General features: G+C 38.5%; 5 protein-coding genes across 11 annotated transcripts in view; 2 read left to right on the top strand and 3 right to left on the bottom strand.

The window, feature by feature from the left end:
* The window catches only part of LOC121635928 (DNA-binding protein SATB2-like), a 21,153-nt gene extending 12,814 nt beyond the window's left edge, over positions 1-8,339 (bottom strand). Inside the window, exons 1-3 of one of the 4 annotated variants that reach the window (XM_041979346.1) lie at positions 8,187-8,339; positions 2,960-3,229; positions 1,090-1,269 (exon numbers count right to left, since the gene is read on the bottom strand). In XM_041979346.1, coding sequence (XP_041835280.1) covers positions 1,090-1,269; positions 2,960-3,185 — 406 coding nt within the window. In that variant the 5' untranslated portion in view covers positions 3,186-3,229; positions 8,187-8,339. Of the gene's footprint in view, positions 1-1,089; positions 1,270-2,959; positions 3,230-4,444; positions 4,550-7,024; positions 7,180-8,186 lie in introns of those variants that run through there. The other 3 variants (XM_041979349.1, XM_041979347.1, XM_041979348.1) reach the window with 3 other exon arrangements.
* A 3,160-nt stretch (positions 8,340-11,499) lies between these two features.
* On the top strand, positions 11,500-13,222 carry LOC121635878 (gamma-crystallin S-like). Its single transcript, XM_041979248.1, has 3 exons — positions 11,500-11,508; positions 11,982-12,224; positions 12,950-13,222. Exons 1-3 carry the CDS (start codon positions 11,500-11,502, stop codon positions 13,220-13,222), a joined length of 525 nt encoding a protein of 174 aa, XP_041835182.1.
* A 337-nt stretch (positions 13,223-13,559) lies between these two features.
* On the bottom strand, positions 13,560-54,775 carry LOC121635877 (potassium voltage-gated channel subfamily H member 3-like). Of its 2 annotated transcripts, XM_041979245.1 has the most exons (15): positions 54,306-54,775; positions 40,725-40,958; positions 40,488-40,619; positions 39,101-39,246; positions 38,610-38,868; positions 37,336-37,493; positions 34,155-34,362; positions 27,065-27,442; positions 26,723-26,922; positions 25,829-26,078; positions 23,238-23,452; positions 17,729-18,000; positions 14,798-14,907; positions 14,630-14,682; positions 13,560-14,447 (listed from the first exon to the last, which is right to left on the bottom strand). In XM_041979245.1, the coding sequence occupies exons 1-15, from the start codon at positions 54,379-54,381 to the stop codon at positions 13,725-13,727; spliced, it is 3,414 nt and encodes a 1,137-aa protein (XP_041835179.1). In that variant the 5' UTR covers positions 54,382-54,775; the 3' UTR covers positions 13,560-13,724. The 2 variants fall into 2 exon arrangements, with proteins under 2 accessions (XP_041835179.1, XP_041835181.1); XM_041979247.1 differs by lacking the exons at positions 13,560-14,447; positions 14,630-14,682 and having other exon boundaries at positions 14,818-14,907; positions 17,767-18,000.
* Positions 54,776-64,491: 9,716 nt separating this feature from the next.
* Positions 64,492-123,922, top strand: LOC121635170 (protein FAM184A-like). Of its 2 annotated transcripts, XM_041978255.1 has the most exons (25): positions 64,492-64,816; positions 77,207-77,284; positions 79,142-79,276; positions 79,536-79,634; positions 81,295-81,501; positions 81,920-82,093; positions 82,185-82,346; positions 82,717-82,852; positions 84,694-84,875; positions 84,970-85,155; positions 93,810-93,932; positions 94,013-94,174; positions 99,391-99,512; positions 99,789-99,939; positions 108,666-108,780; positions 109,214-109,311; positions 111,188-111,341; positions 113,074-113,201; positions 113,305-113,489; positions 114,965-115,111; positions 115,196-115,313; positions 115,492-115,596; positions 120,772-120,897; positions 121,012-121,130; positions 122,207-123,922. In XM_041978255.1, exons 1-25 carry the CDS (start codon positions 64,652-64,654, stop codon positions 122,319-122,321), a joined length of 3,492 nt encoding a protein of 1,163 aa, XP_041834189.1. In that variant the 5' UTR covers positions 64,492-64,651; the 3' UTR covers positions 122,322-123,922. The 2 variants fall into 2 exon arrangements, with proteins under 2 accessions (XP_041834189.1, XP_041834188.1); XM_041978254.1 differs by lacking the exons at positions 120,772-120,897; positions 121,012-121,130.
* A 6,205-nt stretch (positions 123,923-130,127) lies between these two features.
* pln (phospholamban) lies at positions 130,128-136,472 on the bottom strand. 2 transcript variants are annotated; one of them, XM_041978284.1, is made up of 2 exons: positions 136,350-136,472; positions 130,128-131,912 (listed from the first exon to the last, which is right to left on the bottom strand). In XM_041978284.1, exon 2 carries the CDS (start codon positions 131,779-131,781, stop codon positions 131,620-131,622), a length of 162 nt encoding a protein of 53 aa, XP_041834218.1. In that variant the 5' UTR covers positions 131,782-131,912; positions 136,350-136,472; the 3' UTR covers positions 130,128-131,619. The 2 variants fall into 2 exon arrangements, with proteins under 2 accessions (XP_041834218.1, XP_041834220.1); XM_041978286.1 differs by lacking the exon at positions 136,350-136,472 and adding an exon at positions 134,965-135,129.
* Between the last annotated feature and the right edge of the window lie 7,707 nt (positions 136,473-144,179).

The following is a 144,179-nucleotide window of genomic DNA, read 5'->3' as shown; positions in this document are numbered from 1 at the left end:
GCAAGATGCAATTCAATCACAGAAGAAAATAGAAGCGACTCTGTATAATTTTGGTTGTGACCACACTGGAGGAAAAAATGCATGACTCCAGCCAAAAATTATTTATTTGAAAAGAAAAGGCTTATTTCTCAGAACAAAACCTAGCTATTTGGGTGAGGCAAGGGGGGTCGCAGGGCGGTGGCCACTTGGTTAGACTGCCCTGTGTTTACGGGACACACCAGGAATGTCAAACTGCCCTACTTTATGTGCATGCATACACACACAGACACACGTGCCTGTAAAGGCTGTTGTTCGTCTTGGACTGCATGATGTTTGCTTCCAGTTCTGATCTCAGACTGATGAGAAAAAGTTTTGTTGTTGGCCTGAGATGGTCAGATATCAACTTGGATGGTTTAACCATCCTGCTGCGTGTTGGGTGGAATGAGTCACACGGGGGAGATAAGAGGTGCAGAACAGAGACAGGGTTATCTTTAAAATACCTTCCCTGCAGTTGTCTGAGGACTCACTGTACCCATGTAACAAAGCCCACACATCTGGGAACCAGTCATTCTATTCATCTGCTGCAGTAAATAATTACTCAATTATAACAAAGGAGGGAGAAAGGAAAGGAAAAAAATATTATGTCCCTTTGCGTGCAATAGTGAAAAAGTCTGATACCTTAACTTAAACCAGAGAATCAAACAAACATGCATCACAACACCTGTCTTTACACCTTCATGGGCTCTTGGTGGAGCCCTGATGCTCAATGTTGCAGAAAGATACCAGAAGAGTTGTGTCAAATCTGAATAACTAGTCTGCATGCATCTGGGATTTTTCCTTTCCTATGTGAAATGAAAATGCTCCAGAGGTGAGAACAGTTTGCTAAAGAAGCTGTCAGACTGCATCCTACACAGCCACCATCACCAATAGTCTTATGTAATTGAGACAGAGAAGAAAATGAGAGTTTTTGGGAAAGTCCACTAGCTTAAATAAAACTAAATCTATTATTCAGTATGCTACATGTCTTTTTTACACAATTAAAATGTTTTGCTTTTATATCTGAATGAATGTGTTACACTAAAAAAGAAAAAATGACTACACACTACTCACCCCGTGCCTGCACAGCAGAGCTGTGTGAGTATCCGAGAGCAACCAGTGCTGTCTCTACCAGTTGTGTGAAGAGAACATCTTTACGAACCAACACAAACTCAGCGTGACGATCACTCCGTCCCTCACAGTCGCCAGCTGCGTCTGCATGCTCGACCACACAGAAGACTGGGATCATCAAACCTGGCATTACAACAGAGTCCAAGTCATTGAAGTAGACATGGTGATGTAGACCGGGTCCCACCAGACTAATCAAAATTATTTTATCAGATTATTTAGTAATGAATTTTCAATTTTTACAGCTGTAAATAAAATTAAAAACTGCCACCTTAGAAGTTCAGTGATTTACAGAGGGTAACATCATATGAGAGTTGAGGTCACATTGTCTCATGCTTGGCCTTTTTGTAGGGCATGATGAGAGTCCACTTGTTAGAGGACCAGCCTTGTGACTGAAGTAGATCAAATTTAATTATCCAGATCAGTTTGGAAAAAGTGGGAGGAGAAAATAAATTTGGGATTTGACCTCTTTTAGAAACTTATGTTACATAAAGCACCTCTTTCCCAAAATGAGAGGATATCTTTTCTCTGTATAACAAATATGGTATGTTTGAGGATTTTTGAACGTTGACTATTGACTTCTGGAGGATTTTTTCTCTGACTGACACACAGTCTAGCTGCTGTGTAACTGCCTGGTGGTCGTCTTGTGTGACTTTGGTTAAACTGGGCAGCTGCCAGTGTGCATGTAAGTCGTTGTAAGATTGTACAACTGCATTTGTGTTTGAACCACATTTTAAAACCCACATTGGATAAGACTCGTTTCCAAAAGAGCCATTAAAGCGGAGCAGCACTCAGGAGAAATGCCATGACTCCAGTGGCAAATCTGGTCCTACACACTGGCCTGGGCTCGTTATCGGGGGAAATACTGAGAGTTCCCTTCAAGTGTAGAACCATTCACACCCATCGAGTCCACCGGTTTGTCCCACAGGAGCTGTTAATTAGAAAGCCATCAATCTTTCTCCTGAAGAGGCCAGGATGGATCAGCCAGAGCCAAACCACAGCAGCACCAGTCACGCCATCGGCCAATAATCCAACCGCTCGGTGGAAGGGTGGAGCGAGGCACCGCAGCAGAATGTGTGTGTACTGTTACAATGTTTGTGTGATGATGCATGATGATGTTTTCAGCATGAGAGAATAATGGGCATCGCTGCATGAATGTTTTGTGTTTTTTGTATACATGCTGCTCTATTAATATTAGCGCAAAATACAGACAGTGTGTGTGTGTGTGTGTGTACACACTATAGTGAACCTGTCCCTGGCAGATGGTGGGATGGTGTCCTCTGCTTACAGTAATTCACAACATATAAAATTATTGTCTCATTACAAATTATAATCCTGTGTTAGTGGGATGGGGTGAAATATTTGCATGAAGATCAGGTTTTTTTTTATTAAATAATTAAAATTTTCTTTGCACATCTTCACATCTGGTGAGTATTAACGGAGTGTGAAGTTGAGATTACAGTTTTTAGGACAAACTAACAGGAAACAGGAAGAGATGTGGAACAAGTGTGATAAATGACAAGGCTGCAGCTAGAAATGGTTTTTATTATCAGTTAATCTGCATTTTTTTTTCTCCAATTTATATTTTTTTATGTTCTAGGAATCACACTACACATTTATCATCAATTAGACACCCAAAGATATTCTAAACTATAAACATAAGTGCCAAATTGTTACACTTATTTATTTTTAATTGATTAAAAAAAAACACAGCTGATCTTGATTATCTCTCTATAACTATTTACTAGCCTCTAGCGGCTGCAACCAGCATCAAGGAATAAACCAAATATTTTGTATTTAAGTAGTGTTTATTTACGTGTCACATGTGCCGACATCCCACCTCCTAGTGGTCTCAGCGGTGTGCCATTCTGTCGGATTCGGAGGTTTGTTGGGCTGCCATTCACCTCCAGATGGTTTATCTTGCAGTGTGATGGGCCGCTGGAGGCTGGACTTTCCCCGTTCTCCCCTCTCTCCTCTGGGCTGGCACTGTCCTGAAGTCTGGGGCTCTCCGTTCCCCCTCCTGCACCTCCACGCTGCTCCATCCCTTGACAAACTCTCAGTGAAGCACCCAGCACAGTATGAGGAGCTGGCAAAATGAAAAAGAATTCACCATAGTACAATTGCTAGAAAATGGATAGTATGCTGAATTGAGAGCATCTTGTGTTGTTTGCAATACTAAAACCATTCGTTACAGCCCTGGTTGCTTTATGCAACTGCAATCACTTCTATAACATGAAAATGTTTTCTTAACTTCCAACAATCTTTGCATGAAACTGGTCTTCAGTTTACGTTCATATGGTATATCATCTTTCTTACTGTGCAGTTGTTGACAATGTGGAGCCATTACACCCTGCTCCATCAACAACTCTGACTTTGTTCGTTCCCTCCACAGCCAACACATTTCTCTGTTATTTACACAGAAAAGAGGCACGGACAGCCACACCAGACTAAATACAGACCTGTTAGTTATCCTCTGTTTAGACAATCACAAATACACAACAGGTTATAATGAAAGACGTGAAGGTGTTTAGGGTGTTTATCGAATATTGTCACAGTGCACTATGTGGTCAGGTTATAGATTCAAATAAACAAAAAGCATAAAACTGGTTAATAAAAAGGTTTTGTATGATGCAGTAATTACACACCCATGTATCATTTCCAATTAATATACCCATTTTTAATCTGAATTCTCTTATTATTTAAATATTTTAGTTACATTATTTCCTACTGCACACATAAAAGTGTCAAACTTATGCAGCATGTTCCACCAATCCATACATTTTGTTGTAGACTGATGCTACAGAAATAAACAAGAAGTGAGAGAGTGAATAATACTAGACAAAAAGCAGGACAGAGTGCATCCTAATGCTGTAACAATAAGTTCTGCTGTGTAACGTCACAGTTGCTTTGAGCATTATATTCAATAGCTTCATTATACAGGCTTCTACTCTCAGCTTAGCATTTTCTTCACACTGTGGTTTCCAGTGGCGTGTCTGTAAAAAACACATGAATCTGCATCCAAAAGCTAAACATGATCATAATAAAACTCGCAGACAAAATTAATAGCTGCCATTTAAAAGGTTTTCCAGCACAAACAAGGAAAAATAGAGAATAGCAGAGTGGAATATTACTTAAGACAAAAGGAAAAATGTTAATTTCAGTCTGTGCTTCATAGATGTATTTGATTGAAATGCCTTTTAATGTTTGCACCGATTTAAAAATCACGTTATTTTTTGCAGTGTACCAATTATGTATGCCAGCATTATTAGTACACTGCAAAAGAATAACATGCACAAAAAACCTCAACATCTTGCTGATGCTGATCAAAGTCAACTCTTCTTCTGTTACCATCTATTACAACCAAAACAAGCCCCCTCCATCACAAGAGCAGGATGATCCAAACCAGTTACCTAATAAGGTGGTCAGGAAATACTGGCCCTTTATGTTAAGGTGATACACAGAAGAAAAATGAGTTTAAAAGATGCTTAATTAATAGATTGCAGTGAAATGACACATCTTTTTGGGTAGGACAGTTAGTCTGCATTTAACTAAGAGATGTTGGCGATGCCCTCCCATCAGTGTTCCTCTGGGTGCAGCTGTCCAACCCACGCTGCCTTGACTAATTCGCCCATCAATCCATTATCAGATAACAGATTTAATGATCCAGTCCACCAAGATGAAAAACAATCTGAAACGTCCTGAGAAACCCGTTTGTCTTGACTTGCAGGAGCAAAACCAAGAAAAGAAATCTCCACCATGCCAGTAAAATGCTTTTCTTCTCAAATACAACTTAAATGTGATTCAGACTAATGACAAAATGAATGTGTGCTATTATTCTACATGTAAACTTTGCAAAACCAAGCTCTCAGCATGTGTCTGGTCTGTTTCTAATAAACACATTTTTGGAATATTTGGGGTATTATAATCAACCCCCCTTTCCCTCCCTCATATTTTTCCTTCTAACCAGACCAATTATCAAGCCATTAATGAGTATACATAAAATGTGGAAAAGGAAAAACAGAAAACATGGTGAAGGATGTAGAGTTAGTTTAGCTAAACAATGTATATAATGTCAAGTCCTCACAAAGTAAGGATTTTCTTGCAAGTTATGTTGCTATAAAACTTTTCTAGAAGTTTAAACTTGCAAAAAGTTTTTCATAGTGGTATAAATCACAGCTGTTAGCTCTTAATGCCATAAACACACTTCATAAAATGACACCCCTTCAACCAAAAAAGTAAAATGGAATATTTAATTAGATTGCATGACATAGGTTTGTAAAAATCTTGCAATTCTTGATTAATTGATTTAGCACAACAGAGGATAAAATGCAGGATTTGCAGCCTTTAAGAGGTCCACTTTTAGGGCAATAGGTCATTCTCCAACACAGATGTTAACAGGTTGTTTTAGGCAGCTAACACCTTCGTGTGTTCTGACTGCAAAGGCTGCAGAATTTGGGGATGTCTTTTTACGCATTGGCATGACCAACACAAACTAGAAAATAAATAAATATGCAGCAAGGCAAACATCCTACGTCCTTCCACTTGTGTCTTGTATAGATACTTTGCATTATTCTGCTTCACAAAATAATTTCTCTATTTTGACTTCGTATTTTAACCAAACATCATTTATCAAAACTGCAACTATTTATCCAAAATGTGCTGCTTTCATATCAAAACTGTAAAAGAAAGGAAAAATAAACAAATGAAAAATACCTGGCCACATTGGGTACTACTTTCCTAAATACACATACACAAAACCCACTTGAAGCAACACATTCAGTGGGTGTAGAGCTAAGAGACCACTCGCTCCCAGCACAGACTGCTCTCTTTACAAGCGCACATGGAGGCCAAATGTCACACTCAGTAGCGTCCAACTGACAGATCACACAGAAACACACACTGTCTACGAAATGGCAGATTAATCTTGGCAGGGTCTAATTTAAAATGTCTGGGGGGTCTTCGAGTGTCTTTAAAAGCACTTTAAAGTAAACTGAATTTTTGAGGGTAGGGATATTAAAGAGGAACTTCAAAGCGTCCTGTGGGTTTTTGAAGGAATCCCTGAGCGAGCTACCAGAACTCGAGACATAGTTGTGACTTGTAGGGTTTTATTGTAACTTAGTTTAGTATATTGTTTGGGATCTGTTGACACCTAAACATTTGTTGGAAGGGTTCACAGGGTCTAAGGAGTACTCTTTGTCTTTGACACTCAATAAGGTAAAATATGAATAATGTCATATTAATAATGTGAAGTCATCCAAAACCATAATTTCTCTTTTTGGGAAGCATGCAAGTAAGACTAAATAATGTGGTCTTAAAGCCACAGGAGGTAAAACTACAACAAAATCCAAACATTTCAACATTTAAGGCTTAATTTTTTTCTTAGAACGTCTACATCTATTATTATTATTATTATTCTTATTTCAAATAGCAAACAACTGTCTAGGTTATTCATTATACTGTCAATATGAATAAATCTATTATTTTTAATTAGTCATTTTTAGATTTAAAGTAGCGATTTGATTTCTTTCAAAATACCAACCCTTCCTTTTTCACCATTAAGAATCTATTTCCTTGTGTTTTTCATGCTTTTCCCAGTAGACACAGCCATATTAACATGTTGCTGTGATAAAAAAGCTTAAAACAATCCTCTAAAAGAAGTTAACTTTGTCTCATCTTTATATGATATATATTTAACGTTATGTTGTTATTCGGTGGCAGCTGCAGCTGCAGCTGGAGGAACCCCTCTTTAACGCGCAACGAATCCCATTCAAATACCTCCAACTTTAGTAATATCTTCATTATTCGCAGTTACTTATAAAGAAAACGACAATACTTTCAATGCTGTCTAAAACCTTAAGATGTTATGGTAAATTCGTCTTACATATATAAGGTAACCGTATGGCCGTCACGGATCTGTTACCCAATGCTTTTGCGGGTCTTTGCTAGGGCAGCTCAGGCACAGCTGCGGCTAATAAAGTTATAGCTAATAATGGCTCCGTTTGATCCAGGTGTGCCAAATGAACCACTAAACAGGCTTTAAAGTCAATGAAAGCAGACAAAAACAGACTTGTTTATGCTCCAATGCGCACTTAATCAGACGTATTATTAATTTTATTAGCCGCAGCTGTGTTTAACCAATTACACGTCTGTGAAAAGGGTCAGCTAAACTAAACCGCATCAAAATAATTGGTGGCATGCGCCAAACTGAAGTATGCTGGTTTCAAAAAGTTCATATGATATAATAAAATATAATATCTAGGAATTTTTGAATGGAGTTAGGCTTAAAGGGAACACAGCTTGCGCCACACTGCAGCTGTAAACTAATAGACGCTTCAGTAAGTTAAGTTTAGTCAAGTTTTCTTTTGCTAAACCGCTATTAGAAAAGTAGAGACAAAGGCTACTGTATACTATATCCCCCTCAGTCATTACTCTTAACTAAGTCACAAAACATCCTTTGGGTTTTTTTCCCCCCATCAAAACTATCATCTTTATTAGAGTAAGCTATAAAAATGAACGTAGACTTAATATATGTTATATATATATATATATATATATATATATATATATATATATATATATATTCAAACATATATATATGTGTGTGTGTGTGTGTGTGTGTGTGTAAAAGATTTTTTTTTTTTTTTTTTAATAGTGGTAATAGAAAGGCTTTGCATTTTTCTGAGTTAAATTCAAGCTTCCATCACTTATTCTAATTTTATCAAAGAAATCTTTTTTTAAACAACAGAAAACAACATTGGCATGTGAAGTATTAACATGCAATATCATTTAAAAAAGCTTTTATCTTTTCTAAATCAATTTTGGACAAATTTAGGACTTGCGCATCCTAAACTGTAAGAAAACCTCTCCGTTGGACTCCAAAGGATCAGTTGTTGTATCAAAAGCAGCACATCAGTTACATGACAATATATTTTTAAAAATAATTTATTTCCCATAATAACACATTATCTTGCAGTGCTGCCTCAATACCATGCGTCATTCACTGCATACCTGCAGGAGAAACTTTTCAGTAAATGCTCACTCACTTTTCAAGAAGTCACTGTGCGCGGTGGGGTATAAACTCCATCCATTGGTGAAAACGAGTGAATCCAGCCTGAGAGAATGTGAATTTCCCAACGTTTCCCTTTCTGACAAGAACTGTACAGTCGAACAAGCAGGGAGACGTATACAGACGAGGAGTGATGATGACAGACTGCTGCTGCTGGCTGAGTAAGGAGCAGCAGAATGACACATCCAGAGAGAGAGAGAGAGAGAGAGAGAGAGAAGGAAGGAGGGAGGAAGAAGAGGGTGGAAGCGAGGGAAACCTGAAGACAGATTCTCATGCAATCAATAAAACAGCCTTTAATCTTAACTAATATAAAGTGAATACACTATTTCACATCAAGTTGAGCACAAGTTTGGAAGAAACTGGGATAAAATGAGCTACTTCTTTACTTCTGTAAATGAATAATGTGATGACAGAATTAGAAAGGTTAATTAATGTCCCAGATGCTATGATAGCAGAGAACAGAAGGAGGATGAAAAAGTGGAAAGAGTATAGAGAAAGGTGATTAATGCCAGAAGTCCATTGTGGTAGTAAAGTCACATTATAAATGCTATATGAATAGAGGTAGATGGACACATCTGATTAAAGATGCTTGAACTGCCACAATGACACACTGTGCTTTAAAAAATGTACACATTTTAAGTTTCTTAACCTTAGACCTGACAAAGTAAGATTCTCTGCTTCCTAATGGTTAAAAAAATCACCAAACAAACCAGTTAATGATCACTGTGAATACTTATTTCAGTTTGACAAGCTTAGGGAGTATTATGATGAGTGAGTTGATTTACTCAGCTAATAACTAAGAAAATATATAATATATTTGCATTCAAAGACAGAAGTAAAAGCAACTACACCTAATCACTTACTTCACAGTCCATCCATTACTGTTTGTTTGTCCACATAGCAGACTCACCAACAGTGTGGTCAGCATTTTGTGAATTATTTTAGATGGAAGAATAGTCACCTATCATTATAACTCAACCTGTCTGGCCCTCCTCCTCTGTGGTTTCTGTGTGTTTAAGTGTGTGCGTGCGCTGCCAACACTTGTCTGTCTTGCATCATCTTAAATATCTTTGACAGCTCACCACAAGCTGCTCACCATGAGGTGTGCATGTGTGATGGCATGTGTGGCAGTAAATGAGTGACTTCACAAAGATTCAATGAAGATAAGCCAGCTCTTACTCACTAAATATTGAGGTTATGCATGCTGTTTTGGTCTAAGTCTGTCACAAGGAGCTTTATAACACATTTCAATTATGCATTTTTGTTGTGTCAATAATCCAAAATCTTTATTATTAAGGTAAAACTGAAACTGAAGCGCTTGCAGCTTTATGCTGTTACTGCAGTATTTATCACTAATGAAGAGACAAGAAGCTCATCTGCCACATCAGAAAAAGTCTTTATGTTGTCTTTCCTGCATGATAACCTAAAATTGGAGGAGAAAGAAGCCACTTATTGTTTATTCATTGTGGAAATGCTGCCTCACTGTGGTGCCATTACGGTTATGACATGTACCCAACGATTGATAGTACAAGAGCTCAATTATCTCACGAGGAAATTCTTTACCAAAGTCTCATTATAGTACATTTCTCCCCTTTTTAAGTGAATTTAATTATACTTAGCGCAAAAAGTAGGGTTTGGTTTATTATCTGTGTTGTATTATATATTGTTGGAAAGCTTGATTAGCCACCTTTACAATGAGTTATAACTTGTAAGGATTGTGCTAAACACATCTAAACATGTGGGTAGTGTCCCCCAAAATCCCCTTTAATATTCTCCTGTTGGTATTCACTTTTGTTTAGAGTTGCTTGGTGGATTGGATGATTGCATTCAATGAACAGTAATGAAGAAGGAAACAACATATTGGCCATTTTTACACTTTATTCGCACTGTCAGGTACCGTAGTAGTGTGTGGAAGATTCATACATAGCTACAACTGTTTGGCACCTCCTCCTCATGCTGGTCACCAGCCTGGTCACATTTAGCTGTGGGATAGCATCTCATTCCTTAACCAGGAGTTGATGAAAATCAACCAACATGGTTGTGTTGGCCACGTATAGCATGCCCGAGCTGTTCAGTCGGGTTGAGGTCTGGACTCACGTCAGGCCAATCCATCTTCTCCAGAGCCAAATTCTGGAGGGTCTATGATGATCCTGGTTATGTGGGGGAGAATGTTGTCATTTTGGAGATATGGTATTACCACTGCCTACAGAACCTCTCTGATATGTGCCTATCAGTCATGTGCCAGTCATAGATCTGTGGCTGACACACACCTGGCAGCACTTGATGCTCAAAACAAGAATGAATACCAACAGGACAATTTTGCAGTGGATTTTGGCACATTTTTGGTTGAGCACTACCCACATGTTTAGCTGTGTTGCTCATTCCACAAATGCATGATCCTTACAACATATACCTCATTGTAAAGATGACTAATCAGACTTTCAAACGATGTATAATATGGTCCCAATTGTTATGATTAAAGAGGAGTAATAATAATAAACCAAACAAAGATTTCTGTATTTTTGTTCTAAGTCTATTTTATCTGTTTTACATGTGCAGGAGTCTTACATATTTATATATTATTTATATATTACTAATATTAAAACTTGTTCCTATCTGCTGATGGTTTCTACAGTTCGACATGGAGCGACGTGTGAGCTGAATCTCAGGTTTTTTCTTGAAGGAAGCATTTAGTGCAGAGTTGAACATCTTTTTCCTGCAGCAATGAGTGTATCAGTTACAGGAGGATGAACTGGGCGAATGCGTTGCAGTTAAATGTTTCAAATATTTGTTGCACTGGTTGAACAAAGCTGCTCTGTTGGGCGGCTGGTGTTTAAAGTTAGCTGGTGCAGACGGAGAGCTGACAGGGCTGTTTCCCTCCCTCATTACATGAGAAGTTTTAAACCACCAAATCAAACAACTGATTCATTTAAAAGTGTATACAATCATCAAATAGAGTTGCATTTGTATTTATGTCTTTGTGTGCGTGTGCATGTGTGTCCGTTGTGCAGCGTGTTTACAGATTTCTGTAAAGAGTTGGTGAGCTTTATGCAGAGTAATCCCACAGCCACTTTCTGGAAAACATGAATAGCAATGGAACCACTGAGTCAAATTTTGGATCTAGTTCTCATGACAAAGCAATTGTCTCAATTATAGGGGGCTGAGCAGGTATAAAAGAGAGCTAAATGAGCACTTACTCACACGTACGCACACATAGATAGCATTTGCATTACATAACAAATATACACATATAAAGGGAGACCGCACGGTTGACCACAGCCAATCCCAAGATGGGCAGGGTGAGTATAAATACAATCTTAAGTTTCTCAGCATCAGGAACTGCAGTGTTTAAAATGTGTTCACATTGAATTAAAGGGTAGTTTGATGTCGATATAAGCCTGTTTGATGAAAAATTTTAAGTCAGCTCAGTAGAGTGAGGAACAAACATTGGCCTGGGAAAGTTTACTTTTCATTTTTACACAATATGCTGAGTCGTCATTTAATTTGTATATGTGGAAAACATGGTGAAAGAAACGCCTCACATACATATGCTTGATTGATTTATTTTAGTTTCTATGTTGCATATGTTTATCCATCCTTAACAAGCCAAACGTTGCATTTTTAATCCTATTAATAAGCCTTGATTAACCTTTTTTTAAGAGATGTTATAATGTTTAACATAAGCTTAGATGTGCAACCAACAGAGGAAAGCATAAAGTACAACTTTCAAGCAACATCTTTTCTAGATTTTGACTCACATGCCAACCACCAGATCATCTTCTACGAGTACAAGAACTACCAGGGTCGCAGGTATGAGTGTGACAGCGACTGCACCAACTTCCACTCTTACCTGAGCTGCTGCAATTCGGTGCGGGTGGAGAGTGGGACCTGGGTTATCTATGAGAGGCCAAACTACCTGGGCTACCAGTACGTCCTGACCAAAGGGGAGTACCCCAACTACCAGAGCTGGAGTGGCCTCAACGACAGAGTCAGCTCCTGCAAGATGATTCACTTTGTAAGCCATCCGACAAGTTCCTAGTCACATATCAAAGATTAGCTAGCAGATTTCCATTTCAAATCATATTTTGGTGTTAGAGTAGTCAAGCTTTGCTGCAGAGTTCGACTACAAGAGATTTAAATTGATATGAAGTGATTAGGAGAGTCTTGATTGATTCTACATGTTTAAGTGTTTCTTTAAAAACAGAAGCTGAAAAGCCAGCTTTGCTCTGATTGGTTAGCTCTAATGGCCTGAGCATGTACCACCCACTGTCCCCTGCATTGGCTTTGCAGACATTCAAAATTCAAATTTACATTTAATGGGACACAAAATTAGCATAGACCAGAGGAGAAGGATGCATCATCAACATGTTTCTGTGGCTTCTTCTGCATTTATTGGGACAGATGCTGGTGTGTAAGAGAGAATAGGGTACTTTTCTTTTTTTTGTTTTGTTTTGAGAGATATTTCTTTTTATCTGAAACTCACGCATGTTTATTGTTGTGTGCTTCTGGGTTTGTTGTGTCTTGTTAAATGTGATTTTTCTTCTTTTTTTTTTTTTTTTTTTGCACCTTAGGACTGTTTTTATGAAAGGTTCTCATGCTGTCTTCTGAAACTCTGCAACAGTAATTCCTTCATTTTCTCCATCACCTTGTTGTCCCAGAGCTAAATTTCTTTTTCAAACCAACATCCTTTTACTAACAGCCAAATTTAACATCTCTCTGCCTCCTGTTTTCTTCATTCAGACCTCAGAGGATCCTGATAGGATCCAGCTCTATGACAAAGTGGACTTTTCAGGTCAGATGTTTGAGACAAGTGAGGATTGCCCCTCTGTGTTGGAGAGGCTTCACTGGAGAGAGGTGCACTCCTGCAAAGTCCTGGGAGGCTGGTGGGTCTTTTACGAGCAATCCAACTACAAAGGTCTCCAGCGCCTGCTGGGGAAAGGCGAGTTCGCCAGTCCTGCGGTATGGGGTGCCGCCTGCTCCACAGTGCAGTCGTTTAGACGGATAAGAGAGTAGCTACTTCCCCCTTTTTTCAGTTTTGTTGGCTACTGCTCAGCTCACATTGCGCATCTGAGAGGTACAGCTGTAAGAACTCTCAATAAAACTGAATGACAAGGAACTGCAGGAATGTTTCATTACTGTGTGTGAGAGTCTGATTGTGTGTTTACAATCTACAATAGATGAGTGGTGGAAATCTCTGAGAGCAGATGCTAATGTTTTTCTGTTTTCCGTTTAAAATGACCAAATTTTACACATTTGACAAAAATATGTGCATGTGTTCCAAAACTCTGAGCATTTAATTCATTACTATTAAAAATATTTTAAAATATCAAATGAAACTGTTAAAGAACTTTATTCTCAGATGTTCTTGATGGTGATCTTGATAACAGTTTAAAAACATATTTACACTGGAGCTGTCATGCCAAACTTTGGGCAAATGTTCATCATGCAGTAAGTCGTGTGGCATGCTGGTCCATCTGTCAGTCCTGTCTCAGTGTCCGTTTGTCTTCACGTCTGTTCACACCGACGGCTGTCCTTCATTGATGAAGCTTAGCTGGGTGCTGTGCTCCCCCCATTCTCCCTCCTGCAGGTTCAGGAGGGGCATTTGGGAGTTTGAAGCCATGCTGGAGGTTTGGGGAAGGGGACAGGGCTGGATGTGAGACTGTGGAAGGGAATGGGAATAAGAATAGGCTGTGAACTGGGGCTGGGAGGATACTGGGAGATGTGATTGAGGATGTATTTGTGACTCTCTGCCAGGTTCTGATAAGTCCACCAGGAGGGGGGTGCTGCATGATTGGTGGCTTGATGTGGAAAGAGAGGGGATGGAGGAGTAAGAGCAGGGATCTGGCACCGCTGTGTATTCAGGAGGAGAGCTGTTAAGTGAAGGTGGAGCTGAGCGATGCGAGATCGGCAGAGCAGGATTGATCTGATGGGTGGTGGGTTGGTTATCATAAATTGGATCAAACTCTCCTTGTAACTCATTGCTCTTGCTCAGCTGAGGAGACGATGGGTCAGGTATGAGGACAGACAGAGGGTTTGGCTCGTCTGAACAGCCCACGTGTAGGTGGTGGGTTTGGATTGGTGGAGCTGGTGAGCAGCTGTGCGAGGATATGCTGAGAGGTGGAGTCACAGCGTAGGGCATGAGCAGTGCGGAGGGGTTGTGAAATAGAGGTTTGAAAAGACGCATCATTTCCTGCAGCTCCTGACTCACAGCGGTTACTTGACGGGACAGAACACACATCTGGGGGGTAAGATGAATGGATAAGTCAAAATCACTGTCTGTGTGTGCACTTATTTAGTTATTGCATGCTTTATTATTACCTCGTAGTTAAACAAATGTTTCACATACAATTAAGAAACCTTCTGTCATTTATAGCGTACAATAGTATTGTTTATACACTATACTATTGTAGACAGATTTACCTCATGTTTTAGCTTTGCAATTGTCTTCATGGTGTCAACATCATCATGGACTCCTGTGTGATGAACATAAAAAAAAGCAGGAAAGAAGTTTGGCAACAACACAAACTACTGTCTGAACTGAATGTATTCTTTTACAAGGAATACTTATGTGTTTGCATGTGCGTTCACCTGAGGTGGCGGAGTCAGGGCTGGGTAGAAAGGTTTGAGTTGGACTGGGAGAAAAATCAAACCTCTGAGCCGAACCGTTGTGGTTTTCTGTCTCGATCCCGTCAACAAACCTGAGGACAGACAGCAGGAGGGAAATTTATTCTGAATTAAGTCAGTTTTGTTAGAATATCTACAGAAAGTGATAGTTTTACTTCTCAAATGTTAGATCATTGTTTGTCAGGGTACCATGATGTAGTATCTGAACAATGACTCCCTGAAATGCTCCCAGACTCTCTTCACTGAGGCATTATGAGAGAAGATCCACCAGGTGGCAGCAGACTATAAAAGATAGATCTACCCTATAGCACACAGTAACGAAATATTCACTCTGTTGTGCAAATTATAGACACCCAAGCCAAATATAGGAGCACACATATAGGAGCACACATGCCCCATGACACTCTACAGTATATATGCACACAAGCTTAAATTGGATTAGAAAAAGTAAACTACTGTAAATGTACTGTAATAATAAGCTAATTGCAAGAAGCACTTTAAAGTTTCTTACTAAAGACCTAATATAGCACTACACTGCTGTCTCATCTAAATTTACACACCCAGCCTTGTCAGCAGTGGGACCGAACAGCCTGTTATCATGGTGGAGTTACAACAAAAGTTCATCTGAGGCTGGATGCTCAGTAAATATCATGTTCAAACTGTATTATTTTCAGTTTGAGTAAGTAACAGATTGCACAGATGATGGCGCAACACTGGGATCAGAGAAACTGCTTACATGTGACATGTTTAATGTGCTGCAAAACTGTAATCACTTGCAGTTATTGGTGATTAAGAAGAAGTTGAAAGCAAATATGTTTGCATTTTGGCCAGTTTAAAGTTAATGGGACATATTTGTACATTCATTTAACAGTATGTATTGCATTTGTATAATTTGTCCCTCTTCTCCTCTTTACAGTCAAATATTTAGAAGGATGTCTAAACTATTTAAATGCACTTGTAGAAAGAGAAGATGAAAATAGAAGTGAGTTGTCACAGGTGCTAAAATTGAGGATGCAGCTGTAGTGTAATATTTTAGAAAACCCTGAAAGAACAGTTATTTCTTACTATATTTATTAGGATAACTTTTTGTTATCCTAATGTGTGGGTTTGTAAATATACTGAGCTGTATTATGTTAATATAGTGGTGAAAATCCCTAGTCAGAGACTTCTCTCTGATAAAAGCTCCAAGATGAAGAGCTCTCTCTTCCTTTTTCACTGATGACAATCTTTGAATCATTCTCCTTCAGAGATGACACTCATTCAGTCATCCACCTTAGATTACATCATGTCTGAATATATAATCACTGTATGTATCAATGATAAGTGTTAAAATGACTGACAATCAATCAATATATATATATATATATATATATATATATATAATCAATGGTAATTCATGTCTGCATGTACCTTGTATGATGTAGTTAGAAGGGTGATGTGCCCATGTATGAATGTATGGTAATGCCACATGTTGTGGGCATCTCTGTGGGATTTGACCAAGGGCTAGTCCAGCCCTGGATACCACCCAGGGGATAGTAACCCTCTTAAAAATGCTGAGTAAGATTTTATTACACGATTAAAGTGGTAGTTTTGGAAGATACTGGTGTAATGTAATCTGGGACAGATGCAAAGCAAGGCTTGACCCGTGTCCTGATTCATGCATTTGTTGCCTGCACTTTTTATGCTGCCTCAATAAATGCACCCTGCTTGCACCTCGCTGTCTTCAGTTAAAGTTTTTGACTCCAGACTTTGATTTTCTACTGACTATTTTTGATATGTTTGAGCCTGATGCAGCATCACAGATTCAGACATGAGGTTTATGTTGTTTACCCCCAACACAACAGAGTATCTTTTGGGGAAGACTTTTCAGCATCCCTGATAAATGACCTAAGACCTGAAGGGAAGAATTAGGTAGGAAATTGAATAAGGGTTGCAACTGAAGTGTACTAAGCTAATGAAAACGTGTTACATAGTTTTAAAAAAAAAAGAGCAAATGAGGCATTTAACACATTTTCGGCGTGGGAGTAAATAACTAACTATCTCCCTTTGGTGTTGACTTTGGACTTATGTTAATGGTAATGCATTGCTATAGAAAACCCACGACCCAGGTAAATCAAAATATTTTAGCACAGTAAAAAAGGATTTTTTGTCTATTTTCTACTGAACTCAGACTAAGAAAGTGCAGAAACATGTGACAGACTTCTTGCACCTGCCTTCAAATTCATCATTACAGAGATGGTGGAAGTGCAACCCAGCTGTCCACAGGCAGCAGGTTAAAGGTCGTGCTCAGAGACAGCAGATGATGGGCTGTTGGAGAGGAGCTGCACACACCTGCATAACAATCAGCAGCCTCATTCACACACATCTGTAAATGACTGCAACTTCTCATACACACTCCCACCTGCACACACAGGAAAGTAAGGCTTTAAGCCAGTCGTGATACAACTGATGAGTTTTAAGAGGTTAATGTGATTTTTTTTATTATTGTTATTTAAAATCCAGATTTAAATAAAATTGTAAAACAAAATTGAGAGGAAGTGAATCATGTAAATGTGTATGTAGGCAAGAGGAAGTTAAACCCAATTAAACCCCACTTTAAGAAGACTCACTAAGATCCTAGATTTTATTGTGAAAGAGTGAAGACCTGTTGGTGTGCGCCTCTTTTTCCCCCCATCACAAAAACACAGTCTATTTGCACCCTTGCATGGCTGTACAAAAATAAACCGACGCTACCATGTCTCCAGGGACTTCATGCAGATTAGCTGGTAGATGCATTTATGAACAGTGTCAGAAGTCAAAAGGAATTAATGTTGAATTCTCACTGAGGATGGCTTATCACTTAATAAGCTCTTCCAGGCGTAGCTATCACTGAGTACCCAGTAAATAGCTCCCTACCGAGGGCTGAGGTCCGTCTGCAGGCAGCTGAAGCTCACCACAGGGATCTGCAGGCTGGTGGGCCGGGTGTGATCACTCGGTCTGAAAGGTCTCGGTGGCAAGAGCGGGGAGCGTAGAGGGGAGCGCAGGGGGGAGCGCAGACCTCGGCCTAGCCTTCCCAGGGAAGGTATCTTGGGGAGAGGAGAGTGTTCCCCGTCTGAGCCCGATCCCTCCTCGTCCTCCTTAATGGAGGGAAGTTTCTTCATGATTCCTCCATTGCTCTCACAGTCTGCCTGAAGAATAGAAATGATCACATGACATTTTTTTTTTTTTATGACAGAGAAACACTGGCTTAAATGCAAACTACTGTGACTTTAAGATGTTAAACACAACATCAAAAAAGGAAAACATCAATTTTATTTCATTCTAGTGTCTGTTTCAGTGTCCATCTGCTGTGTGTGTGTGTGTTTGTGCTTGATTACATGAGTGCAGCCAGTCATTCTGGAGTGGAGGAAAGTCCCACCAGCTGCAACCTCTTTAAACACTCACTTCTACTCTGCCAGTTTACAGACTGTCAGTTTCCCCACTTTCCAGCCAAACTAACTGGAACAAATAGCTGTCTGCTATCCAGCATCCAGTTCACTAGCCTGCAACCCTCATTCACTCTGGGTTCTGTTGCAGATTTGCTGCTCCACCTCCAAACCTCTTCTTACTTGGATTCTCCCTCCTACACATCTGCCACTGGACCCAGAGCCAGCTCAACTCTTACATCTTGCCTGCAACTAGCCTTCCTTCTTTGGGTTCTCCTTTGTAGTTTACTAGTAAAGTCAACAAATTTGAAGGATTTATAATGATAATTAAATGTCTCTTTGCACATGAATGCACATTTGAGGACGGAAGAGATTCTTTATCATTGCATGAAACATCATGCAGCATGATTTACTGGTATTGCATGTGAGTAAATATCATTTAGAGGATATTTAGCTTTTTATTTTTATTTTTTTAGCCTTCATTTAGTCTATTTTATATTATACGGTTGGGGTTTTTTGCATGTCAAACCACTTGAGTGAACAGAATCAGCAATGTGAGCTTTTGTGGATGCTGCCACTTTGCTTTATGACCAGATGGGGGCACTGCTGATTAACTTGAGGGAACAGTGGCCATTCACAGCTGCATTAGCGCTGATGTCCATTCAGTTTATCAACAGAACTGCAAAGGAGCATTCTCATTCAAAAGCAAGCAAGCATTGAAATCACTGATTGTCACTCTTCCTGAAGAAAGAATGGTCTTTTTTCATGTTTCCAACTCACACACACACACACACAAAAGTTGCATCAAATAAATGTTTACAAGTTCAATTCCTGCAGCCGGCATGTTGCAAGCAGTGGCTACACATGCTTTTATTTGAAATGATTTTTTTAATTTTGGAAGGTTGTTGGTTGTGTTTTTTTGCACATTTTTTCTCAAAGCTGATTAAAATGCCTCATTCTTCCGTTCTTCTCATCTTTTACCCCCCTTCACCACCACCCTTCCCCTCTGTTTGTTGTCTTCTCCATCCAGTCTTTAGCTCACGTGCCCGGGTGATATTTTTAGATCACAGTGGTTTAATTTTAGCAGAGGTTTGCCTGGAGGGAACAGAGCGGAGAAGGAACTGTTTGGAATTGTGTCTCTGTATTTATGTGTGTTTTGACTGCAGCACGTGCCATCTCGATATGCAGCTTTAAGCAGTTATGTGTGTTGTGTTTGCAGGTGTAGATGCATGTATTCCCTGAGAGACATAAAGCTTGTTGACATATGGACACCGTGCATGTGTGGGTTGGTTGGAGCATGGCCAGCAGCAGTACTGTCCTGTATGTCCAGGGTGAACTCTACATCTTTCAGCAAGGACAAATATATTTGATGGGAGTGTGACGATGCATGTGTGAACGTCTGTAGGGATCTCCAGTGAATCTGCATGCACAGTCATAGTGTATCAAATTTCTGGGTAGTCTCCAGGAAAAGAATCTCATGTCTTTAGACCTGAAGAAAGCATGAGTGAGTGTTGGCACGTGAATGCAAATATTAGTGAGGTTGTTCCTCTTACTTCCCCTGCCACTTTCCTTCAACTTGATGTTTGCTCATCTCATCTCCATCTGGTTGTTGCTCTATTTTTATCCAGTTAGGGATGACCCTGCCCCTCCCCCACCGGCTGACAGCCCTATTTTTAGTCCCTCGCTGCTGTTGGTTAAGGATTCACAACTGTCTTTGCTGCATGTGCATGCATATGTTGTTTTTTAACATGTCAAGATAAACATGCAAACCAGGATTTACTCGATTTTTCGAAATTATTGCAGATTCAAAGCTGCAAAGTCTGCTTTTCTTTACAGCTTCTGATTGTTCTGCCTCAACTTCATGTGCTGCACATTGAAGAGATTTAACTTAAAAAAGTGAAACTAGATTTTTTTTTGTTTGAGTAAGCTCCTGTACACAGATGGATCCAGACCAGAAGACCGATAGCACTCACTGGTAGATGTGAAAGTGAAGCTAGGAGACCAGCTCAGCTGGCATGAAATGGGTATAGAGCAGAAAGAGCATCCAGGCAGAAATTAGTCCATTTCAACCTGGTTGGGGCTTACGCTTGAGGTTTATAGCAAAACAATAAAATTATGTGGAAAAAAGAACACTTTTAAGTTTCTGACATAATAAAAATCATCTGGTCCTTACCAGGTCATGACCCAAAATGAGTGAAACAACAGAGCAATTATCCCGAAAACAGCTACAAATCTACAAAAGAATGACTGAAGAAGGGAAGAATTAAGGTGTTGCAATGATCGAGTTAAAGACCTTCAATATTTTTAAAATGTGAAAGACTGTAAGAGAGCAGGTTTATTAGCATGGGAGTCAAAATAAGCCCCTATCATCTTGCTTTTATTATTGTCAGTGTTTAATATTGTTTTCAATTATTCTGTTTTAATTGTTTCATTTCATGTTCTTTTTTGCTCTGTAAAACAGTTTGGGTTGCTCTCATGCATTAAATAAAGGCCTGAAGAAATAAAGTTGAGTTGAGTTGAATATAACCTAAATCTGTATTTTTTAATAAACAACAAGGTGACGACAAGCATTACAGATGTATTTGTTCAATAGAACCAATGTAACATGACATGACTAATCGGTGTGTGAAAAATAAATTTTATGTGCGATAAAGGACTTTGCATTTGTATCAATTAGCTTCTTTTCCCAAAGTTACTGTTTGTTAATATTCTTTAAGAATCCAGTGGTGGTGTGCATTTAAATGCCACAGATGCTTTGACTGTAGTATTTCTATTTCTATTTTTTTAAATTGAGACTATGATTAAAACTTAGAAATTCTGCAAAAACAATTGTTTTTGACATTGGATTTGGCTCGAAGATGTTATTTATTCATAAATACAGTAAATAAAGAACAACCACACTAGACCAAAGTTATGTAACAGAAAATTTAAATAAAAGCCGCAAACAGTCATAATAGCAAACATACGCCATGAAATAAAAGTTAAAACACTATCAAAACAGCACTATATTACAAATAAAACTATATAAAAAAAACAAAAACAAATTATAAATAACTAAGATCAACATCTTACACGGTGCTAAAAGCCAGAAGATGGGTCTTAAGCTTTAAAGTCCAACAATGTAGAGGCCTGTCTAATGTGGAGGGGACATCATTCCACAGATTTGATGCTGCAACAGAGAAAGTGTGATTCCTCTGAATCAGGAGCAGCTTATCAGCTGACCTAAGGTGGCAAGCTGGTGAATAGGGCTGCATTTAATGGTTTCCAGACACACAAATATCCCTGAATTTCGCACATTAATTCTAACCACATTTAAGAATGAACCTTCTGGACATTAGTCAGTGATATCTGCTGATGTGTTGTACATGAACTTGTGTCTTATCTTGGCCACCCCATTAAAATATTCTGGATATGCCACTGCGCCAAACCTCAATGAACTAAAAGTTGTAAAGTGGGCAAAAATTCCTCCTCAATGATGTGAGGCCCAGATAAACGTAGCAGAGAGAATGATTATTTCAAGGTCTGAGTTACTGAATCACTGGGTGATTTTCACTCACTGCTTTTTTATTTTGGTAATATGTTATGTGCTACTCATCAACAGAGGTCATATTCACCTGATTTCAACACCACTTTCTTTTTAGTTTAATCTTGTATAATTTAACATACATGACTATCAGCATAATAGTTTAGCTTTTATTGTTCAAAAGCACCACATGTGGCACATTTATCCACCAGCTGGTTAAGTTTAAATTCAGTGTTTTTGTTATTTTTATGTGTAATGTTTTGTTTTTGAGAGTTTCAAGCAGTATAATGTAACTGCTATATAAAAGCAACTGGAAACATACAGGTTTCTAATATTGTACTTACCAATGTCTGTGTTCTTTCAGAGTTTACTGGTCAGTGAAAGAGAAATGGATTTTTTTTTAAATGCACAAGCCAGGATTTATTTTAATTTCTTTTTTTTATGATGCAACTCTTTGAATACTGCTCTAATTAACAAGCTTACTCACAGAGAAAATGTGACTTAGCTATTTTCCACATAAGCTGGTTATTCATGTGTACACTACAGCTGAGATCCATCTGTAAATCCCTGGCATGTGAATCGCCAGCGCCCAGCTCGTGTCTTTATCTGTTGGCTGAATCTCAAGCAGAAGCAGACGATTCTTCTTCACCCAGTCCAGATGGCTAATCCTTCCCATGTGCAAAGCCATTGCGTAAAAATTTGGGGAAGAGGAGGTCAAAACACTGAGACAAGTCTACAAACACAGACAACTCATTGAGTGGGTATTCAGAAGATGATGATTCATCTCCAGTAGAAGTGATATCATTCATAATCCCACTTAGACCCCTAAGCAGCTGTATACAGGCACAACACATGATTTCAATCATTAGCAGTTATTTCACTAATTTGCTTTTTTGGCTGATTGATCATGCTCAATGTGTGTGAGCTGTTGAAGCTCCTGACATTAACAGGTGGCTTGGATGCACATGGAAACTAATATCAGTGTTGCACCGGAATGTTGTGAAGATGGAGTTGAGGTTAATGATAAATCTCTCCAACGGCCACGTGTGCTCATGAGCTTTGCATAGTGGTTCAAAATTAGTCTCCTCTGTATGTCTTAGAAGCAGCTGATGTTATTTGTGCATCTGATTGGGATGCCTCAGAGCATGTTTGACTGGGAGAGGACCCCTGAGCAAGCCAAGAACATGCCTTCCCATCTGGCAGTGAACATGTTGGTATTCCCCTGAAGGAAATGGATAATGTTGCTGGAGAAAAGGATGCAAGTTTAAACTACTTTACTCAGGCTCCTTCCATGTTATAGGCTTAATTTGTCCTTTCTTTTACCCAATCATGGATTTCTTTTTCTTGACTATTAACCTATAATAAACACAATTTATTACATCTACTGACTAGTAGCAACTCTTAATCATATAGACTGGCCCTTTACTTGACATCAACTCCCATTTTATCACCTGAGTTAAGTCAACCATTGCTGTACCTCAGCGTTGTGTCCTTCTCGGAGGTTGTACGTCAGGTCATGTTGGATCTCAGTAATGAACTTCTGGGCGTAGTCAGGATAGAGGCAGAGAACCTCACGGAGCCCTTTGAGGCTGATGTACTGAAGGTCACAGTAAGTAAGAGCCTTCACGCAGGCATTGGTCTTTATCACTTCCTCCTGGGTCAGACAGTCAGAGCCGATCAGGTCACCCCGTCCTAAAAAGCAGAGATGCAAGAAGTTGAAGAACATCTGAAACAGAGAGGATATTCTGCTACATAGCCAACACTTTTAAGGTACATTTCACTTATTTAAAGAGCACATCTCCCCAGATTATGATATGCAGTGATACAGAATTTTAAAAAATTCAGTGCTTTGATCAGTAACAGGTGGACAGGATTCATACAACATCTGTTTGAGCTGAAAGGAGGGCATTCATTGCTAGACAATTTCATTGGAATTTTGCAGTTTAAATTGAGTTTTTCAAATGTAACGCTGGAGCTTAATTGCAGGCCTGAAATTTCTATCTTACCGCTTCCACCAGTGCTTGTAAATCGAAATTGGCAATGCCAAAACAATTTAGCTTTTGCATGTGCACACATGTGTGAAGAGACAGGCGGGAAAAATTATAACAAAAAAGATAACCCATACGTGTTTTATATTTCTGTGTTTATGCACGTGAATGAAATCCAGAGTGATGCCTATAGGAAAAATGTGTTTGTAGTTGCATGTGTGCATAACTATGTTTCTGGGAAAGCACAGGAGGAGAAGAAGAGAGTGCATGTGCTTCTCCTTGTTTCAGTATTCACACGCATGTGCACAACCAACATGCTAATGAGTTCAGCATCTATCCTCGGCGGGAAGCAGTTATTTCATTATTTAGTTGGCTCATTGATATGAAAAACAGTGTTGCTAATTTGCTGCCTCAGCTTTATACAGACCTGAAACGAATCCAGGGCTGATGTGAGCCTCTTTCTGCAGTCTGTTTTATCCGTGTTGTGCTGAACTGAAGGAATGTCAGTGTATGGGTAGTGGGACATGACTCTGGAGAGGTCCACTCTCTGGTGAACGATGTTGACACAGGTTTGTGGTTCCAGCTGGCTGATCAGCCTGCCAGTTCAAGTTAGAGGATGAAATTGCAGATATGTGCATAATTGTGACAAGAAACGCCTTTGGTTGTTGGTTTAAGTTTAAGGCTTTTAGCTTCGTTCATCTTTTTGTTTTGGTTTTCTAGCTTGCAGCAGCTTCATATGATGGCAGGATGAAAATATTCCTCTGTTTGTCAGCTGGATGTTTGTAAAAGTTATTACATTGTTAGGGAACATAACAAAAATTCCACCATGTGTCCAGCTTACCCAAAAACATAATGACTCAGTCCTTTCATTCATGCGTTTGTAATAATTGTGGATTTTTCATTTGTGTTTAACTGTCTTATCAATTCCTGATGGGGTGTTTATCCACAGGAGCAGTTTAATCTAGAGATGATTGCAGTTCGGTGAGCTCTGGGCCTTTTTTTTTTATTATGGTCTTATCTGGTCCTCTATTAAATGTTGGATTTCTAATAACTTCATCAGGGTTAAATGTCTTTAGCTTCCCTTAGATCTTGCAACCTTTACTTTTTTATTTTATTGTTGATTTCCCACCTGTTTTTAATAAATTTTGTCATATTTTGGTAATAATTAGTGAATATCAGGCACCTTCACATACATTTACAAGTACCACTTTCCTTTAAGAAATGTATCTAGCATGTATTTCTTTTCATATAGGTAGTAAATTTGCCTTGATTTAATATTCATTACTTAGCTTAATTTGTACATTTGGCTACATCTTCCCTAATGTTATATGGGGCGTGGTACTTTTTCCTTAGATTACAATACTTTTCAGGATTATTTAGTTAAACCTACCTATATGCCTACTTAACAGCTGGTGTAGATCCTTTCTGTTTTAAGTTATATATCCCTCAAAGTAAACGATGAGTTCAGGGATTACACAAACATGTACATTTCAAATCAAGCTGGATCCCCTTTGCCACATCTGGACCATCTGAACCATCTTCTTGAAGCAGGGGCTCAACTTAAACAGAAGCTAAACTTTATTTCTGATTTTGCAGTTTAAGGAGGTTTTGATGACTGAGCTTCAGCTGTAACCTCTTAGGACGGATATCTGACACCACACAGAATGATTGCTCTTTTTTTTTCCCTTGCTGTGCACCTTTATCCATTCTGACAGAAGCACATTCGAGCTTCATCTTATTACATTTGGCAATAGTGTTGTTTTTTGAGTCACTTTTCTGCCAAAATCTAGGAGGGCTTCTTTGATTTAGCGTCCACAACAGAGAAGACCTTCAAGATTCAGGTAGAAAAATGACTCGCTTAAGCTGCGGGTCCATAAAGAGGCTTGATCCTGTTTGCTTCCCTTGGGAAAACAAAACTGATGCGCTTGGTTTTTAAAACTTGGGTGAAATGGGTGCTGTCCATGGTGCTGAAGCTCAGTTTTTGTTTACGAGTCATTAGAAATGACCCATTGTGGGTTTCTGAAAACTATCATGTTCTAATCAAAATTAATACAGAGAGCCAGCTGAACATTTTCTTTACCCAAAATGGCAAGCACAGTGCTGTCCTTCAGCACTTCCATGGAGCCGGAGCATACAAAGTAGATAGCCTGGAGAGCATCACCCTGCCGGATGAGGAACTCTCCTGGAGCGCAAAAGGACGTCTTGATGATTAAGGAGAGGGAACGCAGACACCCCCTGCTGGCTGATTCGAACAGCGGAAGCTGCAGCAGCTCGTTATTCAGGTGCATTGCTATGTCAGCTCTCAGCTCGTCTGGGAAGTCCTTCAGCAGCTGAAAAAAGAAAGGAAAGTAAAACTGCAACTGTTGCTGTAAATCCTTTCCTTTCTTCTTTCAATATCTGAATGTGGCTGTGTAGGAAGGTGACAGCACAATAAAACCTTTCACCTTCCCACATAATCACAACCAACTCATACATGCAAATCAAACAGTTTTAAAGGTTTCAATTACATGATTTTCACACATTTACACCAATAGCAAAAGCTCTGCAGACAAACTAGTGTAAGCTAAAGGAAAGCTCTGCAAGTAAAAGTTGAGGGTTATTACTTTATGGTATTAGTGTCTGTCTACCATCATGTTATCTTCAAGAGTGACAACCAAGAGAGAATTCAGTGTTTATCAGGTCATTAATCTGTTAAATTAAGTCAGCTGCTCTAGCATGACAGAACTCAAAACAAAACCCAAATCCTCTCAGTGACGTTGCTCCAGGCTGCCTGGAAGGCAAGGTGCCAGATTTGTACTTTGAACCAAACTCATCCCATTCAAACCAGCATGTTCAATCTAAACTATAGAAGTTAAATGAGCTAGAAATTTCAGAAAGTGGTGACATTTAAAAAAAATTCACTATTTCTCAATTAAGACTGTCAACCTGGCAAGGTAAATTAGTAAATAACAAAACTACAGTCAATCCCTCCCACCTCGCTGACATCGATACCGTTGTTGACGGACCAGGTCGTTTGGAAACACTCCATCATACGCTGCTCCAGAGCTTTGGGTAACCGGTGCACACGGATGAAGTCCTTCAGGTCTTTGGTGCGGGTGTGGTAGAGGGAACGGCGTGAGTACATCCTCTGGATGATGGCAGTCACGTTACCAAAAACTACAGCATGCATTAATGCTACAAAGGGGAGAAAAACAAAGATACAGAGTTTTCAAGTTCAGGGACTTGGTGAGTTTCCGGGATGTTAATGTATACAGAAACCAACAATAAGATTGGGCAATGGTTGCAAAAACTGCTTGAATGTAAAGATTTTGCCCACCTCCGATCAGCATGGTACAAATGGAGAAGATCTTCTCAGAGTCCGTGTTGGCTGAAACGTTGCCGAAGCCCACGCTGGTCAGACTGCTCAAAGCGAAGTACAGCGATGTCACATAGGAGCTCCTGACGGACGGCCCTCCGTTTAGCGTCATCCCTGAGCCGTTCAGACTCCTTGATCTTGTTCTGCTGCTGTTCCACTGACTTGAGCTCATTAAACCGCTCCCATTCAGCGACTCCAAGCTCGAGCCGTTCCACTGGCTGTAGTTGGCCAGCCCTGCTGCCACGGCGCCTTGAGGGGACTCAGAGACTCCCAGCAGAGAAGTCAACGGTGTCAGGAAATATGGAGTTCCCAAGCGTTTGGCCAGTTCATGGAGCCAGCCTGGTGGGGGAATAAGTTAGTCAGCTTTATGAGAACACACCTATATATTGTTATATGATGGTAGAAGGTTTTATTAGCTGAAGTAGAGCAAAGTAATAACTGCAGTATTGGAGAAGGTTAGACACAGAATTTACCCTAACATTTAAGTTATTACTATTTCTAATTTGCTGATTGATTTGGCTATATTTAATATTTTTTGCATCAATACTTTTCAAATGAATTTATTTATAATTTAATGGGCTGCACAGTGGTGCGGTGGTTAGCACCCCAGCCTCACAGCAAGAAGGTTGCTGGTTCGTATCTCGGCTGGTGGGAGGTTTAAACCTTGAGGGCGGTGTGTGGAGTTTGCATGTTCTCCCTGTGTATGCGTGGGTTCTCTCTGGGTACTCCGGCTTCCTCCCACCGTCCAAAGACATGCATGTTAGGCTAATTGATGACTCTAAATTCTCCCTAGGAGTGTAAATGGTTGTTTGTCCCCTATGTGTTGGCCCTGAGATGGACTGGTGACCTGTCCAGGGTGTACCCTGCCTCTCACTTGTTAATGCTGGGGTAGGCTCCAGCTTACCCGCGACCCTTAATGGACTAAGCGGTACAGAGAATGAATGAATGTATTCATATTTAAAACTGGTTATCTTTTTAGAATAGGTTGCATGGCTTAGAAACTCATTTGTTTTTATCTTAAAGGGACCATCTCCAAAAATGAGTGTATTTTTTTGGGATGGATGATCATAAAAACTCAGGTTTGCCTGCGGAAAGGAAGCTTTACCGCAATGGTTTTTTCCACAAACTTTGAGAGAGGAAAAAAACTCCATCTTTTGACCAAAGCAATAGTACTTGTGGTGACCTGTAATTTCATCAGAGCAGATGAGAAGAAGTTTTGGCTTAGATTGAGAGTTTTTGATATGAATGGGAAAAGATAGCTTTGAAAAGCTTCTTCTGTGTGAATGCATGGTGTGTTACATCACTGCTGAATAGTTTTCTGATCTCTGCTGTAGCACAACCTAATTCATACAAAGAAATGTACCACCAAAATCAACCCGATCTTAGGGTAGAATGTGTAATAGCTATGTTGGTTCAAAGTGCATTAAATTTTCTTTTGTCTTTACGAAGATGCAGCTTAAATTATAATATACAAGCCAAAACATGTGATGATGTTTAACTGCTGTATTTCTACATGAAGATGCCATTTACCTGTGTTCTCATGCTAAGAAATAATGACTTAATATATGGAATATGTAAACAAAATTGGTGAACACATTTTGTTAATGTCTGTATAAAGCATGGCAGTAGGATTCTAATGAAGCTTTAGATCAAACTTAAGGTAGCTAAAGCACATCTACTTTTTGTTATTTGTTGTTGGAGTTCTTTGATTTTCATTTAGTGCCACGAATATACTAAAATAGTGCATCTGTTTAAGAATTTTAATGACAGTAGGCTCCTGACACCGTCTTATCCATATCTATGGGTGGCTCAGGTGTTGAAGAGGCGGTGTGTCTGGGTTCTCTGTAATATCTTTTCTCCCAGGCAAAAAATGACATAGTGAATGGGTTTAAGGCACCTCTTGCAGAGCTAGAAAGGAACCATCAATGCTAGAAGGTACACGCAGGTTTTGGATCAGCACAGGTTCTCATAAATTTCAGGAAAACTATCCTAATCTACAAACTGTATCTATAATGACATCGTGTGTTTATAGTAAGAGAGTCCAGGAGATGGACTAGACTTTCACCAATTAAAACATTTGGAAACATCAAAATACAGCAAAGATGATCTGGAACAATTAAGCGACTAAAATCCTACATCAGGTTAGAAAGAGACAATGTTTCTCTCCAAAAGGTCCAACCTCTGGTTTCCTCAGCTTCCAAGTGTTTATGGACTGTTGTTAACCCGTTGATGCACAGTGTTCACTGGAGTGGAAACCTTTCTAAAGGCTGTTTTCCAGTATATCCATGGGTCTGGATGCTACATTTGCAAATTAGCCACTTCATCTGACATGCGTGAGTCATCTAACACACTGCCACTCACTGAAGAATGAATAAATATTTTATAAAATTTTGTATATATATCTACTTTGTAATTACTAAGTTTGCCTCAGTGATAAACAGGATGAGAAAATGATAAAGTAACATTCCTTTGAATATTTATATTGTATAAATATGACAACATATAATTTCAGAAATATTTAAATAGAATAGATAAAAAGAGAATTAACTAAAAATGTCAAATAAGATTAAAAATAAAGCATCACTGTACATCTCTGCAGATGTAAATACTGTATGTAAATAAAAGTGGAATGTATTTTAATAATTTATTTATTCAATAATAATAATAATTCAATTAAATTCAAATTAGATTATACTGTATTATGTGCAGCTCTTGTGCTTAGATTAATGGCATGAAGCTATGCAATCAAAGTACCTTCTAAATGATAGTAAACCCACAAAGTTTAACTCAGCTACTAACAACAAATATTAGGTTTTCAACAACTTTTTTTTTTATTTTTTATTTTTTTTTATCATTATCCATCTTTTCTGGTCGTTTAATAACCAAATGATCATCAGTCAGTCTCAGAGTCTCTGCCAGTGAACCTGATCAGCTGTAAGATCATTTAGCATTTGTGCAAACCTTTTCCAGTTTATATCCCGTGTTTTAGAGCCCAAGTTGAAATGCCTTTTTATCCTTGGATTCCAGAAATCACTCAATCAATCAATAAAACAGGGTAGCAGTGGCTCAGGTGGAAAAGGTCATCCAATGACTGGACAACCTTCTCCACCAATGGCCAGAAGGTTGGCCGTTTGAATCCCACTCCTCCAGTCAATCTGTCATTGTGTCCTTAGGCGAGACACTTCACACTTGTTGCTGCCTCCAGCATTGCTGGTGTATTAAGGTGATGAATGTGGATGAATGTTTGGTGGTGGTTGGAGAGGCTGTTGGCACGGGTAGTCCAGGTTTCCCTGCTCCAACACACCTGACTTAAACTAATGAGTCATTGTGCAGATCCTTATAGGCTGTTGGATCCACTTAATTTGAGTCAAGTGTGCTGGAGCAGGGAAATTTGGAAAACCTGCAGGGTTGTGGCTCTCGAGGACCGATGTTGGCCACACCCTGGGCTACCACATTTCCATAAGTCTGTCCCACATGTAGTTTACCATTAAATATGAATGAGGAGTGAATGAATAATGGATTCAATGTAAAGAGAGCTGGGTGCCTTGAAAAGTGCTATATAAATCTAATCCATTATTATTATTATAAAAAAAGGGAGGGAAGGATGGTTCTGTATCGCCCAGAGAAAAGTATAGTGAACACTCAAGGTAAGGTGGAGATGTATAGAAACGATAAGAAGATGAATCCTGGGAGAGGCAGAGGAATGGATCAGAATAATCTGCATGCGTTTGAGAAGGACGTTAAAGGATGGTGGAAAGGCAGATATGTAAGAGGGAATGATTGACAACAGGGAAGTCTTAGTGGAAGTATAGAAGACACACGAATGCTCATCTGGCTGGCAGATAAATGGCTCTGAACTACTTCCAAGTCAGGGGGATATTCTTGAAAGAGATGCCAGGCAAAGGTGTAAGAATTGTCTGAGGGTGAGTGGGGATCAGTTCCAGCATATTCAATATTCTGAGGAATACTCCAGGGAGGTGGGAGTATCAAAGGAGACACAGGAAGGGTCAGAGGAGAGAGAGGGGATGTCTGTTGTTCAGGCACAGGGAATTCAGATGGGTCTTAGAGGAGGGTGGAAAGAGGAAGATAAAGAGCATCCTCCATTTCCATTTTCTTTTCCTGCAGATCTCTTCTTGTCTTCTTCTAGCTGCTTTATCTGCTGCTCTCTCTTACTGCAGCAATGCTTTTTCTCTCTCAGTTTGTATCTTTTCCTCCGCTATTTTCTTGATTTACTCTTTTATTTTTTTCCTCTACTCCTCCAAATTGTTGTTTTCTGTCTTTTCTGATGCATTCTGCTGGGTAAGGGTGGGTCACAGATTCTGTGATGTTTCTAGGTGCCATGCAGCAGGAATTCAGTAAGTAGATGGTTTCATTAGACTAGACAGTAGCTGTACAAACTAGCAAATGTCTGTCACAGACTAGGTCTCTTAGATTCGTTATTGATTGTAGAAAATTGGATTTTATCTCAAATTGTGCTCTGGTACAGTGGGAGAATACTGATAAGTGATAGGGTAAATAAAAGATTCTGGGAATATGCTGTAATAATCAAAGTAACATGACATCATCAAGCTCTACACACAAAGATATGAATCAGTTATTTAATAATTACATTAATTTAATTAGATGTTCTTTTCAGTATTTAATCTTATAAACTGTAATAAATGTGCCAAAATGCTTTAAACTACAGTTTTCATATAAAGGCACAAGGCTAATATCAGTGTGAAATGTCCATGTGGGTTTATTTAATCTATATATATTTAGATTGTTTTGTTTACATATTTCTATTTTTTTTCATTCAAACATTTATCCAACCAATTACTCCTACTATTTTCAGAGTTCTGCCCCAGTTTGACATGTATTGAGTTTTCTATCATATTTGGTTTTTTGAGTAAAGGTCACAGCTCATACAGTATATGCTGCTCTCTAAAGCCTGCTTTTCCCTATTCATTAAGCACTCACACATAATGGCGCTATTTCCCGTCTCTATCCTGTGACGTTAACTCTTTATGTCTCATATTTGTCGTTCTCTGCAGTGTGACACTTTTCTGTTTGGTGAGTTTTTATTTTGAATCACCTTCAGGGGAAAATAGGAAAGCAGATGAAGAGTAGCACTTCATCTGTAGCAAAAAATCAGCATCAATATGCAAAGCACATCAGGCTGAGTATGACTGATCTTTTAAAAACCATGCACACACATTCAAACAAACCGCAGAACACAGCTCTATGTCATCACTAGCAGTTTGCTTTTGCTCAGTTACCAAACCTACGATTAATACCTGACTTGCTTACCCACCTGCACCACAGCCACCCGCTGTGTATGGTCACATCCATGTGCATCCATGCACCAGTGGAGACCTTTTATGCTCCCTTTCGAGCATTTTCAGCTTTCATTCCAACCTTTCTGATTTAAATCACTTGAACAGGGTAACCACGAGCCTCACATGCACCTCACAGTATTGTTGTTTGGCACCGGTGTGCACAGCAGGCGGGGACAACAGATCACCATAATTAGAACTGTTTTCTCAGTAAAAAGACAAGCACACACGTCACACATGAAAACATGTCTTTATACTTTGTTGTGGAGAAGTATAAATGTCACAAATAGTCTGTTTTTTGGTCCTATCACAAATGTAAATTAAACTGGTTGGATGAGCATTCACAAACATTGTGAGAAAATCCACAGCATCGGACATAAAATTGATGAGGAAACAGATATTTTTGATATCTGATAGCTATGAAAACATGCTACATTCAGAGCATGCTACACCATGTTACAACCATCATAGTCGTTAATAGTCCTGCCTCTCAGATTTTGCTTTAAAAGGCCCGTGCTGCAGTTCCCCATATTTTCTGGCTTATAAGCAGTACTAAAATAATGCGTTATCACCTTAAACTTTACCTAAAGCCCAAAAAAGTTTAAGTATTTTTATGCACAAAGGAACTCAATTCATCCAGTAGTATCAAACCTTTGCTTTCAATACTTTTCAGCAACATAGCTACTATCTTGTCATAGTTCCCAGATTTCATTTGATGGTCAAATTCTCCAGGCTCTGCACACTGAGTAGGGCTTGCAAATGAACCATTATGACCATTTTAAAAGCGGACATTTTTGCACCTCACTGAACTAATCCTGGCTATAGCAGGGTGGCTACTTGTTGGCTAATTTAGCGTAATATGCTGTGATGAGTGGTTGAAATGAAAAGCTAGCAAAAGCCACAAGAAGACATCTTTCAGGGGACAGCAGCAACTTCCTGTTAGCCACCAGGACTAAATCCTCCAGGATGAGTAGGTGCTTGCCAAAATTCAACTAAACAGGCAAATTAGCAAATGCCAGCAACCATTGGGGTTCAGGTCTACTTGACCTGAAGTTCCTCAGGCGTTAGCAGGTGCTAGCTGTTAGCGCCAGGGCTAAGTGAGAAAGCAACTCACAGCAGCTCTGAAATTGTATGAATGCCACCTCCCACCTGGTCAACTGCAAGAGCCCAAGCTAATCTCTCCCAGCACCTTGTACTTGCCCCTCACTTCATCCTGAGTGGATAAAGTGAGATCTAGATCTTGAATGCAGACATTTTCTGCCTGAAAGATGACATGATGTTGCAGAATCACAGGAAACAATCATATTTACCAGAAATATCCTGCTGTGATTTTTGTTGTGGTGGTTCATTGTGCTGTTCACCTTCATATTCTGGATGGAATACTGACGCTAACATTTCCTGCAGTATTTGAAGGTGATGTTGTGCTTGTAAACATTGTGTTTATCAAAGGTATTCAGTTTGTTTACCACCTGTAGTGATTTTCCAGACCAGTAGTGCGCAGTCATGATTTATAATCGCCCCCTTAGCTCACCCACTCACCAATTCAACCAGTCAAAAGACACTTAACCAGCATACATCCTTTGTTCTTCTTGTTCTGCAATAATTACAACCTAAATGTTGTTATGATGGATGCAAAACTAAAATACAGGTTCTTTCTTGGAATGAAATGAGTGGAAGTTATTGTACCAGGTCCAATTTAAACAAACCCATTTAGACATTTAAATCAAAACACAAACCTATATCCCAGGAGGCAGGGTTGTTACTCTCAATCTCACTGCGCCCGATGAAGTACCAGACACAAGCCATCCAGTGGGCAAGCAGGGCGAATGTGGACATGAGCAGTGTGAGCACCACAGCGCTGTACTGGGAGTACCGATCCAACTTCTGCAGGAGGCGCAGGAGACGGAGGAGGCGCACTGTCTTCAATAGGTGAACCCCGAAGTTCTGGAATGGATGGAAACACAGAATAAACACTTCTAAGTTGAAAATGATGGGGTTAGTTACCATTTATGTCAGGTAGAGCTGATTATTTCCTGTGAATTTGGTTAGAACCGATCAATTTGAACACCTCTTGAAGTAAGAGGAGTTTAGCAATTGTATACTGACATATTGAAACTGCAGCTTTGTGTGTGTGTGTGTGTGTGTGTGTGTGCGTGTATATATATATAGGTTTTTTTTTTTTTTATCACATAAACGCATGTTTGAGCTTTTTTTTCAGTGTGTCTTCACACTCAGTTTCCATGGCACTGAAAACAATCGGTTTTAGAGTTTTTTCTACTTTGATATTTTAGTGACATCCCGGGGGGACTGAGTTACTGATCATCTTCTCCAGGTTGTGCATGTTCACAAGAACCTTACGTAGACGGTTATGAAAAAGTACTCTCTTATGATTGGTCAATTTGGGATTACGAGTTTCCGGATTTCTGGATCTTCTCGCTGAATTTGTGTAGTTAACGCCATTTTTAAAAACAACACCCAGTGGATCAAGTTGATGAGAGGCTGATCGAATTACTTCTTTGTTTTCTTCCACAAGCTAATAAAGACACTGAACTATACTGGTCTTCACTGTTGTTTTAAAAAATACGTACCAGAACTGAAGTGAATCATCAACCTGGTGAGTTTACCAGCCGATACCGCCCCTGTAATGAAGGGATGTTAGGCTCTTTTCAGAGAGCCGGCTCTTTTGGCTCGGCTCCCAAAGAAGAGCCGGCTCTTTTGGCTCCTGAACAGTTCTTAATTTAGCATCCTTTTTAGCAGCATAATTCACCTTTACTTCTCAAAAATGAATGAACTGTGTTTTGAAAACCCTTTTGTGTTCAGCATTTTTACGAGAAGCACTATATTTGCCTCCTTCTGTGCATTTATTCTGATACAAAACCACTTACCTTTGTTCACGATTTCAACAAAAATCTTATATTGCACAAATGAACAAAAAACAGCAAACAGACCCACAAAACAGAACGAGAACCAAACTCAAGAATGCAGCATTAATGTGCAGTGCAGGTTGGCATTCAGAAACACAAGACAGCATGCAGACGCTGCACGAGTAAAAATCCACCTTAAGGTGGAAGAGGTTAAACCTGCATTGGACACTGTAACGTTTTCAGTTTAAAAACAAGACATGCTTCTTCAGCTGTGTGGGAAAGCAACATTTCTTCAAATTTCCGAAGTAAACAATGGCTAGACAGCATGGATAGAGCTAGCACTTCACTGAAGATTGCTGGATGAATAAGGTCCGGTACAACGGGGGGATTTGCAACAAGGCTTGCAGCCAGGATTACGTATCCAATAGTGTGTGAGCAAACAAAAGGAACTGACCCAAACTTACTTTCAATGATCACTACCAGTAGGTAACACACACGTAATGATGACCAGAAAGTTAGCGATCAACACTGTAGATGGAAATAACTGTAATGCCTTTCATTGAAACTATGGCATTTGATAAATGCTCTGCAGTGTAACATATTTCATATTAATGTTTTGTAACTTTCACGAAACAACAAATGTACATAGGGGGATGCTACAAACTTAATGACCAGGCTAGCCCATTCTCTAGCCCGAGAGATTAGCTTAGCAAGAGTAGGTAGAAATACAGCTAACAGTAATGTAACAATGTACCAAAGTGCAGTATCTATTTCTTGGCAACAAACATTTTTCACCTCTGTTGGCATTGTGGTACATTTGCCACATGTACACCTATTAACAGGGGCATGTACAAATATATAAGGCAAGTGAAGGACGGCAAACAACGTTAAATCAGACTATAGCTGTTAAGCATATGACTTGTGGATGGCGCCACGGATTACCTGCTTAAGGAGACTGTTGTGTTAAGTGTACGTTTGAGAAGCTGACTTGCACTACTGAGCTTCTGCAGCTTGCTGATTGTTCACTCTCGTTTTCGGGGTCCGATTCGGGCTCGAACATGTACGGATTAATGTTTTGTGTTGACATTGTTTACTGAGTATTTATATTACTTCAGTTTGTTTACAAGTTCTGCTGGTGTTTCTATGATGAAAACAGTTGATGTGCCGCTCCCAACAACTACTCCCAGCAGTTGACCAATCAGAGGCAGTCCGCATCAGGGGGAGGCGGGGCTTAGGCTGGAAGAGTCTCATTCTGATTGTTTCTGGCACAGGCTGATCTGAGGGGATCGATATAAATTAAATAAAGGGGTTTGTGAAAAATGCTTGATTAATTCCTGCCCTTGTGGACTGACATGTTAAAATAAATTAGCCTGAAATGAGCATACCAGAGCCGCTTTAACTAAGCAAATAGGTTTGAGTCTTAGTTAGATAATCACTGCATGGGCGATTATCTTTCAGCTTGCAACAAATTATTTAACTCCAACTGATGCAATGAACAGCTTCTCACAGTAAAAAGATTACAGAACTACATGAGCAAATGGTAGATGATGGAAAATCTATTTTCTACAGCTCCTCAGCAAACAGAGCTTTCTTAAGATCTGATGACGCTCGTGTGCATCAACAGCTGCCAGGCTCTGCACTCAACATCATCTGGCTAATCTGCTTGTTTCAAACTGTAATTTGTCGTCTCAACCTAATGACCAGTTAGCTAATAATGAGTTACTAGATGAAGCTGAAACTCTGGTTTCCTTTCTTATAGCTCCTACAGTCAATTAGGGGCTCAAAAATAGACAGATTTCAATTAAATATACAGTAAACGGTCATTAGATGTCCATTTGTATGTATACGAGAGTGTTAAATCTTAAATCATTGCCTATGAAGGATCAAAGAACTTATTGATAAATTATTATCTGGCCTACAATAAGCCATCACCAATACATAAATAACATCTCATACGGAAAAAAAAGTAGGCTAAGTCAAACATGTACAGAGTTTTTCAGATATGTATACAGTGCAGCATCTATGTATTGTGTGGGGTGTGTATCAGACTTACCACACTGATATTGAAGGCGTACAGCAGGTCAAAGGGCAAGGCAGCGATCAGATCCACAAATAGCCAGGAGGTGACATAGTGAATGCAAATGCAGCGAGCGTCGTAGACCACCTGACCAGACGTGCTCACATAGGTTGTTCGGAAGTTCAGTACGATGTCTAGAACACAAGTACATTTGGCAATAGTTTGGCTAATTTCTTAATCCATTGGGGGATTAAAGTTTTGTTTGTTTTTGCTCAAGAATTGAATGACTGAATTTTCTTGTCTGATGACTATGAGGTTACAGCTGGCTGTCAGATAGCATGACACAGCATGTGTACTGGGAATAACGGGAGGTGGCTAATCTGAAGGTTTACAAATTATAAAAAGTTAATTGTGCAGCATTCAGCATAAATGGCCAGTATGAACTCCTCTTTCTTTTTAAACTAATCCCACTTTTGGATGCTCCACACTTTAGTTTGACCTAGATTACCTATGTACAAGCACAGGGTGAAGCTGCCTCCATCCCGGCCTGTAGTTTAGTCCAGATGGGATGTGAGCTTGACCCTGTTAGTACAATTGTACTGGGAAATAAGTCACTCACATGGACAGTCAAACGGCCTTTTTATTAAAAAAAAATCCTTTTTGAATTGAATTGAACTGAATAATAGTTTTTTTATATATATATATGTTTATCCCCAAAGGGTAATTATATTTTTTGCGGTATAATAATTTGTTGGGAAAAATCCCCTACAAACTAAAAGGAAAAATAAAGTTTAAATAGAATATTAAGAAGAAAAAGAAACAGTAATGACCTCCTGCACCAGACCTTTTCAACAAGGATATACAGTATTAAAAAATCTTAAAGCAACAGTTTTAAGGCTTATGCTGGCCTTATTTATGTGAAGCAGGTCTTATACAAACCAAGGGTCCTGATAGGTGAACCTAGAGTCATACCAGCACTATGATAGCAAGAACCATGCTTTGAAAACATTTCCTTTAATAAGCCTTCTGGCTGTAAATGGGATTAGTGGACAGGGTTTAGAGCCAGTACACATAGAGGAAAAGTGATGATTGTTAGGTTTTAGCTAGAGGGAAATATGGAATACAGTGCAGTTTGTGGAGCCAATTAACAGAAAAGGAGTGATAGCTTGTTCTAAGCCGACTTGAATGGAATATGTGGACCAGGAGGGAGTTGTTTCTAAATTGAGAAGATATTAGCAAGGAGCGAGCAAGGAGTAACAGGAAGAAAAAAAAAAAAAAAAAGCAATAAATGTAAATGGAAACAGCCTCACCGATGATAAAAAGTATCTCCACCAAAATATCACTGACACTTGGTGGATTCCGAGCCGCAGAGCCGCCATCTTCTCTTATCTCCACAGCCGTGAAGCAGACATTGTAGGGAACAGTGATAGCCACGTAGAAGGTGGCCAACAAAATCAGCCAATCCCAGCCAGCCTTGAACGCACCATAGTGAAGGAGGATGAAACGAGACTTTTGGACGTCAGCCACTTTATATTCTGGGACCGGGTTAGCGTTGGCTCCAAGAACACTCTTGAAACACAGAAGCATTAATATTGAAAATGTGTAAACTAGATCAGATTTATACATTTACCTCATTAATTTGGGGAGCTCTTTAAGTTGAGGAGATCTCCACCAGCCATGATAAATGTACAAATATTTTATTAATAGTGTAGGTTGTGTAGCTGTGATATTAGACTATGAAAACTAAATCTTAAGTACAGACAAAGATCTCTTTTTAGAACCCCCAAATAAAATGTCTCACATTGTTGATCTTCAGCTTGCTCTTGGTCTTATCCTGTTTCTGCAGATGTCCAGATAACTGGTAGAGGACGGCCCGACTGCGCCGCCTCTCCATATTGCACCCTGTAGGCCGACTGACCTGGTGGATCTCCAGACCGGTTTCCTCATCTGAAAACAAATGCACCTAATATTGGAAAAATGCAGGCAGGTGACAGAAACCATATTACAAAGTGTAAATCTTTAAGTGACAAACTTGGACTGGAATGCAAAAGTTAGAAGTGCTGTTACTTTTAATGGATACATGCTTTTTTAAATGTCTGGATTTCCAAAACAGAAAAAAAGCTATCTATCTTTCAAAAGCAAGAAAATTCCTCCATCTTTCCCTCTACAAGTAAAAGGTTTTCTGTGCCACTGCCTGCAGCACAGAGCCTAAGTATGCACAACCTCTCCAGAGTCTGTTAAATCCATGTGAGGTTCCTTTTTTCTGTGTTTTTTCACTGCAAACATAGCAAACAGCAAACGTGGAATTGTACTGCTGTCTTCCCGTAGCCCACGGCTTGATGGGGATTAATTAGTTTAATTGTCAAATTACTATGCAGCTACTTGGAGTAACACAGAACTAAGTTTGATGAGTCAGAGTATTAACAAAAGCTTGAACAAGGACTGTGGAATAGCCTTAGCAAGTTAGTGACACCATGCCCAAACATACTGCAAAGGGAAAACTTTACCAAACAAAATAAATTAACTGATTTTGCTTGAAATGCTGATTACTTAGCTATTCTTTGTAATAGAACATGTAATCAGACTTTTCTATGCAGATTTGCAGTGTGTTGCTGTTGTTCCTTGCAGCTAATCTAAACCTATAGATTGAGGCTAATTAAAATGAACTCCTACAATATAACTGGTAGAGCCAGGGTTAAAACATTTAGTGCTAACACATAAGCATTTTCATTTATTTAAAGAAACAGACATCTGATGATGTACCCATTCATAATTTAGCCATCCATTAAGGACAGCATTCACTTAGTTTATACTGCAAGAAAAATAAGAAAAAGCACAATAAAGCTAATACTTGCTACAAATTCCAAATGAGAACCATATTTACTACAAAAATACATAAAAATCTTTGACAGAGTGACAATTTGCAGCTTAACACAAAGCTGCTTATTGTTTCATTGATGCTATGATGATTAATCACTGATCTGGAAGGACAGAAAAAAACAGCCTTGAAATGCATGACAGCTGGTCCCTGCCACCAGTTTTGCAGCAATAGAATGAAAAAAAAAAAGAAAGTGAGAGATAGTGGGGTCTTTTTTGTTTACTGCAACCAAATTCCCTTCATATTTATATGTCAGCTGCAAAGCATCCACTGAATCATTTCATGTGAATTATAGAGCAATTTTTCTCACCGGTGTCAGATTCATTGCTGCGGTCTAAATCCTTATTTTCTGTAATATCCTTATGTGACACCAGGAACAGAACCACCTCACTCTTCTCATTCTTGATGGGAACTATGTCCAACAGACACCAGAACTTGGAGCCTTTTCAGAGAGATTACAATACAAACATGTCATGTTTTGCAAAAAGATTACTCATGCAATGAATATGATTAAGTTTGACAGTGACCTGCAGCAATCCAGTCTTACCACTCTTCTTGTACAAAATGATCTCAGTCTTGAATTCACTGCGTTCATCCAGAGCTTTTTGCATTTGTGAGGTGAGGCGGTCGCTGGTCTCGCTGCCATACAAGAAGTGGCACATGCAGCTTTTCTGCATCAGCTCGCCACGGGCAAAGCCCGTCAGCTCACAGAAACCATCGGAGCAGTAGACTATTGGGTACAGAGACTGGACCTGAGCATTCCCGAGGACAAAGTTGCTATCTGTGAGGGGGAAAGACGGGAAGGTAAAGAAGGAAAGACACAAGAAACAGAGATGGAGCATGAAAAAAATAATCACAAGTTCTCTTTAAAAGAGATGCCTGCATCCTTGTTGTCAAAAAGGCCACAATGCACATAAACTGTGCCTTTATTCAACCAAGGTGTTATGACTTACAGTTCCCCCATAATCTCATGCTAATTCAAACTTATGCTTCTTCATGTACCCCATTGTTTTTAATTTCCATCTGTTCTTTTTTAATTACAGTATTTCTTTTTAAACGTCTTTCCTATTTCTTTTTGCCCCTGCCCCCCCTCCTTTAAAAAAAAAAAAAAAACTTAATCTATAACAGCATAACAAAAGAAGAGAAAAACGAAATAAATAAAAACCAGGAAGATGTTAACTACACAGATACTTTTTATATGGGGTTTATATAGATAAAAAGTCATGTCAGCATGTGCATAGATAGACTTGAAAAATAAATGTTGTTGCCAAGATTTTTATAAATAAATAAAACCGTGCTGTTTTTCATCATGAGGCTACTTATAGCATCTTAAACACTATTCTTAGAACCTAATTCAATCAGTCTTTGCACAGCTTAGATGTCAGGTATGTTTTGGCCATGTCTTCTTTAGTTAATAAGAAATAGGAAGTAAAAAACAAGAAAGGTCACTTCAGATTGCTGAGCTAGGTTTAGGCGTTATCCGAGCAGTTGCTGTTATCCCGCTAGTTAGCTAGCTGCTAAATTGCTTGCTAGCCTAAATCATGCTAGCACTGATGATTTATCAAATTAATTGATACCAACAAGCAACACAAACAGACAAACAAACTGAAAAAGAAGGCTGGCTATGTCATATGGGGGAAAACCTGACAATTTTTAAACTATTGTGAAGAGGAGGTCATTGTGGATAACAGAGCACCTTTTCTGAGACTGAGACATACGCTCCACTGGAGTACAGACAGATACAAGAACTGTTTCCTGCCACATGCCACCACATTGTTTAATAATTCACCTCTAGCAGACAGGGACCAGCCAAGATGGACAATGAACTTTGTCTGCTGCCTTTAATATTTGCTTTATATTGCTGTTTATATTGCCTATTTATTTTATTTTATTTTGTTTGGGGTTTGCAAACTGTTGCTCGTACATTTCATTGTTTTTGCACATCCCCCTGGTACACCTGCACAATACTTTCAAAATTCTACACTTTACAGGTATTTTTATTTCTTATGTTATTATACATCATATCTTTTGTTGAGTTGTATGTATTTGTATCTTTTGTCCATTATTTTGCATGTTAACTTTAGTCATTCTTTGACTTGCCTCACCCATAATTTTGCACCCATATTTTCACATTTCAATGAAAGTACTATTTATCTATCTTAATTCTGGTTCAGACCTTTTTTTTTATTATTATTTCTATGACAACACTCGTCATTATTAAGACTGGACCAATAAGTATAAACTACAAACCTCACAACTTGCTGTTATATTAGCAGATTGTAAACCAGTTGATAAAATGAGCTCATTTAATTAGAGTTAAACTGGAAGGGAATCTTTCTTCAGTTTCTCCACTAATAATTAAAAAAAAAAACTATATTTCAGCACAGGACATAGTCAACAAAATATTTGCAGATTATACATAGAGTAGGCAAAGGCGTGTCGTTTTGAAGCACTAAATTTAGACATTTTCTGTGACCCTTGATAGTTATAACACTGATTGATGGCTCGATGCTGCTATACTGGCCTCTTTATAACCAGTAGTAATTACATTCAGATCAAAGGGTGGTGCTGGACCATCAAACTTTGTCTAACTGTGCATGTATCTTTGAGATCAAATAAATATTTAATTATAGAATAGTTTTTTTTTTCAGTCTTCACTGAATCTACCCAATGACAGTTAGTTGAGTGACAGTTTTCATGAGCTATTTCAGGAGAGGGGTCTGTGACTTTCAAAAGGGAAACTATTGAAGCCAGAGATTTAGAAAACTTAAGAAGATTTGTGTCTAAGTTATATATAGCAATCAGACATGACTACAATCATTGGAGAGATTTGCAGCTGGACCCCTTTACTGCTTTGTTAGAATCTCACAAACTTTACATGTGATATTAATTACATTATTAAATTTATCAATAAATTTGATGAGCCAAAATTGAAAGACAACAAGCATGTAAGCAGAAAGAAGCTGATTGTAAGGCATGGAAATGTGCTGGAGAGCTGACAAATAGTTTGATTGGATAAGTTAAATGAAAAATCTCAATTAAGTTATAATAGCATTGAGTCTGATATGATAAGTTATTCATACAGCCAAGACAGTCCGTCCAATGAGATTATTAAAGTCTGTGCATAAATGAATCTGGAGGGCTGGAGCACTCACTTTGAAGAATGTGAGCAATAAAGGACAAGAGAACAGGCAAGAAATGATTGAATAAGAGGGAAAGACTGAGTGGGAGAGATTAACAGAGACACTGAGAAGTGAGTTGGCATGAAAATTAAATGGGGACAATGAAATTCCATGATTTTTGCATTAATAAAGGATGTTGAGTGTATATGTTTATGCCAGGTTTCATCAAAACACCAGTTTCATACTGTATATCCTCTGAGGTGAGAGAATGTAAAATAGCATCAACAACTGACAAAATAATATTACTGTTGTGTTCAAAGCAATAAATAAATCATAAAGAAAGAGAAGGGGAGTGCATAAACCTCTGGATTGCTTCTACAAGCCACACTTGGAAAAAACACTAGCTTTAACCATGTTAAAGACATAGTAAGAAATTGTGCTTGAAATTCATATGGAAAAGTTGGAGATGGAACCAAATGCGGGGACTGATTTATACATAAACATTTTTAGCTAAAAGTTAGTGTTTAAATAAGGATTTTTTTTAATAAAACTTATGACTAGCACAGACTTCTGTCTCTCAGTTGAAGAGAGAAGCTAGAGGTTGGAGTTCCTCTAAGGGTCTTTGCTCCCACTGCGATTAGGACTGGTCAGTATGGTGAGTCTGGGTGTCCATTGGTTGCCACATTCACTGCTTCATTTTTGTTTCTTTCTTGTTTAATTTTTATTTGCTTACATTTTCTGTCTTTATTAAATCCAGTTAGGTAGATAAAAAAGTAGGAGAGATTTTAGTTATCTGGCCACACATAACATCTATGATATATTGCCTGGTGTTTTTTTCATGTTTAAACACAATAGATGATCAATAAAGTCAGTTAAAGAAACCATCAATGTAAATCTATAACTTGCATAATTTTTCTGTGGTTTTAAGATTAAGATACAAATACTAAAGGCATCCAGATATACAGCTACAAGCTATAAGCAGCACAAATGTGAAGCTGTGCTACTCGTATATAACCTGATGAATTTGTTCTGACAACAGCAACCATGGTGTCATCTCCTAGCTGTCATCTTTACCAGGTGTGCTAAGGAGATGTAGACATGGCTAAAACAACACCTGATTGCTCAGGCTGCTAAATGGTGCAGCAGGAAAGGGAAGCGCTCCATGTTTTTGAGCATTAGTATAACACAGACAACTTCAAGGAGTGTGGCAGCGTATAAAAGGATTTGATGAATCACTTTTCCAGAGGAAAAAAAAAACAGCCTTGCACTTTTGAGATAATTTACATGCAGAATAAATGAATTTATACATTTTAGAGTGCAGTAAGCCTACTTGTTTCAAAAGATCAATGTAAAAACATTCATTTAAGGCATAAAAGGTAGCAAATGTCAAATAAAACAGCAACATTTATGCTTTTCAGCAGAAGAAGCCACATATTTGGGCTCAAATCTGATTGTTAAAGATGTTTCCTTATTTTTAATGGAATTGGACTTTCAACAGAGAAAAGAGAAAGTTTCTTTTCATTCTGAAAAGGAGGACTTGGAGAATAAGCATCAGCACTAAATGTTTAATCCAAAATCAGATGGCTTGGTTTAACTCTCAAAGCTGGGCAGTGCTGATTAAGACTGGATGCCAGAGGCATTAAAACAACTTTGGGGATGCTAAGTCTCTGAGTGTCACAATAGCTGTGTTTCTATCAAATTGTCAATCAAATTAAAGTTAATGAAATAGTATTTCAAAACACCTTGTTTGGGGAAAAAAACCCAACTGAATAGTGTTATTTGAAGGTGAGAGTGTAAGCTATAGCGGAGGATTCTTTCATAGGATGGATGATGTTTTTCTTTGTGTGAAGCAATTTGAGGTGTAGTTGTGCTTAAAGGTGCTACAAAAATAAAGAAATTACTTACTTAATAACTACACTAACTAAAGTCGAGCAACTTGTGCATACTATTGATATTGACAATAATTGTAATCGATCGAACCGTGAGACCAGTGAGGATGCACAGCCCTAATAAATACCCAGGATTTTGAAAAAACATTGAAATTTGTTGCCTTAGAATTGAAAACATGTTAGTAACTTGATGACAACATGTTCATCTTAGCTCATTTATCCATGGATTGAAGTTCTGGTGTTTTGTTTTGTCTCTATAATTCAGACAACCAAACATCATCTTGTGCAAAAGCAGCAGTAAGGAGCAGGTTAGTTTACCCATTAAAAAAAAAGACTTCTTGACTCATTCTTACATAATCCTTTTCCTTCCTTTTACTCAAATAAATGTGAATCAGTGGAGCTCCTTGTCAGCAGGAATGCTCATCAAGTGTACACTCACGCATGTGAATCCTTGTACATGTGCATGAAATACACACAAATATACTCATAGCAACACTAAGCCATTGAATTATTAGTGGTCACAAACTCCACAGGGTGTCTTTAGCATTATACAAAATTAATGAAATGCAAACCCAACATAATCCGTGTGTGTTTTTGTAGCAATGTGTCTGCATTGGAATGTTATGGAAGTGGAAAGTTTGCTGGTTTGTTACATGACATGTTAAACCTTAATTCCACTTTCAATTCATTGTTCAGCTTTGTTGTTCTCCAGTGAAAGAATCTTCCTTCTAAGTTTTTATTAAATGGAACAAAGGAGCTTAATGCATGCCATAAAACAGGCCCCAGACTTATGTTCCCAAACTGTGTGGCTAAAATCACCATTCTCTTATAACACAGTTTCTTTATATGATGGCTGCATTGAGCCAAGCCCAAGCTTGGCTGCTCGAAATATCATAAAAATATAAAAGATAAAGGCCTGAATCACATCTTTGCACTTGAATGTGTAATATTTTCTGCTTCAGCACACATACAGTGATCGCCCTCATAGTTACATGGCCATTTTCCCACAGAGCCGCGATCTGGTCAGAGTTCCTATGCTGTATCATTTTCCTGCAGGCTTTATGCCACCATCATATTTTCCTTTGTTTTATTTAGTGTCTGCACATTCCCCCAAGGCACTAAGCAGTTCTGTCACATCCACACTCCATTCCAGGTGCAACAGCATGTGATCTGAGCTGCAGAACCACTCAGGTTCAGCCCCTAAGCAGCTTAGGGAACTCCGATAAGTCCTGTTACCGATAACACCGACAGCGACAACCTGCCACAACACATCCATACACAATCTAAGTTAAACATTTTAAGAACACAGCATTTGATAATCATCTGGGAGGCAATAACTCGCTGTCATCCTTTTCAGACATAAAAAATTTACACTTTAGTGGCATAATTTAAAACTGTGAGGTCAAATTATTGTGTTATGCTAATCTTTTGTACCATTACATTACGACTGACTGTAAGAGTCTGGACCAAAAAAAAAACAAAAACAAATACAAATCATAAAAACAATAAAGAAATTAACACTGACAGCCAGTTGATTTCTGCAACAAGAGTGGCTCTCTGAGGTGTTTCCTGAAAACACATTTTCATTCCCGATCAGCCTCAAAATGTTATAGCCCAAAGCTTTCGTCCCCTGACACACACTGACACAACTCTGTTGCTCTGAAGCTTCTCATCTGTCTCATCCTCTTGTTTTTCACAATTGCAAGGACTCAAATACTATGTGACCACCAGCAAATACAAAAATACTGTCAAATTCAAGAGAAAAGGATCCAGTTAAGTATGAATTCCTTTGTAATTTAAAAATGATTGGCAAAGCAATAGACAGACATTACTATGGGCATTTGTTAATATCTTTACATCATCTCAACCCTTCATCAGGTAAGTTATTAAACAGTTTGTGGGTTGCTCCTATGAAAAACTTTCCTAATCTTCACTGCCAATATCAGACAGCTTCATTTCCAGTGGTATAAGATTTATTGCCAAGAAGCAACAATAAAATAATCCACCAAATACACATTTCTTTACCTTTGGTGCTAAGTTAGAAGGATTCTTTGTTTTCACATTTTTATTTGTACATAGAAGTAATACACACATACTTTCAACCTGATACTATCATCTTGTCATCTTGACATCTAACCCATGCATCTACACCATCTATCTCCTTTATGTTCCAGTAAATGGTTATACGTTAGTTATAACTAGCTACTTGAGTTTAAAAATCCTTTCTGATCATGATCCCCTATGTAATTTCAAACATGTCCATTTTACAATATTTCAAAACTATAGCATATGATACACTCCAGGATATTCGGGAAAACCAATCAGGGAGTAATAACCTTCCTCAAGTCATCTTGTGAAGCAATTCATTCGTGTTAAACTCTTGCTGTGTCAGTTTTTAATGCACTGAGATCTGCTCTCCAGTTGCATGATTCCACTCCTGCAGCAGAAAGTTGCACAAAAATGTCTTTCTGTAGTGTTTGCCTATCAACTAACACAGATTGTACAATAAGCTGTTTGGAGAGTAAGTGGGGGATCCAAGCATGTTCAGGACCAACCTTGACAATGCAGTTTTTCATTTACTTGTACATTTAGTTGGCCTTTATTTTAGCTTCATTCTGTATGAGACTCCCAGTTTAGGTGAAGAACTAGAAGCACTCAGAGGGCAGACCTCCGCCAAGACATTTTAATTTCTTTTTTGTTTTCAGCCAACGATTGTGGGCAGCTCTAATGGCAAAATTATCCCTATCTCCTCATGGGCAGGCACAAACCTATGTTAAGCCTGGTGGTCATGTGACCATTAACAGCTTGCTGGTGAAAACAAATTCCACATCATACCAGCATCTGTGTTGAAGTGTGCAAATTGTTCTTATAGTTTTCTCCATTGATTTTTGACAGAAAATTATGCTGATAAGCTCAGTGTCAAGGCTAGAAATAGATATGAAGCAAATATATTGGCTGTAGGACTGAATGAATGGCCGTACGTCTATCCACCATCACACTGTGAACGAGCTGCTAACAAGAAACATTGAGAACTTCACAAAAACCACCAACAGACGTTTGTTATTGTTGCTGTGGCCAGCCGTTTCATGGTAATTTGGCATCCATATATATATATAAAAAAAAACATAAATGTGACACAGTGATATCCCAATAACTGTTTTAGTCACCAGTCACAAAATGATCTGAAAAAATTATCGAATACTTCGAAGGACTCCAAAGTGTATTACATCTTTCTGGGCTTTTGTGTCTTTTCGGTAGCTTGAAGAACCATCTTTTGTTATCTGTGGAGCATCTCTGTTTATGGCAGCCAACCACAACACAACTTTTTGGCATATTTAAAGGAAATTCTGCGAAAATCAAAGAAACATGTATAAGGATTGACGCTGAAGCAACGTTTTCTTTTCACCGGTAAAAGATCTGCATGTGACAAACTTCACCGACGTTCCCGAATATTTGCGTCTTTAAACAATCCTTCAAATGATTCCTGGATCCAGGTGGTGATCCGGATCACCCCCCAAATCTAATCACTTGTTCCATTTTGGGGTTTTCCTGAAAATGTCATTAAAATCTGTCCATTACTAACAGACAGACAGACAAGGCGGAGGTAGATGGAGGTCATAAAAAGGGGTGGGTGTTAATAGATTTCTTTGCAGAAAACATGGAGGACACAATTTCCCACTGAATCTAATGAGAAAATGTGTCCAAACTTAGGAATGTAGAGAAGCTGGGAATAAAAGTGCTTTAATTTTGCACTGAGGACAACTAAAAGCAGAACATTACGACGCTTGAGCAGCCTTAAGTAGTTAGCAATGCTAAACAACCAAATTATTTTAGGATGAAGGATCCACATTTTATTGCCAAAATATCAAATATGTTTTATGACTTTGTGAGCCATTTTTTATGGTTAACCAGCTAAGGTCTTTAGCTGTTAGTTGTGTGTCTGGTGTCTGAGTACCATTACTTGACAACTAGATGATAACCATCCAACTGCTAAAACAGCATCTTTTAATAAGAATACCATCACACAGTACAGACTACTTACTCTTAGCTGAGCCTGACACATTAGCTCTTCTGTTTGCTTTTCTTTTGCATTTACACCCACAAAGCCATACACGATCATTCATGCATGCTAACATCCAATTTATATCCCATTGTTTTAAACAAACAGATGCTGTCATAGCATCAAACATAGTAAACACACACAGAACAAACAGCACAAGAGGGAAACAGAGGTCATTTATAAACCAGCACATGATGATGGAGCAGCTGTTTTTTTTACCTCCTACCAGGCACTAAATAAATAAAATACTGCTTTAAAAATGAAAAATGGCAAGCAAAATCACTTTTAAACAAATTACAGGGACACTAAAAGTTAACCTAACAGCAGATATTATTATATTTTAGTATTATTTCACTGAAATCTGTTTTTTCTTATTAATATTTAGGACATGGACTGGGTTACATTAGGGGTCCAGGGTAAGCTTTCTATTATAGGGATTCCCTGGAGTCTTTTTGGTCATCTTGCTGCATTAATGTTGTAACGCAAAGATGGGAGAACATTGTATTTGACCTGAAAAAATAGTTCTACTCCGCTTGTAATAGTATTTTAAAAAATTACTACCTTTTACAGTGAACAGGGTAATCAAAAATATACATGGAAAGTGTGTGGAGCAAACAATGCTTTGGTCAGAGAGGCGTCTTTCTAAAATTACACGGTTGTTTTCTGGTATTGCTTTGATTAATTTAAGTCACATTTTTAAAATTCTGTTGTTTTCTTGGCAGCCTTCCATGTGCAGGATTGTTCAGTTATATTATTATGTAAGGTTGGCGAAGCCCCTCATTAGAATTCCCCTGCTGTGTTTTTCTTTTTTTCTTTTTAATGCTGGCTAGGAGTCCAGAGCTAAAGTGTCAGACTGCTTCTTATCAGCCGCCTTCATTCATCTCTATATCTATTCATTCACAGAGGAACTAATCTTAAACTATCTAGGCTGAAATGTTTAGTCAGGGCTTTTTAAAGTCTCGCACCGATATCCTCGCTGTGATGTGAGACATTTTAGAGCAGGCACCACTCAGTAAGAGTAGCCGGAGTCGCCTCCAGTGCAGATTCAGGACCCCAACAAAGATCAGCCCATAGTCTTCTGAGGCAAAAAGGAAGAAAAGGAACATGTGGAGGCCTTGAAGATAAATATTATTCTGCAGCAGTCATAAGGTTCAGAAAGGCCCAGGCTGTTCTCAGAGGATGTATTGCTGTTGACTGGGGATTAAAGTCAGGCAAATAGGGACAACCATTGGGAGGTCTTGAACTTGACTGACCCCCGATGGAGGAAGAACAGCTCCTCTAGCTGAAGAAGCCCTTGGATGAGAGGTGAAACATCTTTAAAAACCAAGAAGAAACCAGTGCCTTCTCATTAAGCACTTAGGATTTAAATATACCTTTATGGTAGATCCTGATGGCTCAGGATATTGTTGGGTTATTGGCTGATATATAGTATACAAATTGTTTTCACTGGCTTTTTGCTCCTTACTTGTCACACACTGATACTTGCTCAGGAACCCATACTGTTGATTTTTATTGCAGAAGGTACTCACATAATCACTTTCGGATGTGCAGAGTTTCCTAAGCTGGCAATGTGACTGCTGTGGGATTGTTGTCATGGGAATGTGGAAAAGGTATTGTTGCAATAAACTGTATATTTGTATATACTATTCAGGGCTTAACTATGATTTCCAAACCTAAACCAGGTCCATTTGTGTAATGAGTGGTTCAGTAGTAGTGGAGCAAATGGTGTTTCACTTGTGAACAATAAGGCAAAATTTACACATACACCCACCGGCCACTTTATTAGGTAACCATGTTCTCAATCCAATAGAGCACCTTTGGGATGTGATGGAACAGGTGATTCTCATCATGGATGCAAACATATTAACAAATACTGAGTGGTCCAACATTATAAATTATTTACAGGTTCCATCATGCTAGTAAAGCTCTGTAGAAAATGCTTGGTTCAGAACAACTTATGTTGGAAGGGTAATACAGAGACAGAGACCTTCTTACACTCAATGTGGGAATGCTCTTTTGTTTTTCCTTTCTGGAAAGATGTTACTGGAAAAGTGGGAGAATGGCCTGGAAAACATCTACCAGAAATTTCTTATTGGGAGACAGGTCAGAATCACCACCAGGAATATCAAAAGCAGAATTCAGCTTGGCACTGACATGCTTCATCGCAGCAGTGGGAACCATTCTGCGCCACTGGAAGAAGAGCTAATAAGAGATAAAGCCTCTTAAGAGTTAATGATAGCAAGGGTGAATGATAAAAAAGGCAATTTAATAAATTGCTAATTTACTGGCGTTTTCTGTGTAAGAGGGGAGGAAGTATCTATAGCATGTAAGGGAAGGACGACTTGCATTATGTATACTTGAATGGGAGGACAGCTTATCTTGCCATATATGTAGTTAGTTATTCAAACTAGCTCTTGTGGGAGAGCTTATTTTCTTCTGTCCAGTGCATATACCTGGAGGCATCTTGTTGTGGGCATTATGTGTGAAGAATATTGCCCTAGGTCTTATAATTCTTCTGTGATCTAAACCGGCAATCAGCTGGAAAAGAAAGGAACAAAGAACAGGAGTCATCCGTGGCCCTGGCAGAGAAACTGCCCTTTGAGAGGGAGTTCCTATGAAAGCTGAGATTTAATATCATATTTGGATCACAGGAAAAGCAGCTCTTCAGGTGTGATGTGGGCTTATCCAAACACTCCGGCACCAAATAGATCTTCAGACAGTGCATATTTCTTCTCAGGCCAGCAGTCGATCATAATTCACGTTCGAGTGCTTTCTATCTGTGTTCTCAACTTTGAGTAAAGATAATTGCTTTTGACGGTAAATGAAAATTTTATTTCATAAAGTTTCCTCTCTTAAGAAAAAAACAGAAAAATAACAGTATTATAAGATTACTGATTATTTCAAAGCATTTTGTAGCAGGAAGGGGAAATGGAACCCACACAAGTGATGTTTATCTTATTTATTTACTGTAATGTAAAGCTCGGTTTCAGAAAATAGCTGTATCTCACACTGATTGCATTGACAGTGGCTCCGTTAATGTGCGCCTTCAGGACTACGTTATGTAACCGTCTTAAGCTATAATAATAACAGTTTGCATGACTGACAACCATTTCTCTGCAGGTTTACAGAATGGGGGTTCAATGCATAGACTGATGTGGATGGTTACTATTATTACTATTATTATGTTTTTATTTTCCACTGAATGATGTGAAGATGCTGGCACTTTGTCCAACTTAAATCTTTCCTTTCTTCATGTAAAAACTACTTTGATGTTTACATTGTAATAAAAAATTAACGCCAGTGTTTTAGAGGTTTTCAGGTGCTACTTTTTTATCTGCAGCTGATGTAACTGTTTGAAACGTGTTCTTCACAGAGCTGCTATAGCTTAAAATAAGCAGACGTCTTCATACTTAATACTACAGAGGCAGAGTACAAGGTGCCATAGCTACATTCACCATGTGCATAACTTTAACTGAAAATGTGTTTTGGGGAACATTAAACCATGCAATTAATGGTCAAAATAAGGGCTTAAATGTGAGCCTTGGTTTATTATTTGATCCTAAAGCTTTGTGTAAAAGAGGGGTAGGACCTTTATTGTAGGTTTTCTGCTTATAAATTGATATGTAGCATTGAATAAAATCAAGGTAGCATCCCATCTTAGGAAAACCCACTGCAGTAAAAGAGGGAACAATCAAGGTGTTATTGGAAGCCTTGCAGCGAGCTTAATTACATTTCCTCACCCTAATCCTGCCATGACAAGTGACCGATTCACACGATTGAATTTAGAGTAAAGGCTGTGGCATATTGAAGCATGAGTTTTTGAATTGATTGGCTGTCATTAGATGCCACTTGGCAGCTAAGAGTAATACCTTTGAATGATTAATGCACTGACACATTGCATTCATTAACGCTGTTCACTAATGAGGAATCAGTAAATTATTCAATAACCTGACAATTTATCTACTGTTGGGAAACCACATATTGGCAAAGTGAGAATAATTAAACTAATGTTCCTAAACCCAAAATAAACACTTTGGGTTATTTTATTATTATTCTTGTATTTTCTAATTTTTCTTTTAATTTAAATTTAATGACTGAGTCAACAAATCTGTGTACGTTGCTTATGAAACAGCAGGCGCCTGGGCACACACAGACATCGAAAAGGACTAAAATTGTTCTAAGTTACAAAGAGTGAAAAAAACAAAGAAATACAAAAAATATATAGAATGTTTTTTTAAGTCTCATTTTTGTAGGTTTGATAAATTTGATCCTCTCTGTAGTAAGCCCATGCCCTTTTTGTCCCATTTCTTTTATTTTTTAATTTTATATCACATTTCATATCATTTTTATGTGTAATTTTTACTCATTCAAAGTGCAATTTGGGGTATTTCACATCACTTCTTGGTGATAATTACTATTTTGTTTCTTCACTTTATGCCTCATATGTATCATAGAGTTTCTCATGATGACAGCTTTACGTTTGTCTGCTGATTTGCATCTCTTATGTTCATTTAGGGTAATGTTTTTTACATTACTTATGTTTCTTGTTGTTTTTCATTCCTTCATTTAACATATATTTATTTACAACTACACTTAGCACATTTCGTTTGCATACTTGGCAGTTTTTTGGGAATAATACCCGGGACCTTTGAGTCTCATATATACCTATATACCTAGGTCTACATAATCTTGCCACATATATATATATATATATATATATATATATATATATAAAATTAAAGCTTCCTCATTCATTTTTGCTTCAGGCTCTGTGATGTCTGTTCATCCTTTGGCAGGCGCCTCATGAATACTTAAAATGCTAGTCTGTGCTTTCATTCACCAGAATTCATTCATCAGACTATCTGCAAGCTCTTGTTGACACTTTGCAGATCTATGGGGGGGGGCACACAGTACAGAACAGTACAGAGTTCAAATATTGTTCTGTTTTGGACTCATAAACGAGTGATTTCAGGAGCGTCAAAGAACTGATGCGCGCCAGAAAATTAATTTATACATATATATATATATATTTTAAAAAATCTGAGACATGTACTCACGGGTCCCATCGAACCGCGTGGCAATGGTATCCAAGAAGGTGTTTTGAGGCGCGATCAGACCCCGCATCACCGGCATCCGAGAGCGGGTCGAGCCGCGTCTCTCCCGGCGCTCAGAGCCATGACTTTCCCCGGCAGTGGACACGAAACCCGGCAGAAATCTGGAGGAGCTCCCCGGTGCTCCTCCTAACCCCTGGAGGAGGCCACCGAGTCGAGACAATCGAGACTCCACGGTGCAAAAACTAGACCACCTGCAGGTGATCCCGGCTTAGAGGAAGAGCGGGGACCCGTTGGAGGCAACAGTGGCGAGGGATGGAAGGAGCACGGCGAGGATGGTTAGATTTACGCACGGATGTGCTCCAATGCAATCCCTCTCTCCTCCCCCTTTTCCTCTACTCTTTTTCTCTCTTCTCCTCTTACACAACAAACACTTTTTACTCCGCATATTGTCCGTCTTTAGAGGTGTAGGCAACCCTCTTTTTTCTCCCCATCTCTTTGAAATTCTATCAGTTTCTCTTCCGCTCTCGTCCTCTCATGTTCTGACAAATGCCTGTTTACAGCAGACAAATGAAAGCGTCATTTTCCTTTAGGAGAGTATTACTAAGACAATTAATTAATAAATTATTGCCAATGCTGACTGTCATGTTTCACACTTAAGCTGCTAAATTTATGACTCCAAGAACAAAATGAACAGTTTTGTCAGAATGGGCAAGAATATAGCAATTTCACTCCCCATATGATAATTAGTCCATCCACAACTGATCTAAAATAACTACAATATAAACTTAAGCTTAAAAAAAGTAAAGAAATTTCTGTTTCCTTGTTAATATGGATGGTGTTATATCAGCAGTGGACTGGTGACCCAGGTGCACCCTGCCTCTCACCTGCTAAATGCTGGGTTAGGCTCCAGCTTCCCCACGACCTTTATGAAACGGTACAGATAATTGATGGATGGATGGTGTTATATTATACATTACTGGAAAACCTGATTAGTTTATAATGAGATGTAACTCGTCAGGATTATCTGAAATAAGCAACATTAATGTGCCCTTAAAAAATGAGCCAAAATCTCTTGCAATATTTATTCTTTGTGGCCTACGCTTGTTTTGAGTTAGGCCTACTTGGGTTTCTTGCACTCTCCCACAGTAATAAAACACACACACACTCACACTTTTTCTTTTTTTTTTTACAAATTATTTATTCATACTGTCATGGACTTCAGTAGCATGTGGAAGATCCATTCAAGGCTACAACAGCTTGGTACCTCTTCCTCATTTTGGTCTCATTTTTCAGTGGGATGGCATCTCATTCCTCAAACAAGCGTTGTTAAAGGTCAACATATGGTTGTTTTCATCATGTGCAGCATACCTAAGCCGATCACAAGTGTTCAGTAAGGTTGAGGTCTGGACCCACAGCAGGCCATTACATCCTCTCCGCTCCCAAATTCTACAAGTACTCAGTGATGATCCTGCCTCTGTAGGGGGAGAGTGTTGTCATCCTGGATGATGAAGTTCCAGATTCTGGAGATATTGTCACTTATTCTACTGTCATCTTATTCTAAAATATCTGTCTATATGTGACTGACACACACCTGGCTGCACTTGAATCCCCAAACAAGAGTGAAAACTAATAGGAGGATATTGCAGGGGATTTTGGGGGCACTATGTTTAGCTGTGTTGCTAATTCCACCAAAGCTTGATCCTTACAAGTTATATGTCACTGTAAAGATGACTAATCAGGCTTTCCAACTATGTATAATACAAAACTTTATTATTATAACACAACAGTTAATTTGGTAAAATTCCACATTTAGTTCTGCAGCTTCTTCCCTGAAACTGGCTTCCAGGTGCACATGCATGTAAAGGAAACATAGGCAACTACTTTTTCTTGGTCTGATCACATAAAGTTCTTGATGGTCCAGCACCAATTTATTATTATTATACCTGTTGCTGCCTTATGCACCACATTACATACTAAGTTAATTATATCAACTGTTTTTTGTTTTATGGCTGAATCTGATTTTATCACTTGTTTCCATATAATTTTTGTTTACATATTTACATAATTTTCAAGATGTTTAAACACTAGGTAGTGTTTTTTTTAGTTATAAATTCATAAAGCTAACTCATTTTTTAAAGGTAAAAGATGTCTATAAAGGATTGATAAATTAAAATGGATCTACTAAAATAGGTTATCCTGTCAATGACTCCCCTAAACTTTTAATTTAATGTTTCATTTAAAAAAAAAGAAATGGTGAGAATTGTTATAGGTTTTTTTTAACCATGTAAAAAGGGATAACTTTTAAGTTATTTGATTAATTTATTTTGAAAAAAATTTTAATAGATCTTCAAACTTCTGACTATATTTTTGAAAGTTGAAAAATATTTGCTATATTTCTTCTCACCAGTATAAACTCTTTATGTCTTGCCCAATGACAAATTGACTTGGGGAGCAGGCTTCAAACTGCCAACCTAGTCACCGGACTACCCACTCTACCATCTCAGCCACTGTCATCTCAGTGGCAATACCACAATTGTTTACCTGCATTCCTTTAATCATTGCTGCACAGACGTATACTAGATAACATGCATAGAAGAAAAACCTACGTTGAACCACATCACAAGTTGGATCAGTGTTTCTTCATCATTCTTGCTTGTTTATCCTTGCACAGCCATCACATCTGGTAGTTGTATGACTTTTAGATCTTCTTCATAAAATAGTACATTACATGGTGCATTATTTGCACTTAAGCATCTGAGGTTTACTCAGATAAAGGTCAGTTTACACTAAATATTTGTTACAGTTCATTTGTGTATGGTTGGCACCTGGGGATTAGATTTTAGGAGGTGTGCTGTGCCCCCCAGGCCACCTCTTTGGCCACACCCTTAGAAATGGAGTCAGTGAATATCAGTCAGTGAAAACTTGGTCAATAACTTAGGACATAATTTGATTAACAGCATCATAATCTGTTCAGACATTAAGGATGTCTTATGAAGATGGAAACCTTTGCTTGGCTAAACATGGAATATCCCACCCTGTGACAAACACGTGTGTGCTTGAGTGACACAATATCCAAACACTGAATAAGTTGAAAAAAATTGATATAAGAACATTTTTTTTTTCTCAAAACTCATCATTATTTTTGTTCTTTTATCCAAATAGTATTTTAAGAAAGAAAACAATGCAGTGGGGTCAAGTGTTTCATGTTACTGAATGTCACTGCTTCTAACAAGGCAGGACTCAGAATAGGACAAAAAATAAATAAATAAATAAATAAAAGCCCAGAGCAAGAGTCTACAGATGGTAAAGAAACTGTCCCCACCAGTCACAATCTGAAGCTGCTGCAAGACTAAAGAAAGAGGAAATACTGGCACACAGTTACAATCAGAGCTTTGAGGGGAGCTCCTCTATGCACTGCTGCAGAGGGACATGTCAATCAAAAGAGGGGATGTAAGAGGAAGAGAAAGTGGAGGTTGATGGCTGCGGTGGAGTTAGGACGTAGTGACTGGTAGCCAATTCTAATAAAATGGAGTCCAGCATTTTGGTTGAGTAAACCATGACCACACTGTTACTATTCTGTACTATTCAAAAAGACAATGAGTGATATCTGCAAGATGATAGTGCCATCTAGAGGAAGCACAATTTATGTCAGCCATAAATTATGTGGTTTTCTTGACATCTTCAAGATTTTGACGCCGTATATTAGAATTATTATCCTCAATACAATTCTAGATGACAAATTCAACAAGGAATGGTCATCTGCAGGATTTAAATGTCCAGATTTAAATGCCATGGCATTTGCTTTGTCTCTATTTAGTCACAATTTACTGTTTTCCAACCTTGGTCATACCTTATGGACTATGGGACAAAGAACCAAGTGAAGCATGAACTACTCACTTTACATGCTTATGCAACATTTCTACCACATTTAGGTCAGAATTTTGAATCAAACACTTCAATCAATGACTGCAAGAGACCCAAACCATAATACTACTACCACCGTGTTTATGAGATATAATATGATTCTTGTACTGGAATGTAATGTCCTAAACCTAATGCATCAAAACATTTGTCTAACAACCTTCTACTGTTTGTAAGCAATTGGGGAATTTTCCTCAGCGGACCACTCCTGGGAGGAGTTACAACCAGGGCTTAAATTGAGCTGGAGCTGTAGTGTAGTGAGCTGAGCCCTGGCACATACACTGGGCATATAAACTGGTGCTACATAATGGGCAATAAACCTCTCTCACAATATTTATAGCATTTAAAATGACAAAACTCCTTTGTATTTTTTTCTGCTATGAAATACCAGATATCACATACAGAGTAGCTGAGAAAGCGAGGGGTGAGCAATTGAGGGTGCTCCATTCTCATTTTACATGAGCTACTGACATTAAAAATGAACCAACTTTTGTCTATATCAGCTCACAGCAGGGGCGGGTCTAGAAATTCTTAATATAGTGGCCATGAAGGGGCACAGCTCAGAATAAGAGTGGCCCATGTAAACAAGATCTTAAGATACATAAGAAAGTAAAGGGGGGAAAAGAAGGTCTGAACTTTAGGAAACAACTAATTATTAAAACTAAAGTGGTCATCTTTTAAATTTTTTTCCTTTTAACTTGTTCTGTCCAGCATTGTAGCAAGTTCAATGATGGTCTGGCTGCTGTGTTGTGCCGAATAAATTTGCTTTGTGAAAAGGAGCTTTATGGATATAAAGCCCCTCTTTATATTTAAGTGTTATTCTTTATTTTTTCAATTACTCTATTGCTGAATTTTCATGTTAATGCTGGACCTGACAAAGAGGGTGGGGCCAAAAGAAAGGAGAGCATAAACAGTGACAAGGAGACAAGGATACACAAGATAGAAAGCAACAGCATTTAAACCAGAAAAACCAGACAACCGGCTGCTACATTTGCAAAAGAACAAAGCAGACAATCATTAGGAGCACATATAAAAAGACAGACAAGCTGAAAAAACAATCATACAACAACAAAAACATCAGCAACATGAAGAAAAAACATGAACATAACTGTAGTTGATGGTGATTATGCCCACAGTAAAATGCGGGGGCAAAATAGGTATGAATAGTATTCAGTGATGAGTGTGATCATGCAGATGCGACTGGACCAGGGAACCAGGAAACTGGTCGCCACCTCAGAGCACCAGTCCCAGCCAGCCCTCCACATGGACAATCACGAATCCACCGAGAAAAGTGAAGAGGAAGGCTCCGGCCAGAGCGCCTTGCAGCCATGAGGCTCAGGCTCCAGGGGGTCAGGGATGGCAGCCGCAGGCTTAAAAATGATTATCTAATGATTAAAACAAAGGTAATCCTGTAAAAGCAAACAGTCAATTATATATTTTCAACACTTCTGTAATTAAAATTATCCTGCATTGTAAGACTTTTATCAGTGTTGTACAAAGATTTATATTGAATTGATAACGAGAAAAACTTTTAACCAAATAATGATCAGTGTTTCTTCAGCATTGCTCAGCTGTCACATCCAGTGTTGTTTTTAGGTGTACTTCTTCAGTTTTGATGGACAAACATTATCACCCAGGTAAGTAGTTGGTGAGATGATGCAGTGTAAATGCTGCATTGTGATCCAGAACATGGTGGTGTTGATGCAGAACATCATTTACAAAAATATTAAGAAATAAAAATGCATTATATGCTGCATTCACTTACACTTGGGCATCTGAAATTTACCCAAAACATAGACTACATGAATTCTACAAATGCATGCAAAGGTACAGTAAAAATGTCCACATCCAATGTTTGCCATATTGTTTGTTTACCTCATTCTGTTTGTCCTGGCTATAGAGAAAGACTCCTCTGGCTAAAGTAGGAAAATTACATATGACATCATTCAGATACCCAATTCATTTTGTGGCTATGCTGCCAAGCTAACCATAAAAAACCCCAACAATATTATAACTGAAGCAGAAATCAAAACATGTCAATTGTGGATCCTTGAGTCAAAGCTGCAGAATCACTAAGAGTGATGAGGCGGTTTGTTTTAGTGTGAGTGGGTTCACCCTGCAGCCCTTGGTCTTGGTCTTCAATCACTCCTGACAATTTTGTCTCCAACCTAAATGCAGCTGGAGTCAAGTCAGACGTCACCGGATTAACAGAACTTGATACGCCCTCCAGCAAACGCAATACCCAGCATCCCTTCTGTAATATCAGTTATTTTAAATGCAAGCCCATGTTTTAAGACAGATACGATTCAATAAAGGCAGATAGAAACATCACCCTCCAGACTCCTTTGAGTTAAAATAATAACCCTATATAATAAAGTGACTATTCACTGTGGTTCATAAATTAGCCCAATTAATTTAAATTTGCAGGCATTAGTTTGCACAGCTCTCTTAGTTCTCTGTTCTCCTACGTTAGAGTTATTTGTTCCCTTATTAATTTTATTACAGTTCTCGTTATATTAGTCTTAACCACTAGATGGACCCAATTATCCTGCTTTGCTCTTAAGTTTGCCATCTCACCATCTCCATTTAGCTCTTTTCTTACGCCATCACCACTGAATTTTATCGAGTTAAACGTGGTAACAATTTCATCAGCAGCATATCTGCTTGTGTTAAACTCAAAGTGCTAAAACTGGGTTGTCAATTCGTACCGTGCCTATTTTTATGCATATGCTGCCATGTTAATAAAGAATAAATAAACAAATATGCACACACTGACATCTCTTCCACATTAGTACTTAACTGGTTCAAGTTAAGGGATTTAGTTGAGATGGATTCGTAAAACTATTTGTTAAACTGTTTGTTAAATCAAAACTAAAATGTTGACATTTACAAGGTGAGCTTTTCAAATTATGTTCAAAAATGGTTTATTCAGCCAAAAAAAGTGTGGTAAATGTGAACGGTTTGAGCATTCAGTAGATTTCGGGTGCAAACAGAACCTCTTCCACCACATGGAGATAAAGCTTTGCTCCTGATCTTCATTCTACCTTTGGTGTATTTTCCAGGTGCAGTTTCTGTAGTCAGGAGATGTATTAAAGTGCATGAAAATGAACCATAAAATGTTCTCTTATTTGGCAAAGTGCCCTGCACAGTGATCTGATTTCAAAGAAAGTAGAACTCTGAAAAACAGCCTTGGCTGCCTGTCCCAACATCCCACTTTATCATGAAATACAGCTATTAAAATCATTCAGAAATCATTTTAATTTTATTGTTTGACTTCATATTCATCTATGTTTTAATATATTTTATTATATCATTAAGTTTTACAGCTGAAAGACTTTCTGTTTAGATTTAAGACTACTTTCTCAATGAGAATACAATACTTACACATGGCACATGTTCCTCTAACCTAATGTTCATTCCTACCATTTCTACAGTTTTATTTTTCTAAAGAAAAAAAAAGTAAAAATTACTTTAGATTAAAAAAATAATAATAATAATAAACTGCTCAACAAAATAAAGGGAACACTAAAATAACATCCTTGATCTGAATGAATGAAATATTCTTATTAAACACTTTGTTCTTTACATAGTTAAATGTGCTGACCACAAAATCACACAAAAATTATCAATGGAAATTAAATTTATTAACTCATGGAGGTCTGGATTTGGAGTCACACTCAAAATTAAAGTGGAAAAACACACTACAGGCTGATACAACTTTGATGTACAAGTCAAAATGAGGCTCAGTAGTGTGTTTGGCCTCCACGTGCCTGTATGACCTTTCTACAACGCCTGGGCATGCTCCTGATGAGGTGGCAGATGGTCTCCTGAGGGATCTCCTCCCAGACCTGGACTAAAGCATCCGCCAATTCCTGGACAGCCTGTGGTGGCTGGAGCGAGACATGATGTCCTAGATGTGCTTAATTGGATTCAGGTCCGATGAAGGGGCGGGCCAGTCCATACCATCAATGCCTTCGTCTTGCAGGAACTGCTGACACACTCCAGCCACATGAGGTCTAGCCTTGTCTTGCATTAGAAGGAACCCAGGGCCAACTGCACCAGCATATGGTCTCACAAGGGGTCTGAGGATCTCATCTCGGTAGCTAATGGCAGTCAGGCTACCTCTGGCGAGCACATGGAGGGCTGTGCGGCCCCCCCAAAGATATGCCACCCCACACCTTCATCTGTGAAGAGCACAGGGCACCTGTGGCGCATTTACCAATCTTGGTACAAAGGCGGCGGTATTGGACCTGCTGCTGGGTTGTTGCCCTCCTACGACCTCCTCCACGTCTCCTGATGTACTGGCCTGTCTCCTGGTAGCACCTCCATGCTCTGGACACTACGCTGACAGACACAGCAAACCTTCTTGTCACAGCTCGCATTGATGTGCCATCCTGCATGAGCTGCACTACCTGAGCCACTTGTGTGGGTTGTAGACTCCGTCTCATGCTACCACTAGAGTGAAAGCACCGCCAGCACTCAAAAGTGACCAAAACATCAGCCAGAAAACAGGAACTGAGAAGTGGTCTGTGGTCACCACATGCAGAACCACTCCTTTATTGGGGGTGTCTTGCTAATTGCCTATAATTTCCACCTGTTGTCTATTCCATTTACACAACAGCTTGTGAAATTGATTCTCAGTCAGTGTTGCTTCCTAAGTGGACAGTTTGATTTCACAGAAGTGTGATTGACTTGGAGTTACATTGTGTTGTTTAAGTGTTTCCTTTATTTTTTGAGCAGTGTAGTTTGTATATACAAGCCTTTTTTTTGTCAGAAAATGTATTTCAACATATTACCAAACATTTCTTTAACATGGAAAACTTTCTTGATGAGAAAACAAAAGAATTTGATGACATACTTTTAAACATGCCTTTAAAATGTCGAACGAGCTTTGGTAATGGGACTGAGAACAATGCAACAATCTTTGCACCATAAACCCTGTAAAGAACTAAATTAGACTGCCCAATGGACATTTTAAATAGTTGCATGTGTTACTACATTCAGTTCAGATTTTTATTTATTTTTTTTTTTTAGTTTATTTTGGGTGAGGTACAAGTCTTAATTGATCAGACTGATTGAAATAATCCCAGTGATGGAAACTGAGACCTATGTTTAGCTACCACCATGTTCTGAAGTAAATCCTTTGTAGGATACAGAAAGAAAGTGATTTGACTTTATTTAAGCAGCAATTGCCCTAATAGAAATGTATTCATCTGTTCCTGGGTGCATTAGATGATCAATTCTCCTGTTTTTATGTTTCACTTTTGGTTGACAGGGAGGAGAATGGAGTGAAGTACAGGAAAATAGAGCAGGTGAGAAGATGTATAAAGAGTTGGCTATAATGCATCAAATCATATATTTTCATTTGGAATGAAGAAAATGTTAAATGTGCTATCATTAAGTTTGGACTTTCACTTGTTTTTGCACCTGTAGACATTTAATTTTATGCCTGAAAAGTTCATATTCAAAATGTTTGTGGTACTATGTTTAAATGATTCTGTTCAGTTTTTGCTTCAGTTTCAGCTGTAGTTGTTTGGTGGTAGCAGAGACAAAAGGCTTGGCAAATAGAAGCAGATTAAAAACGTGCTGTTTTCATAAGCATAGCAGATCTTTATGATTCAAAAGAAATAATAATAATAAAAAAATGACTTGAGTAATGGAGGGCCTGTGCCCCAGAAGAGCCTGGAACTACTGTATCTTTATACAAACGGTTTTTAGTAACAAGATGTTGAATTTCCAGCATATCACCACTAGATGGCAGTGCAGGATTAGTCCATTTCTGTATAACTACCAAACGTGCAACTAAGGGAATACTGAGAAATTTGGAAAAGGGAAAAATAAAGCTTCTAATTTTAAAAGTTCTTATTTTAAGTAGTCTAGTTATGCTGTGCTGGAACCTTAAATGAAACTAAAAACAACAATAATGATAACAACAAATAAAATAAAAATAAATCAATATAAAACTCACTGTCATAATAAAACAAATATATATTTAAGAAAAGTTTCAAGTCAAGTTAACATTTATTATTCAATAGATAGATAGATAGATAGATAGATAGATAGATAGATAGATAGATAGATAGATAGATAGATAGATAGATAGATAGATAGATAGTGACGCGCAGTCATTGAAAGCTGCATCAAAACGTAAACCAACTGGACTTGAGCGCGCGCTGCTGGATGAGCATCTGGCGCGCGTCTCCGCCTCTCTCATCTCTTCATTCCAGCCGCTCGCGCCCGCTTGCCGTGGATGCGTGAGACGGAACGGTCTCGCGCGCCTCGCTGGCTGTCCCATCTCCCCTCTCAGTATTTCTGCCTCACCGAAGATTTACCACAGACACAACCATGGGGGGAATTAACGCCTAGCCGCCCCCGCTCCATTTTATCTGAATTTGTAGCGCCGCGTTTGGGTTTATTCCCGGTAAAAAATGGCGACGGGGGCAGGCTGGCAGCCTCCGTACAACACCTCGTCGAGCAACACCAAATATACCACCTCTCCAACGTCAAGCATGTTTTACGACGGGAGTTTGACGCTGGAATACACTCAAGACCTGCATTTGAAGATGAGCAAGAAGATAGCACAGCTTACCAAGGTCCGTGGACATGAATGAATGAGTATGGCGTTGTGGTTAAGTCATTAAGAGCAGGTTGGCATGTAGATAGAGTGGTACTGTGTAGGATTATGCTTGTGCTATAATGCAGGAGGGAATGTTGTTTATAAACGTGTTATCTCATGACATTCTAAGGTCTGATAGTACTATCAGACGTATTGACGTTTTTGATTTAATTATTTTTCACTTAGCATCATTGTAAGGTTCAAAGGTCACTGTTAATTACCCGTGCTAGATTTGGTTATGATAATTAGATATGCAGAGGCAGTTTTTTAAGGTTGCTCAGAAAGAGTAGTTCCCTCCTGTGATACTCCAACGCTTGCTGGTAGTATACCTTACTCATGCTTTACAAAAACTGTGACCAGGCTGCCTTTCATGAGTGATGTCACCAATGCCAGAGGGCTTTTCAGATGCCTGGAGAATTTGTTTTTAATGCCACGCTACTGTTTAACCTGCCTATGGTTCTCTGCCATTGCTTGGCAGCCTCAGCCACAAGGACCAAGAGGAATTATGTAATCTTAGAGGGATGCACGGGTTTTGGCTGCGCTGCTTCTCTTTGCAGTCTACCTGACACCAGGGTAGGACATGTCGATACTAAAGCGCGTTGTGGAGTAGTAAAAGATTTAAGGTGGCAGCTCCATCTATAGCATTTTGGCTTTTCTCATAGTTCTGTGGTGGATTAAATGAAAATAAGGCAGCTTGTACAGTGCAGTCATGCTGTGCACGGAGGGAGAAAAGCAGGAGGGGAAAACAGGATTTTACATAACACTTGTGATATTATCCCAGTGCAAAATTAATATCAGCTGTATTTATACCCACTGAATCAAAAGTAGATTGATAATGTGGACATCCAGGATTAGTGCACTGTCTTTCTGTTGTTAATTAATTAAATAATTGCATTGTAGGGAGTGTGGTGCTAGAATAAAGGTTAGAAAAGGAAAAAAATAGAGCACTGATGAAAAATCAAGCATGTGTGTGAACCTAAATAAGTTCACTGGAACTTTTTGTTCAAGCTTTATATGTCTTGCTTATGATTTGATGTGTTTTCAGGCGGATTGAGAGAACTCCAAATGCTGAACACTCAACAGAAAAATTAGGTGTAGAGTTAGTTGATTGAGAAATAATGTCAGCATCTTCAGCTACTTTCTTATCGTACGTACATGTAAGGCGCATTTACACCAGGATTGTTCGTAGGACTTGGTTCAATTAGGTGGGGAAGTTCCAAAACTTTTACGTCCAATGTCTGCTGAATATGAGGAAAGAAAAATAAAACAAATTTCTGCAGTCATGGGGTTTCTGTTTTTATTTAAGTGTTCAAGCCTAATACAGTTTTCACAAGAATCTGTCCAGTATGAGCAACAGGGCATGAGCTATCCGACATGTTGTGCTACGATGCGTCCTACATCACTTCCTCTCATTGGTTCACTGGCTGGTCAGTTTGCTTTCACACTGTGAATGAACCACATCTGGGTTCACTTCCAAGCAGACCAGAGTTTGCTCTTTGGTCTGCACCAGAGTCTGAATGAGCTTCAAACGAACCAAATTATCTGTGGAAGCAGAACACGGTTCATTTAAAGTGGATCAAACAGTACCAGTGTGAATGCGCCCTAACATTAAGTCGGCTTTGGTTCCTAGATTTAGCTCTGGTCATGACCCTTCAACTAAATTTGGGCAAGAAGTTCAGTTCAGTATATAATCATTAATATTCATTCTTCACCTCTGCTAGACATGTCTTCAGGTTGTCATGGGAACAAACCATTTGGGATACCTGAGGTGGCTGGATGCCAGAATGATTGATTGAAATAAAAACTAAGATCTGCTTCACCACTAAACTTCAAACAGGCTTGGAATCTGCTGTCAATCACAAGTTGATTCAGATGTTTTATGTCAAAAGTTAAAGTTGTTTTTAAGATCGAAAGCTGAGAAAATTTCTTAATCTGTCTGTAGTCCATGAAACTTTGGCCACTTTTCAAGAAAATGTGCAGAAAAACTATATCTGCTGCCAGCATTTATATATACTTACATTATTTACCTTTGTGCATAAAAAAAAAAACACTATGGTTGCAGCTATTGAGTCAGTTTCCAGATAGCAAGAAATGCTTGGCCCAAATATGGCCCAAATGTGCATTGTTTTTTTGGCCCAAATCTGGCCTTGAATTACAGCGTTGACTAAATGTGAGTGTGACTCTCAAAGCTAGCCACATGACCACCATATGTGGCCCACAGGAGACTTCTATAATCCAAGCCAGGCAGGCAACTGACATGTGGTCCACTTCAGGCCAACACTTCACAGCCGTAAGTGATCTTATCTGCTATCTAGGTTTTAGATAGGTTTGTGGTCATAAAAATCAATGTAAAGATGGATCTTACAGGTTATTTCAGGAATTTGCTTGTATTGTACCATATTCCTTACTCTCGAGAGCAAATAGCACTTCCTAGTGCTCTGCATCCAGATGTCTTAGCTTTTTAAAAATTGAAAATGTTACTGCAGTCTTGTCTGTGTTTTGCTTGAGTGTGTGTATCTTCAAGCTACAACTATCTGTTTACTAGTCCTGCTTGATGTTGTGCATATGTAGCTTTTCCTGAAAAAACATTTGCAGGAGGCTTTTTCTTTCTTTTCTTTTTTTCCAAACAAGTGAATCAGATATCGCTGCGTCTCTGGATTTTTCTGTCAGGGTCTTAATTTTGGTATAAATGGACGTAAGCTCTCAGGGAAGCTTTCAGTTTTTTGTTTTCATTTACATAAGCATCTTCACTCCTGTCAGTTTCTCACCTTGTGCCCTCTTATTAAATTCACACATTGCTCACTTCAGTGGTTTTCACACAGCTGAGAGTTTAGTTAGAGCAGAAAATCAGGATATTAAATGTTTCTGGCTGGAACATCTGTAGGAACCTTCCATGCTTTGGACATTTACTAAAGAAGCACATGAAAACGGCTGCATTTTGGTAATTTAGTTCTATTGATTCTACCATTGCGACAGACTGGTGACCTGTCCAGGGTGTACCCTGCCTCTCACCTGTTAAAATGCTGGGATAGGCTCCAGCTCACCCGCGACCCGACATGGAATGAGCGGTCAAGATGATGGATGGATGGATGGATGATTCTACCATTGACTGACTGGATACGGAATTGTTTTGCTAAATGAGAGAGCAATAATAAAGATTCAGTAGAGAAAAAAATGAGGCTCCTTTCAAATGAAGCACTCACTAGTTTTCTTTCAGAAAATGCAGCAAATGTGATTGTTAGACTGCATACATCTTTCAAAAGAACTAAACCTGTATGTGCATTTAAATGCCAGATGTCCACATGGAGACAAGCATAGGTATGTCCACAAAGTGTTTCCATCATTTGGACATTTAGTCCACATGGAACCAGTGAATTTGAAGCTGGAAAAAAAAACATGTCCCAAAATGAAATGATCTGAAACACCACTACTTGGTTTATATTTTGGTATATATACTACTTACTTCTATTTGACAAAGTCTGTGTTATGATATCAGTCATCGCTAAGAATATTTCTACCCTCTCTGGTGACATTTTATCGGAATTCAGCCACAATTTGCCCAAAGAGCAGGTAGCAGTTCCCCATTTTCCTCAACCATGCTTTTAAATCGAGCCTCCCACATCAAGCTTAAACATGTTGTGTCAGTGGTAATCGTCCATTTGAATCATATGTAGCACTAGTTACGTAGCTGTGTGGATTAAATTAAACATTAAAACAAATAATTTGGTTTGTGGATATTTTGTGAGTTTACCAGTTTAGCTGTGTAATGGATTCATGACATTGTAGAAAGAAATGCATGACAGTTTCAACATAAGCTGATGTTGAACTGTTTAATATCAGCATTTGTTAATAATAAAGAAGATTGTCTTGCATATTTCTTTTTTTCAGGTTTAATATTTTAAAAGTGATTAGATCACATAAATTTGGCTTTAAAAAAATTAAACACTGATCCAAATTAATGTAACATTCTTTGTTTTTTGTTGATTATAATTGTTTAATCACTGGCTGAATTTGCATGCTACTCCTCGCCAGCTAAATGCAGCAGAATCTGTAGTAGGGCTGGGAAATATGTCGAGATTTTCAAATATGTCGAGACTTTATCAGAAGTGATATAGAATGAGGTAATACTATTTATATCGTGATAGCTTGTTTAGAAAAGCATCTTTTCTTTTGCATTTTGCACAGCTGTATTTTTGTTATGGTCATTGAAAAGTATTTTTCATTAATTTTGTTTTAGGAGCATTTATTTTAATATAAAGCTACTTTAATTTCAGTCAGCTGTTTTAATGCACCTGCACTGCTGATCCTTCAATAAAAGTGTATTTAGCACCGAAGGCTGTAAATTAGAGCTGTCTCTTTGCTTACTTGACAAAAATATATTAAGATATATATCGTTCATATCGCCCAGGCCTAATCTGTAGGTTTAATTCTTTCAGTTGAGGAGCAGGGTCACATTCTTTGTGCTGAAAAGTGGAAGTTACATCCAAGTTCACCAGGAGCCAAATTACCAAGGTGGTCAGTTTTACTCATTTTAATGTCAGCAGTTTTAACTTTGTGGCTGTTTGGCATATGTGCACATAGGTCTGTAGGACATTAAAGTCAGACGACTTTGGCTTTAACACAATGAAGCTTAAACTAAAAATACTAATACTGATTAAAATACTAAAACATACTAAAGTAAAAAGGATGCTTTACTGCATAGCTGTCATAACCTCAAGAGACAAATGGATCAGTTATGTCTGCAGTTTAGACACCTATACTACCTCTGCTGTGGCTGTGATTTTAAAAAAGGAGAAACTTGATAATAAAATATACCTTCAGTCAACGTGAGGCTAATAATCAGATCTTAACAGTAATGACACCAGGACATCATGCAATAATCACATATTGTTTCCTTAAACTCTGCTACTGAATATCATAGTTTATCCAGTGACACATTTTTAGGCAAACCACAGCAAAAACTGTATTTTTTTATCATTATTTTAGGATTTATGGTGCACTGCACTGCATTTCTGCTGTTGGAAGCTTGAGAAAACAGAGAGTCCATGTTTGTGATGTTGACAGAGATATTTTGTCTCCTATTAAACAAGTCTGCTGTTCCATTGCTTTCTGAGTCTTATGCAGATTTTAAAGTCTCAGATCTCTGAAACATTATTGTGATATACTGATGACTTATTACAAGTTCATAATTTCCCCACTGGGTTTTGCTCACATGAAGGGGAACAACTCTGTTCAGCATCCAGATTGCCGACACTGATTGAGGCTACATCATGAGTCAAAAATAACATTTTAAATCTTTAAAAGGCAACAAATCAAGTCAAGAACTGAAATAAAGGCTGTTGTGTGTGACTTGAAAGCATTTAATTCAGATAGAATTGACTAAAAATGAGCCAGTTGCTCCAAATCAAGAGACTTGTTTTTAGATTGCACATCTCATGAATTTCACGCTCTCCGGGCGCCCTTGTTTTCACTTTATGTGTTTCTTTATGTGATGGAAGGTGTGTGCTCTGACCGTCCTTGGAGCATCAGCGACAAACGGGACATATGCAAAGTGCTTTTTGAAGAGGACACCATGGTGCGTGCTTTTGCTAATTGGTAGCAGACGCCACACCTCATGTCATGTCTGATGAAGGAAAACACTGAACTAAAAGCTCAAATTTCAAGGGATCCCATTAAGACTACAGCACCTCTGAGAGTGAGACTTTTATTAATCCTTTAATTACCGAATATGATGGTAATCCTTGGAAAATGATGAGAGTGGAGCAGCAGAGTTTTGTTAGAGCCAGTTGCTGCAGTTGTTCTGCTCCAGTCATTACTGGCCTTTTTTCTGGGGGTCGGATCAATAGTGATCGACTTCCTTCTCAGAAATGCCCCTCTTGGGTGCCTTATTGTAATTTTTCCCATTGTTTCCTCCAGCTTGCACAGAGTACCTCTCCATTTGACATCATGGTGATAAAAGGACTTATATGAATCTGGCTTATAATTGGCCTTTAAAGGAAAATTAGCTTTTGGCCAACCCTTCACCCTCCTCTGATAAATGCAGACTAGTTGGATTGATTAAATGACTAGAACTGATCTGCACCATGCTGATTTTATGGGTTTACAACATATTTTGCTTTTTTATTTATTTTTTATAGTGATCTTCATTGACCAGTGCTTTAGTTTACTAAGCAGATTAACAAACAGTGGTTTTCCTCTAGAAGCATAAAGTAAAATTAGCATAAAACACATGAGACTGCTCATGCCATTGCTTATTTAGACCAATGTGTGTTTAGCAGCATTCTTCCTGCTTCATTAAACTGTCAAGATGTGAATACTAATATGCTAAATGGAGTCGTGTTAGAATGAACTGTCACATACAAGCAATATTCAGTCACATAAACATCTTTGTGGGTCAGCAGAAGCTGCTGAGAGGAGGACAAGAAAAGTTGTTCATTATCATTTAATATTTTCCCTGCTTTCATTGAATTATCAGGTGCACTTCTATACAGTCTTTAGGTCCAAACCTAAACAATAGAAAGTTCTACTTTTTAGACACCATAATACATAAATTTTAAAAACCCACAAAAAACAATTAATCATATCTTCTTACACAACACCCAGTTTATGAACATGCACTTACCTTAATACTCTGATTAGCAAGAAAACATTTTCTGACCTTTTTCATGTTATATTGTATTTATTTTAATCTACTTTGTTTCTCTCCATCTGCTTTCCTCCTTTCTTCTCCTTTTCTTCAGAAAGGATGAATCTTTAATGTGTACATATGGAATGGTCTGAGTCGGTAAACATGAGGACACAGTGGTGGTTTCAGACCTGAAAAATGAACTGATACACAAAAAAAAACAAACAAAAAAAGGCTAATCCAAAAAAAAGACAAAAACCCAACAATTTCTTAAAAGTAATAGTAATAAAATAAGACTACGTAGACAAACAGCTCAAATCAAAGACGGTAACCAAATATGAATGTTTACTAATAAAACTGATGCTAAATAAATGCATAAATAAAAATTGTGTCATAATGTGTGTTCAGTTTATAAAAGTAAATATATATATATATGTATAACTGCAAATGTTGGTGCATGGGGGTACTGACTTTGTGGTTGCATAGCTGTAGGTGTGGCCATTACAACCTATTTAACTAAATATTCTATAAATGACATTGCAATAACCAAAAAACATAAAAAAAACAGCATCATATATCAGCCACTAAAGATCTGCATGAGAAATAGAAACATATTGATTGATCTCTAAAAGACATACAGACAAAAGAAAAACGCAGTGAGTCTGATGTTCCTCTCGGAGTTCTCTAAAAACCAGCAGCACCAGAGATCCATGGAGTCTTACTATTATTTCTCCAGCACTGAATAGCTAAGTGCAACCGTTGTAGCTGCAGGCTGTTGTTGCCTTTAGGCTTGTTTTGGTTTGGAGCCTCAGACTATAAATGTTCCTTGACAAGATTTTATTGTCACTTTGTGAACTTTTTTTTTTTTTTTTCAGCACAAAATTAGCTGTATCTGGCACAGACGTGTACACACCCTGTTTCACTTTCATGTCCATCTCTCTGGGAATGAGCTTTGTGAAATTGATACTAAAAAAAGGCAAAAATAAAAAGAATTGCATGGGAAACAAACACTGTTGCACACATTCATATTGTAGCTACCAAGCAACCGTCCCATGGGCACATCAGAGACACACAGCCACCGAATATAGTTGTTTTGTTTCAGTCTTAGTGAGCTGCCACAAAACCCACCGCAGTCATTATAACTGGACGGTTGTGCTGTTTTCTGCTACTATGAATGTTAATCAGCTTGTCACAGCTTGTCAGGTTGCACCTGTCTGCCTGACAGATGCCAATAAAGTCTGTTGAATCCAATCTGGCCTCACTGCAGTGGAACCGACACATTTCACACCATATTTTCATTTTTATACATTTAAAACAGCTGCAACTCAAATTTAAGCGGACACTTAGGAAAACTTATTCCACAAGATTAAGTATTTACTCAGGCTGTGATTTCTTTAAAGTGGAGTTTAATGAAGACCAACAGTCTTCATTAAGGTCATATTTATTGGACAAGGGTCTGCACTGCGCTAAGTGTTAAACATTTAGTTGAAAGCTTTAAACTCAGCAAATGTTTGACAGCTTTGCTGCAGCTAATGGTTTTTTTTCAAACATTAACTATCCAGGTTTATAAAACTGTTTGATTTCCATAAAAACATTCATTATTTGTAGAATTCAGTCGTTGCTGGATTACAAAACAAATGCATTGTGAAAGATTATTTACCGAAAGTCAGCTTTACCCTAAATAGTCATGCGAGGTAGCTCCCTTCAAAGTAGAAAGAGAAACTGGAGAGAAGATTAGATGAAAAACTAAAAGGGAGGAGAGATTAAAGGATGAAAGCAAAGGGAAAGTGTAGAGACAGATGAAAGCAGCAGGCACGCCAGCGTCATTAAAATAATCATGTATAATTGAAGGAACATGGCTGACTTAAGGCTGGAAATTGAAGCACGCACTCAGAGAGCAGGAGCCTATTGTCTACTTTCCTCTCAATATTACCACCTGAAACACTGACACCCCGTCCAATGAGCATCAATCAAATCATACAAATAGTGATTATCATCCATGTTGATTAGCAGGCGAGTTTTTTCCTTTGTTTAAAATCCAATTCAATTTAGCTGTAACCTAATTTTTCAGCTGTGTTCTCTTCATGCAGCAGTTAGCTGCAAAGGTGTCCTCGTCTCCTGGTTCCACTGACTGGATCTCATTTCTGGCAACATGACTTAAATAAAGTGTTGGTCCTTTACCAGGTAAATGAAACCAGCACGTGTATAAAAATTCCAGTTAATGCATTTGAGGTGTAGACAAATGGTTACAATAGGTGGCCATAGAAACAGAGACCGAAGTAGAGGAATGCTAATAGCACTAGCAGGCGGTCATGTGGTGCAGCTTTTTGTTCTGACTCAGTAAAGAGCAACTTTACTTTAAGCAGATCAGTTAGTGACTGAGATAACCCAAGTTGTCACAAGCTGTTGTATTATTGCTGCCTGACAGGAGCTACTGAAATTTTGAGAAATAGGATCTCAGTAATCAATCAAAAGGTGAGAAGCTGAGACCACGAAACGGTGTGAGAGACAAAGCTTTCTCTGTATATATGCAGATGCAGGAATGTGAAAATGGAAAAATAAATGTCAAAGGAAGACAAATGCACGTTAGTAGTATTGAAATTAATACTATTAGAAATCAAATGAAAGATGTTAATTTCACATTTATATGTTAGCTGTTGCATAGATTTTGTGGTTTATTTACGTTTATTGGCATATCAATTTATTTATTGAAGCATTTATATTTTTTGCATTAATTTGGCAGTTCCAGTTCTCCATATAAACAAAGAGAATTGTCGTCTGACAGAAATGTCCTTGGAGAAGAGGACCATATCGCTTTACGGAACAGCTGGATGTCAGATATCAACTTAAATGTGGCCTCATCTTATAAAGTGGCTCTCAGTCAGTTTGGATACTAAATATGGCTAAGGCAGCAAACCTTGAACAAGTAGTTGTTTATGTAAGCTTACTTTAACCTTTTAACCTTTAACATATCTGTTGTTTACAGTGACTTTTGAAGGTTAGAATTCACATAAAGTGTGTGACATAAATTATTTATAAAAGGCGTGAGGAAGTTGATGCAAGATGTCCTCTTTAAAAGCATTCATTTCATGTCACCTCATGGCAGTGTTTCTCAATCCGGGTCCTCGGGGACCACTGCCCTGCATGTTTTAGAGGTGTCCATCTTTAACACACCTGACTCAAATGAATGGCTCGTTAGCAGGCCTGCAAAGAACTTGGCAAGCAGTTCAATTAATCTGACTCAGGTGTACTGGAGTTGGAGAGAACTAAAACATCCAGGGATGTGATCCCGGAGGAGCAGGATTGAGAAACACTGCCTTTTGGGAAATGATTCTCATTGGACCCTACTGGCCATCAAAACACTGGTTAATGGAGTTAACCCAGCTCTTATGGGAGGAGCCCTGGGCTCTACCAGAGCACAGAGACCTGTTATCTCAGGCTCGTGAGGACATTTTTCACCCCCACCTGGAGAGGTTAGCTCTATGGGCCTGGTCCGTAAGTGGTTCAACCTAAATTCCGTTGGACTACTTCAAAATGTTATTGAGACAATCCAGAGTGCAAGAGCACCTTCCACAAGGTCTCGATGCAAATGGCCAATTTTTGAAAAATGGTGCTCTGATCGGCAGGAAGTGCCATTTCAGTGCTCCATGGCTGTGATTTTAGCTTTTCCTCCAGGATCTGGTGGACCAAGGGAAGCTTTCTCTCAAGCAGCAGTCTCAACTTGCCACACTGGTTTTGAAAGGAGCACTTTGAGACAACACAGTGCTCCTCTTGGTCGGTTCATGAGGGGAGCTCCCTATCTCGAAGCCCTTGGCCTCACCATTTGACCTCCCCTTGGTGTTAGATGCTCTCGCTGATCCTTCTTTTGAGCCGCTGAAACAGGTGCATCTGAAGGTGGCAACTCTAAAGACTCTTGCTGCAGCCAAGCCTGTGGGTGAGATCCATGCTTCCCAGTACATCCAGCATGCACAAAGTTCTCTGCAGGAGATGAAAGGGTGAACTTGCTCCGTAACCCTGCTTTCTTGCCTAGTGTTTGGGCCATGTTCCCCAACTGACTTGGTGTTCTTCAATCCGCTGCCTTTCCTGTCTGAGGAGCAGCAGTGTTTACATATGCTTTGCCTGGTGTGAGCTCTGCATGTTTATATGGATAGAACTAAAACCATCAGGAAAAGTGGCCAACTTTTTGTGTCATGGGCTAAAGCCCAGTTGGGTAGGCTGGTCTCCAAGCAAGTTATCTATTGCCTTCTGCTCATGCAATCCAGGAGTCAGTATTTTCCATAGTGAGACACGAAACGAATGCTATGAAAGAGCGTGGTTCTGTAAGTAGCATGAGTAAGTGTCTGACCAGGCCACCCTCCTTGCTCATTCGTAGCGAGGAAGAGAGGCGTTTTCGAATGACCTGCTTGCCGAGTGCCATCCCCTTTTATAGGGGAAGGGTCTTCACCTTCCCTGGCACTGACAGACATACTCCAGGCAATCCTGACTGGAGTAGTGCAATAGGAGCCAGAGCCAGAGCTTCTCCCATAATAAAACACTTACTCATGCTACTCAGAGAACCAGGGTTACGCAAGTAACCTAAAGTTTTGTGTGATTATTAATTGTTTTCCTTTTAGTCCAAGAAGGGTTCATATCAGACACATCTCTGTGTTCCTGCCTGTCTGAGTCTCTGCAGTAGAGACTTGGTATTGTTTGCAAACCCACGTTTAGTCCACAAGATAATGCATGTTGCCTGGATTTATTTTCCTCTACCATCACATTGTCCTGAATGTTTGCTTTTTGTAACGATCTTGTATATCTTATAGCAATTAAAGTACAATATATTATAGGGGTTTTATAGGAGCAAGTTTGCTTTAATGAAATAGTAAAACCCTTCAGTGATTTTTACTTATTGTAGGTGTTTGTTCAAGTTGTTGTCAAATGTCAGCGAGGCATGATTAAACCCATGTATCTTTATATAAAAGAGGTGTATGGGTGTAACCCTGTCACCTCACTTTTAAGTGAATCTAAGCTTGAAACTGTTCTGATCTCAGCAGGTCTTTAATTCAGGTGATCATGGCTGAATATTAGCTGCTCAGAAGGAGTTTTGACCTGCAGAAGCTTAAGTTTTTCAAAGCTCCTGCATATCATTTACCTCCAGCACTTATAAAACCTGCTTATATTCCCAGAAGAGCAGCAGAGGCACAACGGACAAGATGTTATTCACTTAGGTTTGTATGTGGAGACTGCCGAAGCCAGAAGAGGAATATTTATTCATATTGATATTCATATATTCCTATTTGGGGTTCATGCAGGATTGAAAGAAAATATGATCTATATTTATAGAGAATCTCTCCTTTGCAGGTACTTTATTTATTTTTAATTTAACCTCCAAATACCTTTGTTGTGTGTGATGTCAGGTTTCTGTCGGCTTTGTTTGTGGCGCAGTTCTGACTCAGTTTATTTTGTTCAACCACATCAAGTCCAGCTTTTCTTATTCAATTTTTCATTCAGACAGACAGAAGAGTCGAGGAAAATCAGGTGGACATATTTTATAGCAGCTGCTGTATTACAAAGCTTTGTCCGCCTTTAATCAGAGTGTGAATTATTTTTCTTTCCTTTCCTGATGTTATTGGTATTGATTTTGCAGCACTCCGAATGCAGAGCTAATTTTTCTTTCTGCTATAAAGCTATCGATCTTATGTTGAAACAGTTAATATGAGCTTTCATTCCCATCTTCATTCTGTCATCTCCTCCTGTCCCCAGGTAATTTATGCTCTCAACACCAAGAACGACGAGCACGAGGAGGAAATTGAGTCTCTGAAAGAAGCCCATGAGGACGAGGTACTGGCAAAGCCCCTAAAGCTATGATTATTTGGAGACAAATGCTGTGTAGTTGACATAAGATTAAAATCAAAGCTGCAGAATATATAGAAAAGTTTTTATCACATATTGCAGATGCATTTTTGCACTTGAAAAAGGCCAGTTGCAAGTAATTTGCCACTAGTCATATGGGTGTAATAATACACTTGAGCGTCATGTTTTATATATTGCATCATCACAATATTTAACAATGTTATATTGTATGTTTTCCCTACATCATGCAACCCTAGCCTGGATTAATAAAACACATAAACACAAACACTTAGCAAGAAGCCACATTTTCATTTGCCTGTTTAAGTTTCCCTTGAACATATGTGATGCTGTGGAAAGATGGGGTCAGGATAGTGGCAAAGTGGGATTTTGCCGTCAGAGCTGAATTTACTTCAACATCTGCTCCCACATGGACCAATTTTAGTTAGGTCTGTGTGGGAGCAGATTTCTTCACCGTAAGGTTTTGTAATGTCTACACAGTCTAGGTGTAAAGCCCTGTCATTTTAGCCCATTTTTAAGCCAGTTAAAAATCGGATTGTGCAATACTACGAAATTTAAACTAAAGTAAATTAAGTAAATAAAGAGATTAATCAGTGAAATGAATGCATTCATTTTTTAACACATAAACAAAAAAGTTGTTACCATTAAAAATCTGAATTTGACATTATCTTGGCAAGAGAAGCTGATTTTGAGCATGCAGGTGCCGTGTCACAGCACGAACTGAATCCACCAAAAAAAAACACATGATCCTCTTCATTTAATATTCTGATAGTTTTCAAGCCTTACATTAAAGTGAGGACATTATAACACTACTATCGACTGTGCTGGTATCGATATTCCCACCACTAGTTAAAAGTGGACGTGGCAGTTTTCTAAACTACAGATCTTTACTATAAATGAGCATTCATCCAAATTATGTTGAGAGCCCATTGCTGTGATACTGATGTGAAGGAAGCAGAATTTCATTTATTTCTCTGTACTATTGGAATGCATATAGAACAGTATGCATGCATTATTCAGCTTGTTTGTCTAGTATTAGTCACAGGTAAGCATGTGCTCCATCTGCAGTCTGTAATTTAGATGATAAACAACAGCAAAGTGTGGTGAATCAGCTCATTGCTTAGTACTTCAAATAAATCTTGGTCAAACACAACAATGCTGCAGCAACTGAAATCTGTTCAAAACCACACAGCAGCAGCAAGAACATTTATTATCTCTTTAGAAGTGCTGCCAGATTGTGCACATCACTGACTGAAATGTCTCAATGTTATTGTGGAGAAAGCAGAGCGATCCACCCACCAGTAATACATATGATTAGACTTACATACACATACTGTACATACTGAATCATATGCATTTATGTATTGAACAAAGGACTAATTAAATTAACATATTTCATGGTATCTGAATTTTTTTCTTTGAAAAAAAGGAAAAAATGTGACTTCATTTAAACCAGGTCCATGAAACCTTAGGACTCTATTAAATAAAACTGCCAGTTAATTAAAAAAAAAAACACTTAAGAAAAGAATTCAGATACCATGAAATATGTTAATTTAATTAGTCCTTTGTTCAAGTGCTACCTTTGCAAAGTGAGATGTTTCTTTCCTGTCAACATTTCCTGGAGGCAGCAGTTACTCTAATTCCCAGTTTTACTTCTGAGGCGAACAAAATAACTAAAACCATTCTGTAAAGAGCTTTTTCTGTTGCAGTACATTGTAATATAAACTAGCCGACCAAGCCAAAGTCAAATTCTCAGAAATCACCTTACTGTGTTAAATTATATCTGCCATTTTTAAGATATTGGCTGGTTTGTTTCCTCTTGTTCAGGTCCAACACATTGTGACAGAAACCAGAGACAAGATCATGCAGTACAAGAGCAAAATGGCGGACGAGGCGGACCTGAGGCGACGGTTGGCCAGTCTGGAGGAATCTGTCGAACTCCACGAGCACATGAAGAGACAGGTCGCTCGCTGCCGCCGGGCACCACAGAGACTTCATGTAGCTGTTGGTCGTGTTTAGTGACGCTTTGCTTAGTACAGTCACAGAGCTTCACATGTATATGCATTTAACTGGCATAGTTTTCTTTTTTTTTTATCTACACGTCATGGTCTGTCACAAGTCTCAAGCTTTTTTAGAATGAATTTATTCGTCTTGCTATGTATTGTAGCAGTAGCTGCATGAAATTACTGTTATAATGCAGAAGATATTTTGTTACTTTCAGGCTTTAGCAGAGTTCGAGATGTACAGACAGAGAATGGAGGACTCGCAGCTCTGCACCGAGGCCCAGCACACACAGAGAGTGGTTTCTATGAGCAGAGAGGTGAGGCTTTACATAAACATTTAGAAACACTACTCCACTGAGGACTTGCATGCTTGAAGAATATTTGTGTCATTCTGTCCATGCACAATTTACTCAGTTGTACTGAAGGAAAAAGCACAGATGAACACAAACCACATTCAACACGCAACATGGTTCCACCAGCATTATGTCAATACTTCTTATAAGTGGTATGTGCAATATATGTGGCACACTGCTGAATACATGACTCATACCACTTGTCTTCCACTCATATTTCCCTTCTTTGTGCTATGCAGCTGCTTTTACAGCTTTCTCGAGTACAAGCTGATAATTACATCAGGGACAGCTGCCTAGGTTGTTGTTGTCCTGCAATGAAGCAATGAAATCTTACCACTTTCACATATTACCACTGGGGTGAAGTGTCACTCAGCAGCAGCATGGCGACAGTTAGCAATTACATGCTGCTTTTTCAGGTCTTCCAAAGTTTTCTTTAGACTTTCTTTTGGCATTCTTATCACAAATTTTCCGTCCAGTCTTTGTACCTGACCATTTTTGGAGGATTGTTTTTTATTATAATCATGCTTGAGGCTTATCTGTGACTCAATTAAAAAGGCATCTAACTCAAGGGAAGAACAAGTGTTGTGTCTACAGATATCAGACAACTTAACAAGGAAGCCATTTTAAATTGTGTCTTCATGCCTGTTGCAAAGACACGTAATTTTTCAAATGAAGTCTCAGACCGAAGAAAAAAAGTGCACTTCAGATGAACAGTATCTCAAAGTGATGTCCTTATTAAATAGGACATGGAAACATATAAAAATGCACCTTCAGTTGATCCATCTTCTGTAAAGCCATCATCAGAACTGCACAAAGTATTTTCTTGCCTTATATGCTGTATTTCCATTCATTTTTATACATATTTCCACAATTTACTGCACCCACTGTATAAATAAAATGCATATAAAGTACTAATTCCTAATTACATAATCCCCACTGACACATTTTAAGTCAAAATTAAGAGCTAGAAAGCAGTAAAACAGCAGGCCTGCCCTGAAAGTGAAATGCTGCATAATACAATTACATTATTTTATGACAAAAGTGTGGTAGATTGTTTATTTACACAAAACCTAAAGACCTAAAAGACTGTAAATAAAATGTAAAAATAATACCTTTCATATCATATCATGCATCATGTCATATGGCGCAATCCTACTTTCTTTTGTCTGACTACAGATGGACAGAAAGAACATCTGTACTTTCTTCAGATGTGGCTGAATAAGCTCATCTTTTTTACTTTATCTATGTTGGGATCGGTGTATTTTGGTGTTGGTCTTGTCCCTCATTTTCCACTTACCCAGTGCCTCCAATGGCTTCTCTTTCCAGCTTGTTTCAAGAAATTCCTTCCTCAGCAACCCGAATGAGCTCACAGGCATCACATGGCATCACATCACACTACATGTTTACATATTTTTTTCATACTCTCAGCTCTCCTGATGCACCTGGAAACTTTGTTGCTGCCGTTTGCACAGAATCAAGGAGAAGTTGCACGTTTTTGTTATGACGCAAGAGAAAAATCACAAGATTTAAACTCCTGTCACAGAATGCAACTTTGCAGTTAGAAATCGGGGTGTCCCATCATGAGCATCCAAACAGAATAGATTATGTTTCGTGGTTTCAATAGGTGGAAGAGATGCGTCGGGATTTTGAGGAGAAGCTGCGAGCGTTCAGCCAGACTCAGGCCCAGTTTGAGGCAGATAAACGGCGAGCGCTGGAGGAGCTGAGGGCCACCCACCGGCAGGAGGTGGAGGAACTGCGCAACAACCAGCAGAACCAGAGCGCCTCCTCCACTGAAGACCAGGAGAAACTGGCTGAGCTTCATAGACAAGAGGTGGGCTACGAGCACGAGAGACAGGACGATAGCCGTGCTGTTACGGAGCTAGATTTTAGTTTCGTTTGACTTATGTGTTTTAGGGCTTTTGTGGAAAGTTCATAGAGCAAGTTACTCTGTGGGGTAATTGCTGTTTTGGAGGATTTTTTTATATAAAAATGAAAGAAAATGTTGCCATAGACCTTTCTTGCATGTCATCCCCTTATTTTTCTGTCATTTTTATTTCCTCTCAACTTTTACCGGTCTAATTTAATACATTTTTCAAAGCCTAACTTAAAAAAAATCTTTAAAAGAAAACAAAACATAAAATAGTAAATTAGCATAAAATAACCAATTAATGGTTTCTTCCAAAAATTCCTAAATATTTTTGCAGTTCTGAGCCACAATACTTGATGTCCATGTATCCATGTCTGTGCAGGTGGAGTCTCTGATGGAGAGAGTTGAAGAATTTTCAAAGGATAAAGTCCGTTTGGTGGAAGAATATGAGGCCAAGCTGGCCAAGGCTCAGGAATATTATGAGAGAGAGCTGGAGGCCATGAGGCGGACACACCAGCTCACCACCGAGAACCTGCTGGCCTGGAAGAGGACGGAGGTAAAACATGAGAAAGCAAAGAAAGAAAGATTCACAAGTTCTAGTAGATTAAACATTGTAGTGATGATCTTCTGTATGTCCTCATGTTAAGGTTGAGCTCCGGAAGGAATTCCAGGCTCAGGAAGCGGCGCTGCAGCGTTCACTATCCAAGCTGAGGAGTGAGCTTCAGAAAGCCCAGGAGGAGGCCCGGGAGAATCGAGACAAGACCAACAGACTGCAGACATCGCTGGCCAATGCTGAGGGAACCATTAAGGTGTAATAAACAGAGATTTAGGCTTGAATTAAGCATTTAAGAAACCAGATATACACAACTTGAAAACTGCTCCATAACAGGTGCTAATTGTTGTTATTTACAGTATTCACTAATAGTATGAGTCTTCCTTTAGTTCAGGTTGGGTTGACAGCGGGTTAAATTAAATGGAAAAGATTTACTGAGAACAAAAACAAAAAGAAAAGCCCCAGGGTTAAATCTGTTTTTAAGGAGCTTGGTGTGATGGGAAAGGTAATGTAGTGTGAGCTGAAAGACCTGCAGGCAGATCTTTACAGGAGGAAACTTTAAATACAGAAATGTTTCATTGCTGCACTGTAGCTGTGCAACATGTGTGTTTTTATGTGTGCTGCAGAACCTGCACAAGCAGCTGGAGGAAGCCATCCAGGATGGCGAGATCTGGGTGATGCAGCTGAAGGATACGGAGTATGAACTGGAAGGCAGCAGGGAACGGGTTCAGCAGCAAGCTACGGAAATCCTCCACAAAGCCAGTAAGATGTGCTTCTACATGAACTTCTATACAATAGTGTACTAAACTCGAGCAGTTGCATAAAACTATATGTAGTTTCACCCCTTAATGTCGTGAATATATTTAGAGCTATATAAAAACAAATATAGTAAATAATAAGCAAGAATTGGCAAAAAGTAAAACTGGAATTAAAAGAACTACAATTAAATATTGAATAATGTTTTCAAATTTGATTTGAGAGAGTTTAGACAAACATGAAGGCTAAAATAGGAAGAAAAACATAAGAAAAATGCCGTGTTTCAAAGGACAGGGCAAAAGCCAATGCTTGCTTTATCCCACCTGTACTCCATAACCCAATGAAATATTACAATACCATCATTATCATCGTCACCATACACACCACAGTCAAATTTATTATTAGTAACCATAATCTTCAATACATCATATTATAATGAAACTATACAGTAATAATGATGGAATGATAATAATGACAGTAGTACCGATATATAATAATAATAATACTAGCAGTAGCAACAATAACAACAAAAGAAAAATCATTGTTACTGTGCATACCATGGCCCCATTCATTTATTAATTACTAGATAATAAAAGCTGTGTCCCAACCTCGGCGGTAAAATGTGAAGCCTATGTGGAAGTGCAAAAAGTTGCAGTTCACCCCTCGTCCACTAGGGGCTGGCTCAAAAACAGAGTCAATCCTCCAGTAATGACGACACGCGTGACGCTGTCAAGATGGCGACTGTGTGAAGTACCCAATGAGCTTCAATTCAGAAACCTACGGGTGACGTCACGGAGGCTCCGCCCTTCTTTTATATACAGTCTATGATTGGGACATAGCTATAGTGTACCATACATCACTTTAAATTGAACTTTGCAGTAATAATAATAATAGTTATGATGTTGATGATAATAAAAATAATAATAGTATCAGGCAATAAATTATTTACATCCGAAATCCATTGCTTACTGGAAGCATCTTGTGATAATTGGCACCCTTCTGTGCTGTTCAAGGAGCATTTCATTAATGTTGATTTGTACGTGTGGATATGTGGACATTACCTGTTTTTCTCCCCTAGCCCATAAATTATTAACAATAAAGACATAGGAATAGATAATAAATAAAAATATACAAATAAATTAATAAATACCAGTAAATAAATAAAAATACATTAAATAATTAAATCAATAAGATAAAAAGAAATTAAATTTTAAAAAGACCAGAAGCCTGTGTGTCAATCATGTGCCAGTCAGTCTGAATGACCTTTAAAGATTCATGTTCTTTATAAGATCTCATTATTGAAAGATCTTTTCACAGCCATTACACAAACGCATGGGCTACAGTTATTTATATCACCCCAAATTATTGTAGATAATAATACGAAACTGAGTATAATGAGAAAATTAATGATGTGACACAAATTGTGAAAAAAATAAAATCACTGTAACTCTGAGCAAGCTCTGTAGCTTTTTTCTTTTATATCAGGGTAACATTGCACAGAAAACACATGTACATAAGGTGTAAAGGAGGAAAAGGTCTACAGATGCACTTTTAGTCCTCTGTTTCAGTGAAGCAGGACATAATACAGGATTCTTCCATTGCGCCATGCTTTGAAATGAGTGCCATTCCCACCGGCTAAGCATGATTTTACCCAGAAGTAATATTTACAAAGTAAATAAAAGAGGAACCTAAATAGACCCTTGAGGAACTCCACAAATGCTCTATTGAGTTCTTAAGTTTGCATATAGCAGAAGAGGTGAATTTATTATGTTTAACTGGTTGCATTTGACCAGATCTTTCTGTGGGGCCTGTTTGAAAAACTGCTGGTTTTGATTGGATTGTTTTAGGTCAGATTGGTTCCTTGCAGGCCACTCAGATGGCTCATGAGGCCACCATTAGGAACCTGGACCAGGAACAGAGCCGCCTCAAGGAAAAGATCAGCAGGCTGGAGGAGGAGAGGGAGGCACTGCTCAATCAGAACCAGGCATCCAACGAACAGCACAAACAACAAGTGCTCAAGCTAGAGCAGGTACTTGAGTTATTTGTGGGTGTAGTGTGGGGGAGACACAAATCAACAGTCATATCAGCCATTTTTTTCTTGTCTTTTGTACCGTCTGCTTCAGTCTCTGCGTGAGGAGCACCAGGGCTATGAGAAGGAGCTCTCCAGGTTGAGAGCACATTATGAGGAAGAGACACATCGCTTTAGGGAGGCACAGGTCAGAGCACTGGATGAGCTGGAGGAAAAGCACCAGGCCATGAGGGAGGAAGCCCAGCAGGAGAAAGAGGAAGAGAAGAAACTTCTCATTACGGTACGTTCAATTTTAACATTCAGAGGGTTAATAGTCAGATTTTCACTTTTTTTAATAATTCAAACACAGTTAAATCTATTTAAAGGAGATTGTTTTTGCTCGTAATGTTTATAACTTCTATCAAAAAATTTTAAGGAGAACCAGAACTAATAAGTCACCATTTAAGAAATAAAAGCAATAATTAAAAGATATAAAGCCAAGCGTTGCTCTCAGGGTGTGTATCTATCTTTTTTTTTTTACTTAAAAAACAACATCCCCCTCTTTGTTTCCCTTTGCATCTTTCAGTCTATCTTTGTTTCTTTCTTTATCTCCAATTTGTCTTTTTTCACCTCCTCATTCTTCTTCTCTGTCTCAGAGTTTAAAGCAGCCACTACAAGTGACAAGTGATCACATTAAAGAGATTAAATCAATCTAAACCATCTATTTACCTTAACAGTATCACTTTAACACAGATCCTTTAAAGCAGCTGCATGTGTACCTTTTCTTTTTAGTCTGATAGCTTCTAAATAGGGCTGCAGCTAATGACTATTCTCATGGTCGTTTAGTCACGACTATTAAAACGACTAGTCAACCAATTGGATTATGTATCTCATGATTATTATAAATGGCTCTTATTTCACTTTCAGCTTTGAAATCTTGCATGAGGTTGTTATGTAAGTCCGACGTTCCTCCTCTTTAATTATTCGAGCATTGCGGACATTCTTCCGTGGTACGCAAGGTCCGCTTTAGAAATCTCACATGTATTTAATTTACTTTGTAAGTTTAACGTGAAGTTATCCCAGACTTTTGACGTCCTCTGCCACCGTTTTGCTCCCTGGTCCGCCACCATATTATCCCCTGGTGGACTTTATTGCACATACTCTCAGCAGTGATAAGAAAAGAAGGCGATGTCTCACTCTGTAGTTTTTTTTTTTTGTTTGTTTTTTGTTTTGTGCATGTGCATTGTGCAAATCTCAGCAGAGATAGGAAAGAAGATGATGGCTGTGTCCGAATGTCCACCCTACTCCCTACATAGTGCCCATATAGGGGTCCCGCCATTTTGTCGGAGTGTCCGAATGTCCAGAGAGAAAAAAGTAGGGCACTTAAAATTACCCACAATGCATCTTGAAACGTCGTGAGAATCAATAGTCACTAGACGGGTCAATATAGACCACAATGCATTGCGGGCAGAAGCTCAACGTGGCGCAAGGAGGTGAAAAAATCAAGCTGCGCAAAATTACCTATAAGCAAACAAATAAAGAATAAAATACAACATAAGGAATAAAAATAAAAATATTTACACACAACTTTGGATTGGATTTGGAATGACATCTTGACGCGGGTTGCGGTTGCCGTGGTGATGGCAGTAGTCACGTGGTTTGTGGCAAGAAAAAAATAGGCAGCTTCGTGTCTGAATCGCCAAGAGAATGAGTCACTATGTAGTGTGCCATGTTGCGCAGCCCTATGTTGTGAACGAGGGGTTAGGGAGTCGGGTGGACATTCGGATACATGGGATGTCTCACTCTGTAGGTTTTTTTTTTTTTTTTTTTTTTTTTTTTTTGCAGGCAATAGTCGAAATTCATTGTCAACTATTTTTATTGCCGACTGTTGTGGACAACGTCAACTAAGCGTTGCAGCCCTACTACTAAAATAGAAAAGGAGGCTCCTGAGGAGTGTGGGAGGTTTAGTAGCTGTGGTTGGGGTGGTCCAGCCCAGGCCTTTCCTTTATTTACCGGAAATACATTTTGGACTTTGACAGGGATAAATAGGTATAAATTGTCCTCTGAATGATTTATAGTACCTGATACTCAGCCATTCCTTCAGTTCCAGCCAGAGATTGGCAATAAAAGATAGATGTACCCACTATTGTCAGACGGTGGTTTTTCTTTCTTGATGAAAATTTTATCATCATCATTTTGAAGCCAGAAATGACCACATTTGACAACAGGGAGGAGCATTTAAGTTTTAAGTCTTACATGCAAACATTTTTAGTTATGCAGCAGAAATGCACCATGAAGTTTTTACAAGCTTTTCAGAGAGACAGCAGGGTGTGAGGCTGAGGTGAGCAGCTCCAGAAACAGAAAATCACTTTGTTGTAGGTGAAGTTTTACCCGCGAAACACAAATGAGCAAGTTTCAGATTTGACTGACAAAACTCTCTTCAAGAGCTAGAAACTGTGGGGTCATTTTTTCCAAAGGACCACCTGCACACTCATCAACAGAAGGTAATTAGCTTCAGCATCATATTCACTTCTCATACATCCATCTTTTAAATAGCCCACGCTATAGCTGCTATTTATTGGGAATTCACCCATCCTTGCTTCTTCTGAGGTTGGGTTGCTGGGGCAGAAACTTTAGCAGGGAAACTTCCCATTCTGCTCATCTGGGCAGATCCTGAGGTGTTCCAGGCCAACAGAGAGACATTGTCCCTCCAACGTGTCCTAGGTCTTTCCCGAGGCCTCCTTCCAATGGGACTTGCCCAGAAAACCTCAAGAGGAAGGAGGAGTCCAGGAGACATCGTAATCAGATGACCTAGCCAGCTTCTTTGGCGCCTTTTAAAGCAGAAAATCATCTGTTCTATTCTGAGTCCTGTCGGGGGGGACGGAGCTTCTCTCCCTTTCTCTAATGGAGAACCCAGGCATCCTGTGGTGGCCTCATGTATCTACAATCTTGGTCTTTTGGTCACTACCCACAGCCATATTGGTGACAATGACAGCACTAAGACACACTGCAGTAGTATGTGCTCAGCATCTAAAAGCAGAAAAAATTCTTTGTCTTAGTTTTAGCACCAAAGAGAAGCTCGTTAATTGATCGGTGAATCTTAATGTCCTCTAGAGTGGCACAAGAGGTCGAAGGCATATTTTTCTCTTGAATTCTTTGTCTCCAGTACATTTCACCCTCTGTATTCACTCGCATGTGGCTCCAGCTACATGCGGCAACCTAGTTCAAGAGTCTCGTTCATACTGCTGGAATCCAGTCTGAGCAAATTAGCTCAAAGACTTGAAGGCGGCATGGTAACAGCTACAGAGAGAAACAAAACGCTTGGGCTCAAAGCTTGCTATAAATGAAAACATATTTTTGCCTCTGAAATGACATAAGACTTTCTAAATCTTTAGCAATATTGAACTTGGTGTTCTCTCTCTGTCTCTTTCCATATTCTCCCCTTTCATAAGGGAAAAATATGAGCTCATACTTGCGATGCTGTTTGAAGCTGACTGCTAATTGGTTGATTTTCACTGACATTAAATCCTGCCTCCAAGCCAAGCGAGAGCCCTGTGTGAGCATGTGGGTGTGTGTTTATAGATTCCCTGAAAGAGAAAATGGGAGAGAGAAATGATGAGGAAGAAAATTATTATTATTATGTAAGTCAAAGCTGTGCCTTGCCTCATCATGCTGAAATGAACGTCTGTTTTATTCAGAGTGAAATCTCAGAGGAAGCAGGAGGTCCGACCTGGACATTTTTTTAAATAGCTGATTTAATCTTAAGCATCTTCCACTTATTACTTCATGTCTATCAGCAAGATATTAATGAGTTCCTCAACCAAAGCAATGAAATGACTAATTCTGCAAATTGCCTATGATGTATTAATTCATAATTCACCACCTTATACGCAAGGTGAAAGGAGACAGTGGTAGAATAAAAGGGTTTTATTTATATTCCTAATCTCTCCATAACTCGTCAAACTGCTGTGGATTCACAGTGATTTTATTCTTTAAATGCAAATTAACATTTTGTTTATTATTTATTTTTGTGTTTCTCTGAATTAAGCATTTAGTCTTTTATTAGAAAATTCCCCAGTTTTTGTGAATCCAACCATCAGATACCCTTATTTATTTTATAATTTGTTCAATTTATTGCAAAGCAAGTTAAACAAATCTTTACATTATTACATTTTAGAGACTAGGACCGTCAAAATATTACATAGGTACAGATTTTCTTGGTACGATTATTATCAAAGAAATAATCCGGATTATTATGCATTACTTAATTTCACAATATAATAGATGGGTAAAATCACATGAACCCTCCTTTTAGGTCTTTAAGTTTTATTTATTTCTATTATTTGGTGCCAACATAACAAAACAATTTAGAAACAAGTAAAGTAGCCAAGAAGTCTCATTCCAGCCAAGTCCCCTCTCCTGTAAACAATAAATAAATCCTGCATATTTACAGGGTGTGCAGAATTATTAGGCAAGTTGTATTTTTGAGTATTAATTTTATTATTGAACAACAACTATGTTCGCAATGAACAAAAAAGACTCATAAATATCAAAGCTGAATATGTTTGGAAGTTGGAGTGGGGCTTTTTTAGTTTTAGTATCTTAGGAGGATATCTGTGTGTGCAGGTGACTATTACTGTGCATAATTATTAGGCAACTTAACAAAAACCAAATATATACCCATTTCACTTATTTATTTTCACCAGGGAAACCAATATAACAACTCAAAATTTACAAATATACATTTCTGGCATTCAAAAACAAAACAAAAACAAATCAGTGACCAATATAACCACCTTTCTTTGCGACGACACTCAAAAGCCTGCCATCCATAGATTCTGTCAGTGTCTTGATCTGTTCACGATCAACATTGCGTGCAGCAGCAACCACAGCCTCCCAGACACTGTTCAGAGAGGTGGACTGTTTTCCCTCCCTGTAGATCTCACATTTGATGAGGGACCACAGGTTCTCTATGGGGTTAAGATCAGGTGAACAAGGAGGCCATGTCATTATTTTTTCTTCTTTAGACCTTTTCTGGCCAGCCACGCAGTGGAGTACTTGGATGCGTGTGATGGAGCATTGTCCTGCATGAAAATCATGTTTTTCTTGAACGATGCTGACTTCTTCCTGTACCACTGCTTGAAGAAGGTGTCTTCCAGAAACTGGCAGTAGGACTGGGAGTTGAGCTTGACTCCATCCTCAACCCGAAAAGGTCCCACAAGCTCATCTTTGATGATACCAGCCCATACCAGTATCCCACCTCCACCTTGCTGGCGTCTGAGTCGGAGTGGAGCTCTCTGCCCTGTACTGATCCAGCCACGGGCCCATCCATCTGGCCCATCAAGACTCACTCTCATTTCATCAGTCCATAAAACCTTAGAAAAATCAGTCTTATGATATTTCTTGGCCCAGTCTTGACGTTTTATCTTGTGTGTCTTGTACAGTGGTGGTCGTTTTTCAGCCTTCCTTACCTTGGCCATGTCCCTGAGTATTGCAGACCTTGTGCTTCTTGGCACTCCAGTGATGTTGCAGCTCTGAAATATGGCAAAACTGGTGGCCAATGGCATCTTGGCAGCTTCACGCTTGATTTTCCTCAGTTCATGGGCAGTTACTTTGCGCCTTGTTTTTTTAACACGCTTCTTGCGACCCTGTTGACTATTTTGAATGAAACGCTTGATTGTTCGATGATCACGCCTCAAAAGCTTGGCAATTTTAAGAGTGGTGCATCCCTCTGCAAGACATCTCACTATTTTTGACTTTTCAGAGTCCGTCAAATCTCTCTTCTGACCCATTTTGCCAAAGGAATGGAAGTTGCCTAATAATTATGCACACCTGATATAGGGTGTTGATGTCATTAGAACACACCCCTTCTCATTACAGAGATGCACATCACCTGATATGCTTAATTGGTAGTAGGCTTTCAAGCCTGTACCGGTTGGAGTACAACAACATGCATAAAGAGGATGATGTGATCAAAATACTCATTTGCCTAATAATTCTGCACACACTATACTCTGGATTTCTCTGAGAGAAAACAGATTAAAACGCTACAGGACTTGTGAAGCTTTTTTTATGTGAAGTACATTATGAAAATGTTTTGAACATTTCTTTTTAAGCTGAATAGAAAATTTAGAAACAGGAAAAAAGATGCTAGCTTTTGATTTATGGCTGCCTGTTAGCGGTGTAGCTACTGTTGGAAACATAAATAATACGGAAACAGTAACAAAAGTAAGACCATATATCTGAAGTTAAATGTGGTTTCTGCTACAGGCCGTTGCACACTGAAGACAAAAAAAGGCGTTGGCCTCTTGCATGCAAAACTATGCGTCAAAAAAGCTGAAGGTTTTTCTCCTTTGTGTGATGTAACATGACGTGAATGCACTGTAAGCCCAACCAAAATTACAAAGCAGCTGATGATGATGTTTAATTTGAGTGCCTTTAGGATGACATTAACTTAATTTAACCCAGTTACTGCGCATTTAACATTACTTTAGCGTACATAGCCGGGTGGATATCCTGATAACATATTCAACATATTTCTACCTGGATGTTGTACAACTTTGCTTTTGTTACATGCACTATAAGGTTAGGACATAATCATTATTCTGTCCACTGCCCGTGGGTGACTCTGCACGGAGTAACAGAACACTTGGTTTGGCGTTGAAAAGGAGAAAAGGATGACTCAAACCTGGAAGTAAACTGAGGTTTTACTGTTTGTCTTCATCACTTGCTTTACAAAGCCAGACTTTCCTGTGAAACTAAAATGTGAATAGAAGAATGTGTATTTTATAAATGAAATGGTAAATCACAGTGTAGCACAAAATATAAGCTAAATGCTACATACAACAAATGGGACATTTACCATAAGCTAAATGGTATACAATAAGCCACCAATATCCACAACTATAAACAGTAAAAAAAAACAAACAAAGCTTCTCCAGAGCTCAACGGTGGTGGATGGACCAGATTAAAGACAGATACTCTGGAGCACATTTTCGTCTGTTTCCGAATGTCCACCCTACTCCCTAACCCCTCGTTCACTACATAGGGCTGCGCTACATAGCACACTACATAGTGACTCATTCTCTTTGCGATTCGGACACGAAGCTGCCTATTTTTTTCTCGCCACAAACGATGTGACTACTGCCGTCACCATGGCAACCACAACCCATGTCAAGATGTCATTCTAAATCCAATCCAAAGTTGTGTGTAAATATTTTTAATTTTTATTCCTTATGTTGTATGTTATTCTATTTTATTTGCTTATAGGTAATTTTGCGCAGCTCAATTTTTTCACCTCCTTGCTCCACGTTGAGCTTCTGCCCGCAATGCAGTGTGGTCTATATTGGTCTATAGTGACCATCGATGCTCACTACTTTTCAAGATGCATTGTGGGTAATTTTAAGTGCCCTACTTTTTTCTCTCTGGACATTCGGACACTCTGAAAAAATGGCGTGACCCCTATTTAGGGCACTATGTAGGGAGTAGGGTGGACATTCGGACACAGCGTTCATGTCCCATAATGAAAGATGGCCGGTCTGACCTGTGACCTTGCCCATGTGACTTTGACAACCAATAGAAAGCCAAGAAGTTTCAAAACAAAAGAACACTTTCAAAATAAAGAAACGTTGTTCATAGCAACCATAATTATATATTTATTAAATCTGTATTTATTTATTTATTACTAATTATATAAAGTGATGATTTTGAGGAATCTCTACAATTAATTAATCATGGCATTTAATACAGGGATTCATTTTAAAATCAAGTAACCATGACAGCATTTGTTTATCATTACCAAACAAATGTGTTTGTCATAAAAGGCTGCAACAATATAATCTGTTTCATTTTGATCCTATGCTGCACACAGATTTCTTCATGACTCTTTTTAAAATATAACGTAACAAGTTACTATATAGTTTATTTGCATTATCTACAAAAGAAGAATGTATGTTTCATTACTTCAAGAACTCTAGGGTATAATAAATGATTGTAAATTACACATTGAATCAATAGTCATGCTTTAAACGTTGCAAAATTCCTCGAAGCACAATAGTGAAATGTTTTAGAAATGTCTTGTTTTTGAAGAGCTTATTAAAATGAAAACCAATGTGCATCAAAGCCAGTGGGTTCTGGAAATGTAACATTACAACAAATCTGTCCTTTGCATGCTTCCACCATTGCCTGTAATAAACGTATGCAACCATTTGCATTAAAGAGGCAGATACAGCAGGAAGAACAGGAAAGCTTTATTCACATTTTCAAAACACAAGTGGTCATGTGGAGGTAAAACATGTAGAAATAAAAATTTGAAAGCCACCCTCACAGTAAATTTAATAGTATCTGCAAAGAATGAACTCCGTGTGATCAGAAACCAGAATAACTGCTGCAATATCAACAAAGCACAATAATGTTTTGTGTAATATAAAGTAGCATTTATGGTGGAGATGTCAGAAATGAATAAAATGCTTAGAAGCAGAGAAGATGACCAAAGAAGGAAAAAGAGATTTTCCTCAGAGAAAATCAAAGTGGCCCAGAAAGGATTTGATGCTCTGGTTTGAAGGATTATAGAAAGCAGTCGGTTTGACAAGATGGCCTTTCAAGTGTAAATGACAATTCACGTGTCCGCTCTTTATTCAGTGGCCCTGTGCCACACTCAGCAGTTACCATGACTTCATATTACGACACAAATGGGATTGACAGGACAGTGCTTTCTTAAATCGCCTGCTTCTTTTTGTAGAGATTATATTTTGTATATTTCAGAGGAAAAGGGACCACCAGGCTTTCACAGTGTATGCACATACTGATCACTTCATGTGTCATAACGGTGATTAAAACTCTTTTTATAGTCTACTCACACAAATCAGCTCTCTCAATTTTTGTCTTGTCGTCTTCATCTTTTCAGCATCTTCTCATCTTTGTTCCTCACATCTTTTTCTTCTCTTCCCTCTCTAGAAACTGAGTCAGGAGTTTGAAATTAAACGTCTGTCATTAGAGGAGCAGAGAAACCGTCTCCAGCAGCAACTGGACAACTTGAAAGAGGAGCTCTCGGCCAAACTCAACATAGCAAATCAGGAAGTATGAAATTATTGCATGGTCTTTTAATTCATTTCACATTTTTCACTTAGGATATGGCAACCATCTGATCGTCTTCTCAGGTGTCCCACCTCCAGGAGCTTGTGAGAGAAGGAGAGCAGAACCTGAGCTCAGCTCAGACACAGATCACCTGTCTGAAGGAAACTCAGGAGAAACTCAGGATAGAGTTGGACGCCACCAGAGCCCGGGTCCGAGAGACCAGCAACCTGCTGACTGACCTGCAGGTGAGGATGAAAACAGAAAGCTGCTTATGCTTACACAGTATTTTACCTTCATATTTACACTCTGTCTCACCTGCACTCATTTATTATCAGTTAAAGCAGTGGTTCTCAACCTGGGGTTCGGGACCCACAAGGGGGTCCCCCAAAAAGCACGGGGGGTCCCTGAGGCTTTGAACATTAAGAGCCATTGTGATTAATGTCCACACATCATCCCTATTTTAAGAAAAAAATGTAAGCCTCTATGTTAATTTAATTAACTTAATTTAAGTGTGGCTTTATTGAAGGACGGGATTCAGTCAGAATACAGTATTTATAGTGAGAATCTCACTTTTGAAAGTATAAAACCAAGGATGGCTTTACTACGGGGTGGGGCAGGAGGTCCATGGCTTTTAATGCATTAAGTGGAGGAAAATAGGTTGGGAACCACTGAGTTAAAGGACACCCCAGACAGTTAATGTCAAAAACACGAGACTGTTCCTGCTTAGATTGGACAGCTGTTAAGAAAGATTGGCGCTGGCTTTCTATATAAATGTTTGCCAAATTTAGGTAACGTTTCACAATATTTGAAGCAAATGAATAACTTTTTGGTCTACCTTTATGCTATTGTCTCAGATGTTTCCAGGCGAAAATCTTGTGCTCTAAGTTTCCTGTACACTGATATTTAGCCCAAAAATGATGACAAAAAATAAATAAATAACAAAAATCATCAAGCTCATACGTTAATGGTATATTGGAGTTGGTAATTTCCTGAGAATGGTTGAAAAATGACTTATCCAGCACTCAGGATAACAGCTGATGAAATGTCTATGTTTATCTTTTATTTGTTTTTTTCTCATTTAAAACTATGGTAGGCAGAGCCTGAGGCCTGTACTACGAAGCTACATTTTCTATTATCGAGGTAACTTCAAGGTTAAGCCTAGGTTTTCCATACTATGACGCTGGTTCACTTCTTACTGAGGTAAATCACCATGGTAACTTAAGATGAATGGCTATGTATTGGATAAGAGATCAGTGAGTATAAAAGCACCACCTCCTGACCAATCAGATCTCTTAGAAGATCCTGTTTTTAGGGATAGATTCATCCTTTTGATGATGTCTATACGAAGGGTACAGATTGTCATACACTGCCCTACATTTATCCGTACAACAGAGACAGTGTGAAGAAATAAAGCCTTGTCACTGACTGCTTTGAGATATATTTTTGTTCTTGTTCTTGACTTGTTCCTAAGTCTGTTTAACTCCACTAGGGTTGCATCTGAAATAATGAGGTTAAACAGGGTGCTGAGCCTCAAAAGAACTCGATGGAAAATATAAAGGAAAGGAACGACATTAAGGAAGTGCTCAGAATGCTTCATAGCACAGGCCTCTGATCTGGAGTTGACTAATCAGAGCAGCGCAAACAGAGCTGACCAATCAGACCAGACTACACCCCCTTAGTTTCTTATTATGGGAGCTACTTTATTGAGATATATTGCAGGTGGCACTAATTTTTCTGCCAGAACTGCATAAAGGCTGCAACAAGATGACAGAATTAAGAGTATGGGCTGAGCTTCAAAGGCTGAATAAATTTTCTTTGCTTCAACAGCTAATATTCCAACACTGTGTTTTTGCAGGAGCTCTGATAACAGGCTTTTGTGCTTTTGCCACTTATTGACTGAACTGTGGTTGAACCTTTTTCCCATTGCACAAAGCTGCCTTTATTTTTGTAAATAAATAGTTATCACACCTAAAAAGTAGCTCCAGAAACCTTTCTTACCCAGCCTTTGTTTCTGTTTAACCTCCGTCAAATGATGAGCATGTGAAAGTTTTTCAGCTTCTCTGTAATCTTTGATAAACTGAGCTCCAGACTGCAGCTGTCACACCACTGCAGTCATTCAGAGTTAGCAGGAGGAGAAGAGAAACGTCTGAGAAATGTTCGGAACTTCAGCAGACATCAGCTGGGATGTGATTGGTGCAAAGTTGATGTGACATAACCCTTTGGCAATCCAAAGGAGGTTAACACAGGGTTTCATCATCCTGTAGTCGAGTTTCTGGGAGTTGAAGAAGGACATATTTCATAGGATACAATTAGTATGTGCAGCTTTTCAGTTTTTGATGTGTTACGTTATGTTTTTAGTAATTTTTCTGCAATTATAATGTTTATTTTTCTTTCATAACTTTTTAGATATGAATTTTCTTTTTTTTAATTTCAATGTTGTTATGTTGCTGATCATCTTGTCTTTAAAAGTCGAGCCCTGTCTAGAACACAATGAAGAACATGTAGCCTGAGAGCTATTAAAAACACTTCTTAACTGTCTGAAATTAGACTTCAAACCTTCAAAAACCAGCCGTCTGTTTATTCTTAATAGCTTTAAAATAGTTTCCTTCAGTCACTTGCTGTCTTCTCTTTGATTTCCCTTTTATCCATGCTCTTAGCATTTCATTTGGTGGGCTGTCATCATCTAAGATCAAGATAAGTTTGCTGCGTTTGTAGAGGATTTATCGACTTCTCCCAGAAGTGTGAGAGGAAAATGGGAGGGTGGTGAAATGGGGGCACTGAAGAACATTTTGAAAGCAGGAGAGCAGGAAATGAGAGGAACGAGCACAGCTCTGATGGCCAGCTGTGACATGATGTTGATGATGATGATGATGAGACTGTTATGAGTGAGCGGCCCAGTGTTTGAAAGGAACCCTAGAGAAGAGTTTGTGTGCAAAAGTAAAGACGAAATGAGAAATTTTTACCAAATTCTGATCGTCCATACTATTAATAAGACTTATGTTTGCATGGAAATGATCTGCTTTATTATACTGTTATGAATAAATTCTGGATAAATGAGAGGCATAGCAGAAGTGGAAGGAAAGTGAACAGTGAGCACAAACTATGAGAGAGAGACTGAATAAAAGGAGGTAATTAGATAAAATTGCACTCGTCCGATTTGCTTTGCCTCCAGTGTTCTATATAAAGAAAGGGATTTTCAGGGTAAAAAAAGCTGAGCTGAACATGGGATTGTACCTTTTATTCACACTGAGCTCATTGCACAGAACCGGTTGAGGCCAGCTTCTCAGTAAATTTAGACCAGCTATTGTTAAGCAGGAAATGAACCTTCATACTTTTCTAAAATAAAAAAGCAGAAAAAACAGTGAAGAAGAAGTCTTAGAAGTTAAGGGAGTTTTGTTGTTTTGTAGTAAAGTACTCTTCTCCATCTGTTTGGGCTGGCCCTATATTAATATGCTTGTCTGGAATTCTGGATATAAGAGGTTAGAAAGGTTCATATCTTTATTTTCTGTTCTGATCATGATGTGGCATCCTCCAGGACTCGGTTCTAGACTCTGCATTGTTCATCTAACAACAACCTGGCTCGGCTAGAGAAGGAGGAAGTAACATAAAATAATGATGGACAGATGGAAGATAGAGCAGTAGAGACTTTAATGTCCCAGATGGAAATGAAGAATAATATAAATAAAACAAATAGGAGGAATGGGCGGGAGGTGCTTTTCCAATTAAAGAAACAAAAACTACCCGACTAAACTACCTGCAAAACAATAGCTAACCAAGTATATAACAAAGAAAAACTGCTGTGAAATGATAGTCAAATCTAACTGGCCCAGTCTCCAATAATTAACACTTACAATGATCACACCGAACGTAAGGGAAAGGGCTTTTTCTATTGTTGCCCCCACCCTTTGGAACTCACTCCCACAATGCATCAACAAAATGTGTGGTTATTATTGTCTCTGACAGCATATCACATATCTGGCAGCAAAATGCCTCTTTAGGTTCTCTTGTCCAGGCAAGCCTGAGACTTTTAGGTTTTCTTTGACCAGCCAGTGTCTGCAGAATGTGGCTCCACGTGCTGGTTCTAAATAGCTTTTTCCACTTGATGAATATTTTAGAATTAGAAACTTTTCCAAAGATGCTGCCAGTCCAGAAGAACAGCACAGAAGTCCTGTTTCCAGTCCAGTCTCTTCATTAATTACCTGAAATATTTTATAATTAATCTTGAAGTCTTGGTATAAACCTTTAGGGCTACACGGGCTAGCTCCTCAGCACATTTTAGATTTGCTAAATACATGCTCCTTCACTCCGACTCTCAGGTCAACTAGCCAGAGTTTGGTCATGGTTAGTAAATACTAAGTAGTACCACTCGCTTTTCCAGCACAAATTTCCTTACCTTTTGTACTAAGTTTATTTTCTTGTACATTTTTCACAGCGTCCCAACTTTTTTTGAGTCAGAGTCGTTTGAAGAATGAAGCACTTTTTACAAATCAGTAATTCTCCCCTAAACTCAGCAGGAGGTTTTCTTTGTAACTCTTGTATAATCCCAAGACCCTTAAGATTTATTCAGCCACACTTTGGAAAAACCTGAGTTAAGACTTAAACTAAATGGGTTGCAACAACAAAATACTGCAGTATATAACTCTTTTAACTCATCCCTTTATTCTGTCTGAATATCTTAAACACAGTGACAGTTTTTTACCTATATTAAAGCACATTAGCACTTCTTTCACTCACGTTATACAGAATCATTTGACTGATGAAAAAATCTGGAAATGTTATTAGATAACACTACAATGAAATTGGTCTAATTGTCATGTGTGTGCTTTTTTTTTTTTGTCCCCCAATGGTGATGAGAATATTTGTTACCTTATCCGAGGAATCCAGTGTGTCTTACTGAAGCAACATGAGGTTTATCATGCTCACTTTCAACCTGTGCATCATCCCTATAACAGCTTAAAAGCAAGTAGTGATAGCTTTGAATGTGGAAATACAGCTCCCATCCCTCTTTTCTTGCATCTGTAATTCTTTAAAACAGGTTTAGATACACAGAAATGTAAATGTTACACACAATGTTGACATTACTTCTGTGGTCCTAAGCAGTTGAGTCTGGCTCCTAAAAGCCTCTCCTTACAGCTAAAAATCAGAGGGTTTAGGTCTTTTAATGAGCTCATCAGCACATAAGCCCTGGAGCTGCTACAGCAGCTGGAAATGGCACAACTAGCACTTTATAAATGCCCTGTAGCTGCTGCTTTATGAATAGATGTGTAGGTGGACATGACAGGCTGAGTCACCCTGCTTCAGCTACTGAAATGTGCCTTGTGGACAGAGATGCAGCTTTGAATTTGAGTCTGGACTCTTGCACCTAAACATATGTTGTAACGCCTAACACTTGATTTTTTTTTTACTTTTAACCACGTATTTAAGTATTTAAACTATTTTTTTGTTTGTTTGTTTGTTTTAGGAGGAAATTGAGACCCAGAAGCAGCAGCATGAGGCCAGAGTGATGTCCATCAGAACGGAGGAGAAACAGAAGATGGACAAGATGGCAGATGACTTGGATCAAAAATGGAGAGATGCACTCCGGTAGATAAAGAAAACCAATTTCTCATCTCGGTCACCCTGTCAGTCTTCTCTATTTGTTTCCTTTTTTGTTGCTTTAAAATGTCTCACCTGCCCTTCACAGTACCCTCATTTTTATCAGAACAAGTCAGAGTTATGGATATTAATGAGAACAAAAAAGGAAATGAACACAGTTGGACTAAATTTACAGTCATACAATATTTACAGATATCCTTCAGCAAGACTAATTTAAACAGTGAATATAATCCATTTTATCCAACTGTGCTGTTCTTTCTGCAGGGAAGAAGTGCGCTTGTTGAAGGAGGAGCTGAATGAGGAGTATGAAGCAGACAAACAGGCAGCGCTGACTCAGCTCTCCCAGCAGAAGGAGCTGGAGATGATGGCGGCAAGAGAGGGCTGGCAGAGGAAGGTGGAAGACCTGCTGGAACAGGTACAGCACAGACTACAATCTGATACCTCGTTTCATTTTCAAAGACTACATCATGTCACCGTTTGACTCTGCACTACTGTCTGCTCAGTCAAATCTTTATGTAGTTAAAAAATGCAAAGTTGATGACTTTAGCTTTCTAAATCGCAATGAACATTTATTAATTAAGTACCGTAACTTGAAAACAAGTACGATGAACATTAGCCAACAAATGTTGGCGTCACCTTCTTCTGCCTTGTGAACACTTTGCAAGTTGTAAATGAGCTTGCTGAGGACTTTAAAAATCAAATAGCCAGTAAATTCTGATATGATAAAATGCCGTTTGCATATTTAACTTAAAAAGAAAGACCTGATTACAGCAAAGCAAGTCCTGTTGTGTAAAATAGGGCTGCAACTAATGACTATTCTGATGGTTGATTAGTCACCGACTATTAAAACGACTAGTCGACCATTCGGATTATGTGTCTCATTATTATTATAAATGGCTTTTATTTAATTTTCAGCTTTGAAATCTTACATGAGGTTGTTAAGTAAGTCCGACGTTCCTCCTCTTTAAATGTTCGAGCATTGCAGACGTACTTCCGTGGTACGCAAGGTCTGCTTTACAAATCACACATGTATTTAATTTATTTTGTAAGTATAACGTGAAGTTATCCCAGACTTTTGACGTCCTCTGCCACCGTGTTGCTCCCTGGTCCACTGCCATATTTTTCCCCTGGCGGACTTTATTGCACATGTGCAAATCTCAGCAGAGATAACAAAAAAGAAGACGATGTTTCACTCTGTAGTTTTATTTATTTATTTATTTTTGTGGATGTGCATTGTGCAGCTCTCAGCAGAAATAGGGAAGAAGACGATGTCTCACTCTGTATGTTTTTTTTTAGTTTTCTTTTGTTTTTGCCGACAATAGTCGACAGGTAAATTCATTGTTGACCATTTTTATTGTCAACTATTGTTGACAGTGTCAACTAATCTTTGCAGCACTAGTGTAAAACATTCTTTTAATCAAATTTGGACTATGATTTGTTTATTCATGTGGTGTAAGAATGTTTTTCCATCTCATACCTCACAAATGAAACCATTTACGGGGATAATGATCCTAACACGTTGTGTCCATGTGAATCCTGAAGAACACCTGGAGTAAATCTGACTGATTTAGGGGTGGGGTGGGAGAGGGGACTGAGTTATAGCTTTCCAAAGAGGCCAAAATCAATAATTTAGTCCAAGTGGTCCTAGAATAGCTCTTAGTTTATTTAGGGTACTCTATGAGAAGATGTTTTAGTCAGGAATGTTAGAAATATTAAGGACAGATTTGAGAACATGTTTGATTTGAAACACAACAAAATACCTCATGTACGGAGCTGAAAACATCTAACGGGATCATGAAGTTTGAAAGAAAAAGGCATTCCCTATGGGAATGCAGCGCACAGGCATAAACAAGTATGATGAGCTCCTGCAGAAAACATGGCGACCTTGAAGCCCATGTACTCTTTCAGACCCACACAGCTCTCTACGAAGCTGGTGCAACTCTAAGAAACAGAGAAATGAAGGCTTTGAGAGCCAGTCAGTCAAAATATGTGTGAAGGATATCATTTATCCAGCTCATTGTGTCCAACAGTCAAGTCATGTGGACTGGGTGAAGTTTCATGTAGACATTTTGCTCTCATTTCAGTTAGTAGCTAAAAGGATGCTACTTTGATTAAGGTGAGGTGAGGTGATACCTTAGTCCTCCTTCTCTGTTAAGTGAAGACTTCTCTTCTTTGACATAGAAGGCCTCTTTTACTCCCTGCTCACACCCTCTTGTCTTCTCTGTCCAACATTTAACATTGTGGTCGTCAAAAGATGTGAGTCCTGGCCTGATGAGTTGGTTCTCCTGCTTTGGCCCATTGATTTGTTGAATGGTTGCTTGGTTTCCTCAGTATAAAGCTCGTTGTAGTCGTCACTGCTCTTAAATGCATACGTGAAGTTGCTTTTTTTGAGAGTGTGCAGTCAGGTGCTCAGGACAGATAAGGAATGACAAGGCCTTCCTTTTCCCTTTTTTCGTCCCTTTTTCTCTGTGTTGGCGGTGTTCCTGAATCCTGCTACAATTTTAACAAAGGTCCAGTCTGGGTAGCAACCATCCTTAAAACGCCTTCAGGTGTTTTACATGTTTCTGGGCCTCTGCATGGGTCGGGATGCTGTCTGTCCAGCTTGTGTTCCTGTAGATCCAGGCTGCTATCTTCTTATGTTACAGCACAGCCCTGGAAAGGCTAGCTTGATGTTAATTGTGAAAGTCTGGACTTCTTTGGCCTAATTTTGACCAATGTGTCTGTTAAAATCTTTACCTTGTCTATGGTTAATGTTAATTTGTGTTGATGCATATATATTCTTCAGGATTGCTTTACAGTCACTTTGATGGGAAGTGATCATTATTTCACAACTGTTTAACTTTAAATTGAGGAAAAGCCTTTTTTTAAAACCAGATCAGTTTTTTTTATCCCTTATGTGGCTTTGAGGACACAAGGTGATGGCCTTTACCCCCGCTTCCACTGTGAGAACTTCTCTGAGTGTCAGCTCTGCTCTAAGAGGCAAAAAATAGCCTGTCCATGGAGAGATGCAAGTAGCACATCTCACACTCACTATCTCAGGCTTCGTCCTCTGTTAATGGCTGTGTTAAGCTAATTAAAAGCAATGCCATAAACAGTTACTGCACCTGCTTTACAATTCACTTCATTCCCACAACAAACACATTGTAGAAAAAGACTGAAGGATTTAACTTCAGTCGCTGTTATTTTTGTCCAGTTTTCTGTTCTTTGCCAACAGCAAAGCAGACAAAAAAAGAAAATGAAAGCTTGCTGGTTTTAATTAGTTTTTCCCTGAGCTGTATTTCTCAGTGACCTTATATCCATATGCATGACGAACATAGGCACTTTGTACATAAACCGAAGAAGATCTAAAGAGTGTGTGTGTTTGAAATTGATAGTGTATTAGTTTTTCTTCTCACAGCGGCTACAGCTTCTGGAGTTGTTTCTAACGGGAATGGGAATTATCAGAGCTGCTCAGGTCAGAAGAAAAGCTCTGCAGCAACACAGAGAAATGTTTGACTGAAAGCTCAGACACTGTTGAAGCTGTTCGTACTGAGCGTCCTGCCTCTGGGGACTTCACAGCTCCTCTGAGTCATGACAGAAACCTCAAAGAGGATCGTCCTGATTTTGCCAGGACTCTGGTGGCCTCAGATAAATATTTTCTGAGAAGATGGAGTCAGCAACCACCGCTGCCGGCTTGGCAACTTTGCAGATAGCCTCCCAACCGAATCAATGACTCACTGCAAAGTTAATAAGCAACCTGACATTTTGAGGATATACAAAGCAAACAAGAGAATCATTTTAAGCCAGATTTGGTTATTTTTATCGTAATGTTTGTTCAAAAGTGACATCTTATCTGGATTTGTTCTTGGCTTTTACACTAAACCTTTAGTTTCTTATACACGCAGTCCCCTCGACAGAAAGTTTTCTTGACTAATGAGAAAATAAAAAATCCTTAGTTGATGAATCAAACTGAAAACGACTGAAGCTGCTATCATGCTTTAATGTTGCAGGAGCAGTGTTTATGCATGTCACAATACAAAATGCTGCATTTTAAACCAACTATGCAGAGCCTGAAAATAAACATCAAACAGGGTCACGGGAGAATACCTGAGGAGCTTACACGCTGTATGCAGAAGCATGATCGTGTGTTCGGGCCTATGAACGGTGCATGTTTTGTCTCTTCAAAGTGGTTTTGTCCGTTGTGCTTTCTTGTTTTATTTTGTAAGAAACATGAACACAACCCTCCGAATTATACACACAAGTCAGCAGTAAATATTATAAATTATAATTAAAATATAATTATTATTATTCTTTTTTTATACACTCATGTCCTTATTTGTGTAGCCTTTTGAGACCAGGATGTGGGAAATCACTTGGTCAAATTCAGGGTTGTGATGGTTGTGATCCTGCTTTTCCTCATTCTTTCCCAGGCCATGTAGAAAATGTCATCTCTTGGAGTCTACACCCCCTAACTCTTCTGGGATGAGGGAGATGTACTTATGGAAGTGGGAAATTAAAATCATGCTGGATAATCCTCTGCTAGCAGATTTCAGAGATTCCTTTGGGCTGTTTAGGTCTCTCACACCTCCCCTGATATTTTATCCAACTCACAGACCAGATGATGATCAGTTTAACAATCTGCCGCTTTGCCACCCTTGAGTCCAGAGCATAATGCATCATATCAGGTTAAATGACTGCAAGGCAAATCACTGACTACTGGCCCACCATGATTAAATACACTGTGGGAGCGTCTATGTTGTGGGCGGGGCATGTTTGTCACAGCAGTCCAACAGAAACTCAGCACCTTGGTTTCAATCAGGCCACTCCTGCTTTCACAGCATTTCAGGCTTCCTGGTGATTTTTAACTTTGTTGTTGACATCGCTGAGACCATGAGCCAATTTTTGTTGTAAAATCTGAAACTGCATTAACCTTTGCCTGGAACTAGTCTTTTATCCTCAGCTCATTTTATTCCCATCTCAGGAACCAAGAGCCAAACAAAGTTCTTGAGAAGAGATTTCACCCCTGAAAACAGCTCTGGTTTGGAAATAGCATATTTGATATTACCCTGAACCTCCAGACTGAAACACTATTTTATTCCTGTCTTTTCATAATTTTTTATCCACAATAGCTCGTTATATCTGTTAACTTTATGTTTTACTATTGGAATAATCATAAAACAACATTCAGACTCAGGAATTCATGTCTGAATCAGTCAGCTTGGAAAAACAGGCCCACTTCTAGCTGTGGTGGTTGAGCTCCATGCTGGACCCTGCCAGGACCATTTAGCCTCAGACAGCACTGCCCTCATTACTGTTAAACCACAACAAGACCCTGATCAAAGAAGGGCAGACTTGGGAAGCAGTTTAAAATATGACTTTTTTTTCTTTACATATTTATGCCTGTTGAATATGTGGGGAAATATTTTAGTCTTTGCCTTTCACATTTAGAATTCTAAATCAAACTCTTAGTTCACACATAATAACATGCTGAAAGAGGTGTTGACTAATTCTGATCTTAAAATCGCTAGACTCCTACTATTAACTAGCAAGAAAGCAATCACAAGGACATGGTTGTCAAGAATTCCTCGACAATCAAGGATTGTATTAAGGTGATTAAAGATATTTTTGTAATGGACAAGCTTACGTTTATCTTAAGGTTTGATCAAGCTAAGTTCGAAAGGTTGTGGGTTTTGTGGACTAAGTACTTGTCAACATATAGTCAGGATACTGTGTAAAATGACCAAACCTCCTAGTTCAGACCCCACTAACCAGGTTCCTTTTATTTCATTCTTATACCAGTTCTTACCTCTTTTTTCCTTTTTCTTATTTACCTTTTTTTGTTCCCAGTTTACTATTTCCACTCTGAGTTATACATGTATGCACAAAGCAGGTAATTACTGTCCATTCTGTCAGTAACATCAATATTTGGGTTTTCCACTTCTTTTGCCATTTTTCTAGCACCTTATTGTAAAGTTCAAAGGTCAAAGAAAAGTGAACAAGGGACAGATAAATTGTTTATGGCAGCATTATTTGTTTACCAACATCTGTGGTCATACCCATCTTGTATGTATTTCACTAATTTCCTTATTTCCTTACGCCTATTTCTTAATTTTACTCCCCCTAGTAATGCTTACTGAAAGGATGTTGGTATTGTACCTCTACAGAAGCTCCACAGTAGAGGTTGCAGTTAATGTTAAAGCTTTTTATAGATCTACTTCCACCTTTTCTTGTATGTGAGGTTGTGTGTATAGATATTTAGCTGTACATGAATATGGATACTGGGTGTTTTTGTTTTATAAGTATCCTCATTTCTATATAATCTCTTAATATCTGATTTGATAGTTGGACGAGTCAAAGTGTGCAAAATGTACAACCTGTTCTTTTCCAAATAAAAAGTTTAATAACAAAAAAATAGGCAGACTCCCTGGAAAAGAGGGGTTGAGTGGACTGAAAGGTGTCAGTTCACGACTGAAAAATAAACTGTTGTACTCTTGATATTTCGGTGTTATTTTGTCCAAAACAGTTCACAGACATTTAAATCTCTTGAAATTGTGTCAACTTAAATTTTTTTTTAAAAAGCTTAGGATATGTCTCCTTTGAATGTCAGGGTTAGATAAAAATGTCCGACATTCCTCTCATGGGGAAGAAAAAGCCCAGAAGCTCTTATCTTGACTGAACCAGAAGCATTCCCACATACTGTACCTTGTATTTATGTGCAGAATATAGATATTGCATGCATATTGCATGCAGGTATTAGTACAGCGATCTTCACTGTATTGACCTACTTAGAGCTCTGCTGAAACACTGACAAAACTGCAGACTTGGGAGATTTCTCAAAGCAAAGGGAAACTTACAGCCCTCTTCAACTTAATAATCTTATTACTGTAAATTTCACTATCAGTCATATTGAAAAATAAGCTCGTCATTCTGCATCGTTTTTAGCTGTTTTTAATGCTGTCAGTCTTACATTGTCTACATTATTGTATTCACATAAATTCAAGTTAATGTGTGTTTTCACAGTATCACAGACTATCCTAGCCAGAGAACTTCATCCACAACTACTATTATTAATCATTAATATGAGTGGCAGCTAATTTGTCATTTTATCAGTGTTGACATGATCTACCCAAACACTATAAAAGCCCTCCAGAAGCTCATATTGCAAAAGTAACTGGTTGCCTGACAAGCTTCTGATGGGAAACATACGTAAAAGTGTTAAAGGCAGGTATAAGATAGATGTGCATTATGTTCCAAATTATTATGCATATGCTGTTTTTGTACATTTCTCCTCCATGATCAGTGCAAATGACAGTAAATACATTTTTTATTATATTAGGTTACATAATCTGGATTTTATTGATCAAAACTACTAATAAAAACAATCACTCAAAATCCTGTGTTCCAAATTATTCTTCTGAACAGGTTCAAAACATTAAAATAGGTTGTAAAAAACTGAAAATGTACATATGCTGTATTTTTTAGGTAGGAGACCATTTTTCTAAAAACATTTTCACATAAAAGGCCTTTTTTTTATATCACCTTAATAGCGCTCTCATCCATTGAACTTGGAAGTCCTTGGATAGTTTCTGCCTCTATCTCATTTGAGGATACCCCAAAGTTGTAGATCTTCCTTTTAAGGATCCTCCACAGGTTCTCAATAGGACTGAGGTCAGGGGATGATGATGCATGAGTTTTCCTCCCTTTATACCCAGAGCAGCCAAAGATTAAATGGTATTTCTGCAGCATGGGATGGTGCATTGTCTTTACTGCAGAAGGCACAGTTTTTCCTTTTATACCATGGCAGGAAATAGTCAATTAGAAACTGTTGGTTATTTTGATGCCTGCAGGCACCCTAAAGGGTCCTTTCATCTTAGTCTCTATTATTCAAGCACAAAGCATCTCCACTACCTTAGTGGGACATGGTGACCATCCAGAACTCCATCCATCTTTAACACGGCATACATCAATGAATACAACTGTTTGAAAATTAGTTTTAGTGTATTTCTACATGAAGTATGTAGGAAATTCAGCGTTCTGCACAACTGCAAGCCTTTGAATAGTCCTGAGATTCTGTAGAAACCAGCAGCTTCAAATGCCTGCTTGCTATGTTTGACTTTTGAGCCACAATTTGCTAGTATTTACACCAAAATGAGGACTCAGAGATTCACTTTTAAATGATAGGGTATGGCTCCACGTCATGTTTAAGTGGAAAAGGAATCTTTTACTGGATATAAAGGCACTGAGGTGTCCCTGCTGTGCATGCAGGCAGATGGGCCTTCCTTATCTATAATGACTTCTTTTTCATTAAGATATTTTCATTACATGATTCAAACCCCAGGCAGTTGATTGCGCGCGTCGGTGTCTGTGCTTGAGAGTGCGGTTAATTAACACATTCAAGGTTGCCCAAGGTATTTTCTTGATTTTGCGCATCATATTATTCAGCTGCAGGAGCAGAAATGAAAGGAGGATAAACGAAGCAGGTCAACTGTCCGTCTTTTAAACCACATCCAAAGAAGAAGCTCACAAACTTCATCCCAGCGTTGCTCCTCATCCTCCCACTTTTAAATCCATCTTACCTTTTCAGCTTTTAATGTTGCACTAAATCCTGCAGGGGATTAAACTGTGGGAGCCAGAGGAAGAGTGGCGGGTGATGGACCAGAGCCGACTCTCTGAGAGAGTTCTGTCACTCATAGCCACTAATATATCCCAGAAACAAACAGTTTTTTTGTTCTGACGGGCTTATGCCAGTCAGTGTTTGGTTATTTGGCTGTCGACTCCAAAGCGGTGAAGAAAGTGTGTTGACATCATAACCAAAAAAGAAAAAAAAACTACACTGTTTAAAATTCTGTGTGTTAAAAAATGGGGAGATTTACAGTGAAAGACATCCAGGAGGAAGAACAAAATAAGCGATAATGTTGACCTAATTAATGAGAGCAGCCATTTGAGCGAGTCACTTCTTTCCTGAAGGTATCTATTCCTTTTAAAAACAGAAGCCGTTTGCTGTAAAGAAGAAATCCAGTGTGAGCTTGATGCATAATTTGCTGACAAATCTGCAGCACAGATGCACTGACCTGTCCATGTTTTCCTCTCAGCATCTGTTCATTCTGTTCTGTGCATGAAAAGAGCCTCATTGTGTCTGTTTGGTGTCTTCTCTCTGCCCAGATCTCTCTGCTGAAACAGTCCCTGGAGCTGCAGTTGTCTCAGTCTCAGTCCGCTCTCCAGCAGCTGCAGTCTCAATTCAACCAAGAGAGAGAGCTGCTGAGCCAACAACTTAAAGGTAAGCTCGACAGGCAATGGCAGCTACAATAAAGTAACTTTCTCATTGCTATTAATTATTTGGATTCCCAGCAGTCGATTAAACACTTCCTCATCATCTCTGTTGAGGATTATTAAAGATTTAAACATTTTATTTTTTACTACTTTTAAAACATTTAACCAGAAACTCATGAGTGCATGTCACTGAAATTAACCATAAGAAGTGTAATGTGTTACTGAGGCTAGAGCTAATTTATCTACAAAACAAAAGTGACATTCATAATTCTGGTTTCCAGCCTCGTGTGTTCAAGCATTTTGTTGTGGCATTTCTGTTCAGTTTCCTGTCGTTGTGAGACTGGAACAGATCATCATCTGTCTTGTTAAAGACAATGGAAGCATGTCAGCTTTTGATGTGTCGCAGCGTACACGTTCACATTTTGTGTTTGCGTTTGCAGAGATGCAGAGAGAACATCAGAGGAGGGAGCATCGGTTACAGGAGGCTCACTGCTGTGCCCTCAGCACCATGGAGGAAGCCAGACAGCACCAGATAAGAGTATGATACTATTACACACACTTCTGTGTGCATGTAGATGCACAAATACACTCAAACCCCATCTTTCAGTTGGAGCATCAAGGTGTCATATAATAGCTTTTTCATTTAAAACATAACTGAACCTTTCTTGTATCTGTAAATGCTAGAAAAGAGGATAAGACATAGACTCATTAGTGCAGGAAGAGAATCAAGATAATCCAATAGCAAGTACAGAGACCACTTCCTTTCTGTGATTGCAATGAAACACAAATCCTACATAATTCATGTTTCCTGTCATTACAAAGCAGTTGTCATTTGTAAACATCTGCTGTGGCTCAGTTAGTTCAACACCTGCAGTAACAATCCAGACCAAATTAGGTCTGCACAGCCCCATACTTAAAAAGGATTTGATTCTAAATGTGCCAACACATTTAAAAGCCAGCCGTCTTGTGTCAAACACATGACTAATAACAGACAGAGATAGCTGAATCTGGCCGCATTGTGCAAGATGGCATTTAGACCAGCGATGTTGGAGACAGAAAACCCTGAGGAAAAGACAGGAGGCGGAACTGGAGGTGGCAGAAACTGAAATGTTAGATGGGTTAGATGGAGGTAGATAATTTGTTGTGGCAAACCCTAAAGGGGACAGCTGAAATGGAAAAGAAGAAGATTAACAAACAACATACAAACCAGTTTTTATAAAGTATGTTCTCATATCCCAAACTGTCTCTTCTTAAGAGGTAATTTAGCTGCTTATCAGCATTTCACTAACCGGGGTGTAACTTCCAGTAGCATTACCTTTTTATTGAAAAAAATCCAAATAAGAAACAGCTGATTTTGAGTTAGAAAATTATACAATTGAGATGTTTGGCAAAAAATGAAAAAGATTGGATGACTAAACTTCAGTGTGGGCAGTGACCTAAATAAATATTTCATCTTGAGATGATAATGGATTAATTCTAACATATGCATATTATAGTTTTGTCTCTGTATCTTTTATACATCACAGTCTGTGTCAAGCAGAGGTCAGGTGACGGGAAAAGAGCACTCTAACGGAAAAAAACTATTTCCTGGCATGTAACTTTGTTTGTTTGAGATTCTCAAGTTAATGACTTTATCCTGAATCCTAATTTCCTCCTGAGAGGAAATTAGCACTTCTTACAGAGGGTGTAAAAGTGTAAAAGTCGATGTTACAATTGGAATTTTCTTTTTCCAGTTAAATTAGACTAGTGAGCTTCAGTGAGTGAAATAAGTATTTCATTTGTTTTTATGTTGTTAATTTTAATGAAATTAACTTATTTCTGCTGCAATTTGACTCAACAAATCTGTAAGTAATCAAATTACTTTAAAAAGTTCTGGTATACTGAGCTATTTCGTTCGTTCTGCTGCTTTAATTTCACACAGTCCACTCTCTAAATGATATAAAAATGAGTCAGGATAATGGTTTATTAAGTTTATGGTTGAAGTTTTTTTGTAATTACTCTGCAGGCAGATACTCAGTTTTTACCGCTCCACTGAGCAAAGTAACTAACAGTATGAGGGGACGTGTCAGGTGATGTCTTGGCTCCTCTTCTGGGAGGTTGTGGAACTCTCATTGCTCCTTCACAAAGATGAAAAAGTTCAGGAGATCTGATGCTAGTGGGAATAAAAATGTGTTGTGTGTTTTATTTGCACAACTCAAGGAACTATAGTTAGAGAGAACAGTGCTGCACTGGTGGTGCATTCAAGGATTCTGTGAAAGCAGGAATTTACAGAACTACAAATGCCTCAAACACAATGTGAGTACCACGGAGGGATTTAAAACGTGGGCTATTCACAACTGTGTCACTACATTTTGTTTCCCCACATTCTCCGTCCTTCGCTTGCCTCTCTGAACTCATCCACTGTCCTCTTCTAGGCCCTTGAGGAGCGTCTGAAGCAGGAGCAGAGGGAGGAGGTTCATGCTCTGAAGGAGGCCCACAGGAGGACCTTAGAAATCCTCAGGCAGCAGTCAGATCAGGAGCTGCAGACTCTGCGATTTGAGCTGGAGGATGAGGGGAAAGCAAAGCTGGGTAAGTGGTAATGGACATTTTTCTTTATGGCATTATGTTTGTCAATGTGAGGATCTACACAATTACTACTATCAATCCAAGAGGGAAGATAAATACTAATCTCAGTAAATTGAACGTACCAGCTTGCCTTACTTTGCGTAGGTTAAGGCCTGAATATACCAATACAGAGCATGAGACTAGCGAACCATGTGCAGATACAGACAAGGACAAATATAAAATATGTGTACTGAAACCGATTTGTCCTCATTTCAAAGTGATACACTTGATCATAAATAATAACATGATGCGATTCAAATGATATAAAAGCAGTTTTATATACAAAAAGGTAATTAATTACTCCTGAACTTGGACAGCAGCCTGCAGTCTGGTCCCATGAGCTCATCAGACAAACATCCGTGTGGTGTCGTGGCTAAAAAGGGAAGCAGTACACCATATAATAAATGTTCATCTCTCTTTACGTACTTCTATGGCTTGTAAAGCAAATTACCTCCTGCAGTGTCCAAACACATCCAGCACCCTTTTAAAATGCAGTGTGCTGATGAAGCGAGTGCATCTGTTAGATAAAATTAAACCTCCAGGTGAGTCTAAATCCTGGTCAGTGGTGTTATTAACCACGGGGCCAGGACATAATGTCCATCTCCTAATAAAACTAATCATAACAATATAAAGCCACTGTTGTACATTTTAGTTATTAAAGACCACAGTCAGTAGGTGGACACTTTTGGAGAGATATTGCTTGTGCCTGAGGAAATGGATCTGGGAAGGATGCTTTAATGCTTGTGTGCGCAGTCTATTGCACTGAAGGTGTTCGGAAGACCAGCAACAGAATTAAATCACCTCTTGACTGCAACTTTTACTTAAATTAATAAAAAAAATAGTTACATTTTTCTCCTGAGGAAAAATATGTTAGGACATGATCTGCAATACCTTGACAAAATAACAAATTATTTTAAAAATCAGACAAAAACATTACTGTAGTTTTATTATTGTATTTTAATGACCTGAACAACAGAAAACAAAACAAATACTGACTTTTATAAAAATGTCAGCACTCAAATGTTCATAAGAGTATTCCTAAGTCTGACCCTTTTCCCTTTCTGATTGTACAGTAAGAAACATAAACATTTAACCTGCTAAGGCCTGTAGAATCTGAGATGTAGCCCTTGGGTTTTTCCCCTTCTGATCTTGAGGTAAACCTGCTGGGATGAATCTTAAATATTTTCTACTTGTGAATAATCTTTGTTACCACGCCTTGGTTATTAAAACATTGAACTTGAAAGAGGGCTTACATCCTTTTTCACTGTATGCTTGCAGTGATTACCGGAGAATCCCTTTTATTCTCCATCTCTGGACTGTTACTGTGGCTGAATAGAAGAATAGCAACCAGCTGTGAGCAAATGCTCATTAAAGTTTGAAGTGTAATAGCCTTCAGAAAACTCTGCAGGGTGAAAGGATTAAATCAGCAGATCTAGCTGTGTTTATAAAGAAGTAACATCTCAACTCTCTGTGATCAGTGAACAGGTACATGATGCCAAGTGAACTTTACGTTATAATATCTGACAGAGTCTGCAGCTGAAAGTAATATCTTTCAGCTTTAACAGCACACAGATTTGTGTGTAGCTGTGAGGAGCTTTCATTTTAGGAACAAATAAATCTGTAGCTCTAAAAAGAGCATGTGGTATTTATTATTATCACTTACTTTCACTTTACCTGTGGCGTCTTTGTCTGGCAGCTTCTCTTCGTGCTGAGCTGAACCACCTTCATGCCGCAGCTATAGAGCATCTCAAACAGATCCACATTAAAGAACACACTTCAGCCAAACGGGAGCTGGAAAAAGCCCTGGAGCATTGCCACCAACAGGTAACTGGGACTTCTTTTTTTTTCTTAAGTCTTATATTTTCTCTGTGTTGTCCTTAAGCCTGTTAGTTTATTAATATGTACACTTTGTGTTAATATTTTTAAGGAACAAGAACTCCTGGTTCGAATCTCTGACCTAGAAACGGAGGTGTGCTCCCGTAGCAACCGCATCACTGATCTGGACCATGAGATCCACTCCCTTAATGAAACTATTGACACTCTAACCAGAGAGCTGGAACTGAAGGGCAAAGAAGTGCTTCGGGTTCGCAGTGAAGCCAACCATCAGATAAGGTATGAGCACCAAAGGAGCTCAGTCGACAGCTTAACATCGATTTCACTATTAAAGGCTACGCTTCAGTTCTTGCAGTCATCTATGAAAGGTGTAATATATCTCATGTGAAACATTCCCATTTCTGTTATTGTTATAGGAGAGGCAGAACTAAGCCATGACTTTCATATTAATAACCATCTGAACTGTGTTTATGATTAAAAGCAGCATCATGCTTTTAAATTTGAGGACTGAATGAGATGTTCCTGCAGGTATAACACATAAATAAAAGAATATACCCACCAACTAAAACATGTAATCTCCAAGCCTTTCCTGGCATGCTTTTTCAGAAAAAGCAGTCATGCTTTTCCTCTTTCAGGGATGAGCTGTTCGTAAGGCTGAGCAACAAAACAATCTCAAAGGTAGATTGAAATTTACGTCAGTCTCTGTAATAAGCAGTACACATTTCAGTCGATCCAATAATAGAGCAAACACTCTGTCCCTCCACACAAACAAATGCAGCAACCGTTGTGTCTGACCATGGCATAAAAATACAAGCCAATTTATTACCAAAAAGGATTTTTTAAGCCACAGTGGGGACTAAATTCTGTCTCCTAATAACAAATTCTATATTATGTTTAAACCAGAAAACAATCCATAAAGAAAAAACTATGCTGATAATCCTATTTCAGTTATTCTTGCCAGGTGAAAACCTTATACCATCTTATGTTTCTAATGTCACAAGCCTATTACAGGCAGTATCTGGCAGGAACATACTGTAGTGTTAAAAGGTGCTGAAAGGCATTAGGTAGTGTGTTGTACCTTTCTGGATGTTTTTGTTTTCTCCCATAAATATTTCTTTTACACTGAATCAACTTGTAGGTGATTCAAGACCTTCCACACCCTTGGGGTGATATGGTAAATGGTAAATGGTCTGTACTTATATAGCGCTTTTATCCAAAGCGCTTTTACATATACGTCACATTCACCCATTCACACACCAATTCACACACTGATGGCGGAAGCTGCCATGCAAGGCTCTCAGCCACGACCCATCAGGAGCAAGTAGGGGTTCGCTGTCTTGCTCAGGCACACCTCGACATGAGCTCTCCGGGCCGGTATCGAACCGGCAACCCGTTGGGTTACAGGACGACCACTCTACCCACTGATCCTACAGAATTACTAAAAACATCATTTGACATTAGGGCTCCTAATCCTGCTGCAGAGAAAAAAAACAGTCTGCTATAAACCTTTTCATCACTTTCTTTGACTTAGATAGGAGACATGCAGCATTAATAACCTGGTACTGATGCAGTAGCCATGGATACCATGTATTTTAACTCTGTCCCAGCTCTGCTCCATGACCCAGCTGAGCTCAGTTTGCAGTTGCACATTTTGCTGAAGTCCTCTATAATTTAATAGGATGTGGTATCACTGTGATGGTTTCCAACCAGGATATCAAAGAAGTCTAAAAACCTCTAAATCTCCTCTGCCACAGAGCCCACGAACAAGACCTTGCAAAGAGGCATGAGAGGGACCTGGGGGAGCTACATGCAATTCATCACAGAGAAACACAGATCATCTTGGCTGATTTCAACAAGGCTCAGGAGGTTCTCAAAGACAAGATTACTGCTCTACAAATACTGTAAGTGACAGAAATATGTGTTAAGTCTCTTCTTGGTCAGGCTTTGTAACTTGGTAATAACATTATGTAATTCTCTGTGTCCAGGTTGGAGGGGACGGAGGAGAAGTTAAGAAATAGAGAAAGCCGACCAGAAGACCTACATCTTATAGCAGAACTCAGAGAGATGGTCACCGAGAGAGAAGCTCTGGTCAAAAAGCTGGTGGTGAGTAGACTGTGCAGTATCATGGCGTATCAGGATAATATCTTAGCACAGTTACAACACAGATAAAAGACAGTTAACTTTTGCAGTTTTGTATTTTAAAATGCTCATTTTAGATGTGCCATTTCATAAGTTTAGAAGTTTTTGGGGGGATTATCACTTAGACATGTTGCTTTTATAGGATGATAAGAAGTTCTACCAGTTGGAGTTGGTCAACCGAGAGACGGGCTTCAACAAGGTCTTTAATTCCAGTGCCAACGTTGGTGTCATTAACCCTCTCATCAAGGTGAGTGTTTTTACCCAGAAGCCCTGAGTCAGGGGCATGAATGGCCAGGATGTTATCGATGCCTTAACACACCAAAACCTCACAAATATCACACCTGCCACACATTGTCTCAGAAGAATGAAAGTGACTGTCATGAATGCTTTTTGTTGGTCTACCTTAGAAAAGCAACTTGCAGGTTCCAACTTGCTTCGAGTGTAGATTGTTTTTTAAAAACATGTCTATATATAAATATTACAATAACCTTTAGAGTTGTTTTACTATTAGAGTTTTTATGCAGTAATGTGGCTTGCACCGTTCGGGGCCTGATTATGGTGTTTAAGGCCCTACACTTAGCAAATGAGCCAAAATAATCACATATTTTGGATATCTGACATACAGACTGCAATAAATAGACAAATAGTCTGTCCGAAGGTATTGGGACTTGGAGAAAAAAGCCCTTACCTGCACAAAAAGCACACTGGCAGGAGAGCCAGCTGAAAGGTTGGAGATGTTGCAAAAAAATACTCCTAATGATGAACATGATAAAAAATTATTGACTTCATCACAGCTACGAAAGCTCTTTATCGCCTACACTTCTCAGTACTGAATCAGAGATAATAAACATTAAGTCAGTAACTTTTCAAACACACATTACATTACTGTCACATTACTGCACAACCTGCAAGTTGCCATTTAAGGACTTTACTTACAATTAATGCACGCTCTGAGCTGTTTTTTGGCCCTATACACAAGATGATATAAAACCAAAGCATGTGTTTTTGCAGCTTTAGTTGCAAACATAATTTCATGTTGTTGGATAACAATTCTTAATTCTTTAATCTTAATTAAAGTTTTGACCTGAACATAAATGAAGGCAGACTTCTTTATTTAAAAACTCTTCAGCGCTCTCTCAGTCAGCACGTCATCTTTAGCTTTCTCCACCATTTATCACTGGTGCAGGTAAGAAGTACCAGCATAATGATTTTGTCTGTACTGACTTTGTGTCTGTTTTATTTTAAAATTGATCTGCAGACGGATCAAAAAAAAATTCCTGAATTTAACTTTTTGATTTAGCATAATCCCTAATTTTTATGCTTCAGATCCTTTTTCTAGTTTATTCTTTGAGTGCTATGACTCACTACAGTTCTGCACACACTCACACACCAAGTCTGTCATGAAGACTGATATCTGCAAACAGAGCTGCTTATCATCCTTCATGTGTGTACACAGCTGTCACAGCTAATGTCATTCAAAAACAATAACGCTTCTCAGTGTCGGCTCATCATCTTCTCATTTTCCATCCTCCTCCTCCTCATAGTCGTGTTGCTCACTGTGAATAGCTCATATTAGATAACATTTTCATCCTTCTTTCCCTTAATTACACCTCTGTGCTGAATGAGAAGGATCAGAAAATACTTGACAGTGGCAGCTTGTGGAAATCAAGAGGGACGTCCAACATCTGCCCTAAAGAAGCAATGAGAGTTTGTTCTTGGCAAATTTGCACATGAAGCCTAATTTTTCTTATTTAATTAGTATTTAAACACATTTTTTATGAGATTGTGAGTGTTGGGCTGTGGAAAGAAATAACTTTTTTTTTTTTCTTTTTTTTGCAATTTCATAACCAAATCAGACAATAAATGTGGACAGTGGGTTAAATGGTTTAACTTTCTGTAAAGCGCAGTCGTAGGGTGATGTGTACAACTGGTTGAGCACTCCCCGTATGTGAAGAGGCTACAACTTCTCAGTGCAACTGTCCCAAGTTCGAGTCCCGGCCTACAGCCTCTTGCTTCATGTCATTCCCTGCTTTGTCTTTTCCTGTCCAGCTACTGTCAAGGTCACAAAGCAAAAGAGCTGTGTTCATGAAAAGTCATCTCAGGGCTCCAGACTAACTGTTTTTACGAGGAGCAAAGTGGCCCCTAATTTAAATTTTTAGAAGTGCAAGTAGAAGATTTAGGGGTGCACACTGAAATCGCCTTGCATAGCAAATATTTCCTCTCATTTGCACTGTGTTAGTGATAAAAACTTGAACAATAAAATCAGAAATTACAATGTTTTTTTTTTTTTTGCAGTTGACATAACATAAAAACACACACACACATCTTACTGGTCGCACTAATGCAAAACAAGTAGACATAGAACTTGTCAAATCAAATCAGATTTGATGATTTGATTTGATTCACTTTGTAGTCGATGCTGAACGACAACTTTGTCACCATCATTCCCCCTAGGGCATGGTATGACTGGTCCATGTAGTTCCTGGCAATAAACAGCTTCAGGTACTGATCCTCCTCTTCAGCCGCTGTTCCCAACTCTTCAGTAAGAAAAGTAGCTATTGGCTCTAATTAGCATAATCAGTCTAGTACATATAGTTGTAATGGATGCTGCCATAGAGAGGGATGTTGTGGGAAAGGCAAAAATTGATAAAAAAAAAAAAAAAGACAACCTAAAAATGTTTAGAACAGCTAAAAAAATAAAATAATAATGCTGTCAATATTTTCATTATTTTTTTAGTTCAGTTTTTTCAAGTGTATTTTGTTTTTTAATTAGGAGTCTTTCACATTTCACATTTCACAACACTTTTAACTTTTAAATATTTTTGTCCACACTCTTCATTAACAGACAGTAAACCAGCGCAGGATCCTCCAGCAGCAGCTTTGTACGTTTCATTTTCAGCCTGGTCATGAAACAGAGGTGAACGTCGTCTGCTCTGAATACAGCTGAAGACTAAGAGAGAAGACCAAGCCTCGTATGAGAGGGGTCTGCACAGCACCCGCTCCTCATTGGGAAGAGTAAACTACGTTCATTCACGTCAGTCTCCGAAAGTCTCCAATAAAACCAGAAAAAGATTTGTCGTTAGTTGCTGTTTAAAAAAAAAATCACTAGAGGGGTCTGAAAACTCGCTAAATATGGCGACAAAGTCGCTAAATTGGTAATAAATTCCCCTAAGACCCGCCTCTTTTCACACATAAGCCAATCACAGTGGTCGTTCATCCCCGCTTACATGGCTGTCGTCTTCTTCGTTGGTGTTCATCTCCTTTTCTCGTATTAAAGTTAGTTTGAGTCGGCAAACCAGCAGCTAGTTTGCACATTTCAGTGAACTACTGGGCAGAAGAGGGGAGCAACAGTTTGTAAGCGACCAAATAAATTACTGCAAGAAAAAGGCCGGCAAATGTATTGGTCACCATTGCGCGAGTAGATTAAAAATTCACTCGCGCAGTTTCACATTTTAGTCGCAAAATGCGACCATTTGGTCGCAGTCTGGAGCCCTGCATCGAACAACAGTGAGTTGTTACTTACAGAAAGAAGCTAAGGTTTTATGCAAGACCCAATGGCACATCGTTCATTTTATTTCATTATCATTTTTAATGTAGTACTTTTGCCTGTGAATGAACTCTTGTTTGGTGTGATATTTCACATTATTTAGACTTTTAAAAAAAAAAAAGAATTCTCCTTTATGCCCCCCTTTTTCTGGTCAGTGCCCCTGCCTGGACCCCCATCAACAAAAATTACTAGACCCGCCCCTGCATATCTAAATCCTTTTTAACACCTGTCAGCTACTTTGTTAGAGAAGAGTCCTGCCCTAAATTTTATTTTAGAGCCTGTTTAGAATTTCTCTTAAAACATTCATGGCCCCTAAATGATCAAACCTGTGTCTCCAACATCTGCACAGCACCAATGATTTAGAGAAAGACGTCTCCTCGCTTCCTTTTACTGTTTCAATCTCACTAGATATCGGAAACTGATCTATCTTCATAGATGTGTGCATGGCTGACTTCTGACTAGTAGATTTTACAGCTGTGTCACTAGCAAACCTCATTTACTGAAAAGTTATGGATCTGATTGATGTAAGACTGATAAATGTTGCTTACTATTTCTAGTTCATCTAAAAACAATACTTTGGGATATGTGTCGGTGTGAACCATGAAATGGTAGTTTCCTCCTTCTCAGCTGCGTGATAAGCAAACACAACAAGAGAAATGGTACTTGCAGCATAAAAGCCAATCAGCTGATCACTGACAGCTGTCATGACTCACAGCAATGGGGGGGGGGGGGGGTATGAGCCAGTGATGTCCCTACCCACTGCTCTAGCACGGGGGAGAAAATGTTAAGGTCCTTTGTGTCAAAATCACCTCCTATTTTCACACTGTGGTACCCCTTTATGACAGTTAGTTCTGCCTCCACCTTGCATCCTGTCTCTTCTCTGAGCTCTTTCAGGCCAGTAAAACTCAGTCCAATACTGACTCTTGCTCTGTCACTTTCTCTCTTTCTATTCCTCGTTTCCTCTGATAATGTCCTCCTGTGTTTGTTTGCTGAAAAAGCCACAGTGTGCTTTCAAAATGGCCAGTGCGCTGGTATCCAGTTGCTGAGGTGTGATGCAGTTGTAAAGTGAAATACAGCTGTAATGTGATGCACTGGGATGGAAACAAAAGCTGTGAAGTGCATTTTCTCAACCACAAGATGCTGCAGGGTGAAGACAGTTCCAGGAATGTACATAATTAATGCCAGTGTACCATCAAAATGAGTCAGAATTACGGAGTTTTAAGGCAGGAAAGTTACGTAGTGTTACTTTTAATCCAAGAGCACAAGTAAAACACAGTCCCCAGAATCCATCACTATAAATATGGCAATTAAAAAAGACTTAATAGAGCATATTCAGCACTTTGATACACTTTAAACCCACACCGGAACACTTCCAGAAGTTTGATCTCAGTATGTTTTAATGCAGTAGCAAGATAAATGACCATACCAATACTAATATCAGTATATAAACTTTATTTTTATTCATTCATGGAGGGAAAAGAATAAATGGAATATAATGGTCATTTGTCTTGCCTTTCCTAGCTGAGATACATTAGAAAAACTTCCAAACTTACTTCCAAAAATTGTGTTTTTTTCAGAGTAGAGCAACTTGTTTGAATAATGTTGGCCAAAGAAGCATAGGGAGAATGAAGGTCAGTCATTCAACGAGTTTACACCCTGAACCCAGGCCACTTTATTCCCATGTCACTACCACAAATTCACCTTGTCTACCAGTGGATCAGATTTCAGTGTGACTGTTTAAACAAACATTGTTTTATTGATAAATTACCTGATGAAACTCATCCAGAAAAATTCAAGTAGCTTTAGGTATAGTGTGATCCAAGTTAGCGGGAGACAGCTAGCACTCACATCTCACCTTTTTGTGTGTGTCTATAGTCAAAAACAGGCGGCCAATCAGATCACCGCCTCAACAGCTTTCCTAGCCAGTCAGCTCTCCGATTCGTCAGCCCTCCCATCGTCAGTCATGAAGGCCAGGAAGAGGAGGGACCGGAGGTGGAGGAGGTAGGACCAGGAGGCCGCTTTGTGCCTCCACACTCCCCCCTCCAGAGGTCCCTCCCTCGACTTAAGAAACCCCTACAGCTGCTCAGCCCTCTTCCTCCTTCTCCTCTTCCTCAGCATCCTCCTCCTCCTCTTTCTTCTCCTCATCCTCCACATCCTCCCATGCCAAGCCTTGCTCCTCCTCATGCTCCTCAGGATCCATTTGTGCAGCATCAGTGCCTACAAAGCTTTAGGAGGTGAGAATGAATGTGAGTTTGTGCCACTGCTGCCCACAGTTCACCTTCTCTTCACAAGTACTGGGAACAAAGCATGTGACCTTTGCTGCCCCCACTGGCTGTATCTCTTATCTCGCCACCTGTATTTCCTCAGCCTCTCATTCTGGCCTCCTGTTTGTCTGCTTTTCTGGAATGAAGACTAAAAAAGTAAAGTTAGTTGCAATGTTCAAGTCACCCACTAATCATCTCATAAAATCCAAGAAAAGTATCAGAATCGTAGTTGTAGAGTTGATTTAAAGTATTTAAAACTTAGGTTTTTGTTCTGATCAGACACAGTGACAAAGTGTGTCTCGAAACTGGAGCCTGTGAGCCACATAAGATTTAAACTGGAATTTTAATTTAGCCCTGAAGCAATCACCAAGCCCAATACCAATCTTCTCATTTCACTCAACGCTGCAGTCTGACTCCATTAGATCAGGGTCAGTACTCAAAAATAATGAACATGTAATCCCCCTTTTGGATCAATTATGCCTTAACATCACATCTTCCATTTTTTCCACCATTTTACACAGACAGCCTTCTTAAATTCCTGCACATCCTCATCATCACCGCCATCTACTTTCAGTTACCAATAAAAAGAAAACCTTGAAATGTTACATATCAGTCTCTACAGTACTAAAACCTTCAGGAAAAGGTAGAAAGGTGCATAATTTGAAAGAGAAATTGGTAATATTTGTATCTTCAACAAAAAGCATTGGACCCAGACAGAAGGACTGATGTTTGCTACAGCCACTGATTAGAATCACTGGGAGGTTTGCCGCTGGAGGGTGTAAACTGCAGCTAAACCGAGGAATTGGTTTCAGTTCTTTGGGTTTTTGCTCATAAAGGCTGAACTGCTTTCTGCTATTTTGGCCTTTTTTGGCCATCACAAGCTCTCACTGCATCCCTTTCATCAGGCACTGGCGCTGCCCGCGATTACAGCATTCAAAGCAATCACTGTTATTTTCTGCTCTTTCATGCTCCCGAGCCTCAGTATTTCTCTGTCTCCCCGTCCCTCCCTCTCCATCATTTTAACAGATTTTTCTTCCTTTCCTCAGCCTTCCTGAAGCCAACACTGTAACACCACCAAACCCGAGGGGGACGGAGGCGGGAAAAAGCAGAGAATATATTACAAAAGAAGAGGAGCAGTACTCCAAGTACTTCTCTTTCTGACCGGCAAAAAATAACACCCCAATTCTGTCAAAAACATGTTTTAATGGGACAGAGAGCTAAAGTTGGACAGCAATCAAACTGTAGGATTAGAGAGTTATGTGATGGATGCAGATGGGTTTCAAACATCCAGTCCTAATCACAGTACTCCCATCATGCATTGAGATTGCAATGGGACTTTAGGGCTTCCATACATGGTGAGTTTGATGAATAGTGTGTCTTGTTAGTGCGTCATTGTGAAAGTGTGAGTGGTGAGCAGATGGTAATTGTCTCATCGTTGAGACCTTATGCAAGTCTGCAAAGCGTGACATTTTTATGGGCTCTATCAGCTTAAACTTGCTGTTACTTTCAAGGTAAACTGACACTGGCTGATTAGGCAAATTAGTTATTGTAAATAATGTTCATGAGCCTGCATGACTTTAAATTAACCTGTAGCGCCTCCCTGAGGGCAGAATGTTAAACAGGTGGTTGTTGTGGTGAGACCATTACTGGGAGTTTTTGATGTCCTGCAGTGAGGGTGAGACCAGTTAATGATTTTTTTGAGGACCTCCTGTAGTGCTTCCATGTCAGCTGCTGAGCTGCCGACATAACCAGTAAGTCAGGATGCATCAAATGCAGAGCAGTAAAAGGCCACCAGTAGCTTTTCAACCATGTTGTTCCTTATTACTCTCAGAAGTGCAGACACTGCTGTGCCTTTTGTACAACAGCTGTGAAGTTAGAGGACGTTTCCTGGAATTTAAAGCTGTGAACTCTTTCCACACATGAAGAAGAGAGAGAGAGAGGGAGGGGGATCTGCTCTGCACATCCTGCAGTCTAAGATGATTTCTTTCATTTTCTTTGTGGTCAGTGTCAGATTGTTTACAGAGCACCACGTTGTCAAACCTCTGGATCTCGTCTCTGTAGGCTGATTCATCATCTCCTGAAATAAGTCCACCCACTTTTGTGTCTTCTTCAGATTTTATGGTTAAGATGGAGTTATTGTAACATAACTTTAGCAGGTTCAGGTCATATCAAGGTAATCTGCTTAAGCATCATAAGACATGTCTCGACATTGTAGTACAGTTTTAAAAAGGCATAAACACAAACCATCTAAAGTCATCTAAAGTTAGAACAAAGAGTAAGGAAATTTGTATTTGCTTGATTATTTTTCTGCTTTGATAACACCAGTTTGTGTTGTAAAACGCATCATTGGAAAGCCTGATTAGTCAGCTTTACAACAAGATATAACTTTTAAGGATTATGTGAATATCAACAGGAAAATACTGCTGAGGATTTTGGCATATTTTTGGTAGGCATGAGCCTACAGGTTTTGCTGTATTGCTTATTCCAAAGAAGCATGATCATTGCAAGTTATACCTTCTTGTAAAGGTGACTAGTCAGGCTTTCCAAAGATGTATAATACAACACCAACTGATATTACTAAAGTGAAGCAATAATCAACTAATTCACTTTCTCAAATTCTTCTCATTTTGTTTCACTGACATAGTCCTATACAGTGCAATATATTGTAGTCCAATTATATTCCAATTACATCTGCAATAATCCAGTTTATTCAATCCCCCGTCCTGAGAAAGCACGTGGCGGGGAAACAGAAGGATGTCCAGAAAGATGCCACGGCCTCTCCTACCAAAAAGACTTAAGTAGAAATCTTTTCCATCATGCCGTCAGTTATTTAATAACAAAAACAAGCTGGTTATTACTCTGTTTTTACACTGCTGTTACATGTTATGCCTATCAAGAATTTACGCCCTAATACAAATGAAGATATATCCCAGGTTATAAAGCACAGAATTACCAAATACATGAAGTCACTAAGATGATACAGCATCTCACAGAAGTGAGTACACCCCTCACATTTTTGCTAATATTTCATTATATCTTTTCATGGGACAACACCATAGAAATGCTACTTTGATATACAGGACACCAAACTATAAAAACTGAACTTTGATATTCTGTATGTCAAAGTTTCATTGATGTAGTGTTGTCCCATGAAAAGATATAATGAAATATTAGCAAAAATGAGAGGGGTGTACTCACTTCTGTGAGATACTGTATGTGTTAGATTCGGTGGGTTAGTAATTGCGCTGTTCAATAAAATGTTAAGAATTAGTTTGTAAATAATTTTTGCAAATATTAACAAACTGCAGTATTGCAGGTGAAAGAAAATACTGCTATACTGTATAGAGTTTTACTTTCTTCATCAGTATGTGTCTTAAAGCTGAAATCTGACTGCGAGTGAACCCAGTGATCGATGCCTTGATACTCACCTTTATACTTTCATGTTGTGGATCCATCTGTAGGTTACATATGTATTTGTCATTCAGAAAAATGTTGTAGATTTTGTTTGGGGTTGCAGTGTGATAAACTACAGTAAATAACAACATGGACACCAGCAAAAAAGACCAACTTTAGCTTACTGTCCCAGTGCTTTGACTGTGTACATACACCATGTGTTAGAAAGTCATTTTCAAATCTCAATCTAAGTTAGCCGAGAGGTGCTTGATTTGCTGTTTCAGACACCTCAACAGTCTCAGGAGGATAAACGTCAAGATAAAAGAAATCAAGCACCACTCAGATTTGTATTATTCCACTATTTTTAGTGTAAAAAAAACTACTACTGTTTTTCTGTGGTCTGTTTTTGATGCCACTGGACCAGAGACATAAAGACGAAGAGTTCTGTCGGTGATGCTAAGACATTTATTGACTCCTAGCCTTTTTTCCTTTTATTTATTTATTTTTTAATTAAAATTAATTTTACAGCAAACTAGGAGTTGATGTGTGGGACCGAACTCTTCTGCTACATCTCTCTGCATTTAAGAGTTTACTTCCTCTCCGTCTGACACCTCCAGGGTCCATTTAACAACACGCACATTTCAGTTCAGCATGATGAATACTCGTCTTCCTAACAGAATCGACTGAAGCTTCAGTGGCTCAGGAAGTGTTTGTTTTGTTCTTTCACTGCTTGCAATATTTCAAACAGCTACTTACAGTATAATCTCATACAATGTCATTTTGGAGATTCACTCCTTAACAAATATGAAATACTTTGTTGGTGAACTGTTGTATTGATTTTTTAGGCCCTAGTATATTGTTATTTTTTCATCCAGTCCTTGTAGATATTTTTAAAAAATGATCTTAGGTTCATGTTTTGACTTGGAAACCAGAATTTGTTTTGTTCCAGAAACTGTTGAATCCTGTGTTGCATTTACTTAATGCATCTTTGTTCTCTTATCTAGAGCCAAATGAGAAGTTACGCCTCATCAGTAAATAAACTTTTACACACTTTACATCACATAAGCATTTAGTATTAATTCCTTTTCATACCATGGAGTAGACTGTAAACAATAAGTATTTAGATCCAGTTCAGAACTTTTTATCATTATAATTTATCACGTCAATCTGGATTTGTTTTTAAATTGCAGAGCATCGTCACCTGATTTTTGTCTGTTTTATTTATTGCTGTCATAAAACAGTGACAGTTAAAAAAAAATAAAAAATTTATTTTATTTAAGTTACCTGGTATTTTTTTAACATGTATTAAAGCCTCACTGAACTTTGTCCAGTCTTTGCGCTTACAAAGATAAGTCAGCATCCCTCTTGCACCCTGTCTCTTCTCTTCTCTCTAGCCAGTAAAAGTCAGTCCGATGTTGATTCTTACTGCCGCTTTCCCTCTTTTTCTTGCTTCCTATTGCGTCGCTTTGCTGAATCTGCGTTCAAAATAGCCAATGTGTTGATATGCTAAACAGCTGTTACGTGATGCCCATAGACTGTATCTAAAAGATGGACGGAGGCTCTGTGACGGTTTCTGAAGAGCTGAATTAAGGCGCATTGGGCGCCATCCTGGCATCATTACACATGTTGTCTTTCCTGGAAAATCCAAAATTGGGCAAAGAGGTGGAGCTGAGAGGGGGACTGTGAAGGTGGGGGTGGATGATTGACACCCATCAAACTCTGAGCTGCCTGTAGCTAAGAGCTAACCGAGCTAACCCAGAGCTAAGGGTGGCTAACGGTAGCTAACCACCTAACGGAGATAGGCAGGTTAAAGCTAAGGCGCGCTGTTAGCTTAAAACTGCGGTTGTGCTACACTCTCCCTTCTTGCTGTGGATATTCGATACCTGCAATCAAAAGGACACGCCCCTAATTATGCCGAATTTAAAGATTAAATAACATCCAAACGGATGAGTTAGAAAAAGGTTCACCCCCCTCGCAGTTGTCATGAAGGTAAACTTGACCTATTAATCCTAAAATAGATTTTTGTACCAGGCTTTAAACATGTTTATTTCTGCTGTGAAGTTGGCCTTTTTAACATGGGGATTTGCTCTTTTTTGGAGCCAGCCCCTAGTGGATGAGGGGTGAACTGCAATTTTTTGCACTTCCCCATAGGCTTGACATTTCACCGCCGGAGGTTGCCGCTTGGTGATGCCACAGGTTGGAGAAAGTATTTGCGTGCTTTCTCACCTTGATGACGCTGCAGGAATGTACATAATAATTGTCAGTGTGCCATCAAAGCGAATAAGAAACACAGAGTTTTACGGTCGGAAATTCACGTAGTTTAGTGTAAGCACTTTTGCTCACACAACCTTTGCTGGATTGGTTCAGTATATTGATAGTCTCTATTGGCTACAATATAGTAACAGCAAGGCAATTGCTTCCTGGTTGTATCCAGTCCAGTCCACTTTATTTATAAGGCACATTTTAAAAACAAAGACAAGTCTCCAAAGTGCTGCTCATCAACAATCAAACAATGGTTGTAACTCATAATGAACCTAACTATGAGAGGAAATTTATTTGTTTCCTTTATACTTCCTGATCTTTAGGAGATCATGTTTACAGCTTATTAAAAAAAAAAAAGAGCCCACAAACTATTACAGTTGATTTGATCATCTGTCAAAATTCCAGATATTGTAATATTATGGTTTACATTAGACATAAATGAATATACTAGATGTTGACCCTGGTGTGTGAACTGAGGTGTAATGATGAAACTTCTCATTTGATTGTGGATAAGACGACAATGAATTATATCTCTCCTAAGAACTAAGCCGCCTCACTCAGTGAAGACTAAAGCACTTCCTGAAACCAGGTTGAGAAATCTTCCAAACATGTTTGTGTGTTTGTCGCATGCGGGAAAGTAAAAGTGAACCCATCAAAAAAAGGAAACCTGTAAATATTCCACAGGACCAAGGGGTCTGTAATCTGATGTGGTCACTGAGGATGGAGCGGCCGTCCCGTACGACATGAACACAGCATCATGACACTGAAGCTGAAGTTGTGCTGAATGTCACTTAGAAAATGAAATGGCCTAACTGTAAATACTGACCTGTACAAAACGACTAATAAAAAAAAATGTCATTAACCTCTAAGGCATTGCAGTCCGGATACACCGAACCACTGCTGGTTCATTCCTCCATGCACACTGTGACGTTTAGATTTATTTAACAACTATATGAAGTAATGACATTTTAGCTTAGATGTCTGCACACAATGCAGATATCTTTATTTATCTTTTTGTATAAATATATTTTCTCACAATCATAAAAATTTTACTTAATCATCTTTTGTTTTGCTGAGATTTCAAACAGCTCATTTTTGTCTAAAAATACTAGCCAAGCTGGAAAAAGAAAGATGCACATCCTGTTAGACTGTTCTGTCCAGCGGTGATAGTTAAAGGACCATTCCAGTGTTTTTACACTCAAAATTAATCATGTTTTAATGTTTTTCCATCCAGTCTTTCATATCAGATCAGAATTTAAGTTATTTATTTATTTATTTATCATCTGATTTGAAATAGAAGAAATTGTCTTCTTTTCATTACTAATTAATTCTTTGCTTTATATAAAAACTTTTGTATATGTTATTTTTTTTTTACGTTGTAATTCTTTCTTTCTTTCTTTCTTTTCAAAAACCTGCAGAAAAACAGAAGATTTTGGCATCAGTACAAAAATAAATCCATGCAACAGATGTGTTGCAGTGTTTAATTATCTAAACTGAAAATGATCCGTTGTAACATTATGACTTATCATTTGATGATCTCTGTCTTGTCCTTTTTGAAGTAAACACATATAATGGTTATAACGATAATGATATTTATATTTATATCATTTCTGTTGTATGTTATGGAACAATAAAATTCTGATTGTGAGATAAAAACTTACTGGTGTGCTTCTTTCTTTGGAAACATGCAAAAGAGCTTGCACGACTCTAATAAGTCTTCCTGCAGCACGTGGGCTGATCTTCAACGAAATAAAAGTAAGAGTTTTGTGATTAAAAAGCAGCATTGAGATGAAACAGGCCAAAAATACAGATTAACCTGATTGGCAACAGGACTCAACGCACTGCTGCCCTTCGTTGCACCAGTTCACTGAAGAGAAATTATGGAAATAGTTCAATTTTGTTACAGCCTTCTCTGGTGTAGTCAATTAATGTAAACTTAAGAAATCATCATTTATAAAGACATAATGTTAATTGAGTACTACAGAGTTAAAGGTGATATTCAGTTCATGGTAATAAAGTTTATTTTTTATAAGGCGACAGTGCGTACATCATGTTTAAAGTCATATTTAAATCTTATCTATGCACATATTTGTGTTGAAGTTGTCTTAAATAAAGGCTTCCATAGTTTTATAGATTTGTATTCGTTGTTCAAGTCATCCAGCAGATGCAGATATTTGTCTCAGCCTATTTTCATTTATTTAACCACATCTGTTGGGGGTGGTCCCACCCCTAACCGACCCACCTCATTCTGCATGCTGCAGTAAGGAGTGTGAGGAGTGTGCCAGCAGTTGGGAATAATAGGTAGACGATAAGCAGAACGAGGCCCTCCTGTCTCCCGCTAAGTTCTGCCTACACAGGAAACTTTCCTGCACTACTATCCAACTACCCTTCAAGGTGCCACTAAGTTTAGTTTAAACTGATATTTACTTACATGAACCTCAGATTCCCAAGTACAACTCAATGCAGCACATAATATATTCAGGTAACATGCACCCCCTCCTTTATAACCATGCTTGTACAGCAACAAACTCTTTAATTTACTTTTATATTATTAATTTATTGCATCATTTGTTATTAATTTGTTTAATATTTAAATGTATTTTATTTTATTCTTTTTCTCTTCATTCTTTTTCTTTATATTTTCCTATATTTATTTTATTTTATTTAATTGTAAATTAATGAAAGCGTTAAGGGCTTTAAAAAACCACTGCAGTCGTTAAACATGACATGGGAAACATTGTGGTAGCTAACACGAGGAAGCTAAAGTTAAAAAAGAAAAATACTGGTGATGAGCCATACCAGCAAGTCGAGAGAAAACAGCTGTAAACAGCTGCACATTTGGCTGTTGTTGAAACATTGATCTAATTAGGCCAATTGAGAACAGGTCAGTAACACTATTGGACATAAAGAGAGCACCATAGGGAGGCAGAGTCTCTCACAGAGGAAGATCACCACTGTTCTTCATATTAAAATTGTAAAGACTTCTAATATTCAGCCCTTTATGGTGGATAATTCTTGTATAAAGACGGAATTCTTACATAAAAGCTTATATTGGTAATAGAAGTGCCCTCAGCATGTTACTGATGGTAGATTTTTCCTCTACCGGAGAGGAGATGCTGTTGTGCTGATTTAAAAAAATGGCATCAGCTAAATAACACTGCATAGCACTGACTGATCAAACAGGATATTACAGTCATGGCCTGCATATGTGCATTTAATACAGATTTATTGTTTAAAATATGCAAAGCTAGAGTGTATCAAGACAAAGTGCAATGCAAAGAAAAAGGAGAAGCAACTGCAAATGTATTTACATGCAGTTTATTTGGTATTGGACAGTTTGAAAATGAGTTGGTACAATCTTTCAAACTTATAAGGAACACACGTTTAAATACTTCTTTGAGTAAGGATATATGTAGATATACTTTCTATTTTCACAAAATCATACACAGTAACAGACACAGCATTCAAAGTTGTTAAAATCTTCTAAAAAAATCTGATTTCAGTCTAATTCTTGTGGACTAAAATTTTATTTTCTTTGCCAGTGTTGCCTAAAGATGTGCTTGCAATATATAACACAAAACACGATGCATAAGCTTCATATTTGCTATCAAGTATCTTAAATGGCTTAAGTAAAAATTATGGTGACCTCACAACATGCAAAACTGAGCTTTAATTCACAATCCATACTGCAGATGTCAGATTCCACAGTATGTCAGGCAAATAACAGAAATGTGTATTCAAAGCTCCTTGTCTGCCCTCAACATCCTCAAACAGTTTGATCTCTGAATGAAAAAAAAAACTTTAAGTACCTAAATTAAATTTAATGTTTTATATTTATTGTATGCTGTAGGTTAAATAAGACAAAATGGAAGAAATGTGAGTTTTTTGTGAGTCTGCTCAGCTTAACTCGACTATTACCTGACCGAGTAAGTACCAAAAAAGTACCTGGTACCAGGTGCTTCTGCCTAATGGGAACTCCTAAATACAGAGTCGAGTGAAGGCGAGTAGATAATGGTGGAAAAGGGTCATTAATGTACATCAGTGCTAAAGATCGTGTCCAGCTGTAAGTTATATATTGTATCATTAGAAAAGTATAAAGGTTTGCTTTTTAAGGGCAGCTAAGGCAGAAATGGTGTATTTTGGGGCCTCTTACTACCGTTTACTTCCAACCACAGTGTTAACTGCTTTCCTGTCCTTATTTCCTTTTGATGAATTCTCACACTAATAACCAACAAGATAGCAGCACTGGAGTTTAAAAAAGCCTGATGTGACTGTATGAGGTTTTATGACTGTAGTGGACTAAAACGGGAGTAAAAGAACTAATAGGATGAAAAAAAAAGATCATTTCCAGTGTGTTTAATGTTTTTGCTGTGGGTGTGTTGGCTGCAGGAAGCAACATGGCTCATGGGAAATTGAAGTTAAACAAAACAGTGATGCACTGGTTTTAGTATCACATTAAATTTAGAAATGCTTACAAGGAGAAATACACGTACATATAGCATATCAGTGATGTTTAAACAGCAGAAGGAGGGTCACTTTTGATCATTCCCTTGAGAAAGAGTGGCAGGGAAGCCGATCCCTGATCCGCGTACAAAGAAAAAGAAAAAAAAAAACAAAACACTGTTGTGCTTGAAATCTGCATGAATTGAAAGCGTTTGGCCTTTGAGCTCCATCCAGCTTCTTCATGGCTGCTTGCAAACAGGGTTACACTGATACATGGGGGTGGATGATGTTATTGCTTTCTAAAATATCAGTAAAACCGAACAGCCAGGCCAAACTTTCCCTCCATGTGACTCTGCTGCCCTCAACTGCTCAGCAGGACAATGATGTAGATGAGAAGAAGGCAGATGAGGATGAGGGTGAAGTTGACAAACAACTCCTGCAGGTTCCTCTTGGCTTGTGGAGTCACCTCTATCTGAGACGCTCGGCGGATGGCCGACTTGGTCATGTGCTGAACGCGCTCCATGGAGGCAGCTGCTGGTTAGATTTTGATGGACTGAAACTGGGAGCCGAGAGTCAAATTGCTGTCGATTGGAGATGAGCAATGACGTCACAGGTAACAATCTCTTTTCTTCTTCTCACTCCTCTTCTTCACTTCTGTAGATTCGGGAAAAGAAAACAACAAAATTCCCTGTTAAATCATTTTTCTCTCATATTTTCAAATGACAAGTAAACAGCACACACACACACACCTACACTGATGACTCCAGGTTGAGATTTGTGACCTTTCTATATCACAGTACATGGTGTGATGATAACAGAGCTGCTCAGAGGCGCCAGCTGAGGTCTGATGATGTGTTAAGCTCGACTCTAGCCGGAGTGGCAGCAGCACAAATGTCAAAACCACAATGTGTAGGAGCTTTGTTGTGGAACAGATATTTAGAGGGAGAAAATGATAGCTGCTTCAGGAGTTAAAGGAATAGATGATCAAGTGTTTTCACCAGTGTAATCAGGATATTATAAGAGCATCAGTGTGCTGCTGCCAAATCTCGACAGTTGGTTAAATCCCTTTTGTCATTTGATCTGGGGGCTTACCTGGGATCAGACTGACAAGGTTACCACACTTTTGCATTAGTCTTTTTGCCAAAACACTTTACTATTTTTAACAAGACTGAAAGTCATGCCAGCAGACTTTTCATTTTTCATTACAACCTGACAAACAAACGGGTTGAAGAATTTGCAGACTGGTTAGAGCTGGTTGAGTCTGCCCCTTTTCAAGTCTTGTTTCCTGGCTTCCATGTGGGTTCAGTAAAGATAAAGGCAGCCATACCTACAACCCACTGCCTTCTACTCACTTTTCAGCACATCTATTTTTATCATTTCCCTCTCATTTTCCTCCACCCCTAATCTGCCTCTGAGTCACCCATTATCACCTGACATGTTAACACCTCTAACACACACACATGCTTGTAGCCCATGGGATAGTTCATTTACTCTGTGTGAGCACCGGTATGCTAACTACAGGGTTAATGAACTGGAGTAAAGTGATACATCCTAAAAACAGGCTGTAAAGACAGGCTGCAAATTCAGTCACAATGAAAACTTTGTTTTCGGGAAGGACTGTTTGATTTTAATTACATTTTTATTCTTCACACCACAGGTGCATCTAAGGACTGCCAAATACAGGTGTGGATCCAGGATGCATAGTTCTTGACTCAGCAAGGTCTGCGTGTCTAATATGTCCTTTCATTTATTCATCTTTAAGCACGATTCAATTACATCTATCAAGCCAAATTTTACAGAAGTCACTGAAGAATTAAAAGAAGCCTGTTAAAGTTGATGGAGATCCTGATAGATGTTGTTTAACCGTTTAAAACCTCAACTACAGTCAGTTGGGGATCCTCAAAGAGTTTGTTTATTTTGGTTTTTTTAGGCAAGCCTTAAACTTTTTTCCTTTGTGCTATGTGCCATCTTCATTTATTCTTCACCACTAACACATACTGATATTTACACATCATAACAAATATCAAAAGGGTTCCCTTTACTATGACTCTGAATTATTCAAATAGACCTTGTGGTTGCAGAGATAAAGTCATTTCATTACGAGTATGCAGTTTTTGAGCAGGGGCCTAAAAACTGGGGCAGAGGGCGCAAAAAGGTTCAGTTGCAAAATATAGCATCTGCCTTGGCAGAGGATGTCCTCTGAATCCCTGACTCACAACATAACTGCTGTGATTCAGTCTAGCTGGTTTGATCCATAGCTTTAAATGCCCTTCAATTATTGTTGATCTTTAAAGCCACCTGTCTTACACATATTTTCATGTGGGAAGTCCTGCAAGTTCAGTCATTTTCATTTTGGAGTTTGCACTGTCGCCATCTGGTGGCCATGTGAGTAATAGCAGTGAAAGGCAGAGGAGAAGAGGCTTCCCCACTCAGCTGTGTTGGCTTATACAAAAACAATAAACCCCAGAGTCACATAAGAAGAGTATTTAATTTATTGGCCTCGTCAGATCAAACGAGATCTAAAGCAATAAATGTCAATTAGTGCCGGCTTTTTGTGAGACTTTGGCCAGCTTTGTTCCTTTGCATCAATCCATGCAGAGTGCTGACTGACAGCCGTGTAATGCTAGAAAACAGCCTGATGTGCAATTAACTCTCATTTCTACAAGAAGCAATGAGTGAAAAATTTATTTGTTGATAGTAAACATGCTGAGGCTTTTCTCCATCTAGTTGGATTTTTGAAATTCATGAGTCCATAACACATGTTGCTTACATCTGTCAATTGTATGCCCCTTGCACTAGAGCAGCTATTTTCATTTTTCAACAAACAATTTCCTTGTCTTCACTTGCTCCTCTGTTTGTACGTCTCACATCTCGCAGGACCAAACACAATGTTCTGTCAGAGCCAAGCAGTGCTTGGTTAGTGGACAAATAGCAGCAACTGCAGAGGTTAGGGGGCTTAGAGGTCACTGTGTCATGCTGGGTAGCCATGTTGGGTCTAGCTTCCATGTTGGGAAGGTAAAAATTAGGGTGCATTACATTTAGGCTCTGAAAAGCCAAGGGAATGTACAGTATAAGCCAGGGTTTAAGTCCAAAGGCTATAGTAAAGGTTAATTTATGTTTTATAACAAAACTGAATATTTTCAAGCTTTCCATTAGAATTTTACAAATTTTTTTTCCTTTACTGAGATGCATTGATTAAAATTTCTACCAAACAGTTGAACAGTACCGTAAAGGGTTAAGGGAGTGTTTTAATTCTGTTTTTTTTTTTTTTTTTTTTCATGATTTTCTATAGTTTTAATTTCACACCTCACACATAATCTCGTCTCATTCTCTGTTTTCATTTCTCTAAAATGAGCCTCACCTTTAAAAGCAATGGGGCCATGTTAAGAGAAGGAACTGAAAACCAGCTGATTATCACGAAGGTCAGTGAGATTACTGGGAAACGAGAAGTACACACTGTTGCAGTCTTTAATTTTCTCTTAATTAGTTTCTCTATTTTCTAATTTTAATGTGATAGCTGTAATCCCACTTGATGTGTCATTTTTCAAATATTTGAGACAATTCATTAAGATATGGGAGCTGAATAGGGTCATGTGATTAGATATGAGCGTTCCTCACAGCAAAGTTTCACATTATTTAGGTGTAATCCTAAAATACTTTTATACCAAATGCTTTGGAGAGATTTGGTGGCTCACTGTTGACTCACTGTAAGAAAGTTCCTGCTTTGAATCTTGGCCTTTCTCTGTGATTTGTATATTCTTTCTGTTCATGTGTGTTCTCCAGCTTCATTCCTCAGTCCAAAAAGTGGCAACTCGTCCAGGGTGTGACCCTCTAACCCGATGGCAGCAGAGATGGATGGATGGTTTGTTTGGAGTGATCTGATGACTTTAAAAGGCCTGTCATTCAACAGGTGGGACTTTAATCAGTAGCTGTTATCTTAGAATTAGTCTATACACACTTATTTAAACATTTAAAACATGTATTCTTCCAGTCTGACGCCTCTAGAACTTTGTCCAAATAAGTAACTTTAGCACACCCTTGTGACATGCAGCAGTGAAATGTAGGTTGAACAGATACTTTGGATGCTGATTCTGACCTATTATTTAAATTGGGGCACGTTCACTGCCAACCACACATGTTATTAAAGCTGTTGTGAGCCAGTTCTTCACACCAGAATTAAAAAATGGATCAGAAAACACATGTATTAAACTAAAAAAAAAAAAAAAGAAAAAAAAAAAAAAAACTAAATTTTGGTGTAAAAGTCATAATCCAACTATTTTAAGATGGTTTTCATGATATAACCTCTGATATAAACATAAATAATCTTGTATTTAACAAAAACTATAACATGGGGCTTTTTCTGTACAGTTTAAATCATAAAGATTGTTAGTGTTAAAACGTCTTGCTAAGTTAATGACATGAAAAATTTTAAGCAATTTTCTTTGCTTTGTTTAGTATACTAAAGCTCAATGATCCTTCTTATTCCAGCATTTTTCCACGTTTTGTTCCCTTTACAACTACTTCTATCATTAAAAGTCACATCTAGTTTATACTAAATTAGAACGATGTTGTCCACAGTCATAAAGGCCAATATAATTCACTCACATTTACTGCTGTGAAATCTTATTACGAAATCAGTGATTAGATTCAGCTGATTTGGTTCCTCAGCACTTAAACAACAAAATAAAATCATGTGCTTGGGAAGGGAATGTAAGAAGTGAGTGTTTATCCCTCTGGGAGGTTTAGTCCTGTTTCCATTCCCCCCTGCTCCTCTTCAGAGTTGTGTTTACTGTATGTGAACAATGACTTTTTTATAAGAGCAGTAATTCATACACTTCTCCCCAACTTCTAAACATTAGGCAGAGTCTCTTTTTACCATCAAGGATAGATGTCTCACAGTGGTTGCGTAATTTCAGCAAAATTCACATTTTCTAATTAATCTATCATCAGTGTACTGATCTGACTGTAAGATTTAAGCATTTCTATCTTGTGTTTGCCATCTGTAAACATTTTTTGATCTCTTAATCAGCTTTTCTAGCATGAAAACACAATCAGGGAGCAGATTAGTGTGTAGAAGATGCTGATTCTTACCTTGCAGATGAGCAGAGAGCTGGTTGGAGTTTGAGAGAGAAATGTCAGATATGCAGTGCTCTCTGAGGCTGTAAACGCACTGTGAGAGGGAGAGAGGAGGAGGGAAAGAGGCAGGACATCCCAGCAAAGATTTTAGGAGAATGGGGATACCGAGTTTGTATCTGATCTGCTGAATTATATATGCAGCCTCAACTTAAAATTCATACCACATATGACAAAAAAGTGTATTTGATGTTTGCAAAATCCTAAACTTTGAATTGAAAACAGACCACATATAAGCTGGTAAAACTGAAAGATTTTATGCAGGTTTAAGTCCCAGATTAAACGATCTGATACTGCTGTTAATGAAGACCTTCAGCGGCTATTATTTGGTTTGCATGTGTCCTTATGTGAGAGGCCTGTGCCTCCTGAATCTGTAAGAATCCACCAGCAAGTGCAGCTTACTTCATGTGCATCTGGATCTCATTCACAAAAACAACAGATAAAAGCAGAAAAACAACATGGATGTTTCTTTTCAGGAGACTTGGAAGGAGAATCTCCAAACCTCTGCAAACTACTGTAAATCAAATACATGGTCATGTGTGCATAGCTTCGGTGTAGCTTCCCCAAATACTCTTATAAATTGAACCACATGCTGATTTACAAAGTTTACAAAGAAACCTGGCTGCAGCAGTGAGAGAGGCTAATTTTCCTAGTTTTAAATAATCTTTGCATATGATTAGTTGGACATAATACTAATAAAACAGAATGAGATGCAAGCTAAAACAAGGTCAGTTGTTTGCTAACCATATTTGTGAAAGAAAAGATGCACAAACCACTTTGAATACACTTTGTCTGATTCTCATCCTTTGGATATTAGTGTTAGCTACATTCAGTCGTAAAGATTTCACTTGAAAGTGTTAAAAACTTAGCGATTAGCTTGTAAGGCTAGAGGTATGTTAGCCTGCAAGCTATTAGGCTCATTCTACGTCCTGACACAGAGTATGGTCTTTCTCTGAAATCCAGCAGAAAATATAGCATTTTTAAACATATTTGAGACAAATTCCAGAGAGAAAAATAACAGAAGTTGCCGTTTTGCACAGGATTCAGGAAGAAATGAACTTCTTGTATATGAGCTTGCATGTAGAAATAAGTATGAGGGAAAGCATGGTGACAAACTTTACTGGAGAAAATAATGAAGAAACCAACATATATGACAGATAAACATCCAGAGCTTGTGGTGGAACTTTATATTTTGCTTTAAACATAATATTCTTTAGACATTTTTCAGGACAGACAGAAACATTAAATGGGCTTCAGGAGCTTGGCTAGCTGGGACAGGAAAGCATCAAATTCAACAACAAAAAAGCAGTTTTGCTTTCATCCCTTTCTCTTTATTTCCTCCAATGCTGCAATCTTACTGAGTGGGTCACTATGTTGAGATTCTTCATCCTTTGTTCAAAGCGTTTATGACGTGCTAGCTGAGAGAGCTTACGTATCACAGAGATCGCTTGCAATCTGGCCCACAATCAAATATCACAGCTGGACCGCTCCATTGTCTTCATCATCCTGGCAGCCTGATGGACACACAGAGCGAGCACGTTACCTACGAACAGCTGATGGCACTTCTAAATATACAGTTTGACTGTGATCCCACCAATGAATAGCCTGGAAATTGATCCTTTGGGATACAGATACTCTTGAGGCAGCAAGGACAAAATGAATTAATTTAAGCTGCTTTGTTATCTAAATGTGTATCACAGTAATGCTTGTGAAATCTATCATATCTAATTTTTTTCCCCCCAAATTGTTTGACTTTAGATTGAAAATGTGGCGTTTGAGTTTGCTTTGTGCATGCATTTGGATGTGTGAGAAGTCCTGGTCAGCATCCATCACTACGAGGGAAAAGAAGAGAGAAAGAGTTAAAAAAAAGTCTGGAAAAAGTAAAAATAACCCCCCTAATGAGGCCCAGAAAGCATCACATCTGCCTTATATGGAGGATCAGGATGTAAACATGCTGTCAGTCACGTACAGGCCGGTCAGTTCTATTGTTATTGCTAACCGCTCCTGTGTCTTGGATACACACTTAAAACAGTCTGAGCTCACAGGACAGATTTTTTTTAATGACAACAGTTGTTTTCCAAAGATAAGATAAAGCTTTTGCCCTTCCTCTCGGAGACAATCCAGATGGTTCAAGAAAATTTGTAGAGTATGATTTGACATAATTTATTATATATTATTAGCAGTTGAATAAAATAAGCATATCTGCTGAGATGAAAGAAAAATGTTCTGTGTACAACACAGACACATAGAATGAATAAAAGATTTGTTACAGAATTGACTGAGTTACCTTATTTAAGCCATTTTACTTCCTGATATACTTTATTTAGATTTCCAGGAAATAGAAAGCATGGACCCGTCCTGTCTTGTATCAACTCTTCAGACTGGTGGTGGCGGTGTAATGATGTGGAAGATGTTTTCTCAGCCTTTCTAAGTTGACTCGGGTTGTGGAAAAACAGTCACACAGATCAGGTTGTTGAGATTTTTTTTTTTCCATCTGTCTTGTGTTGCAAAACCATTTCAACGGCCGTCTTTAAAACTCTCACATTGCGATGGAAGACCATTGTGTTAGAGCCACCATCAAAGTTTTGGTTTCATGACTGCCATCTTTTGTTTGGGCAATTCAAATTTAAGTTCTAGAAAGTGAACCACCTCTCAATGTCCACTAGTACAAATTTGTTTTGATCTAAAAAAAAAAGCAAAAATGTACTAAAGGATGAATGAAAAACTCAGAACTTTGCATTTTTTTTGTAAAGTTCTGGACTGAAAATGTCCTTAGTTAGAGCTGACTGGGGCTCTTAAGAAGTTCTTCGTCCACAGGCCCAAAATGCAGAATTATGGTCATGTGTTATATACAGAAGTATCTTATTTAAAGTGTAGCATTCAGGCCTGTAACCTCATACACTGTTTATTTAAGTTTATCCTTGCGTTTATTATTATCTAATGTTAATCATAGTTTTTATGCCCAACACTAACCCAACAGCAAAGCAGGATACTGGGTGAGGACCAGCTTGAACTTGGTTCTATGACAAATTGAGGTGTAACACAGCCTTCAGCCTGTCCTTCCTCTTTATACATAAATCATATCATTTTAGCTTATCAGCACTGTGGATGATACAGGGTTAGAGAAGTATGCATGTGACTGATGGGTAATGTCATAGTAAGACTGGCCAGATAAATCTAGTTAGGCAAATTTAAAGTCATTACCAGCTCTGGGGTTCATCTGAGGAGCTCAGTGGTCACATCAGGCTGGGGCTGTACTGGACGGCCTCCAGATGTGGAAGCGTAAACGCTGCACTCCTGAAACTAAAGCTGTTGCTTTCATCAGAGGTTTAAAATAATAAAGTCATTCACAGGTGATCATAAACTTGTTAAAAGAAAAAATTCCTTTCAAAATGACATTTTCTTTCTTGAGAAAGCACGGCCTTTTTATCTAGTTACAAGATAATGAGAAAAACAGTTTAAACAAGAAAATAGTTTCCCTCTTTTTTCTTCTTTTCCCTTTTTTTTTTTTTTTTTTATCCCCGGAGTGGTTGAGCTTTGTAGCCTTACATGGTTAAATACCACACAGCTCCGACTAGGCAAGAAAAAGAGGAAGCTGCAGAGGGAGGGAAGAAACTTGACTGATTTAAGAAATAAATTGGGTAAAAAAACAAAGCTGGCCAAAAAAAAAAAAAAGAAAAAAAAAATAATGCAGATGATGTCTATCAAAAGTCAGGAGTTTGTTGTTTAATGACTGCAAATGTAAGTACAGAGCAAACAGAGCAACAGAGAATCAGAAACTTTACAATTGTTTTGTTGTTGTCCTAAAACTTGTAGTTTTTGTTCGCAGACCCCAAAGAATAACTCATTATTTTGGGGAACATCTGAACTCCCATTTTGCACCCTCAAGCCACTGTTTTCACATGTGTGTGTGCATGTACAAACTTCACATTGTATTCCCTGTCTATTTAAAGTATTGGTTTTGCACACACACAATAGACTGAGTGCTTGTTTGCAAAATGGAATAAGGTTTGTAGACATATGCAGTCCTAAAGGGAGGTCAGCAGCCAAAACAAACAAACAAAAAAAAAAGGATGAAAGTATTTTTGAGAATTAGCACTAAAGCTTTCTGTACTGTAGACCTTGATAGAGTTGCCTTTTTTTTTTTTTTAGTAAATTTACCTTCTAGGAATGAAAACTAAACTATCACCCAGTTGCTATTTAATCTCAGAGATGATGCTGTCTGGTGCAACAAATAAAGGTTTTGTTTTTTTGCCAAAATTTAACTGAAGAAAGTTGTTGTTCAACTACTGCTTAATGCTTGTCAGGCAGTTTACTTAGGGGGACAATGTGTGGACCATAAATGGTTTAAATGAATAGAGCTGAATATCATCAGCATAAAAGAAACATCATTGAATTGCTGAATTATCTAACCTAAATAAAGAACATATAAGGGAAATAAAAAAAGGTCCCAAAGGGAAGCCCTGAGGAACTCAACATGACAGCTCTATACTCAGATATGATGTGATTTGAAATCACACTCAAGTTCCTGCCAGATACATAAAGAAAACCAGTTTAGGATCTCACAGAGTATTTAAAAAGATCTCATTATTGACTATGTGAAAAAATGGTGCCAAGTAGAACTTTAGCTAACCAACAGCCTGTTAATAAATGAAGCCTTAATGGAGCTTTCCATGGATGCAGGCATGTAATCAATCTGCAGTACATTGTACAGGGATTCCCCTGCAAAGTCTCTTCAAAACAAGCGTTCTCATAATCCTTGTCTGCTATGTTTTCTGAGTGGAAGTTGTTCCAGTTGCACCCAGTTTATGCAGTTGCATATATATTTGGGCTGGACCCAGCTGACCCCGGGTCTCTGGGTGGTGACATTATTTATAGCTGTGGAAACTGTGAAGTGCCTTTAAGTGCGAACCCCTACAGACATCAGGGCATGTTACATGATTCAGTTTATACTACACTGGGTTTCTGCATGCAGCTGCCAAATGTCTTCATACAGGAGAAAGCAGAGTATAATCAGTCTACAGAATATTTCAAATATGACAAACATATTTGTCTCTGTGTGTCACTTGTTACTAAACAGAAAGACAGCAGGCTGCCATCTTCCTGTCAACCTCCAAAGAGGTCTAATATTCCATAATAATTGATTACCTTAAAGAAGACGTTACCAGCAATTCTAATGTTTTGGAGCCTGTTATTTTGTTGGTATAATTCTAATTATTTCAAAGATGTGTATTCGTTGTAAGACAGGCAGACAGATGAGGAGGAGGGGGAGCATTTTAGGAGTGAAAAGGGATGAAGGAAGGATTTACCCCAACGGCTGCATTTACTTTGGAGGCCCTTCTGCTGCTGTTGGCAGCTTCACACACATTCTCTCTTTCACTCTTTTCTCTGCTCCTACTTTCTTCTCCAGATATAGCCAGCTATGTGGCAAAGCCTCGGACTAGCTTTTCCCCAGAGGCTAATGTCTAAGAGCAGTGTTTATCTGATATGGATTTTCAGGCACAGTACCAACCTAAAAAACATCAGTTTGCTACTGAAACTCGCTCTAATGTCATTTAAGTGACTCTGAATAGAATTTCATAAAGATTGAATTTAAGAAAATCTAATTTCAGAACTCACATGGGTTAAAGCTTCCAGTTTATTTATTGAACACCCAGGGTATTGATGTTAACTTTGTGACATGTTCTTCCGCTAAACAGAGATAGAAGTACTGAATGGTAAACATTTTACTTCTTAAAACACGGTCAACTTTTAAATGTTGAACTGATTGCGTTTATCAGGTTTTAGCTCAGTGAAAATTAATCCTTACTTTATCAGCCCTGATATTTCTGCCACGGTTTTGACTGCATCCGTTTGAACAAAATTGCTCTTAATCTAACATGATTGCTGGAATCCTGCAGTTTAACAGACCACTTTAATCTGAAGACATGCGGGGAATTCAGTCATTCATTATCTGAGGAGAGATTGATTTTTGGAATGGAGGTTTTTCACTAATTCCAGGTGTTAATGCATCAGATATGTACAGTAATTTCACTCAAATTATTATTTGCTTATCAGCAGTAAAGCAAGACTCTAAAGTACCCACAGACAATTAATTTTAATGTTTTCATTTGCTCTCCAAGCTGTTCAAAGATCTGATAAAGGCTAATATGTGTGTGGTGCTTTGTGACACTATGCATTTGGACAGAAATGTACCGGATATGGGACGAAATCGTGTTGCATATAGTTCCAATCAGATGAGAATTTAGAAAAGAAGAAGCCAATTCTGTGGCTGCCAAGGTGGTACTAATCAAGTGGTTTGCTAGATACTAGCCATGACATGCTAACAATGATAGTAGCTAGCTAGCCTTGCCATAATAGCCATGTAATGAGTGGACAGCTTCTAATTTCCTACCCTAACAGTTACGAGTACTTGCTTATCATTCAACCCAGGCACAAAAGAAAAGGTTTAAAACATATATTTGTCCATGTGTCTTAAACATTGTAGAGTCACAATCCATTTTTGTGAATCGTGAGATGTTGATTTGCCTAGGCTGTTTTTTACTGCCAGCCAGTGTTGATCTAACATGACACAAAACACTTTGTAAAAGCCATGATTATGTAAATTTATGTAACTATATGACCATTTTTGTAACATGTAGACCCAAAAATTTACATTAGTTCTAATTCTTAACATGCATTTTACATCTCATCCTATCCATCTGTAGGTGACAGAGCAATGTCTTAAGCAGGAAAGTAGTAGAAAAGAATAGCTACTAAAATCACTGAGCACGATGAGTCTTGACTCCACAATTTTTTGCACAAATGCTTTCAGTTTCATAAAGAAATGTAAATTAGTGCCTTCTTTATATCTACTGAAACTAAACAAAAAGAAGGCAGAGCTTCCTATGTAACACTTCCTATGGAGTGTTTATTTTACTAATGTGCATGTTGCAATGAAGAAAACTGATGTGACTGAACAATTAACTCAATGAAAACATAACTGAAATCAGATGAAGTTAATTTCACGTACGCCCAACTACACTCACATGGCCTTTCTTAGACAAAGGCCAGCACCTAAATAACCTTGGGTCATCTTCACAAAATAAGGTTAAATGAATAATTAACAAACTGTTTAAAGCAATAAACAGGATTAAATGTATTAAGACTGCTCTTAAGCTTAATTTAAACAGATGTTTATTTATGCTGTATTAGCTGCACAATAATAAAAGGCAAATCACAGACAAACTCATTATTATCTGTGTCTGCTGACCACTAAATAAGATGCAGCTAACATTGTTAAATCAAGTCATACAAGTATGGTTAATTTAGGACTGCTGCACTAGTTTAAAAAAAAAATGTAGTAACAAATGGTTTTCCCTCACTTACTTTGTCTCTCATCTTTATTGGAACTGAGGACGCAAACAAAATGGGCATCTACCCAACATAACCTTAAACCTATGTGGTGCATTTAAATCTAGCAGATTCCATGTTTTATAACTAAAAATCAATTGATTTAAACATAAAACCAAGGGCTCCTTCATTTTTTATTCTTCAGAGAAGCTTTTTCAGGGTGTAGAGCATCGTAAACCTTTGGATTAATTTTATTATTCCTCATGGAGCCATCCTAATTTAATCTGAGAACTTTTTGCATCATTCCTGCTGAGGCATCATCGACCAAGACACTGAATCCTTTCTAGCTGTAGGGACACTGCACTGCGCTACCAAGAACAATAAATATTTCCCCCCACCCCCCTGAGGAGCTAAATAAATAAAAGAAATTGTCCTCATCTACAGAGCAGTGACCCA

This window comes from Melanotaenia boesemani, chromosome 24, assembly GCF_017639745.1.
Source record: "Melanotaenia boesemani isolate fMelBoe1 chromosome 24, fMelBoe1.pri, whole genome shotgun sequence".
Lineage (NCBI taxonomy): Eukaryota > Metazoa > Chordata > Actinopteri > Atheriniformes > Melanotaeniidae > Melanotaenia > Melanotaenia boesemani.
The sequence above is the reverse complement of the archived record's forward strand: the minus strand, read 5'-3'. Positions and strand labels throughout refer to the sequence as shown.

Bases quoted from the DNA above. Each gene is read 5' to 3' on its own strand.
- LOC121635170 (XM_041978255.1), top strand. From the start codon at position 64,652: ATGGCGACGGGGGCAGGCTGGCAGCCTCCGTACAACACCTCGTCGAGC. The intron at 79,277-79,535 runs GTCGCTCGCTGC...TGTTACTTTCAG, and splicing joins ACGAGCACATGAAGAGACAG to GCTTTAGCAGAGTTCGAGAT. The intron at 81,502-81,919 runs GTGGGCTACGAG...ATGTCTGTGCAG, and splicing joins CTGAGCTTCATAGACAAGAG to GTGGAGTCTCTGATGGAGAG.
- LOC121635877 (XM_041979245.1), bottom strand. From the start codon at position 54,381: ATGCCGGTGATGCGGGGTCTGATCGCGCCTCAAAACACCTTCTTGGAT. The intron at 38,869-39,100 runs GTGAGACATTTT...CTGTGTTTCAAG, and splicing joins GCAAGCTGAAGATCAACAAT to AGTGTTCTTGGAGCCAACGC. The intron at 34,363-37,335 runs GTAAGTCTGATA...CATCCATTCCAG, and splicing joins ACGCCTTCAATATCAGTGTG to AACTTCGGGGTTCACCTATT.
- pln (XM_041978284.1), bottom strand. From the start codon at position 131,781: ATGGAGCGCGTTCAGCACATGACCAAGTCGGCCATCCGCCGAGCGTCT.
- LOC121635878 (XM_041979248.1), top strand. The intron at 12,225-12,949 runs GTAAGCCATCCG...TTCTTCATTCAG, and splicing joins CCTGCAAGATGATTCACTTT to ACCTCAGAGGATCCTGATAG.